Source organism: Patiria miniata, unplaced genomic scaffold (genome assembly GCF_015706575.1).
Source record: "Patiria miniata isolate m_02_andy unplaced genomic scaffold, ASM1570657v1 HiC_scaffold_25, whole genome shotgun sequence".
NCBI classification, from domain to species: domain Eukaryota; kingdom Metazoa; phylum Echinodermata; class Asteroidea; order Valvatida; family Asterinidae; genus Patiria; species Patiria miniata.
Window position 1 is genome coordinate 14,731,186 of NW_024037064.1, and position 120,754 is coordinate 14,851,939.

Sequence of the window (120,754 nt, forward strand, 5' to 3'; positions counted from 1 at the left end):
AATAGAGTCCTATTGTACCTTTCCACCTGACCGTCCGAGCAGGGACGATATGGAGTTGTTCGTGTTTTAGCAATCTCCAATAACTCACAAACTTCTGTAAACAATGAGCTTGTGAAATTAGTGCCTTGGTCAGTATGGATTTGTAAGGGGCATCCGAACCTCGATATGAAATTATCTATTGTTGCCCTAGCAACGCGTTTCGCGGTTTGGTCAGCCAAGGGATAGGCTTCAATCCACTTAGTAAATTGGCAGATTAGCAATCATATTACTACATTTCACTTGAAAAGGGGGAGAAATTGTCTCTGGTAACTCCTCGCTTATTATGGAAACTTGTGCAGCTGTGTCTTATTGCCTGGGTATGAACCCCTTGGATTTGTATCGGAATGACAAGAATAATTCCCTTGGAGTTTGAAAACTGAATTTCCCGGAGAGCAACATCAGTTGAGCAATCCACCCCAGCTAACACCGGGTTGGGCTGCTGAACACTAGTGTTGTTTCCGGATGCAGTTTGGTGAGTTTGTAATTGTTTGAGACCTCGGCTTCTTGCCACGCATAGCAGTCAAGGGCTTTGCCGGTGAGGGCGCCAACTAAATGAAGTAGTTTATTTTGTTTATCCCATTGGCAGTACTTAGCAATTATTTCAAATTTTGCCGCAAAGGCATGGAAATCCGTGCTTCCATCATAGGGAGTGATTTTTGGGACCGCCTGGTTTCGGGGGCGGCTTGACCCGGCAGACACCGAGCCAGAGTCCGTTGCTAGATCTATTGATGGGAGCTGGTTTGCGCAAGCTGAGCTGCTAGTGGCATTGTTCACTGTTTCTATTATTGCCGGCTTTTGTTTGTTGTGCGCCATGGCCATGCCATCAACTATCAAAGGCTTTTGTTCATGTTGGGCTTTTTCCATTGATTTCAATATGTGTGCTGGGAGTGGTGGAGCTTTTTCACTAATCACTTTAAGCCCTGCATCTATTATAGCATCGCCCGTTTGTTGGGAGGCAGGCTGCGTAATAGGAATTTGGGTGTGTTGTGGGGTTATTGTCGGCTTTGTATCCGACGACGCAGCCTGCATAGCGGGAATTTCGAAATGTGGCGCAGGACCATGAGGTTTTGTATTACCCTGCATTAATTCAGTTAGGCGGTTTTCCGACATCTGTGACCGAGTCTTTAGGTCCTTTATGGCATTTGTAATGGCATTTGTATTTTCCTGCATTATTTTGCCCAAGTCGCCCATTTGCTTAGCAAGAAGTGTGATGGGGTCAACAGTTTCCTTTTTTTTTTTTTTCTGAGGTCCCCCTGCTCAGAACCGTTTGGTGGAATATCAGATGGGTCGGCCGTGTACTCAATTGAAATGAGCCCCTTTTCATGTAATTCATTGAGTTTGATTTGGAGGGTTGGGAATTCATGAAAATCATCTATAATAACTGGCCCCTTCTTAGTTCTTAGTGAAACTACAAGTTCCGCAAACTTCACCCCAATACCCGGAAAGGTAGTTAGCTGTTTTACAGTAGCTTTGTTTATGTTAAAGGCCATGGTGGGTGAGGTCTCAGGGTAATAAGAATAATACTACTTCACAAATTGTGTCGAAATCTGCTATAATATAGAATGGTTAATACCGTATCACTCGCTTGCTACTGCCAGCGCCACTGTCGGGAGTGATGCACGACAGTTTGACCTGACTAACAGTAGTGTATTTTAATAGAAAATATAACACGCCTTTTGAGTGAAATAAAATGCTCTTTTAGTTTAAGAACGCATATCGTAGCTCGCTCGGATTATAGCAGACTTCTGTCAAATTTATACAATACAAAACAATTAAGTATCATTAACAAATCTAACAAATAGTATGAAGACTTGAGCGACATATATTCCCGTAAAGTAAAGATACAGCAAATTCAACAAACTGCCGGACTTGCTGAATATGTATGAATATGGCCGAAATTGAAACGAAACGTATAAAGTATTTTGCCGTATAAAAGGCGGGGAGCACACACGTTGGAAATTTCACCGTGTGGGTATGCCACGCCCTTCACTTAAGCAAAAGGTTCTCGTCTATTTCCGAGAAGGAAAATTTTAGTAACTTTTTGGGCAAATTTGTCTATGAAATTGCACGGAACAATTTATCCTCGTCGCCAATGTTTGTATCTGGGCATATTTACCAAGCCGTCCTCGGCTAGAGGGGTTGAGTCGCGCTGCTGATTGGGGTGGACACACACAGGTTGGATTCAGGAACACGACTGACTCGTGGCTTGGTCGCCTGAAGGCAACGGCCAATCCACGGTCATGCATGGCTGGTTTATTACATAACCCATGTGGGGATCGCTCACTACAGTTGATCAGACTGAAACGAGTACGATTGTCTATTTGAAGCATTATTTTAAAGTCCATTTTATTGGGTTTATGGGTATAGTGCACGTTGCGTTATAAACAAACACTCACCGCAGCATACTTGCAGGGTACAGCCTGTGTCGGCCATGGGGTATATAATAAATCCACGATCCATAATCCATGCGTCTGTACGGAGACCGGTGGTCGATCACCCCTCGATAATCGCACCGATCATGGAGCAAATAACTCCGTCCGTGCGCCTATATTCCTCTTGTAAATCGATACAATCGTCTTTTTGCGGACGTGTGAGAAACCACTTTTGGGGAGGGGGGTGGGATTGGCGTCCGACGGGAAAAACGGTGCCCCTTTAACGCTGTCTGTACAGGAATGCACCGAACCCTAGTTGTACCTCCGTGCCGGATTTGTTTACAAAATCGAGGATTACTGGGTTTCATTTACGACCATTTTACGGGGGTTATTGTACTCGTTTCAGTCTGATCAACGCAAAATTTATTTTTGCCATCTATCACTGCTTTCTGCTTTCGAGCATTCGGAAATCCAATTACTTTTTGTATCGATCGGATTAACTTCGTAACAATACTAGTGCGCTGACTTGGCACGCGCCCTTTCCCGTCTATTGTTGGGGGATTACTAAAGATCCGACCAGCTGTTCGTTCACAGGGACTAACATATGAAGCTCATATTCGGGCTAAGATCCAAATGTACCATAAAAATGTAGTTTTGTTTGGCACAGAAAGACGATGAACCAAATTCCTCTATTACTTAATCACGGTAAACGCGGTATTTAACCGTGTTCCCAGCCAACGCCCTTCACTTCAGGCTCATGCACAGATGCTGAACGCTGCTTAGACACCGTGCTGCTCTTACTAAGACCTAAATTTTCGAAGACACTATGTCGACCGAAGAGGGGCGACCCTCTGATACAAGTTTAATTTTTCAGAAGTTTAAAGACTACTTTGACGGTAGATTTAACGCCATTTCGACACCGAAGCAGGAGTCCAGTTCAATCCGAGAGCTGTGAAATAAGCTGGAGGCGAAAGAGCTTAAAAGGCCCGGCAATACTGAACAGTTCGAGTTCTGCAGTAAGCTTGAGATTGCTCTGGACAGAGCAAAATTGGGCTTAGTGAACAACCCTGACCCGGACTCGGCTTTGGAAATTCTTCAAGAAGCAGAGGAGCTGGTAGCCGACCAGAAGAAAAAGATTGGTAATCCTTACTTTTAGGACCCCTTTCCTATATAAGGTTGAAATACTCACCAAAACAGCTGACTAAATGACACTCAAAAATGACATTCTGATATTTCTTGACACATTTGAACATTTGGCAATGACACCTGCTTGAATATCAGCAGGTTTGATATTGTAGAAAGAGGGCAGGGTTTTGATTTATGAGGGGTTAAAGACGACGATGACAAACAGAAAATATGTTTAAAAAAAGCAAGATGGCGAACTGGAAAAAAAGGTTGGAAAGTCACATTTTCTTTGAATGAAAGGGCTTTCAAAATTATAGCTAACATGAGCTTGTCTGAAGAAAAAAGACTTCTTCAGCCTGCAAAAGTCACTTTGGTACGGGACAGTCGTCTGCAAAAGACGTTTTGAACAGAACTCGTACAAAATAGAGGTGTCCTAAAAGTAAGGATGACCATAAGATCCGTATAGCCGACGGAAGTAAGGCCGGGTGGGTGACTGTTGCCAAGCTCGATAAGAAAGGCTCTGGCAACCTGTCTGCAGAGCAGCAAAAGAGCGTCAAGATCGCCGAGGAAGAGGCTTTGAAGGACCTCGAGAGCCGCAAGCGCAAGAGACGAGATGCCAAGTATCATGGGTCTGATACGCTACACACTGCTGACCGTCGCCTTTTCCAAGGCACATACATTTTACTTTGTTTTTTTCAACATGCATCATTGTGCATGTAAACCTGACATCCCATGCTATCTGAATAAAAAATAGTATTATCAAGAATTATCAAACAATTGCGTATATTGCCTTGAATTGCTGTGTTGGCGCATTAAACTAAACTGTTTTTCATGCGTATGAGCGTAGCGAAGTAGCATGAAAATGTAGTTTTGTTTGGCACAGAAAGACGGTGAACCAAATTCCTCTATTACGTAATCACGGTGAACAGGGTATTTAACCGTGCTCCCAGCCAACGCCCTTCACTTCAGGCTCATGCACAGATAATGAACGCTGCCTAGAGACCGTGCTGCTCTTACTTAGTCCTAAATTTTCCCGCCCTCCCCTCCTCCTTCGTCTAGTTTGTTTTCTGTCTGCGTATTTCTTTCTCCCCCCCCCCCATCTTCCTTTCAGGCTTGTCAAGCTATAACTGCTTTACCTGCGGTATGCGCAGACACTGGTCGAGGCAGTGTCCCTTCTAGTCTGGCCCCACCAATGCAGCTAATGACGGCTTCCACCAGCAAAGATCAAGGTTGAAATTCAACCCCTACTTCACCGGGAACGTCAACAGGAATATATTCCAGTCCAAGCCCCACAGTAATATCAGCCATTCCTGCCTTCAATCGCAGCAACAACAGCAGAGGTGTCTAAAGAATCACGAGGCACACCCTCCTCTTAATCTGAAACCTAGTGTCGATAAATTCACCGATATTTTAAAGGTACCTTGTGAAGTTCAAAATTCTAACTTGGAGTCTTATAGCATTCAAGTAAAGGGTAGATTAAGAACACATAGTGAATTCTGGTCCCGTATAAGTGCTCCAAATATGATTATGTCTGTTATACAGGAAGGTTTCAGAATAGCGTTTTTAGTACATCCCCATGCAATGTTTTTCCCTAACAATGTATCAGCCTTTCGATACTCTTTGTTTGTTACCGATTCTATTCTAGAACTGTTGGATTCCAATAGAATCAAGGAGGTCAATTCTCCCTCCTACGTCACTAGCCCCCTTTCTGTGGTCTGTCGGGCCACTGGCAAACAACGACTTATCTTGGACTTGATTCAATTGAATTTATATGTTAAAAAAGACCATTTCAAAATAGATGACTGGAAGATTGCAATTCAGTATTTTCAATCAAATGCTTTGTTGTTCTCATTTGACGTAAAATCTGGCTATCACCACATAGAAATTGATCCACAGTACCACAAGTTTTTGGGCTTTTCTTGGCCTATTGAGGGTGAACAAAGGTATTTTCAGTTCACTGTCTTACCATTTGGCCTGTCTTCGGCCCCTTGGATATTCACTAAAGTCCTAAAACCACTGGTCACTCATTGGCGCTCTTGTGGCATCCTAATCGCCCTGTACTTGGACGATGGGTTTGTGGTGGTACCCCAATCTAACCTTAGTCACGACGCACCCGTTCAATTAGCCACTGAGGTTTTGGCTCATGTTAAATCAGATTTACTGAACGCAGGTTTCATTTACAACATCAGCAAAAGCATTTGGTGTCCTGTCACCTCCATCGTTTGGTTGGGCATGACATGGGATTCGCGGTCGGGTACCCTCAAAGTTCTAGATCGTAGAATAAACAAGATTCTTGCTTCCATTCTTTCACTGCGTCAATCTCCCAGTTGTAGAGTTAGGGATCTCCATTCCTTCGTTGGACAAATAATATCCCTTTCGCCTGATGTTGTAGGCAATGTGACCAGGCTGATGACGCAAAACTGTCAGTCTCTGATTGCGCTACATAAAGACGAAAATACAATAGTCTCTCCCAATGCGCAATGTCTGAAGGAAATACAATTTTGGCAAGAAAACGCTAGTCGCTTGAATAACAGAAATGTTTTTGTATCCCCTAAGGTCAACAAGATAATATGTTCAGATGCTAGTTCCGTGGGTTCGGGTGCTATCTTATGCAATGATAACTACGTGGCACACAAAAACTTGATCTTTGAAGATATGACACAGAGTTCGACTTGGCGGGAACTTGAAACCATTCTGTTTGCCCTTCACTCCTTTGTGCCGTTCATTTCAAATTCAAGAGCAAAACTGTTTACAGACAATCAGGCAGCTGCCAAGATTATTGAAACAGGGAGTATGAAATGTCACCTCCAAGATTTGGCTTACAACATTTTTGATTTTTGTCTGAAAAATAGAATCCGGCTAGAAGTTGACTGGATCCCTCGTTCCTCAACGTTCAAGCCGACTACATCAGCAAATTGATAGATGTAGATGACTGGGGCCTATCGGCAGAGTTCTTCGAAGCAATCAATGCCAAGTGGGGTCCGTTCACAATAGACTGCTTTGCCACTTATTACAATGCAAAATTGCCTCGTTTCTTTTCCAGATTTTGGAACCCTGGTACACAAGCCGTTGATGCTTTTGCCCAAGATTGGTCGGCAGAGAATGTTCTCTTAGTTCCACTAGTCTCTAGTTCTCTTAGTCTCTTTGATTCCGTCTGTACTATCTCATTTGCAATCTTGTCATGGAACAGGGGTGCTTGTATTCCCATGGTGGCCCTCTAGCCCTCTGTCCTTTGCATTGGACAATATATAGACCCAATAATTTCGACATTTTCACTATGCCCGGGCAAATGGCCCAAGTTCACGAAAGAAATACCAATTCCCTGCTAGGTTCTCCCAGAGTTCAAAAGCATGATGGCTGCAGTAAAGATAGATTTTTCTTAAGGCTTTGAAGCTAATTTATTTTCTATTTATTTTCACTCACACTGTTTTGTATATATATATTTTTTTGTACAGATCATTCTGGAGCAACCATTTTGGGTAGACTCTCCGCCCGTAGTGTCAGGGTCCAAGGAGCAGTTGTTGCATGAAGCTATCGCAGCAAAATCGGGTCTTGCAATTCTTACTTTTACAAAGTGCCGTCAATTCATTAAATGGTTGGTTCAATGCAAAATCCCCATGTCTTTCCCTGTAACCGAGGGAATTGTGGCAGCTTATTTATCCCATACCAATTCAACATCACGATCTGATGGTTTAATGACGACAACTGCTTCTGCCATTGAATGGCTCCATTCCTTAATGAACATCAAGAACAATCCTATAGATTCACCTATTGTTCAGCAACTCCTGATCAGTTTTAGGAAACGTCTACATCACCCTCCGGTCCAGAAAGATCCGTTGTCCCTACACTGTAAACCATGTGTTTAGGTTTAGAACACCTAAATAAACACTAATCTGTGACAGTTTTTAAACATGCGACGCAGTTTATCCAATGAACATGTTTAATTTGAAAACATATTTGGTGTTTAAAATCAGCACACTGACGGTGTTTAATCTTTAAACGGAACAGTGTTTAAAATATATACATCAAAGGCGTTTAACATTTAAATACTACCGATGTTTAAAAAGTAAACACATAGTCAAAAAGAAAACACGTCAAACTGTTATTATTTTAAACATGTGACACGTTTATTGCCTGTGACAGATTTTAAACATGTGACGCCATTTATTATTATTTTCAAGTGTTTATATTCACAGTGCGTGTTTATTTTTCGAACGGTTTTCAAAATCGCAAGTAAAACTTCAGTCACAATATCAACAACATTGAAATAAACGCACTTAGGGCAGTTCACAAAGCTGTCTTCGTTTTCACCTATAGATTGTGGTTAAAGGCCTATTCAGTTCTATCGAATCATGATAATGATAACAACATATTCAGATAATAACCAAAATGGACACAATAAAATACAAATGTATTTTTATGGTCACCCCTAGAGAATATTTTACATCACGACCGCAAAACTAGGCATACTACCATGCCTATCAGTATGTTTTCAACAATCTTTTTTTAAGACCCCAACATTTTAAGGCCAATTACAACTTTTACAAGTACCAAAACAAAGAAACAAAACGTAAACAAACACAATAGGGTGAATTTGAAGTAAATGAATATATCTGTAAAAAGGGCTAAAAACAATTATTTTCCAATTCAATGCGATTTAGAAGTAAAACTGCAAATGAATTATACTTGTTTATCAAAACCTATGAAGGCCTTTTTGGGACTCACGTAAATATTAACCTTTGTTATCCAAGATAATGTGCACAAAGACTGTAAAGTTACAATTTCAGCTTGATCATGGATAAAAAAAAATTAAAAAATTTGAAGAAAACAGGCAAGCTTTTCACAGTTTCGTACATAACTTTGCAGTCATGTAGGTATTTACGGAGACTTTGTATTTAAAATTGTATTTTAAACCAAACTTGACTTTAGGTCACCTAGAATGTTATACTTTTTCATTTCAGGATGTTTTACCACCAGAGTAAATTTACAGTGGAAGTTGAAAGGTTCTTATACAAGATAGGATCTCAGTCAAACATCATCATTCAATGAAATTGAAGATTTGAATAATATATTTTACAATACAAAAATACCTCATGAATAGTTAGCACTCTCCTCGTCTTCGTACCCTCGCCACATTCAAACTTGGTGTTCTGCTGGACGTACATGCATGCAGTTACATCGAGCATCTGCAGAGGACCCTATATTCAAAACATAACACATGTTCTGTAAAACGAAAGTTTTTGAATCACGCACTGCGGGTTTTTCAAAAGTTTTATACACAGCTGATCTGTACAATCACACACTGCCAAAGCCAAATGACGATCAACGCCAAAAGACACTTAGCCTACCTTATTTTAAAAGTCAATAGCTTCCTTCAACTGCATGCAAGGGATTAGACACACCCTGAAAATTTACAGACAGAAATATTAAAACAATACACGCCCATATCATCATGTGAAATGAAAATAATGATTAAAAAATCCACTTCACTGAATTTTCTAAGATTACAAACATTTTGACACGGCGTGTTTGCAAATGCAATTCGCACCATAGGTTAGGCCTATAGCCTCATATAAATGTAGCGGTACTTCATTAAGGAGGTCCGCTCAAATGATTAGATTTAAGGACGCCAAGAACAACCCAAGACAAAAAGACAAAATCAAAACACCAGGAGGAGTCACATTATGTTTGGTCTCATGAACTTGTTACAGATTACTTGTTTACAAAATGAATTACGATAGTTCTGGATCTGAATCTCAATCTAACTCACAAAACAAGAGTTACAAAAAGCAGACTTGGATTCAACTTCCAGCTCTATAAATTGTAATAACGTTGCCAATGATAAATTATATTCACAAAGTTTGTATTTCTAAAGTTGCCCCGGTTCCTAAGTTTTCCAGGTTCCTAATATTCTTCTTGGTTATAATATTTTAATCAGGTTCCAAGTTCACCGGTTCCTAACATTTTAATAAGGTTCCTAGTTCACAGGTTCCTAATATTTTAATGTTTTAATCAAGTTCTCCGAAGTTCCCCGAACGCCTGGCAAGTGTACGGCTGTGTTGTGAACTAGGCCTCCATATTGCACCTGACATGAAACAGTCGTATTGCAATAAATCAACATGTGACACACGGTGAGTAAAACTCATTGATATAACGAAGACTAATTCACCCCAAAATCACTCCTTTCATCAACATGAAAGAAACTAAAACCTAGCCCAGCGGAAGCGGAAAACTTGTATTGTGAAATTAGAATGTAAAGAAAATACAAATTTCGCTCATTTGAAACTAATATGTTGGTTTTCAAGCACAAATCTATGCACACGATACTCACACTTTGGTGTACATGCAGAAAAGGGCTGATATTCGCGCATTCACGGCATGCACTGAGTGCGCGTTTGTATACATTTTTCTGGGCTGTGTGCCGATTGTATGGTGCCTCGTAAAAGACGTCTCACTACATTAAGTATGCACTCAACATAGACCATCCCCATAATGTAGTGGCTCAAATACAGAACTTCCTTCATAATATTGTGAGCTGCACAGCAGTTATACTTAATAACACCATCGTCATCCAAGAAAAGGAATAGGCTATGAGGAAATCGAAATCAGCATTACGAATTTCTCCCATTTAAAATTCTCTCAAAATTCCACATCCTTTTCAAAGAGAAGATTAATGGGAACATGTCTCCTATGGGGATAAGTATCAGTCTAATCACTCAACGCCTCTTAAAACTTGCCAATTGTGATATGTCCACAGTCAACCTAGGTCACCAACAGGTGGTCTGGGGGCATGGTAATGCCCAACTGACCATGCACTAACTCTGGGTCAGCTAAGTTCAAGCTACACAGATTAGCACTCCTCTGAGAGTTTCCACACCAACTGGAGGGCAAATTATTATAAGTGGCCCACACTGTACACAAGGTAGTATGCGCAGATACAGATACAATGTAGGATTTGTGCATACACAAATTGTTCGTAGTATTTGATGCAGGTTTCCCTTCATTGTATACATACATACAGTACTCAATCTAGATTCAGAATATGAACTCAAAAAATTTGCTGGAAACGTTTTAACTTCAGGGTTTTTTAACACATTGAAATGAATGCTAAAAGTAAAAAAAAAAAAAAAAAAGGCCTATTTTATACAAGTTCAATCATTTACAATTTAATACTGCAGAGTCATCATCAAAATTAAACACTTAGAAGTTGGCTCAATCGTAGGCAGGTCCGAAGGGGAGGGGGTATCCTCCAAGGGGTAAACGTATGCCCCTTTGTTTCCCAAAATTTAACAATCTTCATTGATCCATTTTGATGACAGGTACAGCATTCTTCGAAATAGACATCAAGGTATATTTGACTCCATAAAAAAACAACAAATAATGATGTACAACTGATTAAAGTGCTAAAACATTAACATTTATAAACAAATATTTTGTTCCCATTCAACTGATCGAATGTTTAATGAAGTTTTTGTATTTGCAAAGAATAAACTGTTGGCGCACTATGATATAAAATCATAGATGTGGCACATTTAATTATGCAAGTACTACATACACAAAGCAGTTTTGCTAACATGCACAACCGTACCGAAGAAGTGCTGTAAGGCAATACTACAAATCAAAACTTGCACAATAACTTAAACTTAGGTATTTACAATAGGGACCCAGGTCACTGATGATGGTTTAAAAAAATGTAGCTTCACGTGTTGTTCAGTTTATTTTCAAAAAAAGCAAACCCTTACAACAGTTTGTGGAGGTCTTAAACAGTAGAGTAAAATAAAATAAAGGAACCCAAAACATGGAGAACCACAACACGTATGCAAATAAAATGGACAATGATGAATTAGTGGAAACCAACTGTACAAAGATGCTTTTCTATTTTTTCTTTATGTGAAATTTCAAAGAGTATGTTGTTTTAAACTTAATCGAACAAATTAACTTGTTTACATTTGTAATTTCTTAAACCACATATTAAGTCTAGTTGTGCTTTAATTGGAGCTGGAGTTCATGTGCATTGAGCCATGTTAATATCCAAAATGAATTCTATGTTTTTACAAAAAAAACAACTCAGCAAATTGTTCAAAATTGAATGTTGCAGCATGGAAAAGGATTATTAGTTGCACATAAAGAAGGAAGAGACACAAGGAAGAGACACAAGAGCATAATTAAAAAGAATTATTGTAACATAAATAATACATGTACACGCATGACACGCTTGAAATCTTTTAACCCTAAAAGGGCCGGGGGCGGAATCCGCCCCCCCCCCCTCAACATTTTCCGCGATAGCCTCAACAAATTTGTTTTCGCAACCCGAGCTGTTATGACTTTTTAGCCTCGAGCTTTACGTATCTTTTGATACCAAAAACATAAAAAATCAGACCACGGATTGCCGCGTAGCGAAAAACTTTCCGGCGCTAGGCGCCGTGAAAACTTAATTTTCCCATATAGTTTATTACGTCATGTACACAGAGCACAATTTCCATTCGTACATAAGAATAATTAATTAGCCATAATTCCAAAACTTAGCAACCTATAGTCATGAAATTTCTTGGGTATGTTTAGGAAGAGTTTCTCTATGCATGTACTGAGTTTCAAAACATGTTGTCACTCGATGGCTGAGATCTTTGGGGGGGGGGGGGGATTCCGCCCCCGGCTGAGATATGGTCAAAATAACCCGGCCCTTTTATGGGTTAAATCTACAGCAACTTAGGCTATATGACGCTATGATGACTTAGTGTCTGAGCTACATGGGGAAAAGACAATCACCAGATTCTCTGTATATAATGAAAATTATATACAAAATATAATGTTCAGAAAATTAATTGTAAAGATACTCTAAAACAAAGTACATCAATTCAAGAAAAATAAATTGATTCATTAAAACTTCCAAGCCCAAGCAATATAAATCACTGACTTAAGAGTCTTGCATTTGTGAAATACTTCGCTAGAATGAGTACAATCAACGGTACGATTCATAAGGGCCTTTTCTGTAGAACAAGAAGTCTGTATAAACAATTTACATTTGCACTACCCAAAGCAACAAAATCATAATTATTGCATTTTAAATATCCTGCGAAATTTCAAACGGAAAATCTCTTTGGATAAGTACATGTATAAGGCACATGTTAATTCCATGACAGCTAGCCCTGAAACTCAGAAAGTAATACCATCTGTAGACTGTTGATTAATCGGTGTTATAAAAAAAAATACTTGGTTGGAACTGACCTATATGATTTTTGTTTAAAGATGCATTCCGATCTCTGTCCTTTTCAAAAGATCAGGCTTTATGACGTATAATTCCAAATGTTAATTACAATGAAACTATTCGTTGTTCAGAATTTTAAATTAAAGAGTTTTGTATAAATGAGCAACAGCAGAGTTGTAATCGTCCACTGTAGTTGTTTGCTTTTTCTGTTCGATGCTCAGCCACTTCTTCGCTTTCCACATTTCCAGATATTTGTGTTCTTCAATATTAGACAGCCCTAAATACTCTTTGCAGAAATAACTTTGCTTGTTCAGGGAATGAAACCTTGTGAGTACTTAAATGATGTTTTCTTTTTGAATTTGCGTAAAATAAAATACTTTTTTACATTAAAATTGTAAGCCTTACAATCTTAATGTTGAAAAAAAATATTTTATTTTACGCAAATTTAAAACAGTCTGAGACTGTTTTAATTTACATGTACTTTTCTTTGTTTTTTTTTAATGAGACTTATCATACGTGTTTTCTTACAGATATGTTTGTCACGGGGTGTTGGTTGCTGATTAATTTTTCCTTAGTACTTTGTTAGGTCCGGCATGCAATCGTTTGCTTTCAATAATGCATCAAGGATGAATTTGTTTTCTGCAACCGAATATCTTACAATATTTGGAAATTTCTTGGAATTGATTTTTGCTTGCTCATTGACAAGGACATGCATGGTACATTTTTGTTGACTGTCCCTTAGTGTTGCCTTAAAAATCTGTATACCATGTAACAATCACTCAATTAATCATTACTGTTACAGAGTCAACTTGCCATTAGTTTACTGTCTCTTGATTCATTACAAAAATTGGTCTGAGTAATCTTTACCTAGCAATGAAATGTTATCAAGGCTTACTGCAGCTCCGTCTTGCAGGAAAATAAGCTGTTTGAAGGGATCCACTGTTTGAATATTGCCATTCCTCAAAACATCCTGCCATCAACTGTTTCAACCAGATCGTTTTGCTGGCACTCTCTCAAAAACTGCAAGTGTTTCCTCTTAGTCTTACACTGTCTTCTTTTGGTGGAGGCTTGCCTGCAGCTTTCTGTAATGATGATAATTATTGACATCAGGATAACATTCACCCAAAAGCAAAATATTCAAACGTAAAGCTGTATGTTCACCGAATAGTAGGGGTGTATGGTTTTTTTGTATTTATTGGGGAATATTGGTGTACATGTATTCATGCACTGAGATGTTTGGTTAACCTTGTTCTGCCAGAAAGGTCTAGATACAAACATAAAATGTCATATTATTGTTAACCTTGCTTCAAAATGGCATTTTGTGATATTCATGTACATGATCATAATTGACCAATACGGGACAACTTCCAATATTTTTCTATTAGGTTTATTGGGGTTTCATAGCCTATATGTTGTTCTGATAAAGAAAATACATGTAAGAATTCTGTATCACAACAAATTTCACAGGGAAATATTTATCCATTATGCAAAATGTTGCTTAGGCCTACTAGTAAATAAATAAAATGATGCCATTGTACTGATCCTAACAAATTGGTTTTTTCTTTTGGTACGGTACATATAAGATCGTTCATCGTGAACTCTGCGACAGATGTTAATTGTTGGTATTCACGAATTTCAAGTATCCTTTTGTTGATTAGATATTTATTTTCCAATCAAGTTGATTGAGTATATGAGAAGGGGTGAAATATCCACTCATTTTCAGTTTGTTGATATGCCTACAACTAATTAATGTATGGGATGTTATTTTTTCAACATGTTACTTACGTCTCTGTTGCTCTTCATAGTGAAGTATTGGATGTCTAATCGAATCTTCATCCACCCAGATATCATCTCCAGGATATATCCCGTAAAACTCACAAGATGACCCCTATCATTATCATCTCTGACTATGTACCTTAGCAGCACACCATCTTTCTAACTCATCAATCGCCTGAACCCGACTTCCAACAGAGAATTTTCCTGCCCATTTTGTCTTCAAGGTTTTGTAGTCAATTTTTATAATCCTACACATAAAAGCTGGTGGTTTGCTGTAGTGACAACTACCATTAGTGGATGAAACAAATCAGTCAATTACTCGTTACCCACGTGGCATAATGATGTACCTATAGAGGTCAATAGGCCATATGTGACCCGCTCTGCAAAAATGAGTCTGATGTCGCATAGCTTGAATTCCAGCATTCACCACTTTTAAATGGAAACAGTGAAAATTTGCTCAAAATTTGGATTTTTTTGTTTTGTTTTATTTTGGTTGTTTGATAGTTTTAGTTCAGATATCTTACACAGAAATTTAAATATTGTAAGAAAACGACTAACAAATTTATGATATTTGGTGTTTTTCTTGGTTAGTTACATTGTATTTGTAATTTTTAAACCCTTTTTTCTTCATTGAGACATTTCTTGCTTTGCAAAAACTTGACAGAATTAAAAAAGGCACAACAGTGCAACCAAACGCCCTAGAGAGGCCCATGATATACCAAATGAAAGCTTATTTCATTCCCATTTTATCAATGTAGTTAACTCAAAATGTCAGTTTTGCCACAACAGACTCATTTTTGTGGAGTGGGTCACATATATTCTTGGGCTGACCGCCACCAGGGGGTATTAAATTTATGTCCATTGGGGGGAGCTGTCACTTAGAAATGGATGTTTTCTTTCCGAGTTAGAAAGTTCTAACTCGGATTCGTTTAAATGGGAGAAATTCGTAATGGGTTCTTTTTCCCCCTTCATATTCAAGTTTTATCACACGATCCTTTGGCCAATACCCTCTATTTTTAATCTATCATCCTGTATATCGGGATTAATTAAATCAAACAACACAACAGATAAAACTTACCACCTGTGTGAAAGCTTCCAGAACTGGTTCAAACTACAACTGTCGGACTGCATGCACAGAATACGTTGCATCTGAGTACTCTTGCTGACTTGGCAATATGCATACCAAACTTGACCTCTAGCCTAGGTCATGACCAACTGTTAGTACCTTCTGTGAGGCTACATCATACATGTATATTGTTTCATTACCCGGTGCAAATTTTGTTACCACGAATGACGATACTAATTCTCGCCATTACATTATTCTATTAGTGTGCCCAGATTATTGTCAGAAAAATGGCGGTTGTCTTTGTGCCGCGTAATTAACTGGCCCGATTATGCCGCGCTAGCACGCAATCAGATTTGATCCTATTGGTTAAGACCTAACATCACGTGGTCATATTTAAACATCGTGACGTGTACCGTGTTTATTAGGTGTTGAACACAAACAGCTAAATTAATAACCTAATATTATTAGTGACCTAATTAGTTAATGAAGTGAAGCGACGCGTGTGCGTCGGTTCGGCTTTTACGTGAGCAGTCAGCCCACGTGGTTTGAGGTTTGATGCCTCGGTAAGGAAGACTGTACAAAATGTTGATGTTCACTGAGCTTTTATTCCAGTTCCAGTAAATAATCCCAGCAAGATAATCCTGGCGAATTAGTTCCAGCAAATTAATCCCAGCAAATTAAAAACCTAAATGAAAATGATAGTGTTTACAATTGTAAATACATGTGATTACAATAAACACAATGTTTTGAATTCACTTGACAATAAACTTATTATATCAACATGAATGTGAATACAGTTGCATGTAGTGTCACTGTCCGATATGGCACGGAGCTATAAAACTTACCCAGCACCTCGTCTATGTGCAGTTATACAAATGTAAATCTCAGGTGCGGGAGGCTACAGAGCTTCTGTAATACAATGTTAACATTATACAATATAAATGACATATAAGGGGATGATATGATACCATGATACCATGGATAAACCTTCAGTCATAGAGACGGACAGCTAGACCTGCTCCCGCGCGGGAGCCACTGCTGAAAATTTGTGCTCTTTTGTTACACTCGTGGGAATCTTTAGATACATATTGTCTGCTGGAATCAGTCAATATGGACTGTATATAGTCTCTTTACACTTGTGCATAAAGCAGTAAATTAAAAAATGGTTTGGTATGGCATAAGGCAATGAACAGATATGGATATATAAGCATCGATGCGGCAAATTAAAAAAGTTTGAATTGGGTATACCGCACAGATTGGACTTTTATGCCAAAAATAAGCGGTTTCTTTTTTAGCGACCGTCACCCAACTGATCAAATCATACAAAATTAAATTTACAAAATATAAGAATTCAACGAGTTTATGCCAACACAAATAATTATACCGTAGTCTGCTGCCAAATATAAGCGACATGTGGGTCTAGTAACATTATCCTAATTTCATTTCTAAGATTGTAGATTGTTTTGAATGGAACTCCTAATTTGTCAAACAAAGGGTAATTTTTTAATAAATTTGCTACAAGACGTATTTTGTTGGCATAAGCTCTGTGAATGCCTACATTTTGTTTAAGCCACTCTTTCCAAGATGTTATTGGTTTTTCTCGACTATGAAGGCAATGAACAGCATCAAGCAACTTTCCATACTCGATGTAAATACCGATTATAGAAGCCTGACGCTGACCAATACCCTCATAGCCAGAAACTAGATGCGGAACAGATTCCCCTAAGGTTTTTATAGTGTCTAAGTTTCTATACAAAGGGAAACTGTTCGATTGAGAAGAGTGCTGTACCGTACTCAGCAGATGCCTGTGTAGGTCATCGCCGGTTAGCTTAGATTTTGCTTTACATGTAGTTTGACCCAAAAGAGACTTTATATTTCCTCTCGGTTTTATCGGTATGATTTGATCAGTTGGGCCATTTAGTTTCAAATCACCAAGAAATGTCAGCATTTCTTGGTGATATTTTACATGTGACTCTATAATTTGTAAGTCCTCTCGACTCCAGTTATAACAATCTTCCATTGGTACATCATTATTTTCCATGGTCGCTAAAAAAAGAAAACGCTTACCTTGTAGAATTGGTGTAAGAAGCTAAAACCCAAAAACACGTCTGTTCTGACAGCGGTCGGTTCATATAGTGAAGCGAAAAAATGGGCGGCGTCTGATATGAACTAGTTTTTGGAAACAACAACAAAAGCGTGACAGATTGAAATTTTGCAGTCCTGCATGGTAGGCAGTTTATTGACTTTGCTCTTGGAAACAACAATAGCGTGACTGATTGAAAGTCACTGCATGGTAGGTGGTTTATTGACTTTGCTCTTGGAACCAACAATAGCGGGACTGATTGAAACCTGACCCCAAACATGTTTTGAAAGCAACAAAGCGTGACAAATTGAATTTTTTTTTGCGGGCTGCACTTTGCTCTGTGTCATGTATGGAGCGCTGATGGTATGGAAAGTATAAAATGAGCAGAAAGGTATGGAGCGCCAATCATAAATTAAAAAAAAACCTTTATTTAAAACAATTAATCATTTATAATAAATGAATCTTTTTCAGAGTAAAAACGTCGAGCTATCTGATAAAACAGATCAGTGCGATCACCATATAATCATCGAGAATGGTTTTTTAGTTTGTGAAACGTGCGGTGAAATAGTCTCGCGTTACTTTGATTTTTCGGCAGAAAATGCGCAAGAAGATCGTATCAATTGGTCAATTTTAAAAAGGAACAAAAGAAAAACTGTGGAGAAACTTATTTTGTCGGTGTGTCCAGAGCAAGACTTAGAAGATGTCCAAGAAACAATCAATAAATATAACGAGCTCGTTAATTACAAAACATTGAGGGGAAACGGATGCGTCAAACGCTCGTTAATAGCCGCGAGTTTTCATAACGTCGTTGGATTAGACAAAGAACGAGTTAGAGATTTATTTAAAGTGACTCAAAATCAATTTAATAAAGCACTAAAAAAATACGATGACCACTACAATAAAGGCGGGGCCGAGGGTAACACCCTAAGAGGTGAAATAGAGGTATAACTCGGTGGATCGCTTTCATAATGTTTATTTACCGAGAATTTGAACTTGTAAGTTTTTCGATAAGAGATTTTTTTTCTTTTGCCAGCCGTTCGTCTACCCGTTTTTTAACTTCTTTTTCAAAGTCTGTATCGTTTTTAATTTTTTGAAGCTTTGTGCTGGTCTTTGTTCTGATTTTTTGTTTAAGCTCGTTAAATTTTGCGAGCTCTCTCGTAATCAATAAGAACTCTTCGTGCGATATATCTCCGTCGTTGATGGCTTGAGACACGTATTCTTCAATCGTGTTAAGTTTGGAGTCTGCTAATATCTTAATCTGGTCGTGCTTTTTTAGCTTGGCGGATAATCGCTTAGACGCGATTCTAAGCAGAATATCTACACCAAAAGCGCCTATAAACGTTCCTTCTAGCACCAATCCAACGGGGGCTGATATAACACACAATAGAGTGGGAATACTGACAGCCCCCGCTATAGCCCCCAATCCTTCTAATCCTATCTCTACGTAATAAATAGTGTCGATCATTCTCTTAATTTTTTTATAAGTGCGCTCTCGGTGGTCTCTCTCTTTCAAGATTAAAGATCGAATCTCTTCAATCTTTTTCAGTCTGTACACTTTTGTTTCTTCGTTACTATTTAATCGGAGTACATCTCCAGAAATTGTTTCTTCGTTACTATTTAATCGGAGTACATCTCCAGAAATATCAGGGTATAAAGCCTTACCATCTACACTCATGTTTTTAATATAAAAAGATTTTAAAATTAAAAGATCTCCAACTCGATAATGATACCCTCACCCTTATTGTTGAATACCTGTCCTTTTTCACCGCTGATAGAAAATGTCAGTTTGTCGATTATACCGTTTTTAAGATTTTTGAATTCCTCGGCTCTATCAATATCGGGTTTGCGCGTAGCCACGGGTACGATTTTTAAGATGTCAGAAGGACGACCATTAAAAAAGTTTTCACTTGTACTTAATTGCGGGCAGCGAATAAACAAAAATTTAAACGGATTAACGTCGTAAGACCCCGTATACACCACTTTGGGTACCAGTCTTCCTTTGGGTAAATTGAGTAATCGAGATACTTCTCTGTTCAAGCGCAATTTGAGATTTACGTCGGTTATCACCAACGTCACCTTTTTAGATTCTCTAAATATTCGAAAACTTACCCCGGGTATAGAATTTAAAATGAAATCGAACCAATCGACGTCGTACCACCCCGGTGCTATGATGACCGAACCGATACTTCCGAGTGGTAACGGCGCTAAATGACTCGGAGGAATAAAATCTAAATCATCACCCGTCACGATAAGACTTCCTCTAATAATCACCCCTGCTTCTCTACTATCTCTCAACTCGCTCAACTCGCTCGCATCCATTTCTCCTTCAATAAACTTTAAAGCCAATTCCTCACCTTCAAAGATTTTTCTTTCTCTAACGAATAATATTCTTACTAAAGATTGAAGCGTATTAAGTTCTAATTCAGTTTTTGGTATTTCTGAATTCATGGCGGCTAAAATCAACCCTCGCCGTTCAGCTATAATAGCTCTTTTTCTTTTGTTTGATTCTAAAACGGATTCTAGTCTATCGTCTTTGTACGCTTTTATAAGATCGTTTATAGTTTTTTGTAAAACATTTTCATCGTTAAATAAATAGTGGTATGGTATATCGGGTAACAATCGCTCTATAAAATCTCTATCCGGCGTTCTTATGTGTACATCTGAAAGAAACTCCGCGGGTATGAGGGGAGGTTTATCTGTGGTAAACGCGGGTCTCCCATCTATTTGCGTAAACCAATCAATCTCTGTGGCGCTGGAAATATTAAAATATCCGGGGTTAAACATTACCCTTTTTACGCGAACAGATTTTTGACCGTTTAAATTATCTACGACGTCTTCTAATTTAAACGTCTGCTCATTTTGAAACAAGTGAAACGAATGCATTTATTTTAAAGTCTTTTTATATTAAAACTGAAACTAAAATAATGAGTGATTTTAAGTCGTTAAAAAAGCAGATACAATCGATAGCCGATCAGGTAACGAAACAAGTAAATCAAAATGTAGCCAAGGCAACCGAGCTAAAGCATCAAGTTGCATCCCAAACAAAGTTTTTAAACAGCACTAAACCCAGTGAACTGGAAGTTATAGTTAATAATACCAACGGGTTTTTAACCTTGTTCCCCGACTTAACCTCAGACTATAAATTGCCTCGCATCACAACGGATGAGGATGTAGATCGTTGGAAATCACACCCCATGTCGTTTTATCAAAATCAGTTAAATTTTGCGATCTACTGCGCTACTACGGGCTGCGGTGTTGGATTCGATCTTTTAAACGCGAGCAACCGTTACGTTTGGGCCATCTTTAACTTTCATTTATATTTTACGGTTAGAAAGATCCTGTACGACTTTGCCGCTCCTTTACCGGGAGATGACGCATTTAAAGCTCTAGACAACAGTTATAATCTCAGAGCTTTTACCGATACCTGTTTGTTGTTTGGCATAGATCAAAACAAGTCTTTTAAACAGACGAGAGACACAAACTCTAACGGTTTAGGTATAGCTTATTACTGGGACACGTCTTACGTACCCGTACCCGTACCCGGAAACGATTATGATACAACCGACCTTAATCTCGAGTATAGTCAGTATCGTAAAAATATGATGGGTGGAACTAAAATGGGGTTTGGTTTGGAAGATCCACCCAAGGGTTCGGGGCGTTACAGCGATTACACCGTAGCCTTTATCGAACAAAATGAATCGGTACAAAATGCTTGGTTAGATTTTATACCCGACACGAGTTCGTTTACCCCCGCGGGAATCATAAAGATCAACGAATCGATCAGATCTTACGTGTACGCTTTACTCGGTGCGCAGGCTCAAACAAAAACGAGCGTATTATCACCAGGCACCGGATTAGACGCTCAGAGACAATTTAACGTCATCGTTGAAGATATCATCAATGCAGTAGACGACATGGAAACGAGTATCGATCAATTTCAAGACTCTTTGCAGTATGCCAGAACGCCTTTAAATTTTGTCGTGAAACCGGGGTTGTATATAATTCCATCGGATATGAACTTGAGGGTTGGAACGCACGACGGCTATAACAACAATCTTCAAATCGCTACCCAGAGTATGAAAACTGGTTTGGTGTTAGATTTAAACTCACAACCTCAGCCGGACGACTCTTTTGATGACACCGATGATGTCGCGCCACCAACACCCCTAGAGCCTATGACGAACGATGTTGTTGCACCAGCACCAACACCAGCACCAACACAAGCACCTACAGTTTTAACACAGGAGCCCACGAAACTACAAACTCACCAAGACGAAAAATTATCGTTGACGGTAGGAATATTGGCTATCGTTGGCATGGGTATTTTAGCTTACGAGGCAACGCGATAAGTCACACTCTAATCTCACAAAAAAAATAAGCCTTACCAACTTTGTGCTGGTAAGGCTTATTTTTTTGTTTAAACTTGATTACAACTATTACTACCATCGTTTTTGCAGGTACGCAAACACCAAGGCTCCCACACCCAAAAACAAAGCCCACACGTGTTCGGCCAACCACGATACAGACTTACTCAGTGCGTTAAATATCCAACTGAGTACGCTGCCTATGATACCCGGCAGAGCACCCAACGCGCTCACTCCGAGTTTTTGAAGAGCAGATGCAAAATTAGCAAGTTGTTTTGAAATCCACTCTTCAATACCACCTTTTGGTGTTGGTGTTGGTGTTGGCGATGGCGCGGTTGGGGCACCCACACCTCTCACGCTAGCGACGATGCTACTCACTATCGTGCTGATGGCTAAACTCAAAGCGGCTAAAATACTCACTACGGTCACACCTTGTTCTCTAAACAGAGTTTTAATCTTTTCCGCAAGAGTCGTGTCGTCGCCTAAAATTTTATTAATCGTTTCTTTGATTCTAGCGATCTGACTTTTGAGCCCTCGTTCGTTGGCTTTTGCGGTTTCTAATCTGGCGGATCTTTCAACGTTCAAGTCGCTCAATTTATCGTTTAACTCTCGTCGACCCTCTTCGCTGTGAGATTCGTCGAGTTCTTGCCTCGTGGCTGCAATCTCTCGGTCTAGTTCTGTGAGACGCGCTAAATTAAGTTCTAGGTTACCTCTCAACGTCTGAAGAGTTTTGTCTAAACCCTGGAGTTCTCTGTAATTCAGTCCTTCTGTTTGAGCGCCGGTGTCGCGTTCTAAATCGTCTATAATCTCGATTACCTCATCGGTGACTCTGGGTAGTTCTGTCATGGGGATACTCTCGGGTTGTATCGATCGCAGTTGTTGGCTTTGATCGTCACTGAGTGTCTTACGTTCGTAATGCGTAAAGCCTAATTCCTTTCTAATAAAATCTCTACCGTTTAAACCCATCTTTCTTACATTTAACTCTATAGTCCTCAGAGACAAGAATCTGTCTGGTTTTCTTTGATCCGTTAACCTTAGTAAGCCTTTACCAGTGTCATAAAATAAACCGTCTTTTTTGAGAATAAATTTTTCGTATCTCGGAGATATTGGTTTTTCGTATATGTTATAGGTATCGTAAAACTCATCAACGCGCCCATTAGTGACCATGCTTCTTCCTTGATCTAAAACGTCATCTATGTCGGTAGTGAGGATTGGTGGTGCAGGAGTATCAAAGTTGTCGTCCAGATTGGTCTCTGCTACATCATCATTGTCATCGTAATCGTAATCATCAACAGGATCAAAGTCAAATCCTCCTTCAGCCATTTATTTAATAAACCTATTTAAATTATACCGTTTTCATTATACTGCCTGGTAGTATACCCTGGGCCACCAACCAATTTTGCGTGGCCAGAGCTCCACTTATAATACCCGTCAATTTACCCGCATCTTCTACGCTTAGTTTGCTTAAATCCGGCGCTTTCATTTTGAGTAGTTTAGCTCCTACCATGGCGTTTCCCATCGAAAGACCCGATATGACGGCTCCGTGATAAATCGTATTAGCTATTCCGTTGGTGGCAAAGTTACTCATCGTTTTTAATATAACAATTTTTAAATTGCTGGTTTATTCCATGTCTAGCGTTTTGGGGGCGCTGGGTGTAGTGGGTTGCGTGACTACCAGCACTGGCTGTACTACCGGCGCAGTTGCCTTACTTTTTAGTACCAGCAACCCCACTCCTATTATGGACGCTATTGCACCCCACATCGCCCAAGAGTTGTAGTCTGGTGAGCTCGTAGCTTCGTCCGATGTTACATCCATTTTTGCTAATTTTAATTTCATCTGTCTATTGTGCTCGGCTAAAGCTTTACCCTGCTGAATTCGTTTAGGATTTTTAGTCTTGGTCACTCTCGTTACCGTCGGTGATGACGTTGTTTTTATCTGTTGAGGCGTCTCTGTCTCTGCTGGTTGAGCTGCAGGCGTTGCTGTCGCTGCTTTCTGATCTTCCATTTATTATATTAGGTTTATTAAATTTCAAATGTTTTGTTGTGATTATCGTAGCAACTAGGGGTGATATTAAAGTTCCGTACTTGTAACAAACGTCGCTCAACATACCAGCCATACTCGCGCTTATAATAGGATCGGAACTCAGGTCGTTGGTGAGTTCTTCTTCAGAATCTATAGTGACGTTATATCCTAAAACTTGTACGGGTGTAACCACAGCTAACACTCTCGAAAATAGACTTAAAGTGTATTTACCAACGGTTTTAACAATTTCATTTCCAAATTTAGTTTCGTACAGATGATACAGCTTTTCGAGTTCTTTACTGTCAAGAGCTTCGATATGTTTAACGGTGTATTCCTTTCCCAAGTACTTTCTAGAGTTTCCGGCTGCTACGACACCGCACAAACGATCTTTATGTTCTGCGTTGTGATCTTGTTCGTTCGTTAAAGTAAGTTTTAGGTCCTCCATTTAATTAGAAAGGAGTTTAATTTTGTTGTGGCTGTTGCAACTTTGTTACAAAAGCAAAGGTATTCGTAGGTGTAAAACGATAGATTAAGCGATATGATGATAACAGCCAAAAACTGCAAATACTCGAATATTGCTATCATTTACTAACAGCAAAATGTATTTTGTTGACGTTTGTTGATTAACAAATTGTAATACATGTGTAGTTTGTTGAATAGGTTGCTACTCAGCTAGGTTATTTTAGTTAAGCAGCTAGGTTATTTTAGTTAAGCAGCTAGGTTATTTTAGTTAAGCAGCTAGGTTATTTTAGTTAAGCAGCTAGGTTATTTTAGTTAAGCAGCTAGGTTATTTTAGTTAAGCAGCTAGGTTATTGACCTACTCAAGTAGCTCGTAACTAACTGGAGGTTCGGTGTATACGACTAATTTACTATATTTCACATCTCTCAAACGACGTTTTATATAATTTCGTTGTTCAATTGGTACGACGTCATTTTCGTCTAACGCTTGATCAAACGATGTTTTATCCTTGCAGTAAAATAACGCCAACCAAGCCGTGTTTTCTCTATAATCTTTTAAAACGCTGTTGTACTGTTGGGTCAGTAACCAACAGCTGTGATTTACGTGTCTTCCGCTAAACGCCATCTTGCTTAGCGCGCACGTCTTTTTACGATATTTAATCTCTTGATCCGAAGAGCAATCGTCCACGATAAACAGCGTGGCAACACCTTCGAATATTTTACTGTAAAAATCGATCGCTTCGTTGAGCGTCATCTTGTACAATTCCGGATCGCAGAGGTATACTTCGGGATCTGCTTGAATCCACTTTCTTTCGATGTACGTTTTGTTTTTAAATATGGTAGGGCAAATGATGACTATCGCTTCAAATGTATTTTTATAGTCTGACTCCAACAGATCCAAAATCCATTTGGTTTTACCCGAATTTGTTTTGCCGACGATTAAAGCGCAATGCGGTTGTGTCATTTTAACTTAACAGAGATTTAAAATTTCCGTCTTCCAAGTTCAATTGAGCATCCATGACCAAAAATACGTACAAAAATACGTACATCGTGAGGTCACCTTGACTTTCGGCTTCTCTGTTAAATTGAATGTTGATGCCTCCTCCGTCTCCGAGTTTCCTACCGGATCCGTGAGCGGAGTTGTCGTCGTTACTTCTAAAATCGAGCCACAGACCGTACTTGTCTTTTAGGTAGTCTCCGAGGTCAAAACCCGTCAAATTTAAGTCTTTAGCTACTCCGCGCCCGCTTTCGGTATCGCTGTCTCCAAAGAACTTGCTAATTTCATTCCAGTGTTGATACTGAAACATGCCTTGACTGTAGAGTTGATTGGGTTTACTTCTACGGTCACTGATGTTTTGGTTATTTTTGGATTGTAAAATCGCTGCGGATTTTTGACCGCGGGATCTTTAAACAAAAACAAAATACCCTTGAGACTCCTGATGGGTTGATTGACGCTGACGTTCCAAAGCGTGTCCGATTTGTTGACGGATCTAACTTCTAGCGAGTGGATTTTATCAAACAGATATTGCGTTAACCCCTTGTGTTTATTTCTGATGGTGATAGCTAGGTCTCTGTTGGTCACCACTTCGTATTCGAGAGACAAGTCTGAGATAGAATACATCGCCGCCGTATCTGAACTGTTGACTACTTTATCGTGATCGTTAAACTTTATCTCGTACGTCAGAGGTTGGTTTAAACCACTGGGGTAAAAAGGGTGATGCGAAGTCAGTATGTCAATGTCTAGGGGAATACAATATCTGTTACCATAGGCATCCGCGATAGCCTGATCTTTACCGTTGTTGGCGCCCGCGTTAGCATCTCCAGCCCCCGTTCTTATTTTAGACACGTTTTCTTTTTCTATGCCCGAGTACGCCATGTTTCGAGTTGCCGAGCTGTTGAGCCAATTGTCTTTAAAGTTGTGATACACGTCGGCGTGACGATAACTTACGATTTCGTGACCTTGAAGCCTGACGCTGATTTCACTGACTAAATTTCTGGCCAAATTACCAAAAATGGTTCTATTGTCGTCGCTTCCACCTTTGAGTTCTAAACTAAAAGCTAGTTTACAAGTGCCGGGTACGATCACGTCGTCTACGCCCAATTGAGGAAACTTGACCCTCAGCGTTTGCCCCGCCGATATACTACTAGGATTGTGGGTAATGACCACCTCTTTTCTCTCACCCTTGATAGATCTGGGTATTTTTAATAGCCTACTGGGATTGAGCTTTTTTCCATACGCATTCATTTTATTTATACGAGTTTTAAATTTAAAGGTATCTGTAAGCCAAGAAGCCCACCAAAAGCGTTCCTCCCGCGATAAACACCAGTTCTCTTTCTATTTGTTGGTCGCTAGGCTCGTAAAAATCCTCGAGTTTGGGTTCGCGTTGCAGTCCTACGGGTAGTTCGGTAGATTGTCCACTCACCTCGTTGTAGTAACGCAACGCTCGGTCTACGTTGGAAAATGTTTCTTTAGAGGCATTTTGTTTTCTGATACGTTCGTTGAGAAAATCTAGATATTTCGTTCGTTCTCGTTGCCACTTATCTTTGGCGGCTGAGAGTTGTTCTATCGCTAAATCGTGTCTCTTACGCTCCTCGTCGACATCCCTCTGTTTCAGATTTGAAAAGAAAAAGTTTGAACCCGTAAAAGCTAAAGCGTTGACGATCGCGCCTCCTAACATCATAGCAACGCTAGCCATATTATTATAAACGTCTTTTATATTAAATAATATGCAAACATTATCTAAACTGTATTATAGCCCGAGTGGTCATTGGAGAGGTGAAAGCGCCGTCGACCATTTACACGATAAAACCAAATTCGATAAAAAGGTAATCAGAGATTGGCTTAAAAAACAAGCGATCTGGCAAATTTATCTACCGGGTCCCGCGTATGTACCCAGACCTACGAGTACATCGCAAGAGTTTGAAACACCAAACGATTTTCACCAAATGGATGTGCTATACCTACCCTGGGATAAAGTAAAACGCAAGACTTATAAATACGCTTTGACGGTTGTCGACGTAGCGAGTCGATACCACGAAGCAGAACCTTTGGTTTCTAAAACGGCGGATTCCACCCAAGATGCTATCGTCAAGATTTACGCGAGATCTCCTTTGAGTTACCCTAAAACGTTGAGAGTAGACGCCGGTACCGAATTTAAAGGCGCATTTAAAAAATGGATGACCTCAAAAAACGTCGAGATTATCGTAGGTGAACCAGGAAACCACCGATCGCAGGGTATCGTAGAAAGATTTAACCGAACGCTAGCCAAGAGACTGTTTGGTCATCAGTACGCTCAAGAAATGTTAAATCCCGAGAGTAGAAACACGCAATGGGTCGAGCGATTACCCAGCGTGGTCAAGGCAATAAATGATGAAACGACGAGATTAATAGCTAAAGCACCGTCAGAGGCGGTTAAACTTGAACAGGTCCGGCAATCGCCGGCTAACCCCGTTAAAACAAAAGAGCAGAATTTACCGCAAGACGCCATGGTTAGATATTTATATTACCCAGGCGAGCAAGAGGGTGGAACCTCGAGAAGAGCCACGGATCCCATTTGGAGCGTAGACATCTTTAACGTGGAAAAAAGAACGAGTCAGTTTAAAATGATTAAAGGTAAAAAAGTCACGACGGGTCCTACTCTTTATTACTTTCAAAACGCCCAAAATGGAGTTTTGTGAGACAAGAGCTTCAAGTCGTACCCGAGGACACGCAATTACCGCCGTAGTGACCAAAAGCCAGCGTGTTTATACCGTCCGGTAAAATGTACCTCTTTGTGTCCAACGGACTCGACGATAGTTTATTTTGAGATACGGTGTAAGAGATGTGATTTTCCGATCTAATGTGAGTCATTGTTTCGTAGTGAGATTTCTTATTTAAGATGCAGTAGTAATAGTGTCGGTGTTTTAATTTCTTAGAGGTGACCGATTTTGTGACACCCTTGGCTTTTTTTAAGTTGATGTCAGCGGTTAAAATTGAGTACATTTTAGGTCTTATGCAAACGACTTCTTTGATTATTTTACCTCCAAACTCGTCTTTAAATTTACCGATCACTTTCTTATTGGTTGGATCGTACAAAGGATGATCCGTCGGATAATTCGAAAGGTCGTATTGTTGCCCGTTTTGCTGCATATCTTTGTATACGTCGTCAGTGTAGACACTTAAGAGTAAACTGTCCGTGTCAGTATACAGTAATCTGACTCGGTCTCCATACGTCGCTTTCATTCGATTATAATAAAAATCATACATCAGCGTCTTTGAGAGATCCAAGATACTCACTCCGCAGTAGATCGGTTTGTTTAACACGGTTTTAGTCTTGTACATTTCGACAAATGACAATTTGCATTCTGAAAATGACGTCGTCGTTTTGTAGCTCGGTTTCTGTATAATTTTTTGGTATTTATCTCGATCGTCATCGTTATTGTCTCTGAGCAGGTAACCGTCAATCCTGTTTCTGACGTTTTCCGTCGTCTTACCAAACACGCTGTTATTCATGAGTTTAAAAAAGTCTTTCTCAAAATCAGAGGTCGCTTTTGTTCGGAGTTGCGTGTTTTTGTCTATGTAAGATGCCATCCAAGGCGCTTGTTTAAATTGCAGCACTCGATGTACCTTTTTAAGTTTCAAGCCGAGTTTGAGATACAACTGCAGTTTAGGATTAAGGGTACACGTGAATTTTTGCACGTTGCTACTAGGTTCGGTATCCAATAACTCGTTTTGATAATCAGACATCCATTCTTTTGGTATGACGATATTTTCTGGCGCTAGGGGATAATCATTGTGCAGGTCGTGGAGATTGTCCGGGTAATCGAGGTCTACTTCGAAGCAGTAACCGGTGTTTGACGTTTTCCTGAGAGATAATATCTTGGACTCGGTAAACGTTTTTGTAGACGCCCATTTAAAGTCTTTGTACGGCAGGTATTGACTCATGGCCCAGCCGTACAGATTGTTTGCATCGAGGTAGGTGATGTAACTCGACGGCTCGTTTGGATTATGGTCTGGTAGGTATTTGTTGTTGGCTTTGTGGTATCTCATACCACCCACGCTCGAGATACCACCTCTTTTTGCCTTTTCAAAAAATAAATGTTTGTCTACGTCTTGCAATAGTTCGAGTTTAACTTCCGAGTGTTTTAACAAGGCATCCCACGACAATCCTGGTGCTGTATAGTAATTAGCCGGATCTAACGCGTAGTTTGTAATACACGTTTTCCTAAAGTTTTCAAATACGCATGCCAGTAATAACGTATCGGTAGTGACGTACAAATCGTGATATTCCCCCATGTTTTTAACTTTAAACTCGTTCCACGTCAGTTTAGCTCTGTCGTAGTCCTCTCGCGATATATTTTCGTCTTTTAGGCTGCTATGAAATTGTTCGATGGGGGGTAGGCTGGTCTCTTGAAATCTGTCAATCGAGTCCATGTATTCATACGGATAAACTCCTTTTTGTAACAACGAGTCGATATTTTGACGATTAAAATGTTCTCTAAGTAGTTTAAACGACTCTCTCGGACAAGCTTTAGATAATCTATCCAACGAAGACGCCATAAAATTAAACGAGTCTATAAATCGCATATTTCCGATCGAAAACGAAATATACTTTTCCGAATTTCTAGCGATAACTTATATTTTCTTTTCGTCATCGTACTCTGAAATACTCTGCATGATCAAGTGAGCGTCGTAATTTTGCAGATTGTGAAAGACGACTGGTATGGGGGTAAAACCTGGTTTAACTTGCAGTATTTTAGATTGCAGTAGGCGTGCGCGGCACCTCTATATCTACCCGTGACGTGGCAGTGATCTCTCACCTTTCTAAATTTGTTGATTTTCTTTTTGCATTTGAGGCATTTAGACTCTGTAAATCCATTTTTGTTTTCGTACTGATGTTCTTTTATTTGTTTTTCTGTTTTTGGTTTTTTGGGTTTCTGGCACTGACAGTTGCTCGAGTAATTGGGATAAATTGGTTTCTCGCAAATCCAACACGTGCTTGTTTTATCATGATGTTCTTTAGCTCGCTCGTTAAATTTCATGGGTTGGGGTTTTTTAAATATGCAATTTATGTCGCTTTGTATTTTTAACATTTTATGTACAAACTTTGATGCGGCATCTTTACCTCTATAAGTCTCTTGATACGCATTGGTGCCGTCGCATCTAACTACTACCAACGAGTAACCGCTAGCTTTGTGAATGTTTGTCTTTTGCGTGTTATTCTTTTTATCGTTCGAGTTTCTTTCTAATATCGATTCAAAGTCGGCATAAACTACAAATGGTGCTTTCTGTTTAAACCTGTAGTTTTTAAATTCTAATATTGGCACATCGTTTTCGTCGACTATCCACTCGTTATTTACATATTTTCGCTTAGCGGTAGGAAATACAATCTTTGACGGATGTGTATCTATACCGTTACAATCGGTCATGTGTCTATCTAATTTTACTTGCGTTCTATAATGACACAGGCACCTTCGACAAAAATATTTCTTACTTTTATGTTTTGTAACGTTGTAAATCAATCTCGAAAAATTATTTATCCAGCAGTAGTGATGCTTGTCGCCCTCAGAAAACAAAAACAGATCGATAGGTCGTGACTCTGCTTTGTAGTTTTTAGACACATATAACGGATATATTTCCTCCTCATAACCGTATACGTTTATCGTTAAATTATTTTGTCTTTCTATCTTTGGTATCTGATCATCGGTGTTGGAAAATCTACGCCTTTAAATTTAAGTCCGTCGTCTTTGGTGTATACAACAGGTTCTTCTTTATGAATTTTATATTTAGGATCGTTTTTTATATTATTTTTTACTTTATCCGTATACAAGCCAAGAGCAGCTCTCAAACACCATCTCAAACAATCGTCGTCTTTGTTTTTAATGTTTATCATCGCCGTTTTCTGTTTGATACATTTTGGTAGGTCAATATAAGAACTACCTCTCACGGGGTTAAACCTGTTGATGTTGATATACAACGCCATTATCTTTTTTAAAACCCAACCCGATCCTTGATTCGTATACCTTTCATCCTTTTTAAATATCTGGTCGATGTCTTCTTTTAAAACCTGTTTTATTTGACTTTGATTTAAAACGACTCTCTGATCGGTAAAATGTGTAGCTTCGATCGTTTCGATCGTACCATCCGGTTTGGTTTTTTCGTATTTTATTTTGATTGTGAGCTCCATTTTTAAACCTCTCAGCTCTCTCAATTCTGACTTGATTTTATTTACAATTTGATCTTTGTGCGTATCAAAAAACTTGACTAAATCGTCGTTAAAAAGTCTAGGAATCAGTTCCCAGTTTCTAAAGTTGTTTCTAAATCTCCTCGTCGCTCTAAACTCAGCCTCTTGAAAATACTCGGGTTGCCTAGAGTTTTGAATCGCCGAGAGTAAATCTTTTTTCAAAAATCGACCTTTATAACCCGACGGGTTATATTCTAGATCATAATCGTCTGCAATCTGTTTGAGCTCATGTAGCTTCTTTTTCCTCAAGTTTCTAAATTGAGCTTCGTATTTTTTTATCCCGTTGATGTAGACTTTACGCGTAAGAGCAACATTTTGATCGTACGGTACATTATATCGCTGGACGATTGGCCTAATCATATCCATCATTTATATATATCAATATAATTTTTTAAATTTTTTTTAAGAGGTCAGACTTTTAGATTTATAAGCAATCAGACTCACCAGCTGGACAGAGAGAGATCTTCAAGACGAGAGATATTATTCCCTGGTTTTGGCGTGGGGCTGAGACTGAGATATTGGGAGGGAGATCATTGGGAGGGATCAGGGGGTGGGGGAGGGGAGGGAGCAGAGATCATTGAGAGGGGGCGGGTGGGGGTAAAGTCTGGTACCCTCCCTTCTCCCCATTGGCCCTGTACTACCCCCAGACCTATGGCAAAGTCTGGTATCCCCCACTTATACCTACTAATAGTACCTAAATGATTATTGTTATTGTTTTGTGAGCCCCTAAGATATACATGTAACGTGAGAATCGTATGTACGCGCGCCACAGTGATAAGCTGGGGTCAAGGGTCATGCGAACCGAAACAGTGCAATGCAGTATGTATGCAACTTACATGCCCTGTGGCGCTACGTGTACAGTGCACAGAGAAACGTATCACGTGGAGAAAGTTTTCAGACTTTGTCCACGGACAAGACCATCAGAAAATTCCCATTTTCGTCAATAATAAGAATGACACAACATAAAAATGAATATGAACATACCCAGTAGTTGATTATTGTTAGCCTGGTATGTGTGGGTTGTCTGGCTCGATTCCTGGAGCTTGTAAAATGAGGTGTTTTCGGCATGAATTCAAAAGGGCAGCTCACAGAAAACGCATTAAGACAACAGAGAGAGAGAAAAGTGGGCGGGGCGTCAGAAGACGCTTATCAATATTCATGATCCCTACATTAATAAGCCTTTTTTAAACAAAGTGTTATTCTTTGGAAATAAACAAAATGCTAACTAGTGAAATTGAACAGTTAAAACATTTTCTAAAACCGATCTCATAATAAACACCCTATAGCACTGTTGACATTAAACGCTAACTGTTTTGTTTAAAAACACATGATGTGTTTAATTTTGTCACATAGTGTTTAAATCTAAAACACTGCGTTTATTTTATAAACGTGTCACATGTTCTCGCGTTTTACAGTGTAGTTCAACTCAACCAAATTGTGAATAAAGTTGCCGGAGATGATTGCTCACTCATGCAACTCAGAACAGCCTGCTATGTGTCATTGAAGTTTGCCCTTTTGTTAAGCACAATGAGATTGCTGAAATCAAAGCCAATCACATCATACCTCTACCAGACGCACAAGGTCTTAAAATTTTTATTCCAAAGTCTAAAACCGACATTTTCAGAGAGGGCAATGTAGCATTTCTTCCCACCTCACAGAGTTTCTATTCCCCATATGTTATTCTGACAAGATTTATGAAACAGCTAGGGATCAGTATAGGTGACGATCAGTTCATTTTTACTCCTCTTACTTTCTGTTCTGCCTCCAATTCTTACAAGCGTACCCAGAACAAACCTCTTAGTTACACAAGATCAAGAGAGTTGTTTTTTGATGCACTTAAATCAATCGGAGTTGAAGATGTGAAACGTTTTGGCCTTCATAGTTTGCGGTCAGGAGGGGCCACACGCTTAGCTAACAACAAAATTCCAGAGGAACTTATAATGCAACATGGCCGGTGGAAGACCACTACGGCAAAGAATCGATATATTAAGAGAAACTTAACCACACGTCTTCAAGTGTCAAAAGCTGTCTATAACTGAGTAAAAAAAAAAAAGTTATGCCAAGTGGTACGTAAGATGTATAAGAAGTCGTAATATGTATAATGGACTTGGGCAAGAGTAAAATAATTACATAATTATGTATCAAAAGTGAGAATAATTTTTTTTGGGCCATATGTAATATGTATGACCAAAAAAAGGGTCCGTTTCTTTTAATATCAGTATGATGTTCCCAGGCAGAAAACCTGAAGGGCCGAGATGGCCAAGGTCGGGCAGTTGCCCAGTGCAGCCCCTGTGGCTATGGTTTAATATGTTAAAAGAAAAAAAAAGTGGTATGAAGCAACTTCTTGGTTACTGTTTTACTTAAATCTAATGTTTGTTAAAAAAAAAAACTCTCGCCATAGGCACTCAGCAAACGACGGACAATTTTGTCGTCGATGCTGAGGCAAACGTAATGTATGGTCACGATGACAATGCCATCAAAAGCATTCACCTGACATCCGGAGATGGATGTCAGGGACGGTTCTGGCGTCTTAAACACGACATCGAATCAATTCCCTGGCAGGGGCTGGACAGCCGACAGGTGGTCCTTGGTCGCAATTCCTAGCTTACTTACTTCCGAGGAAAAAAAACGTGTTTCGGCGTAACTTCGCCACCGAACCGCAGCTCGACGGCGCACTCTTTATATCGGAGAGATGGCATCTTGCCTATCTCTGACAAGGAAACAAAAATCGAAGAAAAAGAAATTCACCGGTTGCAATTAGCAACAAACAAATACACAGGCCGGTGAATACTCCTGGTAAAACACCGACCAGTTACTAATATGATTACTGCAGGATGCAACTGCCACCCTGCTGCAATAAGAAAAAAAAGGACAGTCATCAAATTGCTGATCAACAAGGAATTTATATTATGCAAGTGCAAAATGCACAGAGCCTATATGTACAAGATGGCGTGGAAGGCAAGGCTTTTGACCTTCACACTATACAAAAAACAACCAGAACAGAAAACCCCGTAGAGTTACGCACACGACTGTTGTTGCGTAAACCACGGGTAACTGAATCAGAAGAAAGGAAAGGCCGTGCACTGCCCGGCGTGAACAAAAGAAGAGCTGAACAAAGGAATACACTGGCTAATACTGTACCGTGTGTTCAGCCAGCTACGAAAACACAACCCACAAACCCCTCCAAATCCACCAAAAATCCAATAAAAAAAATCAAACGAAAAGTAGACAGACTTTGTCTATAAACTGACCAAAACCCCTGGTAGAAATATAAACTCGGGAAATGCTCTGTAGAATGACTACGCTTCAAAAAAACACGGAGCTCCTGGAAGTCATTCAGTTTTAGCCAAAAGGCCGAGAAGCGATAACGATTAATATTAAAACAATAGCCCGGAAAGGGATTATTCGCCTAGAAATATTGTATGCTATTGTTCTTCTTCTTATTATTTTTTTTGCTTTTTTTGTTTCCTGGTGTGAAAAAAAAAGGACTCGTGCGCGTCCACCGCAAACTCAACGAAACCCGTGGAGAGAGAGAGATGAGCAAGAAATCTCCGGCTTTCTCAGATTAACAGAGACATATACATTCTTAAAAATATTTCTACCATGCATTTTCATACACCTCGATCATATTTCACCAAGAATCTTGATGAAAAAATTCCACACACCAAAAAATGGGATCAATCCATTATTGAGCGAGAGCGTCGGCACTAAATACCTTACGTACGATGTACCGGGACAAGCATATCAATAGATGGCGCCCTTCAACACTCCCGGTCATCGCGCCTCGGCGTTTCCCATCTGGGTATTTCTCATGCCCTGCCAATGGGTCCCACTTTTGGGGAGGGGAAATACTTCAGTTTGTCAGTAAGCTCCCTGGTCGAGTGGTTAGAAAGCACCCCAAAAAAAACACGGGAAAAAAAAACGAGTGACAAACATACGGATTTCCCTGGTTGCTATTTATGTTTGTTTTGTAATAAAGACAATAATCACACACACACCCATTCGCGGACAAAATGTCACGGGTCCCTTTTTACGTTCCCCGCTATATCCTGAGACGAGCAGCCAATAATTATTACATAATCGACTTGGAAACTTTGCAGACCAGACATGTTACTTGACTCACACTTTACATACTAAGATAGAGCCCAATTTAAAAAAACCAAATAATACAATCCTGAAAAGGGTGACCCGAATTTTATGTGAAAAGAGAAGGGGGAATAAAGTGAAAGAGAAATGAGTGGAAATAAGGGAGGGGAAAAACAACACTAAGAACACCAGTGCTGTAGGTCTCGAGACCGGTCTCGGTCTCGGTCTCGAGACCACTTTTTGCCGGTCTCGGTCTCGGTCTCGGGAGCTGTGGTCTCGGTCTTGGTCTCGGTCCCCTTTGGTCTCGATATTTTGGCTGGTCTCGAGTCGAGACCAGCCAAAAAGTGAGGGGGGCGGATTCCGCCCCCGGCCCTTTTCGGGTTAAGTAAAGAATCAGTTTAGGGCAAATGTGATTGCAGTGTGATGCTAATGGACATGTCTCTCTTCACTTTCTAGTGAGTGAGGCATAGTCCAATAACCATTGCTCCTCTTCTTATATTTCTCGTTTTTATTGTGGGATGATCTGTTGAAACAAGCACTTTATAGCCATCCTCATTGATTCCAATTACAACTGAGATTTAAATCTTATGAATCCAGACTGAAACATTATTTTTACCGTCAGATTTCGTATTTTGAATATGGGGAACAATTCAACTTTTTTTTCCCTAGAAATATTGGTGATTTTTTTGTATTTTTCTTTTCAATTTAAATCGCGCAGGAAGTGATAATGACTGTTTATTATGAATGAGTACTGCAAAGCAGTGCAATGTATATCTGTGCGTGGGAGCGCCACAGTGACCTGGTTTAGAAACAAGTTGTAGATGTTATTTACAGTGACGGTGTTCCAGTTGATTGTCCAAACATTAGGAAGAGCAAGAATCAGTTTACAGAAAGTGACATAGATACGAGGAACCGTCGAAGAGTGAGGAAGGCTATTAGAAAAAAAGACCAGACGGAAGGAAGTTACGAAGGGAAAAGGAACACCAAAAAAAGAGCTAAAAAACTCCAAGGCGGAGCTACAGGACTGCAAAGACAGCTGAAACCCTTAATGAAAAGGGCATCAGCTTTAAATCTGATGTTGGTAACGCCAAGTCCACCGCTGTCAACAGACTGACAAACAGTGGACCGGCGTACCAGTTCCGTCTTACCAGACCAGAGAAAGGAGAAGATGATCTTGTTGATCTTCTTTTCAACGGTGACTGGCAGCGGATAAACAGGAGCTATATACAAAATGTAAGAAAAAAGAACTGTATTAATTACTAACACTTTGCCAATTTACGATAAAAAGCGTTTACTCCAACTTTCCACAGAAGAGATTACTAAGCTGCTCTCTCCATTCGCCTAAAGTATAACCTTTAGACTTAGTTACATTAAGACGAGAACCGCTAGCTCCTTGAAACATGCTAGTAATATTAAATAATCTGTGAAGAGAAGGAACATTTCGAACGATACAAGTTGTATCGTCCGCATATTGAAGTATTTTAAACTGCATGTCGTTACTTACTGGAATAAAAATGCCTTGAATTCCCTTTTCGTTGCGGACAGCCGCTGCGAAGGGCTCAATTAAAGCTACATAGAGAAGAGGTGACGGGGGACATTCCTGTCTAACACCTTTCTGTAAAGAGAACAGATTAGAAAGAAAACCATTAGCAAGAACTTTGCTAAAAATATCCGTATATAAGATTTTCAGCCACTTAATAAAGTTAAGCCCAAAACCAAATTTGTACAGCACTTTGTAAAGAAATGACCAATTCACTCGATCAAACGCTTTCTGCTGATCCAGCGAGATGCATGAGCAGAGTGTTTAAATTTCTCTCCTTTGCATAAAAAAACGAGGTCCCGCAGAAGTCGGGCGTTATCCTGTATGGATCTCCCTTTGACTCCGCAGGTCTGAAAAGGACTAATAATCGTGGATAAAACAGAAGAAAGACGGTTACAGAGCGTTTTGGCAAGAATTTTATAATCTACATTCAATAATGAAATCGGCATTTTGTTTTGAGGCAAAGAAAGGTCCCCTGGCTTATCCAACAAGGTGATAATGCCGGTCCTTTGTGAATTGGCTAAAATATGAAGATCAAAAGAAATGTTAAAAACAATAAGGAGATCAGGACAAATAAGATCCCAAAAAGTGGAATAAAATTCCTTCGGTAATCCATCGCTACCAGGGCTTTTGCCGTTTAGCATGCCGCGTAAAGCTGCATCAAGTTCATTAGTATCGAAAGGAACCTCCAGATTATTAATGTTCTCTTCTGTAAGAGTGCTCGAAATCTGGTCTAAAAATAAAGATTGAAAGCTATCAACAGTATCGTCTGCTGAAAAAAGAGATGCATAAAAATCTTTATGAATATTAATAATTTCTAAAGGTGAAGATGAAACAGACCCGTCAGGGCGTTTAACTGTTGGGATGGATAAAGCTTTCTTGTGATTAAATTCGGTACGAAACAGAATTGCTAGATGGGTGCTCTCCTTCATTTAGATGAAAAATGCGAGATCGTACCGTCGCTCCTTCAGCTAGAAAATTGTCTAACTCAGCAAGTTGAAGCTTAATCTGGTTATACTCGGCAAGAATGTTTTTATCTTTGCTCCCTTGGTTGAGAAGGGCGGTAACCCGTTCCAAGGAAGCAAGAAGACGAACTTTGTCTTTCTTTCTATTGTTTGAAAGACGGCAAGAATGGGCTATAATCATTTTTTTTTTGCTGCGAAGCTTCACTTCCTCCCACCAATCTAACTCGTTGTCAAAACCTTCTTTTTAGTTCTCCACCCTGTATATGCTCTCTTAAAATCTGTTTGAAAAAGGGGATCAGTTAAAGAAGAAGTATTACATTTCCAGTACCTCTTTCCTCTTTCTGGAAGAGGAGAAGGATTAATATTTAAAACGACTCCATCATGATCTGAGAAATAAACAGGCAGATGTGTAATAGAGGAAGAATTTAAGGTATTAGAAATGTAGAATCGGTCAAGCCGACTGCAAATATTATTTGAAGCATTTCTCCAGGTAAAATATCTATCTTGAGGATAGGTGGTCCTCCAGGGATCTATGAGAGAAAATTCGTCACACACCAAACTAAGTTCCTGGTGACCTATGTCGCATATAACAGAGGAATTACCTATTCTGTCAAGAGTAGAATTAAAACACAATTGAAATCTCCAGCTAAAATGAATGGGCAGTTACCTAAAGGTACTGCGAAAGGTTATTAAAAAAAGTTATTTTTATGCGGGGGGTCGTTTGGCGCATAAACTGAAATGAGTTTTATGCGTCCACCCGACTCTTTTAAAAAACAGCTCACAATTCTGCCCTGAGAATCAAAATTAACGTCGGACAATTTAAAAGAAGCACGAGGAATAGAAATAATAACAGTGCCGCAAGAAGAGGATGTGCCATAGCTGGCAAACATTTCCCCTCTCTACTCCTTTTTCCAAAGTTGGAGATCAGAGGGGCACGTAGTGTGGCACTCCTGTAAAAAAAAATACATCGTAATTTAGACAAAGATTAAAAATGTGTTGACTTTTATTAAAATCACGCATACCATTAACATTTAAAGTTAAATGGAGATCATTGTGCTAAAAAATATAAAAACCTGGAGAAAGTTCGTTAAAAATAAAAAAAAAGGTTATTTACAGGTAGTTCTTGTAGAATACTGCCTGTTTCCGCAGAGCTTTGTCTGAGTGCTGCCGAGAAATGTGCCGGGTCCACCTGGTGGGAACACACGCCGAGTGTGGACACCAGGGGCACTTCACCTGAGTTAGTGAAGCGTCTTTGTGCACACTCAACCTGTGTCCAGAAAACCCAGACCACGTCTGGGATTTAAAACGGCATCTTGGTGCCCTGCATCTTGCAGGCTCGCTGAGTCCTGGGAGCTTCAGCGAGCTAAGATAATTTAATACTTTTCCTATTTTCATAGGGTTTACCCCCGACGCCTCATCATTGTCCGTCGAGTCCTGCTCTTGCTTGGACTCAGATGAAGCGTCAGAGGACGAGGAAGAGGAAGAACTGCCTGAGTTAGAGGCGGAAGAGTTAACGGTTGTAACCTGCTCCGCTGGAGGGGAGGAGTCCATGGATGACACGCTCTCTAGATCCGAACCAAAAATGTCAGATGCTGTTGGAGTGGCCCTTTTGCTAGAAGGGGGCCTCTTGAGTTGATCTTGCCCGTTTGGTTGGCCGTTTCTTCTTACGGGCCAATCTTAAACCGTCGTCCTGCTCTGGGGCCTGCACGTTTTTACAGTCCTCCCTGTCACAGACTAGGGAAGGAGGGAGGGCCATTCATGCCCTTACAGATGGCACACTCCAACACTCTAAAGGATGAATCAAAGGGAATGGTTGATTTACAAGCATAGCAACAAATGCTAGGGTGAAATGGGCCAGAGGGTCGCTTACATTTTGAACAGGGGGTTATTGGTAGTTCTTTGTCTGGTTCTAAGGGTTCCGGTGTAGGGGGGCTCTGGGGCTGGGCGCTCCTCCGCTGCTGGTGGTGCTGCTGCATTGGGAGTGGACGATGATGTGCTTTGTTAGCAAAGGACTTGGGGCAGGCTTGAAAGCCATGCCCGTCCTCCCCGCAGAAAGTGCAGACAGTGCTGTTGGGACACTCGTTGGCGATGTGTCCAACCTGCAAACATTTAAAACACTTGATAGTATTGCATTCCTTTGCAAAAAGGCCCTGTTGGCCACACCGGGCACAAGTGCGGATCTGGCCTGGATACGAAATCCGGGCGTTCCTATCTCCAATGCGAATAACAGTAGGGATGGGCGTGTTGATCCACATCCTATACTGTCTAGTACCGTTAATTAAAAACGGTTGGGTTGTCTCCATACGTGGTGAAACGGCCAGCGATCACCTGGCTGTACCTACCTAGAATATTACGTACTATACTATCATGAATAGACTTGCTAACGTAATGTACAGTTATGATCATGACATCATTAAATTTTGTGACGGTGCATTTGTCTAGTGTAGTTACTTTAGGATAGAACTCCTTACACAAAAGTGATGACTTGTATACTATCTCAAATTTGTTACCTCAAATTTGTTACCTGGCAATGGCTGGATAGCTGCCAGGTGCTCCTTCGCTTTAACGCCAATGTCGTGAAGCTTAGAAAACAGCAACTTGGGGGTCGTCTGCTCCTCAAACTGAACTTCCATGGCTCTATCTCTATATAAGGCACTAACGGCCATGGTACTTTCTGTTAAGAGTAAACACCTGAAAAAGGGAAAATCAAAAAGCAAGTCAAAATATCGTCAGTCACAACTGCTGACTGACAGTAAATAAAATTCAAGCCACTTGCACGGCCAACTAGAAATATATATACAAAGGGAGAAGAGCGAAGCTATCTGCTCTTTCTATTTCCCCCGGAAAAAGCTACCTGCTAATTAGATCAAAGGAAAAACCAAGGAAGAGCAAACTGCTAAACCTGGGGCTAAACAAGAAAAATATACACTGTACCCCTAAGCTACCTGCTTAGAAGGGCTATATGAAAAAAAAATGGCGTTCTCCTTGAACAATAAAACCCAACAGCACACGGACTTTTACGTGTTCTGGGTAGGGGAAAAAAACAAAACTGCACACACCCCGTGCAAAAAGGATAGGGCCGTACAACTGCTACGGCCCCAACAAAAAGGCGAGAATAAAGGACCACTGGGCTGTGGCAACCAGTGCACACAGCCCACTACAAAAATGGAATAAAAAAACACTGAAAAATATTGCTTAAAAATACTCCAATAAAATAGAAAAAGGGACCAGCTAGGTCTATAACACTAATCTAAACTTACGATAAAGGTAGAAAAAGCAAAAAAGGGCGAAAATCTCGCAGCTCCGAGAGACAAACGTCCGGCAATACCTGAAAAGAACAGATACGGTTTTTAAATGGTTTATTTCTTGCGAAAAAAACCTTCATCAATATATACAATTTTACAAAAACAAATTTACAGATTGAAAAAAAAAGGTACACATCAAAATTACAACACCTTATTTGCATAAGTTTGAAGAAAAACAAAAACACTTCTCACTTTGGATATGAATCGGTATTTCAAAATATTTAGAAAAATCTGTTTGCTATTTAACCCACCACCAAATAAAATTGAATTCTGACCAAAAATTTTACATTGAAAATTCAAAGAAAATTCTCTCTTCAAAAGGGGACAGTTTCTTCAAAATTCTCGAATTGCCAAGACAAAGGAAAACAAACCCACCACCAATGCTATTAACCTCTCTTCAATTTTCTAGGTATCTAAGTTTGTTGGTAAACTGTCGAAACGAAACTCTGAATCAGTCAAAACGAAGAATGGACTGGTAAGGCGGCTGAGGAATCAGGTACTTTTTGAGACGGCTTTATGTCATGTTTCGCACCATTTCTTGCAAACAAAATTGTCCTTCGAAAGATACTTAACTGTCGTGCCGTCTCAACCTCCAGTGCTTTTGATTTTGGCTTTGGAAACAACGAGTAGATTAGCGTGTCCGTGTCGGGCGCGTACGCGCGTGTTTTATTTAACCCGCCCAAGTAATGACCGAGCCACTGGCCCACCGGCTTGACCACACCGCACTCGACGAAAACATGCTCTAACGTCTCAAGCCGAGCGCAGTGTGGACACAGACCCCGGTCTTTGGACTGTTTACGGAGTCTGTGGCCGGTGGGCAGCACGCTGTGTACAACTCGAAAGTTTAGTGCAGCATGAGCATTGGACAATACTACACAGCGTTCAAGACCATGCCGTGGCCCAGTCTTTACCGGGGTGGGAGCGCTGTACCTGGGGCTCTGATCCTTTGGACTCGATTATGGTTGCAAGGTGTTCTTTGAGTTTAACCCGTCGGCAGTCTTCAACGAAATCTCCGTGTTTCCGGAAATTGAACAAAATAGAACGATAAAAGACAGGTTGGGTATCACAGTGTGGCAGGTTCTCGCGCGCCAACGACGGGTCTACACTCTCCGTAGAGACAGACCGCACCAGTAGCGCGCAAGAACCCGCCACTTACCAGGTTTGTTTGAAAGAATACTGGCGACGTGAACACCCTGCAAGGCGGCAATCTTACTGTCGATGTCGACCATCCCCATGGAGGGAGGTACATGGTCTCCCGGCTGACATATTCTGTTTTGTGCCCCCAAACGAAACTGAAAATCAAGCTGTTGATTTTTCCAAGTTTCTCTTTTGGGGGCGGGGCAACTTCAGCTAAATACCAAATTTTCAAAATAACGAACGTATTAATCACTTGAACCCTCCTCTTCATCGAAAAATCACAATCTTCCCAGTCCTTCATGCACTTTCCCAATTTGCCCAATTTCTCCTCCCACATGTTATTATTAATGTTCCCATAACCAAAAGAAATACCAACAATTTTGGCTGAAGTTACCCAAGAAATGTCAACCGGGCCACTTGGTCGGTTTTTCCATCGACCAAGGAACACGCCACTCGTTTTCGGCTGGTTCAGCTTTGCGCCTGATGCGCGCTCGTATCTCTCGACCAGCGGAAAACTACGGACGATAGATCTATCGTCCGTCAATATGAGGGTGGTATCATCAGCATACATCGAAACACTGGCTTCAGTGCCCCCCGGTAATTTAACACCCTTGATTTTGGGGTCGGCCCTAATCGTGCACCCTAGGGGCTCAAGGGCAAAGATGTACAGAAGCGGCGAAAGCGGACAGCCCTGTCGAACCCCCCGGAATAGCGAAAAGGGACGGGAGATGTGCCCTTTGCAAATCACACTACTCTCAATATCAGTGTACAAAATTGTCACCCATTTTCTGAATTTTCACCGAAGCCAAGGGTCCCGAGGATCTGCTGAAGATACCCCCAATCGACTCTGTCAAAGGCTTTTTGCTGGTCGAGCGATACGAACGCAGCGCACATGTTTTTCTGATCTACATAACTCTGAACGTTGCGAAGGAGATGTGCACTGTCCAGTATGATTCTCCCCGCCACCGAGCATGTCTGATCGTCATGGACGATGCTGGGCAAAATTTTGCGCATTCTGGTGGCGAGGATTTTAGCATTGATTTTGTAATCGACGTTCAACAGTGATATGGGCCGCCAATTAGTTAACTCTTCCCGACTACCTTTATTTCTTGTACAACAACGTGACGAGACCCAACCTTTGACTTTGACTAAGACTGCCATTTTGAAACACACTATTGACCATGTCACAGTAACTTGGCCCATATCATTGAAGAACGTCTTGTAGAATCTATAACTTAAACGAGAGTAACGAAGTTTAATTGTGATTCTACCGACCATTACCATAATGAGGAGTCAGGTGAGATTGTCTTGTCTGGTATTTGAGGAACGCACTCATTCAAAGAAAGAATGCACTTGGTGCGCATATAAATGGGGCCGTGCCCGTTCAACCGTCAGTGTTTAAAGCAATCGCATTACACTGGCTCACCAACAAGGGTGGGCAAAGTTCTAGGCTTGATTCATGAATGTTGAAAACGAGGGAGGGTAGCTACCTGACTCCTCATTACGGGAATTCTAGTGCTGAGTTGACAGAGGCATGAAATGGATGAACATGTTGTTTACTACAGAATTGTAACCATTTTGATAATGCACAACAGTATTGTTTTTGCGTACCTGGTCTCCAAGACTGGAATATGATGTCAATAGTTCCTTGTGAAAGTCCTCTTGAAGCGAGGGAACTCCTGATAGAAGCCCAGCACACATGACAAGGCGGTCTTGGAGATGACGAGACTGTTCCGTTACATGTGGTAGGTACAGTAGGTTGTCGCTCTTTGGAATGACCAATGGAGTTGCGATCAGTAATCGAAGGAGCCTCGGGAACCAGTGCTGTGTTTTCCACTGAGGGAAAATTAGGACCCCGGTTGTCAGGTCCAGCTCTACTTTTTGGAGAACCCTATCGATAAGAGAGAAGGTTGGAAAACAATATATCAATTCATTTGACCATGATATTGAGATGGCGTCACATGACTCAGCCTCAGGGTCAGGTAACCATGATATAAAGGGTTTAAGTTGGTAGTTATTTCTTGAGGCAAACAGATGTACAAAGGGTGTGAATCTCCAGAAAGACATTATGTCTTTCAAGACATTAGGGTTTAGTTTCCATTCAAGATTATCATTGAAAGATCTTGACAAAATAAATCTGCTTGTGTATTACTTGAGTCAGGAATGTGTCGTGCAATTTACCATACGCCTTGTTCTAAACACCAAAGCCACAGTTTTTTTGGCTAAGTCATTGAGGTCTTTAGAGTGGCATCCACCCATGTGGTTTATATACGCCACAGCCGTAGTGTTGTCTATTAAGACTGACACAGTTTTGCCTTGAAGATGATCGGCAAATGAGGATATTGCGTACATGACTGCTAAGAGTTCAAGATAATTGATGTGAAATGATGTTTCGTTAGAAGTCCATCGTCCATTCGTTTTTAAATTCAGACTAGGACATAATGCTCCCCATCCATTTGATGATTCATCAGTTTGGATTTCAATGTCGGCAACTCTAGGTAATATGGGACGGTATGAAGTAGCCAAATTCAGCGTCCACCAATGTAACTCGTGTTTAGCACTTTCAGTAATGTGCATTTTGGCATGAAAATTACCTCCATTTTTCTTCAAGGCTTCATCCTTTGCCATTTCAAGATTTCTGTAAAAGAGTGGTCCAAGGGGTACTGCTGGGAAGCATGAAACAAGTTTCCCTATAATTTGTGAAACGATTTGTATCGTTGGATGTGTTTGACTTTTCAAAGATCGACAGAGGTCAATGATGGCGGAAACCTTTCTGGTTGGTAAACGTACGGTCATATCCATCGAGTTAATCATGAATCCCAAAAATCCATTTTTTTTAGTAGGGTTCTTCATAGATTTCTTTTCATTTAATACGAACCCCAAGACATTCATAACTTTGCATCTTTCATCAACATTCCTTAAACATTCATCTTCTGTATCCCCGATGAGTAATGAATCGTCAATATAATTGACAGATATGTGGCCTTTGTTACGCAGAGTAGCAGTAACTGGTTTCAAGACTTTTGTGAAGGTACGGGGAGCACTAGCTAACCCGAAACACAAGCAAGTAAATTGCCACAGTTTGTTATGCCATTGAAAACGTAAATACTTTTGATGTTCTTGAGCCATTGCGTTGGTATTGTAAAATAGGCATCTTTCAGATCAAAAGATGCTAGAAAACTGCCAGTTCGAACCAACGTTAAAGCATACTCCAATGTTTCCATCTTGAAGTGATTGTACTCAACAAACTTATTGAGTCCTTTTTAAGTTTATAATTGTACGCATGGAACCATCCTTTTTAGGACGAAGGAATATATTCGATAAAAATTGCCCTCTGCATGGGCTGACCTGTACAATGGCCCCTTCTTGTACAACGTTTGAACCTCTTCGTCAATCATTTGTGACTCTTTATCAGAGTAACATATTGTCTTAGGGGAAAAAGACTGACGCGGCGTTCCCTTAAACTCAATATGTCAGTGAGAAATGGTATTTAATATCCAAGCATCAGAAGTAATACTTTTCCAAGCTGATACAAAATGTTGCAATCTTCCCGCAATTGGAATTTCAGCAGTTAGATTAATGTCCTTACTCACTTGCTTGGCAGACCCTTGTCCTTGGTCTTCAGTCTTATCCGCATAGGCATACGACGACGAGCCCGCGCCATCTTGGCTGTAATAGGGTCGACGATTTTTCTGCCAATTTCCCCTGTAATAGGGTGCTCGTTGTTGCTGGTTGCGAAACGATAGCCGGACGAGCTTGGGCGAGAATATTGATAGTTCGGGGCCCCTCGGCGTCGGAAGTTCGAAGGTTCCTTGCCATATACTTTTGAACTCAATTTATTTGTTTCCTGTATGGACTTACAAGATTGCACAAGATCATCCCCAAACAGTCGAGGTGCAATGTATCTGAGATGAACACAATGGCGCATATTTCGGACTTAAGTCCGGCGTTATGCTATCGCGTCTTCTAATGTTCAGTTGCGCGTTGCCATTGCCCATTATTGCCGCAGCAATAAGGGTTCTAATGAGTCCCGCTGTATCAAGGCTATTGTTGCCAGCCTTTGTATTGCGTGCCTGCAATAGTTGGTCCGCGACCTTTGTGACTGCAATAGATGCATGTAAAAAAAAGAGCTTTGTATTTTTTGAAACCTCACGTCTCTTTGTCTAGTAGTGGGTTTCAAAAACGGCCAAATCTCTGGATTTACCTTTGTCAGGCAAAGATTCGGACAATTTTGTGTTTATCATAGCCTTTTAGCTTTTCTTCTAGCTTATCTTGGTGGATTTTCCCCGTGCTAGTGAATTGATTGTTTTTTTGCCAGATTCTCGTTAATGGAAGGTCCTTCCTTCTCATCGTCATTGACGAGTGCCGCCATCTCTAAAAGCAACTCGTCGTCGGCTATTTCGCCTGATTTAGACTCATTTGGAGGATCCACAAATATGTTATTGACCTCGTCCTCCCAGTAGAAATTTGTGTCCATTTCGGGTACATGTACATCTACTGGCATGGCGTTAGCACGCTCACTTTGCATTTCATCCCTTTCAGGTATGAATTCGTTTTCGCCCCTTTCGAGTGCAAATTCTATGGTCACGCCACTACCCACGCTAGCGTTAGTAAATGCATGGCTTGGTTGCTTTTGGCGAGCAAGCGCATCTGAAAGGTTTGCGACTGTATGTTGTAGCGCAAAGACTACCTCGCGCAAGTCAGAATTCTCATTTTTGTTAATACTCGCGCTAGTCGTATGACTCTCACTAGGCGCACTACCAGCAGCAACAGGTATGGCAGCTTTAACGGTTGGTTTGCGTTTTGTACGCTTCTTAGCTGGCGCTGGCGTGGGTGGCTTTGCCTGATTTGGCTGAATAAGATCGGAAAGCTCGTCTTCAAGACGAGAAACTATCAATGATTCATCCCCCGAAGGGTTCGCATGCATTTCTAAAGTACAAATGTCATCCATCATGGTGACTAGAATTGGCCACGCAGTGGTCCGTGCGATCGAGTGTGTTCCTGATTAACACCAAAAATACACTGACGGTTGAACGGGCACGGAAGCATTTATATGCGCACCAACTGCATTATTTCTTTGAATGAGTGCGTTCCTCAAATACCAGACAATGCAATCTCACCTGACTCCGAATGGAGGTAACGGTGAGGTAGAATTCAGCGGTCAAGCCATCCGAACCAGGTGACTTGCCCGCCGACATATCAAACAACGCCGGCCTCACCTCGCTGACAGTCACCGGCCCCTCGAGCAACAATTGCTCGTCGGGGCTCAGTGAACTGTCAATGGAACCCCTGTGGAAATCAATCTCTTTCTGGTCAATTTTAGTTCTCGTATATAAATCATCAAAGAAATCTCTACAAATGCTGGTCATGTGTGTTTGGTCTATTTGCAGTTGACCAGAACGATCACGGAGACCCTGCATGCGCTTTGAGTCTGGGTCGCGCGTTTTGGGCTGAAAATTTTTCTCCTCTGCAACAAAAACTGGATCGGGAACAGAAAAACGGAAATTATTCAGAGTTGAAATTGGGCTTTTAAGTTATGCAATTGTTCTACGCATGCAGAGTCTCCGTGGTCAATTTGATTTTGCAAGAGATCGATTTGTCTCAAGAGTTCCTTACGTTCAGAGCTACGTTTTCGTGCTTCACCAGCAGAAAACGCAACCACTGCACTCTTTAGATGGATTTTTCCCCTGTCCCACCACTCAACTAAATTTTCAAATTCCCCTTTTCTTGTAACCCAATCGTTCCATTCTGAACTGACAAAGTGTTGAAAATCTTCCCTCCCAAAAAAGAAGTATTCAATTTTTCAGTAACCCCGGCCAGCGTTGTGAATTTGGTTCGAAAAAACCACAGAAATTAAATCGTGGTCAGACAGGGGACATGCAGTGATTGCGCCAAGTGAACCCGCGGACAATTCGCGTGACATGTATAGGCGGTCGATTCTTGTTGCCTTTTGGCTATTTTTGGAGTGCCAAGTAAATCGTTTTTCATTTGGGTTTTGAACCCGCCATACATCAAGCAGGCCGCTTTCCCGCACGGTTTTCTGAATTTCTTATTTCCCCGGCTGCTTTGATAGTTTGAAATCCCCCCTTTAGAATCAAAAACCAAATTGTCAATACATGTACAATTAAAGTCACCCCCAAAAATAACATGTCTCATTCACCGTGTGTGGTTACATAACTCAGACTGAAAGAAGTTTTGTCTATCGTGCGGATCATTGGGGCCATAGACATTAACAATACGAATTTTTGTATTTGTGTTGGGGAACGAAACTGTGAGGGAAAGCAGCCTACCCCTATTGTCACGCAAATAGTCCGTAGGACACCACAAGTGGCGTGAAGACAGCAAGATGGCCGCTCCACAACTCGAAGTAGACCCAAAAGACCAGAACCCAACGCCGCCAAATTCCCGGGCCCACGCTCTGGGTTCAGAGAAGCCCGAGACGTGAGTTTCCTGCAACAGCAGAATATCAATATTCCGACTGTTGCAGAAACCGAAAATTTGACCGCGTTTCACCTGATTCCTCAAACCATTAACATTGAAGGATGCTAATTTGAAATGAACCATACTAAAAGCTAGCAAAATTATAGTAACACATAACCAGTCCATAACCAAAAGAGTTCAAAGAAAAAACAAAGTCCTAAAGTTCGTCTTGTTTCAAAAAACAAACAAACAGTTCAGTTCTTTTTATATTTCTTCCCTCCGTCTTCAACTCTTCGTCGTTCATCTTCTTCATCTGGGGAACAGCCCCGCTTGCTGCTTACAGCACTGGCCATGCTGGCGACCGAGAATGTGGAGGCGCCGGAGTCCGAGTCCGGGTCCGAGCCCCCGGCCTCGCCGTGGAAAACCTCCTCCGCCTCCCGGGCTAACTCGTCCTCTAGTCCGTCGAATGGGTTGGGCGTTGTTACAGCTGCTGCCCATTCCCTCACCCGTCGTTTCGATGCCTCCTCGGTGGTGAAAACTAGCTGTTCGCCATAGTCCACGGTTATCCCGGCTGCCGCGTTTCCCTCCGTGGCCTTAACCGGGGAAGAACGTTTTCCCTTCGGCGCTCTTTGAGCGGGTGGCTGGGCTTGTTTCGTGGCGACTGGTTTGGCGACTCGGCGGGGGGCTACTGTCGCGTCCGTGCGGGGGACCGGGGCTGGCTTGGTGGTACGACAGGGGGCCGTCTCGGTGTCCGCGCGTGGGACCGGCTTGGTAGCTCGACGGGGGGCCTCTTCGGTGTCCGTGCATGGGACTGGTTTTGCGGCTCGACGGGGGGCTGATTCATTGTCCGCACGGAGCGCTGGCTAGGCAGCGTGAGCGGGGCTGTTTCAGTTGCCGGGCGGGGACCTGTTTTTTTGGTTCTCCGGTGTTCGGGCTCAGTGCTGCGGCTCTTTGCGGGTTGCGCTTGTCGGCTGGGTGAACGACTCATGCTGTGGGAGGTCGCCCTGACCATCGGGCGGGCCGCTAGGGGAACTTGCTTGCTCCTCACCGCCTCGTCCCAGAAGCCAGGCGGTTTTTCTGCTGGGGTGACGTTGGGCTTGTTCTTGGTTTTCTTACGTGGCGGCGTCTCGGGTATGGCTGGGATGTCATCACAGGGGCTGTGCACTCCTTCTGCAGGCGGTGGGAACATCATGGTGGTTGGGCGGGCCGGCTGAGATTCAGCCGCGGCTGTCTCTTCGTTACACTGCGTTGCGTTGACCACAGCCTTGACACGGTGAAGCACGTGGTCGGCATCCGACCGTGAGCCATCATACAATGTCTCACAGTGCGAACACCAAACCAACCACTTCACCGTGCTAATCAAACACCAGACCAGAAGAGAGTCTGGCTGGTCTCTAGCCCTGACCCATACAAAACGCAGGAACGGGTTAGGGAAAAATAACGGACCAGGGCTTTGCAACCAATGTGCTCGACCCAGGCCCACAAAATGTTAACAAAAGGCAGTCCCAAAAAACGTGGCTAAGTGACTCAGGAGCGGCACAGCCGACCCGAGGACACCTGCCATCACCAATGCCCCAATGGCCTAACGTTGGGAGGTTTTTAACGCCCCCCGTGCCACCCTCCAATTCAAATCCCGCAAGCGGTTACTCAAATTGGAGGAGTGACACAGTTTTAAAACATGCTTAAAATCAACCACATTAATTGCCAGATGCTAGGTAGGCTCCCGGCTCGACAACAGGTCGTAAAGTTGCCGGACCCTTACGGGCCCCCAGTCGATGTCCGGCGTAATGGTAGAAATAAGCAAGACCAGTTGCAAAAATGACGATAAAACCCAGTGGGTTGCAGGGCGTGTGGGTTATCATTCCTCCAGATGTTGCGGGGGAGAACCCCAAGGAGTGACGAGGCCGCCCAGTACAGAGAAAAAAAATCTCCAAGGAGGACCATGTCACTCAACAAAACCCCAAACCCACTGGCAAAGAAAGCGTCACATTTGTGACGAATATTGGTGACCCCAAGGCCACCATTAGCTAAAGTCTGGACAAGGACTGACCTTTTGACAAGTTCAGTCTTGCCAGACCAAATAAACGAAAAAATGGCCCGGTTAATAACCCTCTCTACCGAAACCGGTAGAGGGTACACCGGGGCCAAAAAAAACACAACGGAGTTAAAATCAAGGTGTTGACCAGCAACACCTTGCCTAAAAGAGAGAGCATCCCCCTTTTCGACATGTCCAAAGTGGACTGCAGATTGGGGATCCGCTCTCTCCAATTCATAGGGCCCATGTCCCCACCGCCAACCCAGACACCGTTGATTTTAATCGGGTCTCTAGTCCACTGGATAGGGACCACATCGGGAAGGCAGTCTGGCCATGAGCCAAAAATCAAGCCTTTGGACTTGGCGAAGTTAAGGCGAGACCCGCTCGCACGAGAAAATGCATCGATGATGCCAAACAACCGCCTCACCGATCTGAAATCCCGAACTATGCAGGTAGTGTCGTCTGCGTACTGTAGAACCTAGGGATTGTCATACCGGTGAGACGGCAATCTTTAACAATAGTTTGAGCAAAAGGCTCAATAAAAAGCACATACAAAAGAGGGGAGAGGGGCAACCCTGCCACACTCCCCTCGTGACTAAAAAGGGATCCGACAAAGATCAATTGATAAAAATGGCACTGGATATGTCTGTATATAGCAGCTCTATCCAGTGCCGGAAATTAGGTCCAAAACCAAAACGGTCAAGGACCTTAAAAAGAAAATCCCAATTGACCCTGTCAAAGGCCTTCTGCTGATCAAGGGAAATAACAAGGCAGTCAAGGTTCTTCCCATCCACGAATGCTACCAGATCCCGAAGGAGTCTGATATTATCATGGTTGGACCTCCCCTTGACGCCACAAGTTTGAAACTGACCGACAATGCCGGGCAACACCCGACCAAGGCGGAGGCACAAGGCCTTCGACATGATCTTATAATCTACATTGAGAAGGGATATGGGGCGCTTGTTCCTAGGATCAAGCGGATCCCCTCCCTTCTCTAAAATGGTGATGATTCCTAATCGCCGAGAATCACCTAGACTATTTAAAGAAAAGGCGCAACGGAAGACCCCCAGAAGGTCGGGACCGACCAAATCCCAGAACTTCACGTAGAATTTCTTGGGCAGGCCGTCCCCACCAGGAGTCTTACCGTTGGCCATACTACTTAAAGCCGCATCAAGTTCCGACAGCTCAAGTTGGCTGTCCAAATCGATGCGGCTCTCTTCGTCTAGAATAGCCGACAAAAAGTCTAAAAAAGGAGATTGCAAATCGACCTCCACAGGCTCGTCGAGATAAAAATCTCGATAAACAGCGGAGATCTCCTCTGGAGAGGAAACAATGTCCCCTCCAGGACTGTAAACGGAAGAAATGATTTTCTTCCGAGCCTGGGAGGTCTCTTTTTGGTAGAAGTATTTGGACGGCTTCTCCCCTTCATCGAGGTCACGAACCCGCGAGCGGACTCGAGCCCCCTCCACTTCGAAGTCGTCCAGTTCGGAAATTTCACTCCTATTATTTTCATGCCGAGCAAGAACTTCAGGAGTGGAGTGCCCAGCATTAAGTTCTGAAACGACGGAGCGCAGGGCAGCCAAAAGTGACTCCCTGCGCTTCCGTCTACTTCTTACCTGTCTATAAGAAAACATGGAAATAAATCGCCTAATGCGAGACTTGACGTCCTCCCACCAGAGGAGTTCGTTGCCGTACCCCTCCTTGAGCGATCGCCAGCCTGCATAAGCTTCTCTAAATTCCCTTTGAAAGCCAGCGTCGGCCAGGATAGAAACATTACATTTCCAATAACCCCGACCGGCGCCAGCAATTTCCGGGAGATTAAAATGCAAAACAACACCGCTTGACACCGTGTTCGCCGCATTGCGCCATGTAAAAGAAATTTCTGACGGATTGAGAGACCGCCAGCAGTCGCTCAAAGAAAGATCGTCTATAAGATGGCCTAGCTCGCCGGACCCAATCCCACAAGATGTGGAATCAGAACCACGGCGATCTAGGTCCAAATTTAAAACACAATTAAAATCTCCCGTAAGAATTACGGGAAATTGTCCCGTCAGACGGGATGCAACTTCCGTGAAGAAGAGACGACGCGTCCTGCGGTCGACCAGAAACGACCCTTCCTTCGGAATCAAAGGAAGGATCAGAAAAAAACGCACTTCTGGCAAGCAGGAGGATGATGGTGCCTCGGGAAAAGGAAGTGCCAAAACTGGCAAATATCTTCCCCTTCCACTCTGCCCGCCAAGAAGCTAAGTCATCATTGCCGGCAATATGACACTCCTGAGGACAAGAAATGTCATACCCCCGGCAAAGACTAAAAATCCGTCTCCTCTTCACTGGATCACGCATCCCATTCACATTTAGTGTGAGAACGGCGGCCATGCCGAGTGTTTAAAAATTACTCGGGCGGATCACCCTTAGGGGATCCGTCCTTTGTTTTGCTAGGTACGGGAGGGTTTTTTGCAACCCTCTTCCCTCTGTCTGAGTCTGAAGACGACTCAGACGATCTGTCTGAGTCTGAAGACAACTCAGACAGGTTAACTGATTTTGGCTCACCAGGGATGGATGGCGCGGCACTAGAGGAGAGTGCGGCCTTAGCCTTACCATCCTCCATCTCCGAACCGGAGGAAAACCCTGGCCCCGTGCTCTTTTTCGGGGCCACACACGAAGAGGCCGAGTCTGAACCAGAAGAAGTACTTCTGGCCCTCTTCTTTTTCAATTTTCGCTTCTTCTCCTCTACTTGGGAGAAGGGCATTGCTTTTTCGATGGCCACTGCCTGGCATGCGATGTTATCACAAACCACCACTGGTGGTGCGTTGACGCCAGTACAGTCGGCACAACCGACCCGATTCGTGAGTGTGCCTCTGGTGATCTCACGACCGCAGTGGAAACATGCCCACGCGGTCGGAGCCTCCAGAGACCCACAAACCCTCGCGCAGCGCAAACACGCTGCTCGAAGTAGTTCGAAAGTGGATAGAGTCGGAGCCTCCGAGTCCGAAGTGTCGGACTTCGAAGACTGGAACTCGTCCGAATCGGAGCTCTCCACCCCCGTCACATCCACAGCTGTGGATGCGGTAGGAGGCGAAGGAGGCTCCGACTGGCTAGGTTATGCAGGGGCAGATTTCCCCTGCACAACTACATCAGCCCACCGTTTGGTGGGCTTCACTTTGTTAGCGAAAGACTTAGGGCACTTCTGAAAGTTGTTCCCCTCGTCCCCGCCAAACGTGCACTTAACACGGTTTGGGCACTTAGACGAGAGGTGCCACAACTTTAAACATTTGTAGCATTTAACTGCCTTACAGGCCGATGCTACATGTCCCTGGTCCCCGCACCGGGCGCAAGTCCGGTTCTGGCCAGTGTAGCCAACCCAGGCATTGCGGTTCCCGATGCAGAGAACCGAGGGAATGTTTTGGACACCTGACATAAGGTATTGTCGGGTGCCCGTAAATACGGAGGGCTCTTCGGAGTAGGTCTGAAACCTACCCTTATGAACCCTCCCGTATCTAGAGAGGATGGATCGGACGATGTTATCGTCCAGATCCACCACAACAAGCTAAACAGACACCAGCTTGAGGGTGCCGTGTGAAAGCACGTGGCACCCTTCAAGCCGGTCTAAATGCGACAAAAACCGCTTGGCTTGGGCAGACTTGAACGTTACGTCAAATCTGCCACCCGGCAATGGCTGTTAGGCCTCAAGATGGGCCGCGGGGGAAATCCCCACGCCTTTGAGCGCCTTAAACGCGTCACTAGGCGCCCTCTTGCCGTCAAATTTGACTTCAACGGCGCGGAGGCGCCGAGCTTCGTATGTCTTAGAAGACATGTTGAAGCTGTCCCAAAATTAAAATGTCCAACTACGACCAAGAAAGAAAAAACAAAAGAATGGACACCAAAACTATCTTGTGTCGATGTCCAAACTAAGGGATGGTAGCAAACTGCCTACCAGTCCTACAGAAATATATAATACAGATACCGATACAAACTTGTATCGGTAATAACTAATTTATTATATACAAAAAGAGTAGTTGTAGTAGTAGAAACATTTATTCCAATGTTGCCATTTCCACACAATAAAATGTTACAAAGCCATGTCAACATATTATACAGAGCAAAATGCAAGGAGTTATGTAATTGTGTATAATAATGTACATGGATCAATAGTAGAACACATTTACGACAACATTTAGGTATAAGGTGAAGCGTCACGCTTTTGTACCCTAACCTATCGACAGACAAGTGGACATGACCAAGAAAAACAGAGACAGTGACAAAGGACAAAATGGACAACAGTGAGACACACAATGACACAACCTAGAAAAACACAAACTGGTATGAGACGAGGGCATACATCTAGATTCATAAATTATAACTAGTTATTCTAATAAACGTAGAAAAACACAAACTGGTATGAGACGAGAGCATACATCTAGATTCATAAATTATAACTAGTTGTTCGAATAAGAATTGAGTAGATGTGATCTAAGATTTTTAACAAGACAGAGAAGGAAGGTGCTGATTTTAAGAAGTCATCTAGACTATTCCAGTATGATGTACCACGTTGAATAACGCTATTTTTAGACAATGTTGTTCTGTTGAATTGGACATATAAATTTCTCCTACTAGTGCTTCGGGTATTATACAAATGAATATCAGATGCGAGCATAAAGAAGGGGTTGAAACAAGTAGGTAATGCATTGTGTGTGAACCTATACATAAATTCGCCAAGGTTAAAGTAGTATTAGTCATTGAATTGTAAGAGTCTCAAATTCGCAAATAAAGGAAGGGTATGATCACGATAACCAGTATGAGATAGTAATCGGACTGCTCGCTTCTGTAACATGAGCAGTTTGTTGCATTTGGATGGTGAACCACCCCAAGTCAAAATTGAATAATTTAGATATGGCAAAATAAAGGAATTGTACAAGGTTAGTAAGATTCTACTGGGGGGGGGGGGTAATATTTTAAATGATTAATTATGGCTATATCATCGATGTGTTTTTTCCAAGTGAGATTCTCGTCAATAGTTAATGCCCAAGAATTTAGTGCGTTTTACTTGACTTACATTGGAATCGTTTAAAATTAAGGGAACCGATTGAGTATATTTATACTGCTGATTCACTCAACAAGAAGATAAATCACAGGTAGCAACTGCCTACCTGTGATTAAGAAAGAAAAATGAACGCGGAGGCCAGGCCCCGCAGACCCGAAATTCCCCACCGGTGTAGTGCAGAGAACCCCGAGCCTACAGGCCCGCAATACCCGCGCTACGGCTCGCTTCCCGCTGCCGACCCACCGCCTAGCGTAACGGCGGTAGTCGGCTGCGTAACGGGTCACGAGCCGCAGCACAAGCACACGGGTCCCAACCCCGCAAACACTAGAGAAAGGAAAAAATTCCCCCAACAAAGGACTTCACGGGGCTATGCACACGCACAGCCCCACCCAAATGAATAGGGCCGTGCACACTGCCACGGCCTAAATAAAGAAACGTGTAGAAACGAATGGGCCATGCACGCTGCCACGGCCCAAGCAAAGGACGTGTTAAAATGAATAGGCTGGCGTGTACAGCACTGCGTACACAGCCAGCAACAAAAACCAACACCAAAAAACACCCAAAATATCCCCAAAAATCTCTAAAAACTAGACCTACTTGGTCTATAAACTAAGACTAAAACGCAGATACCAAAATTATCGCCTCACGCGATCTAAAACTCGTTTATCTTCGCAGACAACCCGGAGCTCCGGGAGGCGTGGCTGTCTGAAAAGAACAGATACTGTTTTTTGATTTGAGACAAAGAAGGTCCCCGCAGGTCGACTTACCAATGCGCCGAAGTACAATGTGCTGGGGTCTCGAGCCCCCCTGCCCTAAACCAGAATAAACACAAACACCAAAAAGGACAAACACCTGAGAACAGAAAAGTCACCGATCGACGAAAATGTCACAAACGACGAAAAGTGTCCCAATCTGATTTCAAGAATCTCTAAAAAGGATACACAGATAACAGTGACAGTAAGACTAGCGGTTAAAAAGCTAACAATACATTACAAACAGGTAATTAAAAACTTTAAAAACACGAAGAAAACATTAAATCGATAATGTTTATCGAAGAAAAAATCACCGCTAAAATACCTTATTATGCAAGAAGAAATACCAGTTCCAAGAAACATCCCCCCTCCCACCCCTGAGAAAAGTTTCCCGGGAGCGGGAAAAAAAGATTTTTTCCCGAAAAAAGCACCAATTCCCCACACTGAGACAGCAACAAAAGTAACTCAGCGGTGAGTTTACTGAAGACAAGGATGTCAACAGCACAAAAACTGTTCTTCGGGGAAGTCCCGCTGCAAAAGAAGAAAAACAGTTAGACAAAACATGCAAAACAGAAGCAGACATAGAGGCAGATGAAAAAAAACCTGAACAACGGCAATAAACAATAAAGGATACTAAGTCCGTCTCCCAAACCTCGGTATGGGGCCGATACGCCTGTCCCGCTGCAGGAGACCCGCAGCATCGGTGATGTTTCGATCTTTCCAGGGGACAGGCGCCTCTATTCCTTAAAAATTGAAAAAAGGGAAAAAAAACCTAAAATTAACCCTGACAGACTTAGCATCAAACTACACTAACTTACTTAATATCTAGGGGGGGGGGATAAAGCCGTTGTGGGCAAGACTAGACATTGATGAGAACGCGGTCGTCTCTGATAGAAAAAACAGAGCCGCCGACGTTCCACAACAGAAAAAACTTGTTTCGGTCTAAACGTAAAAAAAAATCTGCCTCTATGCGCTTATGAAGAAAAGACTTAGAAGAACGGAGAACGGTCAGGAGGTCAACGTAGTTGCCGTCGAACAAGGCTTGGCAGCGGGACTTCCAAATCTGCCACTTCAAAACCGAAATCAAAAACCAGACGAAGATGTGGTTCTTATTTGTGGGGTTAAAACCCTCTGCGAAAAATACCACTGCTGGGGAGATGGAAAAAGTGGGCCCGCAAACACGTACACCCATGTACGTGGCCCAATCCCACAGCACGGTAACAAAGGAACAGTCCCATAGCAATGCAGAAGCGACTCATTATTGTTACAATTAGGCAGAGGGCCAATGCCCCACGATAAAAGGCGCTGGGCCGTCTTCACGGCGCTCCAAACAATGCGCCAGTTTAATTTCCGCAGGAAGTGATCTAAAGAGTTATTTACAATGAATGAACAATGCAGAACGGTATAATTGATATCTGTGTGCGGGAGCGCCACAGTCACCTGATTTAAAACTACATTGTAAAGGTTATTTACAGTGACGGTGTTCCAGTTGATAGACAGTACATTAGGGAGAGAAAGGATGAGATTACAGAACGTGACATAGATGCGAGGGACCGTCGAGGAGTGTGGACGGCTATTAGAGAAGAGACCAGTCGGAAGGAATAACGAAGGGAAAAGGAACACAAGAAAAGAGCTAAAAGACTCCAAGGCGGAGCTGCAGGACTACAAAGCGAGCTGAAACCCTTAATGAAAAGAGCATCAGCTTTAAATCTTATGTTAAAAACACCGAGTCCACCGCTGTCAAGAGACTGACAAACAGTGGACCGGCGTACCAGTTCCGTCTTACCGGACCATAATTACCTTACAAACAGGTAATTAAAAACTTTAAAAACACGAAGAAAACATTAAATCGATAATGTTTATCGAAGAAAAAATCACCGCTAAAATACCTTATTATGCAAGAAGAAATACCAGTTCCAAAAAACATCCCCCCTCCCACCCCTGAGAAAAGTTTCCCGGGAGCGGGAAAAAAAGTTTTTTTCCCGAAAAAAGCACCAATTCCCCACACTGAGACAGCAACAAAAGTAACTCAGCGGTGAGTTTACTGAAGACAAGGATGTCAACAGCACAAAAATTGTTCTTCGGGGAAGTCCCGCTGCAAAAGAAGAAAAACAGTTAGACAAAACATGCAAAACAGAAGCAGACATAGAGGCAGATGAAAAAAAAACTGAACAACGGCAATAAACAATAAAGGATACTAAGTCCGTCTCCCAAACCTCGGTATGGGGCCGATACGCCTGTCCCGCTGCAGGAGACCCGCAGCATCGGTGATGTTTCGATCTTTCCAGGGGACAGGCGCCTCTATTCCTTAAAAAAAGTAAAAAAGAAAAGATGATCTTGTTGATCTTCTTCTCCACGGTGACCGGCATCGGGTAGACAGGAGCTACATACAAGAGGTAAGAAAAAAGGACTGTGTTAATTACAGTCACTTTGCCGATTAATGACAAATGGCGTTTATTCCAGTTTTCTACTGAAGACTGGAGTTTTACCAGGCGGTCTTCCCAAATCCTGGCGGCCATGTCTCCTTTGCCGACCTAGAAGCCATTAATTTAATGGGATCTGTTGTCCAAGAAATGGGGTAAAGATCCCCGAGTTGCTCTCACCAATCACCTAAAACAAAACCTTGAGATTTGGTGACGTTAAGTCTAGAAGCCGCTTGCACCTTGAAACAAGCCTATAATGTTAAAAAGTCTATGAAGCGAGGAAATATTGCGAACAATACAAGTTGTATCGTCCGCATATTGTAAAATTTTACACTGCAAGTTGTTACTTCCAGGGATAAAAATACCTTGGATGCCCCTATCGTTACGGACAGCCGCAGCGAAGGGTTCGATGAAAATGACATAAAGAAGAGGAGACAGGGGACAGCCCGGTCTAACACCTTTCTGTAAAGAAAAAGACTCAGAAAGAAAGCCGTTAGCAAGAACTTGGCTGAAAATTTCAGTGTATAGTATTTTGAGCCATCTGATGAAATTAGGCCCAAAACCAAGCTTGTGAAGAACTTGGTGAAGAAAAAAAACAGTTTACACGGTCGAAAGCTTTTTGCTGGTCAAGAGAAATAAAAAGTGAATTTAATTTCCTCTCGTCTGCATAAAAAACAAGGTCCCGTAAAAGCCCGGCATTATCGTAAATGGAGCGCCCTTGGACCCCGCAGGTCTGAAAAGGGCTAATGATAGAAGATAGAACTGAAGAAAGACGGTTACAAAGAGATTTAGCTAGAATTTTATAATCCACTTTGAGCAAAGAAATAGGCCTTTTGTTTTGAGGCAAGGTAGGATCACCTGACTTGTCCAAGAGGGTGATAATGCCGGTTCTCTGTGAATTAACCAAAATCTGTAAATCAAAAAAAGTGTTAAAAACACTAAGCAAATCTGGACCAATGAGGTCCCAAAAGGTGAAATAAGATTTTTTAGGCAAACCGTCGCTGCCAGGGGATTTGCCGTTCTGCATACCCCGCACAGCAGCGTCGAGTTCAAAAGACAAAAGAGGAACTTCAAGATTATTAATATTCTCTTCAGAAAGAGTATCAGAGATCTGATCTAAAAAGAAGGATTGGAAACTGTCAACAGTTTCATCCCTCGCGAACAAAGAAGCATAAAAGTCTTTATAAATATCTACAATTTCTAAGGGTGAAGAAGAGACAGTCCCGTCAGGGCGCTTAACTGAAGAAATAGATGAAGCTTTTTTATGATTAAAATCTGTCTTAAAGAACTGGCTGGAGGGGTGCTCATTCAGACGATGGATGCGGGATCGCACCCTCGCTCCTTCGGCTAAAAAAATCATCTAATTCAGAAAGAGAAAGTTTAACTTGGTTATATTCAGCGAGAAGGTTCTTATCCTTGCTTCCTTGGTTAAGAAGGGAAGTGATCCGCTCAAGAGAAGAAAGAAGACGACCTTTCTCCTTTTTTCGGGTCTGAGAAAGACGGCACGAAGCTTCACGTCCTCCAACCAATCCAACTCGTTATCAAAACCTTCTTTGAGCGTTCGCCACCCTAAATAGGCTGTCTTAAAGGCTTCTTGAAAGGTCACATCTGTTAAAATGGAAGTATTACATTTCCAATATCCTCTTCCCCTCCTAGGAATAGAGGAAGGGTTAACGTTAAAAACAACACCATCATGGTCTGAGAAGTGAACAGGCACATGCGAAATGGTAATAAACTTCAAAGAATTAGTAATATAAAATCGGTCCAGCCGACTACGAATGGTATTTGAGGCATTTTTCCAAGTAAAATATCTATCATCAGGATGGGTGGTCCTCCAAGGGTCTATCAGATTAAAATCGCCACACACGGAGCGAAGTTCCTGGTGACCGATGTCGCAGGTGACAGAAGATGTACCTATTCTGTCCAAGGCGGAATTAAGAACACAGTTAAAATCACCCGCTTAGATGAATGGACTATTCCCAGTAAAGTACTGGGAAAGGTTATTGTGAACATTCTTTTTATGAAGGGGGTCATTAGGAGCATAGACTGAAATCAGTCTAAAGCGACCACCTGACCCATCTAAAAAAAACAGCTAGCAATTCTTCCTTGCAAATCACATTTTAAATCTGACAGTTTAAAAAAAAGAACGTGGATTTAAAAGAATGGCAGTGCCACAAGAAGAAGAAGTACCGTGGCTAAAATGTCCCCTTTCCACTCCGATTTCCAGAGTTGCAGGTCTTCGGGGCCAGTTATATGACACTCCTGCTAAAAACAACGTCATAATCAAGACAAAGGTTAAAAACTTGCTGGCGTTTGTGAAAATCACGCGTGCCATTTACATTAAGGGTAAAAATAGTAATCATTAGGTTAAAAAGGAAGAATGCTTGGAGAAATGCCATTTAATTAAGAGTAAAATTTAAAGGAATTCCTTGCAGAAATCCGCCTGTTTCAAGATGGCGTCAGCAGCGTGTCTCCGGCAAATGTGCCGGCTCCACCTATAAGTGTGGTGTCCCTGTGCACCGATGAGACATGTCGGACTAGGGCCCGACCATGCAGGACATGTAAAAGAACAGGACAAAACTTTGCATCTTGCTGGCTCGCTGATTCCAGGGAGATTCAGCGAGCTTATATGTTTTGAACATTTTTCCGTCTTCACAGGGTCCACTCCATCGACTTCGTTGGCCGTGGAATCACCCTCGGACTCGACATCCGACGAGTCAGATGACGAGCTATAGGAGGAGGAGGAGGAGGAAGAACCAGAAGAAGATACTGCTTTTTAGCTGTTTCGGTGTACACACCGAAACAGCTCTTGTTTCTGTTATTTTTTTTTTCTCTTTTATTGCTGACGTCATCACGTGATTTATTATAGAATTGTGAATATTTAATTTTTCCCATAGACTTTGTACACAGAAATTTAAAAAAAAATGTCAATTTTCAGAGGGCATTTTCGACACTTTGCCATTAATTCATTTACACCAATCTTTGTCCAAGCAAAGACTCTAATTCAAACAACATTGTGTAATGATGACGTCATGATGACGTCATCCGGTGTTTATTTATAGGCAATTAAATTGTGACAATTTTAATATTTAAAAATGCATAAGAAATCAACCGTACGCGTCCGCAGCATTCTGTTGCCGGCAAGTGGTATAGTAGGTTGAGGTCTTTATTTCATTCAGTGTGCGTAAAATCACGTGACCCTTGTTTCCGGTCGAAAAAGGCCAAAACCGGAAGTGGCTTATTATTTAAAAGTGGTAATAGATATGAACTTGCTTTTAACTGTGTTAGTCTCTTGGCTGATAGTATTCTTCAAATCATCTACCGATGACGTCATGCAATCTTCGAGCGTCCTCTAGCGACAGGTTGAAAATTTTCAAAAATGTATTTTGAATAGATGTCTGTGGCGAAGTTTGTCGGAATCGCCTAAATATTGGTGTATATGGATGACCTTGACCCACTTAAGACGTGCGCAAAGTTTAAGGTGTATGACGTCATCAGACCGGAAGTTATAATGAAAAGACCCTTTTTCCTTAAAAATTCCTGAAAAATCAACCATGGCAGTTTTTATATTAGTTTTTACTTTAATTGTCTATTTAAGGGTAGGTCTAAAATATTTCAAAGTTTCGAGGCAATAAGCAAACTCGGACATGCCCTGCGCACGCTTAAAACTTCAGGTTGACAATAACTCTGCTTTAAAACATGCACAGTCCACAATGTACATGTACATGCACGTACGTTGTACATATCGTATGTCAGTCAGCCCGCGCGCAGCGCACGTGTTGCTGAAGTCAAATCCTGTCCACAGTGACCGTTTTAGCCGATTTCCGGCTAACTTTGACAGATTTTATGTTCATGCATAGTCAGGGACGTAGGATAGACACTTTTTGTATAGAATACGCATGTACATGTTCATTCGACCTGGATGAAACTCCTTTTACGGCAGTCATTAACAAAACGGTCGAAACAGCTCAGTGTTTGTCCACAAACACATTTCTAGTTTTCCTTTTGGTTTTACCTGGTCGTGCTCCATTGACGAGTCGCTGGAGCCAAAGAGATCCGAAGCAGAAGGAGCGGTTTTTTTGCTGGCGACTCGAAACCCGTCGTCCTGGGTAGGGGCTAACACTTGTCTGCAGATGTTCCTGTCACATACAAGGGAGGGTGGACCATTTGTGCCCTTACAGAGGGCGCACTCGAGAACTCTGAAAGATTCAGAAAGAAGAGAACCCTTGCATGAAAAGCAAACAGTGCTAGGGTGAAAAGGCCCTGACATTTTTTTTTACACTTGGGACATTCTTTGGCCGGAAGTTCTTGTTCATCAGCCGAACTCTCGCTAAGCCGCTCCCCTGCTGGCTGTGGTGGAGGAGGAGGAGGTGGAGCCGTAGTCGATTTACTCCATGCTCTCTCTGGTTGAACTTTTCTGGCGAAGGATTTGGGGCAGGCCCGAAAGCCATGCCCCTCCTCCCCGCAGATGGTGCATTTTGTGCTATTTGTGCATTCATTTGCCACATGGCCGACCTGCAAGCATTTAAAACATTTTACATTATTGCATTCCCGGGCATAATGCCCTTGTTGGCCACAACGGGCACAAGTTCGGACTTGCCCGGGATATGAAATCCAGGCATTACGATCCCCAATCCTGATTACTGTTGGGATGGCAGGGGTCACCTTCATCCGGTACTGCCTGGTACCATTAAATACAGTGGGGTTGTCCCCATACGTATCTGCCTAAGATATTTCTGACAATGCTATCATGGATGGCCATTCTTACGTAGTGAACGGTTACAGTGACAATGTCGTTAAACTTGGTGACAATGCACCCATCTATGTCGGCTACTTTAGGGTAAAAATCCCTACATACCTGAGCACTCTTAAAGACTACTTCAAATTTATTTCCCTGCAAGGGCTGCACCGCCACCAAGTGTCGAGCCGTCTGAATGCCAATTCCCCTGAACTTGTAGAACACTGACTTCGGTGTCGAAGCCTCTTCAAACTTAACCTCCAAGGCCTTGTCTTTATGCAAGGCATCGGCCATGGCGATCAAAATACTCTCTTCTAATATAGAAATATCAAAAACTGAGAATTATATGAGGCGTCAGTCACCGCTGCTGACTGACAAAAGAAGTAACAAAAGTAATAAGGTCCCGGGCTATCTGCACGGGGAAAGGGCGTTAAGAATATACAACGGGAATAAGGGGCGTAGCTACTCGCTACTACTATGGAAGATTTACACAAATATAATGCGTCTTGAGCTTCCTGTTCAGGAAAGAAGTGAAGGAATTAATATACAGAAGGGGGCTACAGGATATATATATAACTGAGCAACTTGCTCAAAAGGGATAGAAATATACAAAAAGGGAAAGCCTATACTACGGTCAAAAACAAAATGGCCTACAAACTGCTGTATAGGAATTACACGGGGCTACGCACTGCCACAGCCCTACGTAAAGCTAAGGTATGGGAGCCGCACGCTGCTACGGCTCCGAACAAAAGACTAGAACAAAAGAGAACTGCAATAAAAGAAGGTGCTGTCGTGTGGCGTACTCCGCACACACGAGGCAGCAAAAAATGGAACTAAAAACCCTTCAAATGTCTCTCAAAATGCAAAATATGAAAAAAATAAAGATGACTACAATAATCTATGTTCACTTAGCTAACTGCTGGTGTAGGATTGGTCTCAGGTGGGACCTCCACTCTCCAGTTTTTGGTAGAAGATCATGGAGCCGAAAAAACGCGTTCTGAAAGAAAAGATACGGTTTCAAAAATGGTTTATTTTTCCAAATAATCCATCCAACACAATTACACATATATTTACATCATAAAAGTAAAACTTTACATTACATGAATTTCAAAAATTAACCACTCTTACTTGCAAAACAAAACAAGTAACAGGTGCGCATTGTCCGAGATGCTTCTCCCCGCTACCGAGCAAGTTTGATCTAATTTGACGATGAAATGCAGGACTTTGCGTAATCTGGTAGCGAGGATTTTGGACAAGATCTTGTAATCCACATTCAACAATGATATGGGCCGCCAGTTAGTCAAATCTTCTCCACTCCCCCTGTTTTTGTAAAGCAAAGAAATGATTCTCTCCCGCTGCGAAAACCCCAATTTTCCTTCCCCGAAAGAAAAATTCAAAACGTCGCACAAGGTTTGACCCATATCATTGTTGAATTTACGGTAGAATTGGGCGGGCAGTCCGTCCGAACCGGGGGACTTGCCCGCCGACATCTCAGGCAATCCACACCTAGCAGGTGACATCTGGGCACTCCATGGCCGACCGCACCACAACTCCGACAAGTTGCCTCCTGCTCGGCGTAGCTAACCCGTAGCTGATAGCCACCGACACGGATGTACGAAGGAATGGGTTTAGTCAATTTCATACGCACGTGCCGGTGGCCATTCTCCCGCGCGTGATGCACCTGCCGGTGGTGGTTGGAAAATCATCATTATAAGTCGTCGCTGAGGAATCGTTGTCGGAATGTTGTCCGTCTCGTTGTCATCGTCCATTTCACTGTCGGATAGTCTGCCCCCTCTCACAAGTCCAGTCGCGGCTTCGATGTCCGGGCCTGTTGCAGTTGTAGCAGGTGATATCTGGGCACTCCATGGCCCGATGCCCGACCGGCACCTGCCAGTGGCCCCGTCGCACTCCAAGAATTTTCCCATAGGGAGACAGCGCCGAGGTAATGTTGACGTCTGTGAGTTCGTACGGGCAGTCTTTCACCGTCACAAAGGTTGCCGTCTTCGATGCCGGATCAGCAGTTCGGTGCAGTTCAGCCGCCTGGTAGTCAATGGCGTCGCAAGACACCACGGGCTTGGCGTTAAAACCCGTGCAGTCCGTGCAGCCGGCCACATGAAATGGCGTAGCCCTCGAAATCCCAAGGTCGCAATGGAAACATTCCCATGCGACCGGAGACTTCAGAGGGCCTACCTGCCTCGAGCATTGAATGCACGATGCTCGAGGCAATTCAAAATTCGACGACTCGGAACTCTCCGAGTCTGACAAATCAGACCCGGGAGTTACAGCTGGGTTGGACTTCTCCGCCACCGCCACGTCCAAAACGGGCGTGGACTCGGGGGAAGACGGAGAAGACTCCAACCCACTAGATTTGGCAGGAGAAAACAGACAGATGTTACCGGAGTAGATGTTACCGGAGTAGACCTCCCCTGCACTACTACATCAGCCCACCGTTTGGTGGGCTGAACTTTCCTGGCGAAGGATTTGGGACACAGCTTAAAGCCATGCCCCTCCTCCTCGCACAAAGTACAAACCACCCTGTTGGGGCATTCCCCAGAAGGGTGGCCTACAAGCAAACATTTGTAGCACCTTACGGTACTACATTTGTTTGCCGAGTGCGTCGGGTCCCCGCACCGGGCGCACGTCCGGGTTTGGCCGGAGTGGCCGCCCCAGGCGTTGCGGTTCCCAACGCGGAGAACCGACGGTATAGATTTGACACCCGACATTAAGTACTGTCGGATGCCAGTGAATAGGTTTGAAATCTACCCCATCTAGACAAGATGGACCGGACGACATTGTCGTCCACGTCCATCTCAACATACTTCACAGTGACCAGCTTCAGGCCGAATGATGATACACGACAACCTGGAAGCCGGTCTAAAACTGGCTCAAACTTTCGAGCTAGTGCGACCGATTTGAACGTCATGTCAAATCGGCCGCCAGGTAGAGGTTGCAAGGCCTCAAGGTGATTGGCCGGGATAATCCCGACCCCCTTGAGAGCCTTGAAAACATCACTTGACGTCTCCTTGCCCCCGAAACTAAGTTCGAGGGCTCGGAGACGCCTGGCTTCGCTTGCGTTGGACGGCATGCTAAGCCGAGAGAGAAAAAAAAGAAAGGAAAAATCCAACTTGGATTTCTTTCACAAAATTAAAAATACCTTTACAAGCTTGTAACGGTATTTACTATATTTAATATATACAACGAAGAGTGAGCCACAACAGGCCCGCAATACCTGCGCTACGGCTCGCTCCCCGCTGCCGACCCACCACCTAGTGTAACGGCGGTAGTCGGCTGCGTAACGGGTCACAAGCCGCAGCACAGGCACACGGGTCCCAACCCCGCAAACGCTACAGAAAGGAAAAAATTCCCCCCACAAAGGACTTCACGGGGCTATGCACACGCACAGCCCCACAAGCCCCACCCAAATGAATAGGGCCAAATGCCACGGCCTAAACAAAGAAACGTGTAGAAACGAATGGGCCGTGCACGTTGCTACGGCCCAAACAAAGGACGTGCACACGCACAGCCCACCCAAATGAATAGGGCCGTGCACGCTGCCACGGCCTATTAAACAAAGAAATGTGTAGAAACGAATGGGCCGTGCACGCTGCCACGGCTGGCGTGAATAAGCTGGCGTGTACAGCACTGCGTACACAGCCAGCAACGAAAAACCAACACCAAAAAACACCCAAAATATCAACAAAAATGCAACAAAAATCTCTAAAAACTAGACCTACTTTGTCTATAAACTAAGACAAAAAGGAAGATACCAAAATTATGGCCTCACGCGATCGAAAACTCGAATATCTTCGCAGACAACCCAGAGCTCCGGAGAGGCGTGGCCGTCCGATTTGGAACAGATACTTATTTTGTATGGTCCCCCCCCCCCCCCACAAGACCTCAAGTGGCCGACCACGCCGGACCAAGCTAGTAGGGTTGCGAACCCTCTTGCCCGGGACAAAACAAACATACAGAGGCGACTTCACGCCTACACATATAAAAAAAAAAGTCGACTTCACGCCTAAACAAAGGCAACTTCATGCCTAAACCAAATAAAGTAATAAAGTAATAAAAAACCCCTCAATGGCAAAGGGGATTAATTAAAGAAGAAAAAGCTATTAAAACAAGCTAAAATGGTCTCCAATCAGAAAATGTAAACATAAAGTTAAGTATAAATAAAAATTAACCGACCGGAATGGCCAAGAACTGAGAAAAATTTAAGTTGGATGAACGGAAGGTTGCTCTAGGATAAAAGCTGAGACGGCCGGTCAAGGCAATACGCCCCGCGTTACAAACAAATGGGGGTAAAACCAAGACCAGACAACTGCAGCTTAACTCCCAGGCTACCGCTAGGAAAGCCAAAATAAAAGAAAGATAATGGTGAACTAAGCAAAATGAGTAAACAAACGCCCAGCATTCACCAAGAGTGCTGACCGCAGACAAACCCAAAGCGTGAAAACCCGCAGAGGGTCCGTCCACGGCCATCAGAAAAGAGTGAAAGCTGGCCAGGAAAACTGTAGCTGAAAAAGTAAACAAATGAAAAATGGTGGCACAGCATTCACCGAGAGCGCTGACCGCAGACAAACCCAGAGCGAGAAAACCGCAGAGGGTCAGTCCACGGCCAGCACAAAAGAATGAGTGCTGGCCAAGATAACGGCAGACTGAGAATGAATACAAACAAAAAAGGGTGATGGCGCAGCAAGCAACCAGTGTGTTGCCCGGAGAGACACCCAGAGCGTGAAAACCGCACAGGATATCTTCCCGGGAAACACAGCAGTGTGATCACTAGCCAGTGTGGAAGAAACGCAATAATGAATAGAGTCCAGAGTAAACAAAGGGGCTGCCAGTCGCATGGAACACCAAGCTGCAGCGGGATCCCGATGTAAACAAAACCCGGGCATCACCCACAGCAATAAATCCAAGGTTAGGAACAACTAAGGCGGAAATAAATCCATGGGCAATGCACGGGGATTATCACAACAGGATCCCACCGCAGCAAGTGAACCGGCGACTGACAGCCATGGCGAAGATTAAAGTTCAGTGTCCGAAGAAAGGGCAGCTAGAGTTCGAAGTGAACAAACGAAAAAAGATCCAAATTGTGAGAAAAAAAAATAATCCAAGCGACAAATAAATTCCAGGGCGAAAGTTCCAATGTAAAGGCAGGAAAATACAAACAGAGCAAAAACCTAGTGTCCAGATGTAACATGGGTGAAGATTAAAGTTCAGTGTTCAGGCTGTAGATCTGGTTGGTTTGCGGATTAGCAATCACGTCTAGGGCAGGATATGTTCGCTAATCGGTATATTTGCGATGGCCACACAAGTGCTCGATGTACACGTCCCGGGATCCCTTGATGGCGTCGATGCACAGAAGTTTGCGTATCAGAGTCCGGAAGCGCTTGGCGATGCAGAGACGTCGAATTGCCCGCTTGTTGCTAGGTAACCAGGAGCCTAGCGATCCAACGGCGAATCCAAACACCTCGACGTCTTTCCCCGCAGCCACCAGCGCCTGCTTCAGGTCGGCATACTTGGTCTCCTTGGCGGCTGCGGCGGTCATCAGGGCATCACAGCCGTTGTCGAGGGGGCAACATACATCGATGATGGTGACTTTGTCGCCCTCAACGACCGTGATGTCCGGGCGCTCCCGGGGGTTGGGATCCTCAGGGACGTGCTGGTCGACGAACACCCGCCCATGGCGTACCGCAGACACGATGCGTTGCTGGACGAGCTTGTGTTTGCGGCGGATAGGTACCATGTTGGGCGGGCAGTGGTTGAGGATGTGGGGCAGGGTCTCTTGCAGGTGCTGGCAACGGCGACAGGCGGGACTGGTGTTGGGTTTCCATCGCTGCGCCGTTCCGATGGATGAACCTCCAGTCACAGAACCGGATGTAGCTACCGGAGGACATCCACGAGGACCAGTTCAAGTATTGGTCTTGGTTGAGGGACTGGCCAACTTTCCCCTGGTCGGGCAGGAACAGCAGCCGGTGGGTGTAGTGGGCGCGGGACTGAGCACGCAGGGCAGTAGTGATGGACTTGGCAGCCATTTCCTGGTTCTCTGTTGACTTGGTGATCACTGAACCGGAAAGGCTGCCGCTGATGGTAACTTTCAGTCGCCGGACCACCGCACGAGCTCTGGACCACAATGAAGAGGCCTGGCCGCTGTTCCCGCTGTTGGCCAAGTCCCCCTCCATCGATGCTGACAAGAACTCGTCCGTCTCCGCCTGTGTCGGTGCTCCGTGGATGGTGCGGTGGACCACGGAAGACAGCTGGCCGGTGGCGATGGCTCTGGTGATGTCGTCGGGTGAAGACAGCATGTGTACGGCATGCGTGATGATTTGAATATCGGCATCGACGTTTGGGTCGATGAAACCCAAGCCACCCGCCCTACGATCAGCAAAGATGTAGTTTGTGGTGGCCCGAGTCGGCAGGTTGCACACTTTGCGGGCACACTTGAGGTGTTTCTTCGCACAGTCCCCTGCCCGCAGAGTGTAGGCTAGGCAGGGCTGTACGAAGGTCCGGATGGCATCCAGTTTCTGCCAGGGGGCGAGGAGTGAAGAGTCAATCCGCTGGATGTCATCAGTCATCTCCGCCACCAAGGTCTCCAGGCTGTCGTCGGTGCGGTAGAGGCCGATGGGGACACCAAGGTACTGGTAGTGCTGCTCCTCTGTTAGGGCGGGGATGATCTTGTCCTACACGTTGAACTCAAGAGGGCGTACCTTGGTCCCCCGTCGGCACTCGAGGGAGAGGGAAGCACACTTGGCAGGCTTGAACTTCAGCTGGAGCTTTGTGGCCATGATGGATGCTGTTGTCAGGAGGCTCTGCAGGCCGTCACTGGATCGGCTGAGTATGACCAGGTCGTCAGCATACGCAAGTATGGGGACGGCCTGGCCATGGACCACCGGCGCATTGCGGTCCCGAGTCACTGAAGCATTCACTGCTCGGATGATAAGTTCCAGCGTTAGGTTGAAAAGCACTGGAGAGATCGGGCAGCCCTGCTTCACGCCTGAGTGAATCGGGACTGCAGCAGTGCGGCCGGTGGGTGTGACGAAGTCGGTGGAGGCGTCGGTGTATACATCACGCACCAGGGAATCCAGGCCCTCCGGGGCACCGATGGAGGTTAACACGGTGAATATCGCGTCGTGGGGGATGCTGCCGAATGCATTTCGTAAATCCAGCCAGGCGGCGTACATGTTTTTCTGGTTACGCCGGGCATCCTTCACGATGGTGGAGAGAAGAAATGTGTGTTCGTAGCAACCTTCACCGGGGCGGGCGCTCTTCTGCGAGCTGCTGATGAGATCATTGTCCAGGGCCCATGACAAGATCGCCATCAACAGCTTGTAGAGGCATCCCGCTTCTTATGGATCAGCACGGTGGTCGCTGTCTTCCAGGAGGATGGGACCCGGCTTTCACGCAGGTACCGGTTGAAGATTTCCAGGGTGACGCGGAATGCGCAATCAACCTCGCGGATGTGACGGTACTCCAACCGGTCCTTCCCTGGTACGGAGTTGGACATCCGGCCAAGACAGAGGGAGATTCACGCTGGGTGACTGGGCGGACTCACGGGCTTGGGCAGAGTCCGGAAACAGGAGGCTGGTATCCGTGGCAATGGTGTCGGTGTGGACCTCACGAGCGGAAAATACTTCAGTGAAGAAATCCACCAGTGAGGCCTCGGTGCCGCTGTATAGGACATCAGAGCCAGTCAAGATAGTCCTGATGGCGCGCTTGTTGCTGGTCCGATACAGCTTTTGCAGACGACTGGCCTCCTGTGCATCAAACTCCGGGCCAAGCCCGGGGCGGTGGGGACGAGGGGGACGTTTGGGGCGAGGTTCCTAGTTCCTGCAGTCACGGGGCGGTTGGTGCGCTGGGCGGGCTGGGCGTCCGTTGTTTCGACCCTCATCGGCGGCAAACTCCACAAACAGATCACACACATCCTCAAAAGACTCGAAGTCAGCCGAGCGTGACAGTTCGGCCAGCCACACGTCAATTGCAGACTTCTGCGATGGTGGAACTGCATTGTCTACGCCTGGGTTAGCAGGCGTAGACGGACGGAGATGTCGGGGCTGCACAGGAATAGGGGGCGTGAAGGAAATCGAGCATGAGGCGCGAGTGACCAGTGAGTGGAGTCTGGTGACCGGAGGTGGCAGGATCGGTGGCCGGGGTAGCGGGCTCGGTGACCGGGGCGGTGGTGAGGGCGACCGTGGCTGTGGTGTGGGCGACCGGGGCGGCGGGCTCGGTGATCGTGGCGGTGGAGTGAGTGGCCGTGGCAATGGTGTGGGCGCCCGGGGCGGTGGGGAGGGATTCCGGGATGTTTCGGGCAAGTGGTGGCGGTGAACTGGCAGGGCTAGGAGGCAGGGGTTCACCGACAAGGCCTCGGATCAGATCCATCGGTGAAGAGGTCATGGCAGACGGAGTAGGGATGGCGCTGGCTGACATCTGCCGATGAACTTGGAAATGGTTGGATACTTTCCTGCCGGTGACAAACTCCTTCCCGCACACTGAGCACTGGTAGACGGTGGTGAGGTCAACATTGGGGTGAAACTTCTTCTGGTGACGCTTCAGGGTTTGATTGTGAAAGAAGTTCTCGCGGCACACCACGCACGGCCACTCCTTCGGAAGAGGCTACGGGAACACTTCCGTCATAGTCGAGGGCGTGGAGACGTCGGGAGAAGGCTGCCGGTGCAGCCGGGCCATGTGCCTCCGCAAGCCCGAAGTCGAGGAGAACGACTTCAAGCACATGGCACAGACCGGCTGTCCGGCATGGAGGGCGCCCTCACGCTTGTAACGTCGCTCCAGCGACAAGCATGGTATCCATGAGGTGTTGGGCGCAAAAGACAAAAGACTCCGACACGGTTGAGTAATTCCAAGGTATCCACATCAGATTAAGCTGGAAAGAACAGATACTGTTTTTTTTTATTTGGGACAAAGAAGGTCCCGGGCAGGTCGACTTACCAATGCGCCGAAATACAGTGTTCTGGGGTCTCGAGCCCCCCTGCCCTAAACCAGAATAAACACTAACACCAAAAAGGACAAACACCTGAGAACAGAAAAGTCACCGAATGACGAAAATGTCACAAACGACGAAAAATGTCCCAATCTGATTTCAAGAATCTCTAGAAAAGGATACACAGATAACAGTGATAAAAAGACTAGCGGTTAAAAAGCTAAAAATACATTACAAACAGGTATTTAAAAACTTTAAAAACACGAAGAAAACATTAAATCGATAATGTTTATCGAAGAAAAAAATCACCGCTAAAATACCTCATTATGCAAGAAGAAATACCAGTTCCAAGAAACATCCCCCCCCCCCACATCCGAGAAAAGTTTCCCGGGAGCGGGAAAAGAAGATTCTTCCCGAAAAAAACACCAATTCCCTACACTGAGAAAACAAGAAAAATGCCTCAGCAGCGAGTTAACTGAAGACAAGGATGTCAATAGCAAACAAAAGAGGCAGATAAAAAAAACTGAACAACGGCAATAAACAATAAAGGATACTAAGTCCGTCTCCCAAACCTCGGTATGGGGATACGCCTGTCCCGCTGCAGGAGACCCGCAGCATCGGTGATGTCTCGATCTTTCCAGGGGACAGGCGCCTCTATACTCCTTAACCTGAAAAAAAGGGGGAAAAAAACTAAAATTTACCCTGACAGACTTAACATCAAACTGCACTAACTTACTTAAATATCTGGGGGGGGGGGGGGGGGTAAAGCCGTTGTGGGCAAGACTAGCAATTGATGAGAACGCGGTCGTCTCTGATAGAAACAACAGAGCCGCCGACGTTCCACAAATGAAAAAACTTGTTTCGGTCTAAACGTAAGAAATCTGCCTCTATGCGCTTATGAAGAAAAGACTAAGTAGAACGGAGGACGGTCAACGTAGTTGCCGTCGAACAAGGCTTGGCAGCGGGACTTCCAAATCTGCCACTTCAAAGCAGAACTCAAAAACCAGACGAAGCGGTGGTTCATATTTGTGGGGTTAAAACCCTCTGCGAAAAATACCACTGCTGGGGAGATGGAAAAATGGGCCCGCAAACATGTATACCCATGTACTGTACGTGGCCCAATCCCACAGCAAGGTAACAAAGGAACAGTCCCAAAGCACATGCAGAAGCGACTCATTATTGTTACAATTAGGCCGAGGGCACTTACTGCGGCCAATACCCCACAATAAAATGTGCTGGGCCGTCTTCACGGCGCTCCAAACAATGCGCCAGTTTAATTTCCGCAGGAAGTGATCTAAAGAGTTATTTACAATGAATGAACAATGCAGGACGGCATAATTGATATCTGTGGGAGGGAGCGCCACAGCCACTTGATTTAAAAACACATCGTAAAGGTTATTTACAGTGACGGTGTTCCAGTTGATAGACAGTACATTAGGGAGAGAAAGGATGAGATTACAGAACGTGACATAAATGCGAGGGACCGTCGAGGAATGAGGACGGCTATTAGAGAAGAGACCAGTCGGAAGAAAGTTACGAAGGGAAATGGAACACCAGAAAAGAGCTAAAAAAACTCCAAGGCGGAGCTACAGGACTACAAAGCGAGCTGAAACCCTTAATGAAAAGAGCATCAGCTTTAAATCTTATGTTTGAAACACCGAGGCCACCGCTGTCAAGAGACTGACAAACAGTGGAACGGCGTACCAGTTCCGTCTTACCGGACCATAAAAAAGAAAAGATGATCTTGTTGATATTCTTCTCCACGGTGACCGGCAGCGGGTAGACAGGGGCTACATACACGAGGGTAAGAGAAAAGGACTGTGTTAATTACAGTCACTTTGCCAATTAATGACAAATGGCGTTTATTCCAGTTTTCTACTGAAGACTGAAGTTTTACCAGGCGGTCTTCCCAAATCCTGGCGGCCATGTCTCCTTTGCCGACCCAGAAGCCATTAATTTTAATAGGATCTGTTGTCCAAGAAATGGGGTAAATATCCCCAAGTTGCTCTCACCAATCACCTAAAACAAAACCTTGAGATTTGGTGACGTTAAGTCAAGAGCCGCTTGCACCTTAAAACAAGCCTATAATGTTAAAAAGTCTATGAAGCGAGGAAATATTGCGAACAATACAAGTTGTATCATCCGCATATTGTAAAATTTTACACTGCAAGTTGTTACTTCCAGGGATAAAAATACCTTGGATGCCCCTATCGTTACGGACAGCCGCAGCGAAGGGTTCGATGAAAATGACATAAAGAAAAGGAGACAGGGGACAGCCCTGTCTAACACCTTTCTGTAAAGAAAAAGACTCAGAAAGAAAACCGTTAGCAAGAACTTGGCTGAAAATGTCAGTGTATAGTATTTTGAGCCATCTGATGAAATTAGGCCCAAAACCAAACTTGTGAAGAACTTGGTGAAGAAAAGACCAGTTTACACGGTCGAAAGCTTTTTGCTGGTCAAGAGAAATAAAAAGTGAATTTAATTTCCTCTCGTCTGCATAAAAACAAGGTCCCGTAAAAGCCGGGCATTATCGTGAATGGAGCGCCCTTTGACCCCGCAGGTCTGAAAAGGGCTAATGATAGAAGATAGAACTGAAGAAAGACGGTTACAAAGAGATTTAGCTAGAATTTTATAATCCACATTGAGCAAAGAAATAGGCCTTTTGTTTTGAGGCAAGGCAGGATCACCTGACTTGTCCAGGAGGGTGATAATGCCGGTTCTCTGTGAATTAGCCAAAATCTGTAAATCAAAAGAAGTGTTAAAAACACTCAGCAAATCTGGACCAATGAGGTCCCAAAAAGTGGAATAAAATTCTTTAGGCAAACCGTCGCTGCCGGGGGATTTGCCGTTCTGCATACCCCGCACAGCAGCGTCGAGTTCACTAGACAAAAGAGGAACTTCAAGATATTAAGATTCTCTTCGGAAAGAGTATCAGAGATCTGATCTGAAAAGAAGGATTGGAAACTGTCAACAGTTTCATCCCTCGAGAACAAAGAAGCATAAAAGTCTTTATAAATGTAGCGGTACGCCAGTGAGGAGGTCCGCTCAAATGATGAGATTTAAGGACGCCAAGGACAAATCAAGACAAACAGAAACAAATCAAAGCAAGAGTCAAATTATGCTTGGTCTCATGAACTTGTTCACAAAAATCGATTACAATAGTTTAAATTAACACATGATCTCAATTTTAACCTACAAAAACTGTTACAAAAAGTATCGATAAGATAATAGATCAGTTTCTAGCTCTATAAATTCTGACACAGTTGCCAATGATAAACATATTAAATCACAAAGTTTGTATTTCTAAAGTTCCCAGATTCAAAGTGAGGTTCCTAAGATTCACCGGTTCTAATATTTTAATCAGGTTCCCCGAAGTTCCCCGAACGCCTGGCGAGTGTACGGCTGTGTTGTGAACTAGGCCTCCATATTGCACCTGACATGAAACAGTCGTATTGCTATAAATCAACATGTGACACACGGTGATTAAAACTTTGAGATTGTGAAGACTAATTCACCTCCAAATCACTCCTTTTGTCAACATGAAATAAACTAAAACCTAGCCCAGCGGTAGCAGAGAACTTGCATTATGACATTAGAATGTGAAGATAATACAAATTTTGCTCATTTAAGACTAAAATGTAGGTTTTCAAGCACAAGTTTTGTACACGATACTCACTCTTTGGTGTGCAGGCAGAAAAGGGCTGATATTCACGGCACTGAGTGCGCGTTTGTATACATTTTTCTGGGCTGTGTGCCAATTGTACGGTGACTCGTAAAAGACGTCTCACTACATGTTCCCTACTTTAAAACCATGCGCCCTCGAATGGTTTATTTATGAACTAATAGGGCGACCGACGCACAATTATGTCAATTCTATAGCAAACATGTAGAATCAACACAGCTAGTATCACGATCCCTTGAACATTATTTACGGCTTGATTCGGCCAAGTATGCACAAAATGGCAATGTCAAGGGTTTACATTACAGCCAGTGAAATTTACATACATATCGCATACTGATAACAAACAAAACTTGTTTTGGTCCAATTTAGATGGACAACTGAACAATGTCACATAAGGCATAAATCTCAAATGAGAGCTCACAATTATACACAAGCCTCAAATATAAAATGGGCTACAGAGTATAAGCACCCAAGTGGCTTCACCTGGAACATCCCCCTGATGGCCAAATACAGGTACTGCATCAACATTCTAGGTAATTAAGACCCCTTTTACAAGTTATCCAATTATTTGTTGCCTATAAACACATTTGTTGATAAATCCAAACTACCTTACAGTCTCAAGTATTGGACAAACCCTGTCCCCATAACTTAGAACAATCGCTGTAATTCACATGTCACAACAAACATAAAATCCAGCGTTGTCAAACTTTGTACACATTACACACATAGTGCTAGTGATGCATGAACTGAGAAAGCAGGCAAAATATTATGTTCAATACATGCGAACACCAGTAGTCTGTCACTGACTGCAAATGACATTCCGGTCACATTTTTTTGTGAATACAATCAAGATAGTTTCCAATCGGACAAAACCTCGGTCTCTGAATAAAATTATTGTACATTGTACATGAATGTCTAGATCATGCATGTACACACACCCTTATCAGTGGAGTGAACCAGATAAACTTTCAATGACCTACTTCCTTAGGAAACTTAATACACAGTATCACAAATGTAACAACTTGCACAATACCCAAACACTTTCCAAAAATAGAACACTCAGCATACACAGCTGTCAGAGTGTAAACAAATGGCAAGTGGATATATATTTTTCAAATATTGGACCAAAACCTGGATCCTACTTAAATAATAACTTTCTTGTCATCGGGCATTTATGGTCAAGTTTTACACTCATACAGAAAATATGAAAAAGTATCTGGATTAGATAAAAATCCATAATATATTTCAAACATGCATAATACTCCAACTTTGGGAATCAAAACACCACAAATATAAGAGCATCTCGAGGTGGCGAACCATGACCGTCTACACTAATGTGAAGCGGTACCCTCAAGCATAATTAACTCATTCTAATACAATTGTGCTGAAACACATGGTTCAAATGGAACACTTCAGTGCAGTAAATTTCAAACTGCTTATCTGTTATGTCATTGGACACAATTTAAGTAATGGCATTTGGCCAGAGACCCACATGTTTCCTTTTCATCATGTGGCGTTTTGCCCGTCTCTGATCTGGCAACACTGTTGGCCATATCTCAAATGCACAAAGATGAAATGTAAGGGGTGCCCAGTGGTTCCCTACTTTTTCTCCTGCCTTGGCGTTTGGCACTTGCAGTTATGGGTGACATTCCAAAACAAAATTGAGCCTTTTCTCAAAAGGAGGCAGTAAAACGTGATGAAGAATAACCAGGAGATACAACACACTCCTGCGGCTTGCAACTTAATATCGACTTATTTTCCAAGTCATCACAAACGGGTTCAAATCAGTGTTGTAGGTCTCGAGACCGGTCTCGGTCTCGAGACCGGTCTCGAGACCATTTTTTGCTGGTCTCAGTCTCAGTCTCGGAAGCTGTGGTCTCGGTCTTGGTCTCGATATTTTGGCTTGTCTCAGGTCGAGACCGGCAATATGTAGCTTTTACAGCTCGATCGATTACTTGTGTTCACTTCGTTCAGTACCGTTGATATTTAAAACATTTGCTAGCCCGTAGATCAAGCTTATTATATATCGTGGTCGGTTTGGACTCGACTGCATGTTGGAAAGTCCCAAAAGTACGTGTAAAGCTGCAGCAGTACCAGTCACTGAACGATTTGGAACAAGTTCGGCATTTATCTGTTTGTGTCGGGCACATAAAGCAAAGTATAAACTTGTAACAATTTATGCAATAAGGGCCTGCCATTTTCGGGGATTGTGTAGTTTAGCCCACCCCTGTGGGCGTAATCACTTGCATTTTGTATTCTGATAATAAATGAGATGCTTCAAGTTAGTTATATTTTCGACCCCACACAATGTTCTCTTTAATTTGGGACAGTATTTTGAAGAAAAAGTAAATTTTCCTACCTGATTTTCCAGCATTGAACTCACACACTCTTACCAGTTACCACTCACTGTTGCCATGAAAATGTATGATGAGACCCCATTTTCTGGCTGCTCATTTTGAAGTACCCCATTATTCCTCAGAAATTAAAATCCCGTTCAGAAAAAAATTAAAAATCCATATCTGGCACATTCTGGCTACCACCTCGCAACTTGTGGGTCTACATGTACAAGTCCACATTCTATGACAGAAATTTTAAAATTAATTCAACATTTTCTAGCTCCCACTTTTTAAAATCACGTACACAAGTCTTGTTAGAAGTTAAGTCCTATATTTATTTTAGGAACAAAAAGGCATAATGTAAAATTAAAATTGCATCTTTAAATATCCGTTAGAAGTCATAGCTGAAACCAAGGGGTGACTGTGGAGTTTAGGATTCGAGATCCTATAACAGATGAAACATCTGCCTTTAACTGTTTTTACTTTTGTCACGATTGGGTGCAGACAACATGTCAAAGCCCATATTTCTTAAGTGTAACTACTTTTTGCTCAAGTAAGGTGTCATGTATCAATTTGTCAACACTGCCACCGGTCAAAATTTTGGTCTGTAATCTTTGTGAATAGAAAGGTTACAACTTTCCACTATAATAACGTGTCTTGTTTTTTTTTATTTCGACTATTGTTATTTATTATCAGCGGTCTCGGTCTCGGACCATATTGGTCTCGGTCTCGGTCTGCCTTGAAGGGGCTGGTCTCGGTCTCGGTCTCAAATCTTCAGGTCTCGGTCTTGGTCTCAGACTATCCGGTCTCGACTACAACACTGGTGCAAACTCAATACTGGGCTCTAAAACAGGCCTTTCATCAACAACCTCATGGGGATCAGAAACTTCCACAATACTATCAACAGGTTTTATCAAAATCTGTTCTGACACCTCTACCTCTAGAACATCTGCTACATCAGTACATGCAGGTACAATAACTACTGGCTCAGAATCAACATTTGTCACATTAATTTCACTGGGAATATCACCAACTGGGACACCATTATCAGAAGACAAACTTTCCAGGTTTTTGACCTGTTGGTCTTCAACAAACTTGAGTAAAATAGCAGCATGCTCATTGAGTGTTGTCTCTATTGACTTAGATACACTTAGCTTAGAAATGGAATCAACAGATTCACGAGGCTGTTCATTAAGTGAGTGGACCTCATCATGAACCTCCAATAAATTTGAAAACACATTGACAATAGTTCGTGCTAAAAACTGATGTGACTTGACAATACTGTCTGGCAAAACCATGGTTGTGATATAAATGACCACCTACGGCCTACAGTGTACATGAAAATATAAGGCTTCACAAATTTGACCAAAAATCTGTACCTACACAGATATAACAGGGTCACGATACAGCCTACTGTCAATCCTACAAGGGATACAATGACATAACTTGTACACACAAAATCCCACCAAAAATTACAGCCTAAATACAGACTGAATCATGTCAAAAATAGACAAAATGCAGACAAAATATGAAATGCACATCATCAAATGCACGTCAATATGTCAAAATATACTAGGGTCTGCAAATTAAGTCAGCAAAAATACAATCAGGCCATACTCTACATACAAACCAACTGTGCACACAAATTTGACTTCAATAAAATGTATCCCAGCTACACGTAGGCCAAATGGCTTAATCTGTACAAATGCAGATCTACAAAAGAATGGATACCAAAGTCAAAATACACTTCACATGGAAGATAAAATTGCACAAAAGTATGTAGGTTAAAACTACAAGTGACCAATACTAAACCTGCTGACAATAATACAAAAAATGCATTACAGTCAATAATACAAAATGGAAGAGATGATCATGTCTCTCAACAAGTGAAACAGCGCATCACAGCCTGGTGAATGTGGAGAAACAGCAAATCCCATCTCGTACGACGCTCCATGATAAAAAGTCAGCCACAGCGAGGAACAGGCGTTCGGGGAACTTAATAATTTACAATTAAGGAAACTTTTTATCCTACATTGTCCACGGCATCCTGTCTACGACGCCACTTTGGTAGCGGTACGCCAGTAAGGAGGTCCGCTCAAATGATTAGATTTAAGGACGCTAAGGACAAATCAAGGCAAACAGAAACAAATCAAAGCAGGAGTCAAATTATGCTTGGTCTCACGAACTTGTTCACAAAAATCGATTACAATAGCTTAAATTAACACATGATCTCAATTTTAACCTACAAAAACTGTTACAAAAAGTATTGATAAGATAATAGATAAGTTTCTAGCTCTATAAATTGTGACACAGCTGGCAATGATAAACATATTAAATCACAAAGTTTGTATTTCTAAAGTTCCCAGATTCAAAATGAGGTTCCTAAGACTCACCGGTTCTAATATTTTAATCGAATTCCCCGAAAGCCTGGCAAGTGTACGGCTGTGTTGTGAACTAGGCATCCATATTGCACCTGACATGAAACAGTCGTATTGCAATAAATCAACATGTGCCACACGGTGATTAAAACTTTGAGATTGTGAAGACTAATTCACCTCCAAATCACTCCTTTTGTCAACATAAAATAAATAAAACCTAGCCCAGCGGTAGCAGAGAACTTGCATTACGACATTAGAATGTGAAGATAATACACACTTTGCTCATTTAAAACTAAAATGTTGGTTTTCAAGCACAAGTTTTGTACACGATACTCACACTTTGGTGTGCAGGCAGAAAAGGGCTGATATTCGCGCGTTCACGGCACTGAGTGCGCGTTTGTATACATTTTTCTGGGCTGTGTGCCAATTGTACGGTGCCTCGTAAAAGACGTCTCACTACATACATATCTACAATTTCTAAGGGTGAAGAAGAGACAGTCCCGTCGCGCTTAACTGAAGAAATAGAAGAAGTTTTTTATGATTAAAATCTGTCTTGAAGAACTGGCTGGAGGGGTGCTCTCCCTCATTCAGACGATGGATGCGGGATCGCACCCTCGCTCCTTTGGCTAAAAAATCATCTAATTCAGAAAGAGAACGTTTAACTAGGTTATATTTAGCAAGAAGGTTCTTATCCTTGCTCCCTTGGTTAAGAAGGGAAGTGATCCGCTCAAGAGAAGAAAGAAGACGATCTTTCTCCTTTTTTCTGGTCTGAGAAAGACGGCAAGAATGGGCTATAATTAAATATTTGCTACGAAGCTTCACGTCCTCCCACCAATCCAACTCGTTATCATAACCTTCTTTGAGCGTTCGCCACCCTGAATAGGCTGTCTTAAAAGCTTCTTGAAAGGTCACATCTGTTAAAATGGGGAAGTATTACATTTCCAATATCCTCTTCCTCTCCTAGGAAGAGAGGAAGGGTTACAGTTAAAAACAACACCATCATGGTCTGAGAAGTGGACAGGCACATGCGAAATGGTAATAAACTTCAAAGAATTAGTAATATAAATCGGTCCAGCCGACTACAAATGGTATTTGAGGCATTTCTCCAAGTAAAATATCTATCTTCAGGATAGGTGGTCCTCCAAGGGTCTATCAAATAAAAATCGCCACACACGGAGCGAAGTTCCTGGTGACCGATGTCGCAGGTGACAGAAGATGTACCTATTCTGTCCAAGGCGGAATTAAGAACACAGTTAAAATCACCCGCTAAGATGAATGGACAATTCCCAGTAAAGTACTGGGAAAGGTTATTGAAAAAAAAATCTTTTTATGAAGGGGGTCATTAGAAGCATAGACTGAAATCAGTCTAAAGCGACCACCTGACCCATCTAAAAAAACAGCTAGAAATTCTTCCTTGCAAATCACATTTAAAATCTGACAGTTTAAAAGAAGAACGTGGATTTAAAAGAATGGCAGTGCCACAAGAAGAAGAAGTACCGTAACTGGCTAAAATGTCCCCTTTCCACTCCGATTTCCAGAGTTGCAGGTCTACGGTGCCAGTTATATGACACTCCTGCAAAAAACAAACGTCATAATCATGACAAAGGTTAAAAATTTGTTGGCCTTTGTGAAAATCACGCATGCCATTTACATTAAGGGTAAAAATAGTATTCATTAGGTTTAAAAGGAAGAATGCCTGGAGAAATGCCATTTAATTAAGAGTAAAATTGAGGCCCTGACATTGTTTTACACTTGGGACATTCTTTGGCTGGAAGTTCTTGTTCATCAGCCGAACTCTCGCTAAGCCGCTCCCCTGCTGGCTGTGGTGGAGGAGGAGGAGGTGGAGCCGTAGTCGATTTACTCCATGCTCTCTCTGGTTGAACTTTTCTGGCGAAGGATTTTGGTTGCACCGCCACCAAGTGTCGAGCCGCCTCAATGCCAATTCCCCTGAACTTGTCCAACACTGCCTTCGGTGTCGTAGCCTCTTCAAAGTTAACCTCCATGGCCTTGTCTTTATGCAAGGCATCGGCCATGGCGATCAAAATACTCTCTTCTAATATAGAAATATCAAAAACTGAGAATTATATGAGGCGTCAGTCACAGCTGTTGACTGACGAAAGAAGTAACAAAAGTAATAAGGTCCCGGGCTATCTGCACGGGGAAAGGGCGTTAAGAATATACAACGGGAATAAGGGGCGTAGCTACTCGCTACTACTATGGAAGATTTACACAAATATAATGCACCCTGAGCTACCTGCTCAGGAAAGAAGTGAAGGAATTAATATACAGAAGGGGGCTACAGGATATATATATATATAACTGAGCAACTTGCTCAGAAGGGATGGAAATATACAAAAAGGGAAAGCCTATACTACGGTCAAAAAACAAAATGGCCTACAAACTGCTGTATAGGAATTACACGGGGCTACGCACTGCCACAGCCCCACGTAAAGCTAAGGTATGGGAACCGCACGCTGCTACGGCTCCGAACAAAAGACTAGAACAAAACAGAACTGCAATAAAAGAAGGTGCTGTCGTGTGGCGTACTCCGCACATACGAGGCAGCAAAAAATGGAACTAAAAACCCTTCAAATGTCTCTCAAAATGCAAAATATGAAAAAATAAAGATGACTACAATAATCTACGTTCACTTAGCTAACTGCTAGTGTAAGATTGGTCTCAGGTGGGACCTCCACTCTCCAGTTTTTGATAGAAGATCACGGAGCCGAAAAAACGCGTTCTGAAAGAACAGATACTGTTTTTTGATTGGGGACAAAGAAGGTCCCGCGCAGGTCGACTTACCAATGCGCCGAAGTACAATGTGCTGGGGTCTCGAGCCCCCCTGCCCTAAACCAGAATAAACACAAACACCAAAAAGGACAAACACCTAAGAACAGAAAGTCACCGAACGACGAAAATGTCACAAACGACGAAAAATGTCCCAATCTGATTTCAAGAATCTCTAAAAAGGATACACAGATAACAGTGATAAAAAGACAAGCGGTTAAAAAGCTAAAAAAATACATTACAAACAGGTATTTAAAAATTTAAAAACACGAAGAAAACATTAAATCGATAATGTTTATCGAAAAAAAAATCACCGCTAAAATACCTCATTATGCAAGAAAAAATACCAGTTCCAAGAAACATGCCCCTCCCACCCCAGAAAAAAGTTTCCCGGGAGCGGGAAAAGAAGATTCTTCCCGAAAAAAAGCACCAATTCCCCATACTGAGAAAACAAGAAAAATACCTCAGCAGTGAGTTTACTGAAAACAAGGATGTCAATAGCAAACAAACAAAAAATTTTTCGGGGAAGTCCCGCTGCAAAAGAAGAAAAACAGTTAGACAAAACATGCAAAACAGAAGCAGACAAAGAGGCAGTTAAAAAAAACTGAACAACGGCAATAAACAATAAAGGATACTAAGTCCGTCTTTCAAACCTCGGTATGGGGATACGCCTGTTCCGCTGCAGGAGACCCGCAGCATCGGTGATGTCTCGATCTTTCCAGGGGACAGGCGCCTCTACTCCTTAACCTGAAAAAAGGGGGGGGGGAGACTAAAAGTAACCCTGACAGACTTAGCATCGAGCTGCACTAACTTACTTAAATATCTAGGGGGGAATAAAGCCGATGTAGGCAAGACTAGAAATTGATGAGAACGCGGTCGTCTCTGATAGAAACAACAGAGCCGCCGACGTTCCACAAAAGAAAAAACTTGTTTCGGTCTAAACGTAAAAATCTGCCTCTATGCGCTTATGAAGAAAAGACTTAGTAGAACGGAGAACGGTCAGGAGGTCAACGTAGTTGCCGTCGAACAAGGCTTGGCAGCGGGACTTCAAAATCTGCCACTTCAAAACAGAAATCAAAAACCAGACGAAGTGGTGGTTCTTATTTGTGGGGTTAAAACCCTCTGCGAAAAATACCACTGCTGGGGAGATGGAAAAAGTGGGCCCGCAAACACGTACACCCATGTACGTGGCCCAATCCCACAGCACGGTAACAAAGGAACAGTCCCATAGCAAATGCAGAAGCGACTCATTATTGTTACACTTAGGCCGAGGGCACTTACTGCGGCCAATGCCCCACGATAAAATGTGCTGGGCTGTCTTCACGGCGCTCCAAACAATGCGCCAGTTTAAGTCCCGCAAAAAGTGATCTAAAGAGTTATTTACAATGAATGAACAATGCAGGACGGCTGTGCGCGGGAGCGCCACAGCCACTTGATTTAAAAACACATTGTAAAGGTTATTTACAGTGACGGTGTTCCAGTTGATAGACAGTACATAAGGGAGAGAAAGGATGAGATTACAGAACGTGACATAGATGCGAGGGACCGTTGAGGAGTGTGGACGGCTATTAGAGAAGAGACCAGTCGGAAGGAAGTTACGAAGGGAAATGGAACACCAGAAAAGAGCTAAAAGACTCCAAGGCGGAGCTGCAGGACTACAAAGCGAGCTGAAACCCTTAATGAAAAGAGCATCAGCGTTAAATCTTATGTTAAAAACACCGAGGCCACCGCTGTCAACAGACTCACAAACAGTGGACCGGCGTACCAGTTCCGTCTTACCGGACAATAGAAAAGAAAAGATGATCTTGTTGATCTTCTTCTCCACGGTGACCGGCAGCGGGTAGACAGGAGCTACATACAAGAGTTAAGAAAAAAGGACTGTGTTAATTACAGTCACTTTGCCAATTAATGACAAATGGCGTTTATTCCAGTTTTCTTCTGAAGACTGGAGTTTTACCAGGCGGTCTTCCCAATTCCTGACGGCCATGTCTCCTTTGCCGACCTACAAGCCAATAATTTTAATGGGATCTGTTGTCCAAGAAATGGGGTAAATATCCCCGAGTTGCTCTCGCCATTCACCTAAAACAAAACCTTGAGATTTGGTGACGTTAAGTCTTGAGCCACTTGCACCTTGAAACAAACCTATAATGTTAAAAAGTCTATGAAGCGAGGAAATATTGCGAACAATACAAGTTGTGTCATCCGTATATTGTAAAATTTTACACTGCAAGTTGTTACTTCCGGGGATAAAAATACATTGGATGCCCCTATCGTTACGGACAGCCGCAGCGAAGGGTTCGATGAAAATGACATAAAGAAAAGGAGACAGGGGACAGCCCTGTCTAACACCTTTCTGTAAAGAAAAAGACTCAGAAAGAAAACGTTAGCAAGAACTTGGCTGAAAATGCCAGTGTATAGTATTTTGGAGCCATCTGATGAAATTAGGCCCAAAACCAAACTTGTGAAGAACTAGGCGAAGAAAAGACCAGTTTACACGGTCGAAAGCTTTTTGCTGGTCAAGAGAAATAAAAAAAGAATTTAATTTCCTCTCGTCTGCATAAAAAACAAGGTCCCGTAAAAGCCGGGCATTATAGTGAATGGAGCGCCCTTTGACCCCGCAGGTCTGAAAAGGGCTAATGATAGAAGATAGAACTGAAGAAAGACGGTTACAAAGAGATTTAGCTAGAATTTTTTAATCCACATTGAGCAAAGAAATAGGCCTTTTGTTTTGAGGCAAGGCAGGATCACCTGACTTGTCCAAGAGGGTGATAATGCCGGTTCTCTGTGAATTAGCCAAAATCTGTAAATCAAAAGAAGTGTTAAAAACACTCAGCAAATCTGGACCAATGAGGTCCCAAAAGGTGAAATAAAATTCTTTAGGCAAACCGTCGCTGCCGGGGGATTTGCCGTTCTGCATACCCCGCACAGCAGCGTCGAGTTCACTAGACAAAAGAGGAACTTCAGGATTATTAATATTCTCTTCGGAAAGAGTATCAGAGATCTGATCTAAAAAGAAGGATTGGAAACTATCAACAGTTTCATCCCTCGAGAACACAGAAGCATAAAGGTCTTTATAAATATCTACAATTTCTAAGGGTGAAGAAGAGACAGTCCCGTCAGGGCGCTTAACTGAAGAAATAGACCGATGTCGGTTTCGCAGGTGACAGAAGATGTACCTATTCTGTCCAAGGCGGAATTAAGAACACAGTTAAAATCACCCGCTTAGGTGAATGGACAATTCCCAGTTAAGTACTGGGAAAGGTTATTGAAAAAAAAATCTTTTTATGAAGGGGGTCATTAGGAGCATAGACTGAAATCAGTCTAAAGCGACCACCTGACCAATCTAAAAAACAGCTAGCAATTCTTCCTTGCAAATCACATTTAAAATCTGACAGTTTAAAAGAAGAACGTGGATTTAAAAGAATGGCAGTGCCACAAGAAGAAGAAGTACCGTAACTGGCTAAAATGTCCCCTTTCCACTCCGATTTCCAGAGTTGCAGGTCTACGGGGCCAGTTATATGACACTCCTACATAAAAACAAACGTCATGATCAAGACAAATGTTAAAAACTTGCTGGCGTTTGTGAAAATCACGCATGCCATTTACATTAAGGGTAAAAGTAGTAATCATTAGGTTAAAAAGGAAGAATGCCTGGAGAAATGCCATTTAATTAAGAGTTAAATTTTATAGGAATTCCTTGAAGAAATCCGCCTGTTTCAAAATGGCGTCAGCAGCGTGTCTCCGGCAAATGTGCCGGCTCCACCTGCTTGGCGTATCCCAGCAAACAATTTAACGTTTTCTGAACGTTTTTAAACGTTTGCTGAACGTGCCTCTTTCGTTTTGAGAACGTTTTGAATAAACGTTTTAAACACGGCCATTTGTGGACACTTTTAGACGTTTTAAAAACTTTTTTTAGACGTTCTTAGAACGTTTTTTGAACGTACAAAACGTATTTACAACTTGCTAGTAGTTATCTAGGACCTAACAATGACCTACATAAAACGTTTTGGACGTTCAGACAACCAACTGACGTGCCATAAACGTTCTAAGAACGTTCGTTTAACGTATTAAAAACGTACCACCAGTGACTAAAGACGTAACAAGGACCTACATAAAACGTTTTGGACGTTCAAACAACCAATTGACACTAGATGATTCTGTGTTTTATCAACTTTATTCTTGGTCCGGAACTTCAAATTACAGAACTCGAGGTTTCAAGGATTTATATCCGTACCTGTAGATATTAGAAATTAAAATCAAATTATTTTTTTTTAAACGTTGTTAATGCGATTGATTACAATCAGTTATTGTGCCGGAATATGTGCTGAATGAAAACGTCTGCGAGAAATTTTTGCTCGATGGCGTACTGGACAAAAGAAAATGTACAGGATTGTTTTTCTTTTGTGCTAAATGAGCTGTAACATCGATGTTTTTGCTACCTGAAATGGCATCACACTTTAAATCATAAAACTTAGAAGAAAATTTAATTTGCATTAAAACAAATTACACCAAAATACATGTACCCTTGAAAATAGCAACAAGAAAAGTTGGAAATAAGGTTAAATTTGATACACCTGATTATGCATAAATACCAGAGAAAAATTTACTAATTCATATTGGTCGCTCGAGAGCTCGTCACGTTGCCGGTTTTAAAGAACTGATTAAGACCTGTGGCTGGTGTCCGACAAACAGAGTAAAATAGCTGGGAAAAAAACATTAAAATTGTTATAATATTTGACTTATTTTGTCTTTTGGACCGAATTAGTTTTAACTTTTTGGACCGAAAGGGTATTTATGAATGGCGATAAGTATGTGCTTTGCTAGTATTATCCAGACTCCAACTGGTCTTTATCTTAAACATAGTGTTTAAAACTGGCAAAGCAAACATATATTTTCTTAACTAAATTGTTAATATAAAAGTCTTCACTGGTTATCTGATCTTCATCGTTCTGAATATCCTCAGATTGAGCTGCTGCATCACTTCCAGGTTTCTACAGTGCAAACGAATCAAATACATAACAAAAAATATATCAATTAAATAAAAACAGTTTGAGGAGTATTTGAGGGATTCCTTCTGCAAATCACTCAAAGGAACAAGATCACAATACAAACCCCTACGGGCTAAGTTCATAGTACAATATTTACATAGGCAATTCCTACATGTTCACTTATACTTAAATCCTACTGCCAAGTTGCTGATCTAGTCATTAAAATGTTGATTGTCGATTGAATTTCACTTGGGTTTGGCAAACACAAACTGATGCGCGCAGTATGTAAAGGTTCTCAGCGCAAACAAGAATTGGCAGCTCATGTCATATAAAACGAGTCATGAATTCTATTAGCATCTAATTGGAAATTGTGTACCCGTCACAACTCACAAATGTGTGAAGAAGGCTAAACAATTCCCATTATCCCCACAAAGTTATAAACATTGAAATATAACAGTTTGTTATTTACATTAAATTTATATCACTATTCTATTCTGCAACATATCTGAAGTTGGTTTTAAATGAAAGATTCTCTACTCACCAACCTTTTTCATCGTCCAAGTCCTCCGTTATTCTTTCTAGCAGAATAGAACGACACCATCATGACTATGGAAATGTGATCATGGTGATGTAGGCAACATTTATAAATGCATTAACGTCCATAAAATTCCATCATAAGTGTTTGCAAGAAGAGCAATTAAGTCTTGAAAGTTTCCATAGGCATGCACTTTACAGCCAACATTCATGTTTTGAGAAATACTGTCTTAAACTTCTTGTACAAGTACAACATTACCAGCAACCCATGCCTAGATCTGTTCCTTGCTCTGTGGTCCAACTGACTGATTTCAAATCTGCCACACACACAGGGAGATTCAGGTATTGACTGGTATGCAAGGTTGTGTGTACTGTACGTTGGGTGAGACTGGGTTACCAGCGGGAGACAGTGGTTGTAATCTGACCTTGCACAGCAGGTGGTCACTACTCTGTGTGGGACTGGCCTGTTAATTGGATTCTGTGTAGCCGGCTGTTATTATTCTAACTCCTTGTGTTTTTTATAGCCTACTGCAGCACTGCATTGTACTGGTGAACAAAAGTTTGCTGAAAGTTGGAACAGAATAGTTCTAAATGACCACTGGCATGACTGGCAGGATGACAGATTGTGTTGTTATGTGTACGACTAAACTTTGAAACAGAACGACCGCAGCCTGAGCGCACCTAATTGGCCAACCAGAGTGCCAAGACGTTTATGGGTCATTGTCTTTGACGCTTCGATCCGCTAGAATCTTGCGGGATCTTGCTCAAAGCGTTCTGAATTATTTTAAATCATACCGGCATGAAATTTCATTTCTCGATTTGCACAAAAACATAGAAATACAGAAAATTGACGATAAAAAAACAGAAAATATTAAAACATTCAATAAAATAAAATTAATAAAATAATTGCTTAAAATACAGAAAATCTTCACAACACACACAGTGGATGCCGGGTAATTGTCCGTATATATCCGCTAGTAATTGAAAATGTGTAAACATATTCAACATTGCTCAAAAATGTAAGATTTCACATCAAATCAAATTGATGTGAGGTTTTTAAACGTTTGGGAAATTACGTTTTCCAAACGTCACAAAAGACATTTTAATGTAGGTCCATTTTCTAACGTCCAACAAACGTTTTTTTTAACGTCGCAAAAGATCGTCTCACTTGGGTAAATTTTCTAGCGTTCGCAAAACGTTTTTAGTTTTTTTTTTGAAAAAAAATCGGAATTGTACATTATCTTCGTCATAAGCACGTTTTAAAAACGTCCTTTTGAACGAAGACGTGGGTCTGTTTGTTTAGTTTATTTACGTTTGAATGTAAGGGTTTTTAAACGTTTGGGAAATTACGTTTTCCAAACGTTACAAAAGACATTTTAATGTAGGTTCATTTTCTAACGTCCAACAAACGTTTTTTAAACGTCGCAAAAGATCGTTTCACGTGGGTAAATGTTGTAGCGTTCGCAAAATGTATTTAGAACGTTCTTGAAAAAACTTCGGAATTGTACATCTACAACGCTTTATGCACGTTTTAAAAACGTCCTTTTTGGACGAAGACGTAAGTGACCTACGTAGAACCTACCAAAACGTTTTTTAAACCTTCTGTGTTTGCTGGGATACGCTATGAACTGGCACCAGGGACACTTAAGTTGGGTAAGTGTGGTGTCCCTGTGCACCGATGAGACATGTCGGACTAGGCCCGACCATGCAGGACAGGTAAAAGAACAGGACAAAACTTTGCATCTTGCTGGCTCTCTGATTCCAGGGAGATTCAGCGAGCTAATATGTTTTGCACATTTTCCGTCTTCACAGGGTCCACTCCATCGACTTCGTTGGCGGTGGAATCACCCTCGGACTCGACATCCGACGAGTCAGATGACCATTACGAATTTCTCCCATTTAAAATTCTCTCAAAATCCCACATCCTTTTCGAAGAGAAGATTAATGGGAACATGACTCCTTTGGGTATAAGTATCAATCTAATCACTCAACGCCTCTTAAAAGCTGCCAATTGTGATATGTCCACAGCCAACCTAAGTCACCAACAGGTGGTCTGGGCGTTAATGCCCAACTGACTGTGCCCTTATTAACTCTGGTTCAGCTAAGGTTCAACCATGCCCAACTGACCATGCCCTTACTTGGGGTCAGCTACGTTCAAGGTCCGAGCTATACTTTTAAGCACTCCGCAGAGAGTTTCCACACTACAACTGGAGGGCAAATTATAATAAGTGGCCCACACTGTACCGGTAGGTCACACTTTGCATGCACAGATACAGGTAGAATTTGTGCAATTGTTGGTACCATGTTTCATGCAGGTTTTTAACTTTACCTTCTTTGTTTAGAGTTTAGTACTGAATCTAGATTCAGATTATGCACTCAACAAAATGCTGAGAAAGTTTAAACTTCATGGTTTTTTTTATTTAACACAATGAAATGAATGCTAAGAAGTAGGCATATACATGTATTTTCATACAAGTTCAATCGTTTACCGTTACTACAGAATCATCATCAAAACTAAAATGCTTAGATTGGCCCCACAGTAGGCGGACTCCAAGAGGTACCGTACCAGTAGATGTATCTTTTCAAAATGTCTTTTGTCCCAATTTTTAATATCTTTTTGTACAATCCATTTTATTAAATACGTTGGGGGGGGGGTGTTGACTTGCCAATGTCAAAATTCAAGTTGCGTCTAGACTGCAGATTGAAGAAATCATATACATGTAGGGGATAAATCCTACAGCATTCTTCGAATTAGACGTCAATGTAGATTTTACTTCATAAAACACAACGAATAATACGATGTACAACTGATTAAATCGCTAAAACAACATGACAAAGAAGCTAGCGCATTGTTTTCATTCAACTGAATGTTTATTGAAGTCTTTTATTTGCAAAGAATAAACTCTTAACTGTTGGCGCACTTTTCATAAGATGTGGCGCATATTATGCAAGTATACTTTATGTGTAACGCAAAGCAGTTTTGTTAACATGCACAAACGTACTTCAGTTTTGTCATTACTACATATTAAGTGTGAGGTGCTAGCTGTGAGGCAATACTACAAATCAAAACTTGCACAGAAAAGTTTAAATAACTTAACCTTAGGTATTTAAATGAGGGACACATGTTACTGGTGACGGTTTAAAAGTTGTACCTTCACGTGTTGTTCAGTTTGTCACTAAAAAAGGAAACACTTGCATCAGTTTGTTAAGGTCTAAAAATAAAATAAATTAAAGCAACCAAAAACATGGAAAACCTCAAAACGTATGCAAATAAAATGGCCAATGCTGAAGTGGAAACCAACAGTACAAAAATGCTCTTTCAAAGAAAATGGATTTTTTTCTAAGAGATGTTGATTTATTCGAATAAATTAATTTAATTTCTAAACCACTTAAGTCTGGTTGTGCATTAATTAATCAATTGGAGCTGGGGTTTATGTGCATATCGAGCCATGTAATAAAAATTAGCTCTATGTTTAAAAAATAAGACAACTCGGCAAATTGGAGGCTGCAGCACGGAAAATGTTTGCACATTTGAACAAATCGTAAGAATTTGTAACATAATACACACAAGACACACTTGAAATCTCTTAATATAGAACAACTTAAGTTACATGACTACGACGATAACTAATACATGTCTGAGCTACATGGGGAAAAGACAATCACCAGATTCTCTGATATAATAGGATGAAAATTAAATATACTCCGATACAAAGTACGGTACATTCATTCAAAGAAAAAAATCGATACATAAAACTTTAAAGCCGAAGCAAACTTAAATCACTGACTTAAGAGTCTTGCATTTGTAAATGCTTCGCTAGATGTGAGTGGGAACAAGAAGTCCATAAAAACAATTTGCACTTGCACTGTACCCTAAGCAACAAAATCATAATTATTGCATTAGGCCCTATACTTTTCCCGCGATATTTCACATGGAAAATCAATTGAAAAGGATAATGCACATATCATGTTGATTCCATGACAGTTACCCCAGGAAACCCAGCAGGCCAGCAAAATAATACCATCATTTGATTAATCGGTGTGTTATAAAAAAAAAAACTAATATAAAAAACTACTTGGAACTGACCTTTCTGATTTATTTGTTTCTTTTTAATGTGCATTCTGATCTCTGTCCTTTTCAAAAGATCAGGATGTTTTTATCGAAACAAATTTTCATTGAAACAACTTTTTAAAGAACATTCACAAATAAATCTTTAGTTTTTCAAATTGAAGCAATTCAAGTCTGCATGTGCAATTGTAGCAGGGTGAATTTTAGTTGTTGATTTTGTATAGAATTAAGCGACACCCCTTTAATGCTGCATTATCATTTGTAAGAGTTCAAAAGTGCCCCTATGAGCTTGGCCTTGCAAACCCCTTCACCATTGTATGTGAATTTGACCTGGGCAACTTAATTATTTCCTCAAGACCCTGCCTTTTTCCAAATAGCCCTTCAATTTGCTGTTTCTTTCATTGTTTTCTGCCTTGAGAAACTTGGTCTGCTGTAGACTTGGTTGTTTAAGCTTGAGTGTTTTTGATTAATGACTTTCTTTGAACACTGTTTTTGGTTTTTGGTGGTTTTTTTTAGTTACTTTGTTCTGTTTTTTTTTATATTGCTAGTTTTATTTGATTGTTGTTTGATTCTGGATTTTCCGGTCTAGGTCACAGTGGTCTGGCTTTCAAAATTGGTGTTTTACAACATTTTTCATGACATGTGGAAAATCCCTTTCTCTCCCAAGCGGAGCAGGACTAATTATACCCAATGCATGATCTTTGTTAAGACTAATGGATTCTTGTTTTCCGCTTTTATCAAAATTAATATGAAAATTGCCTTGTCGTATGCCCCTTTTATTAACATTTGCAACTTAGTTGTCGAAAAGTTGCTTCGTTGAAGGTGCGCTTTGTTTCAGTTGTTGTGCCTTGTTTCCTTCGGACATTATTTTTTCAACTTCAAGGTTTAACAACTTTTCTACTACCCTAGTCAAACCATGCATCGTGTCAAATACGATGTGCCTAACAGGTATAAATGGCACTAGTGACTCCCTGTGTACTCTGTCGACATGTACATCTAAATCAGTCCTCAAACCATTTGAAGCAACTTCAGACTTTTGTGCTTTTCCTGCTGAGTGATAAAAATTCCACCCAAACTCAGAGACAGGACTTAGTTGTTTGGACCCATCAAGCATTTTGATGATGAACATTTCATCACCACTGAGATAGTACTTGTTTGTGCTTGTGACTGCTGCCATCCTATCGAGGAATTTATCTTTACCCAAATTCGAATCACTCTCATAGAATATCGAAAATGGGTACATATGGTCAGGGCTTTGGTAAGGTATGTTGTGAAGGAATAAGTCGTTATTTAAAAAGGACAAAGTAAGAAACGTGCTATATCTGCCTCCAATTTCACGTACATCTCCCCTTAGTTTGATCTTTAAATCCCCTGTGAGAAAAGGGTATCTAAATAACAAGACATCTAAAAGACGGGTTGGCTCAATATACCACCCAGTAGACGTCCGTCTAGGTAACAAAACTGCATTAAATTCAGACTTGTATCTGTTTTTGGTATTTTTCTCTTTAAGAAAGGACAGCAGAATTCCGGGTAGTTTTTTCCTCATTTCTGCCATGAGCCTAGTGCCACTAAAATTATCGTAAATGTTAATTGTGTCTTCAGGACGTATTGGGTGTATATATCTGTACATTTCGTGAATGCACTCCTGAGCCACAGATTGTGAGTGACTTTGTCTTTCATGTATTTGTTTCATTATGTAAAGCAAATCTTCCTTAGATTATCCTTAGATTTTGTGTAAAAGAGTTGACCAAGGTGTCCAAAAACTCTTTTTTATTGCCCAAAAATTGCTTGTTAACTATATCTTCCAAAGAAATGTTCATTGGGTTTCTGGGTGTTGTCTCTATTTGAGCTTTGGCAATTTTCCTTATTTCTGCTGTTAATTCCATATTCATTGTTGATTTTCTCAGACTATTTCCAATTTTTAATTTAGTTAATTAAATTTCAAGCCCTTCAATTTAAAAAAAAAGATCTTTTATGCCTTTTTTTGCAAGTATCGAATGATGCATTTGGATCCTGTCCGTTCTTTTTTAAACATAAATCTACATACTTCCATGAATTCTTCATAATGTGTTCGTCAAAGCCAACGTATTTAAATAGTTGTTCAAACGCCACGTAAATCTCCTCATGAAGCAAAACATACGGAACAGACAATCCACATAATGTGATGTGGCCATACATTCAAATTGCCAGTCTTGTCTGTTGGGTTAGTAGGTTTGTGTTAATTTGGAGAATCACATGTAAAGACGACTGATGATTTTCCTTCTCCAGTTTCGAGGATTGCGTATTCAATAATCTCTTTTTTGGCTCGGTTGTAGAAAGCTTTGTGCCTCAAAAGAGTTAACAGGACATCTTTAAGTGTCCATGATCGCTTATTTCCCTGCATCAGAAAAGCTGCTGGACCATTTGAAAACTTCTTTTCTAAAATCCCATCAAGTTTTGCATATCCCTTATTTATTTCTATCCCAGCGATTTGCAGAATTTTTGGACAGGGAAAGTAGATTTTGTCATTGTGCAATGCATAGCCAACCACTTGCCCTAATATAGTTATGTAGCCTTTTGAAACAATGGCTGCATCAATAGGCAATCTTGTTATTGTAACCGATGATCTTCCTTTCTTCGTGTATTGTTCGGGGGATTCTTTACAACGATCAGATTCATTTATTATGTGTTCTGTTCTGTTTCTCTTCAATGTATGTCTGGTGTTCTTATTTTCCTTACCACTGAACGATTTAGGAGTTTGACTTATTCTTCTAGGAGATGATACATTTACATTTATTGGGTTCAGAGGAACCCTCATCGTATCAGGTTTATCTGATTTGTCCAGAGTGTGATCTGAGGTATTGTTGGCGTCACAGAGAGGAGACTCAGATAAGCCAACTTGAACACCACATGGTTGTGAATTTGTATTTACTATTGTAGGCAATGCATTATGATCGTCATCAGATACCGTTTCCATAGCAGAAGGACTGACTGTTTTGATTTTCTTTGGATCACCAAATACCGGTATGTCATTGCCTGCCTCTGCTCTTTTGATGGGGCTACATGAAAACACACAAAAATCATCATTACTGAAGTCTGACAAACCAGCTTGTTTACTAATGTGACAATGTGATTTCCCCTTTACTGGGGTAGAAGTGGCCCTTTCCCCAATGCACGTTTCTTCATGGGCCACTGTATCGCCAAATGTTTCATCGCAGGTTTCTTCAACATCAATCCCTGTTATAACTGTATGAGAAGGTACATGTACATGTACTTTGGCATAAACGAGTATGTGCACGCCATCGTGAGTGTGATTCAGGGTAGTGCGAGTGCCGTTTTGGAAACAACTCTGCAAAGCCGTTAAATCTGCATGTTTTCCTTTTAGTGAAACGACAGATGCATATGTTTGTTTCATGGCAGTGAACTTTTCCTGTTGTGATATAGCTGCTCCTAATGAGGGATAAAAGTAAACGCTGTCTCTTCGGTCATCTATAACTACGTAACTGTCATCGATCTTAACAACTGAATAGAAATGACCAGGTTTCATCCCAGCTAACTCATCACGTTGCCACAACGTTGTGCAAAGTTGTGGAAATGTTGTCATTTGGTAACGTGTCACGATGACATTCAAGCAACGTGGACACAACGTTTGACTGTATAATTGTTGGTTGTAAAAATGTTGTATATCGGTAATTTGTACAACGTTGTACGAAAGTCATCATATGACATTGTATTGACGTTGTATGGTGGTCGTTTCACAATCGTTGTAATAAAGTAATAAATACGACGTTGTGGTTACGTTGAATGTAGGTGTTTTCATGACGTTGTTTTAAAGTTGTCAATGTTACGTTGTCAGAACGTTGTAATTTAGAATGTTTACAACATTGCTGTGAGGTTATAATCATGACGTTGAGTTAACGTTCCAGCTACGTTATTTTATAACGTTTTTTTTTTCAGTTGTGAAAATCACATTGACACGACGTTGTAGTTTGGTATTTCAAAACGTTGCTGTGATGTAATAATCATGACGTTGTTGTAACATTGTATGTGGGTACTTTCACAACGTTGTTGGTATGCTGTTAATCTCACGTTTTCATGACGTTGCAGATAAACATTTACACCACGTTTCTGTGTTCATGATGTTATGATGACGTTGCATAAAGGTCTCATCATAATGTCGTTGTTAAGTTGTTAATATCATGTTGTCGTGACATTGTAGTTTGGTATTTTCACAGCGTAATTGCTGCTATGTTGTGAACCTCGAGTTGCTGTAACGTTTTATAAAGGTGTTTTTACACTGAATTTAAGTTGTAATTATGCTGTGGGTTACGATCCATGCTGTTGTGGTATTGACAAAAACATTGTGATTACGATTTACTGAATGTGAATAGTGAACATAATGTTTTAATTAATGATGTTTTATTTGATAATAATTAACATTTGGGTGACGCCTTGCATTAATAATGTAACTCATGAAATTTCGAACATCATGTTTGTTTTGTCGTAGTAGGAATATAATATAATGTTTCCAGATATTTTCTAATGGTCTAAGATGGATGAGATCGTGGATGAGGAATGCCGGACAAAAAAGTGTAATGACGTCATCTTTCGAAACGGCGCCTTCTAGCGGCACATAACACAGTGTTTGCTCTTTCTAATTTGAAAACCATCCGTTCAAATTTTACCAAATCGCTCCTTGATACTCTTTCAGTAACCAAAAATAACTTGACAAGGTTTCAAATTTATGACGACATCAGACCGGAAGTTACTTCTGTGAGAATTTGAAAACGACCATATTCTAAAATTCGATTCATGTCGTATATCTTCGTAGCCAAAGTTACGATATCCATTACAATGTTCACTTTTTGCTGCCATATACTGTGACGTCATCAAACTGGAAGTTAGTTGTTATGAACAAATACACGTATATTTTCCATACTTTCATACGTCATTTAAACTTCACAATGAACATTTATCCACTGCGAACTAAATCAGTATTCACTTCCCGTTTTTGAATAATGACGTCATCAAGCCAGAAATAACTTGTGTACATAGAATGTTTACTGAATTTTACCAGAAAATAATTGATTGTTCCTGACAGGATTTAATATCGTGATCCTTTGTTCTTACATGAAAAAAAAATCATAACTTAACACGGCAGTGTTTATTGAAAAGAAATGTGTGCCCGACCGCTCTGCGTTTGTAACAACAAACGCGAACCTCTAGTTATTGTTACAATTAGGCCGGGGGCACTTACCGCGGCCAATGCCCCACGATAAAAGGCGCTGGGCCGTCTTCACGGCGCTCCAAACAATGCGCCAGTTTAATTTCCGCAGGAAGTGATCTAAAGAGTTATTTACAATGAATGAACAATGCAGGACGGCATAATTGATATCTGTGCGCGGGAGCGCCACAGCCACTTAATTTAAAAACACATTGTAAAGGTTATTTACAGTGACGGTGTTCCAGTTGTTAGACAGTACTGTAACTGTGATGTTCCTGGAGGGGGTGACTACGGTAGCTCATCACCAAGCTTGGGTGAAGAATTGCTTCTCCGAGGACCAACCAGTAATTGACACTCTCTTGGGTTTTCTTCAACAGTACGTGGTTTAATCGTGGTCTCCATACAATCAAGATACAAGGAATAAAAAACCCTAATAAAAGTACAAAAATAAAGGCAAGAGTTTGAGATATAATTACACCCGTGTACATGTACATGCTAAAGCTCTAATACAGTTACATTACTACAAATAAAATAGATTTTGCTCCTTCACTTACCCAACGCCAGGTAAGGAAATAACTTCTCGGCTTCTGCCTCGAGTAAGTTATAGCATGGTTATAGCAGCGGTCACTGCCTATGAAAAGCCTGTATTGAAATAATAACATTTACACATATGATAGCAGAGAATATTTAAACCCTGTATTTATGCTTTGCACATATAGCTTATGTCAATTATCTCCATTTTGACGTTGTCAATTTTAAGTGTAATACAAGTAATGCTCTTGCACCGTACGACAGACGGCAAAGGTCCGGTCGTTATGGAAACAAGGTCACAGGTCAACTTCGAGACACACACGATGCGCATCTCACGTACGTGCATAGCAGCACACATTCGTGACATTAGGCCCCAAAGCCAAACTACAAATAACATGAAGATATGTGTTTTATTTCCCTATGCTTTGCTCTAAGCATATACCCAGTGGCTTCTAGGTATCCTACATTCATTAATGATTGCTCTTACTAACTGTAAATCAACCCAAAAGATGGAAAAAACGAAATATTTACCTAGGAGATCTTGCTCCCAACTCATCATGATTCCATGCGTTGTGCTGTGCATGCATAGCGCGCGAAAAGTGGTCGTAAGGAAGGGCGCCCTCTGGGACGCAGCGGGTATAACATTAATCAACGATTCCCCACAACTTCCCTACTTAAAGACCATACGACCCCGAATGGTCCAAATGCTACAAAAAAGTAAACAAAGCACAAAAGGTACAATTTTGCCCTCGATCCACATGTAGGATAAATCATAATAATGTCTATGCTTATAAAAGTTCTAGAGAGACACCTTTAAGATAAATCAATTAATAACCACAGATACATTTGTTTCAACTATTAATAATGTTTTCTGATCACTACTGATGCAATCGAAATTTAAAGTATTTGACGGTCTTTGACACTGAACTCACACACAAGTGATTTGAAGCTCTTTTCTGAAGTTAACAATGACGAATTAGTATCAAATGGGCCATAAACAACTACATGTAGGTTACACTTCACTTGGAAGATCATTTTCCCCCCTTTTTTTTTATTGATATCACAGTACCCTTCTCTTTTATAATAGAATACTGAAGAATAATACAGCTGAAAACTCTAACAAGAGAAAATTTATGTTTTACAAAACAACTTGTTTCAACAAGATAATTCTTGACATGAAAAAGTTAACATCAAACATTGCATGAACAAGGTCATTCCTTGAGCAGCAAGTTTACATATTGATTCACCTTTTGACACACAAAATGTGGATAACACTTCCAATTAAAAGATTATTTTTCTCAATGTTTATGCATGTATAAAACTTCAAATGTCTACTGGTAAGAAAACTTTATGATGGCATGGGTGCTGGACGTTCATTGTCTCTCCAAGAGAGCAAATATCACAGCAAATCAAATCTTACATGGGTAAATCGCTGAATGCAACACTCTTACATCACTAATTGCCATAACGGGTGATTATGCTCCGAACTTGACGGATGTATTTATTCATCCCTTCCAGGGTGAGGTGACAACCATCCACAAAATACCTTGGGTGGTTAATCCTCCTTTGAGAACAAAGATACACACTTGATCTTCTCGCTAGGGCTCGACCTAGTAAGGAGTTATAACGCCGTACGCGGTGATTGAAGGTTTGGATTGAAACCTGATTTCGCCTGCTTATCCGCGACCTTTGTAGGACAGAAAGGAAAACCACACATTTGGGATGAATTCTGTGCACTGTCAACATATCTAAAAACCTCAGGGCTTGTTCAACTACCACCAGCGGTGTGGAGTCTTTGTTTGAGATATCATTGGTACCCATGTCAATACATAGCACGTCGATTTTGTCAAGTGCCTGCATTTTCGACAAATAGTGATCGAGATGATCAAAAATTCTAGTGTATGTCAAGCCAGGGTGTCCCTCCACTAGAACAGTATAATTATCAGGGACTCCTAACATATCTTCAGTGGACAAATGACGCGCAAGCGCTTCCCGAGACAATCTTGCAGGAAACGAATGTCCAAATATATAAACCACCTTCCTTTCCATCGCGTTCAAACAAGGTGGGAACAATATGGCAAGAAAGCAACTGAATAATACTCTATATATTACCTATATATATCAATAAACAAAATATAAACACTTATTAACAGTATCTCCAAACAGAATCCAAAAAGTAATAGGCTTGCCAGCCTGGTTAGAGGTAAAACCTCTGTCCTGTTCTACACAGGCAACCTCTCGAGGGTATAGCGGGTCCACGATACTATATCAATCCTTGGAAGGTAGGTATTGACTTTAAACTTAGGTGTCACACTAAGCTAGGCATTAAGGGTAAAACCTCTGTCCTGTTGTACACAGGCAACCCTCTCAGTTGAGAGTAACTCGTGAAATCTACGTTACTGCAGTAGGCCACCCAGTTCTCTTCTTGGCCAGTCGATGAGATCTCCTCAGGGGTCTATTGGGATGACTGTCTTCTAGTCTTACGGGCGCTGAATGAGGGGATAGGCTCACTGTGCCTCCTTGTGATGTGTTAGCTTGGTGCTGTGGTTTGTCTTGAGCAGGAACCTGTGGATTAGGAATGAAAGTATGTTTTGGGATTACCACAAGTTCATCTTCGGATGACTCGGAACCAGAATGAGCCTCATCAGACAAGCTGTCTTCCTGATCTGAGTTAGACTGAGAATCGTACAGAGGAAGCATTTCAGGGCAACTCTCAACCTCATTTGATGGGTTACGAGGATCTAAGATGAGAAGTTTCCTATTAAGCCACTTCTCTTGGCCACCCAAAACTGGCCTAACTGCACACACATCCTGACTCTTGTTGGATTTTACCACCACATGTGCTTCTTGATAGAACCGGTCACTAAGTTTGTGACGACCCGTGAATGCACATTTCTTGACAAGAACACGGCTGCCAACAGAGAGTGGTTCACTATTGCACCGCTTGTCGTATCGCTGTTTGTTATACTCTGCAGCTCTCTCATGGCGGTCTTTAACAACTTTAGACATCCGTTCAAGTAGTCGAGCTTGTTGCTGTACAAAATCCTCCGTGAAATCTTGCTCTGCGTTTCCAATAAGATGGTCTAGTGAAACAGTAGGCTCTCTCCCAAAAAGGAGGGTGTAGGGGGTTACCCCAGTTACACTGTGTGGAGTACAGTTGTAAATGTACACAAGGTGGGGCAGCGCTTCTGGCCAGGTTTTACGATTCCTTGTATCAAGCGACTTTATCAGGGAGCACAGGGTCTTATTGAAACGCTCAGTTTGGGCATTCCCCTGAGGGTGGTACGGGCTGGTTCTTGTTTTCTTGACACTGTAAAGCTGGCATAGCTCTTTCACAAGGGTACCATCAAAGTTTCGCCCCTGGTCAGAATGGATCTGCATAGGAACACCATAACATGAAAACCAGTGGTCTCTCAGGGCACGGGCTACAACAGGAGCAGTTTGGTTTCTACAAGGTATGGCGGCAGCGTACTTGGTGTACGCATCCGTAATGACAAGGACATCCTCGTAGCCATGACGACCACGATCTAATTTAAGAAAGTCGATCGCCACACATTCCATTGGTTTGAACGATAGAAGGTGCCATGGGTGGTTTGACAGTGGGGTTCGGAGGCTTTGAAACAGTACACTTGAAACAGGTTCGGACATGTTGTCGCACTTGCCTAGTTATCCCAGGCCAGAAACAGCGAGAACGTAGGAGCCCCAGTGTGCGGTTCACACCCTGGTGTCCCCAATTATCATGTGCGGCCTCCAACATCTGGCTCTGCAGCTTCTTTGGAGTTAACATCTGGTGCACTGGACCACGAGCCTTATCCTCCACTTGTCTGTAAAGCACACCCCTCCGCTCGACTACTTTAGTCCACTCTTTGATCCAGCCCACAATACCAGGGGTATTTACACCTGGTCTGGGCGCATCAGGTTGCCACTTGGAGTCCCAAAGTTTCCAAAGTTCTCCTAGTTGTTCATCTTCCCTTTGCATTGAAGCTAGTTCAGTGTGGGAGAAAGACGGCAGGACTGCTGACGACCGAGGTGCATCAATCCCAGCTGCACAATTTTCATCTGAATATTCTACAACTTCCTTTGGTCGCATCTCACAAGGGACTGAGGTACAGTCGTTTGCCATTTCAGCTATCTCTGCAACCTCCACTGGTCGTCGGCTGAGTGCATCTGCACATTTGTTTGTTTTCCCAGACCGGAACTTTATGGTCATGTTAAATGGCGCCAGCTGCGCAACCCAGCGCTGTTCCGTGGCCCCCAATTTCGCATTTTGGAGGTGCGAAACGGGGTTGTCGTCTGTAAATACCGTGAAATGAGCACCTAGTAAGTATTCTCGGAATTTCTCGGAGACAGCCCATTTAAGGGCGAGAAGCCCAAGCTTGAAGCTTGAAAAATCCGAGTAATTCTTCTCGGGCCCTCGCAGACCTCTACTGGCATATGCAATAGGGTGGAGGGCTCCATGGTCATCGGCTTGCAAAAGACAAGCCCCAAGCCTTGGAGTGAGGCGTCGACCTCGACTATGAACTCCTTATCAAAGTTTGGATAGGCGAGCACAGGGGCTGAGCACATCAGCTTCTTCAGCTCACAGAACGCTTTGTTAGCCTCATCAAACCACAAAAACCCAGACGGCAGGTTCCCTACTTTTGTGTCTACCTTGGCCGTTAACGTATGCAATGGTTTTGCTATTGAAGCAAATTCTGGGACAAAACGCCTATAGTAGGAGGCAAGCCCGAGGAAAGATCGAAGTTCCCCCACATTGCTCGGGGTCGGCCAGTGTGCTACTCGCTGTACCTTTTCCGGATCCACCGAGACCCCACTTTCACTGATTATGTGCCCGAGATGTTTCACTTCTCGCTGAAAGAAGAGGCATTTCTGGCCCTTCAACTTTAGCCCATGTTTGATAAGCCGATCGAATACAACACCCAACCTCTGTAGGTGTTCTTCAAATGTACTAGAGAAGACAAGAATGTCGTCAAGATAAAGTATCAATTTAGACATGTTCATGTCCCCAAATATCAATTCAACTGTTCGTTGAAACGTACTGGGACTGTTGCAGAGTCCCTGTGGCATCCGATCGAATGAAAACAGCCCCCATGGGACTCGAAAAGCAGTTCTGTCAACAGAGTCTGGATGCATCATCAATTGGAAGTATCCGTGTGCCATATCAAGTGAGGAGAAAAAGTGGGATCCTCCCAATGCCTCCAGCGTTTCCTCAATACGAGGAAGTGGGAAAGCATCCTTCACGGTAAGAGAATTTAGCTTTCTATAGTCAATGCATAGCCTAATAGAGCCATCTCGTTTCCGCAGTAGCACAGTGGGACTGGCATAGGGACTGGATGACTTTTGTATGATCCCTTTCTCTAACAAGTCCTGCAACGGTTTCTGGACTTCTGGCATGCAATGAGGAGGGATACGCCTATATACGGCAACCGAATTGGCTCGTCGCTTGTCAAGTGGATTTCGTGGGGAATCAACGTACACTTCCCTAGATCTAGAGGCGCCAAGGAAAATGCCTTCTCGTGCGTTCTGATCAATTCAGCAACCTTGAGAGCATCACCAGAGTCAAACTCCTTCAAACTTATCCCAGGAGGGAGATGGTACGATGAACCATCAGGAAACATAAACAACTCCCTGGACTCCATGGATGCATCAGTATCAGCTGGCACCGTGCCTGATTCGTCATCGACTGGGCCCAGACAGTCATCCGTGTCATTTACAACAACCTGTCCAACTGATACCTGCAGTCCATCCGAGGAAGGATGAACACAAATTTCATCCACTTCCCTGATGCCTACAGCAACTGCTACACTGCAAGTCGGTGGGAGGACAACAGGGTAAGTACCATGATTACACACCAAAACGGTAAATGGTGAGGTGTGTACCACCTGTACGCCTTCAAGTACCTCAACATACTCATGAGATGCAGATTTTCCATTAGGTCGTTGCCCATTTGGTGGGTGATGATGGACAAGAACAGACGTTTCATGGTCCAGGGAAACTAATGGTTCGAACAATTTGCAGGTTACGTATCTGGCCGACAAAGGAAGGATTGTCTCTTCATGGACCACACAAACATCCCCAACAACCCCAAGTGTTGGTTCAATTGGCCTATTTATACCACATCCCTGCTTATCTCTAATCCTGAACCATCTTAAAGCAACGTCCCACTCGTCCCTACATGACCCTAATGGTTTGATACCCGAGGAGGCGATCGTCCGTAAAATATTACATCCAAGGAGTATTGGATACCGTTTACGCCGTTCAAGTGTTGCATCAGGCGGGCTATCGGACCGTACCAAGAAGTTGGCGTTCAAAGTGGATCCACAAATTTCAATGGGAATCTCAAGGTACCCTGCAATCGGGATTTCTAGATCATTAGCACCTACAAGCCTAATGAATGTCCCCACTGTTCCTAAACCATCTACCTTGTCAGCCACGTGTTCTTTGTAGAATGTATAGCTAATTAAGGAAGTCTCAGCACCAGTATCTATGATGCAACTGGCTCTCACATTTCCTATTACTATATCAGCACTGGGACTCTCTGCAATTAATTTGGCTCTCAACTCCTTCTCTTGACATGAAGGATCAGCATTTTCAGACTCAGTCCCCTGCCTTACTGCTACACTATCTTCATTGAACCCAACTAACTCAGAAGAATTTTGTTTAGGCACAGTGCATCCCTCCGCCATAGTGCCCACAATGACGGAGGGGTCTAGTTTTCCTGAGGTTTAACCTCAGGTTTGGCAGGTTTTGAGCTTGGATTTTTCTGCCAACAGTTCTTTGCGTAGTGACCCGGCTTCTTACAATGATCACAGATGATCCTAGATCTACCACTCCCTGTCATTATTGCTTTATCCAATTTTTTTGTCAAAACCTCTGTCAACTCTGTAAGTTGGCTACTTGTTGCAGCCTGATGCTGTGACAATGACTCTAACTTATCGGCTACCAGCTTGTTAGAAGCCACTAATTGGGTTAAGACATCCTGAACCGCTAGCGAATCAGGTTGCTTTCTCGCCTCTGTGGCCCCGTCATCACAGGCCATGGACATTCTGCATTTATTTTTGGGAGGCACTTTCTCCTCTCCATCAGGAAACAACCCCAAAACGTGTTCCCTAAACTTGTAAAATGTTATGTCTGGCCGTTCAATTTGCAACCGACGAAGTTCTCTACGAACTGCTGCATCGCGAGCGCCTTGCACCATTCGTTCTTTCAATGCCTTGTCGCGCATCAACTTAAGCGCTGCTCGCTCTGGACCATCCGCAACTTGTTCCATGCTATCTTGGATCAACATAAGTGCTCGACTAAACTCGGTCAAAGTTTCACCATCGCGTTGGTTACGTGCATAGAATGTACTGGTTAAGGCCGCGATGTTTTCGGTTGGGCCAAACATCCTGTTGAGCAAAGCGATCAGTTTGGGCAATGTATCTCTTTCCTCAGGAGGACTACATGTGACTTCATCCTTGGCTACTCCCCCTAAATGGTCAACTGCAGTTGCTAATTGCTCAGCTGCAGTAAGCTCAAGCTGTCGGGAGTAGAAGTCTAGCTCCTCGAGCCACTCTCCGAGAGTGCAGTCACCTGATTTTATCGGTGGACCATTGAATTTGGACAGTTTTAGCTTCGGAGTCCGCGCAAATTTTAACCCTTGAAAAGCATTGGCCAATGTTTCCGCCATGGCTTCATGTGACTTGGTTAGTGCCTCAGCAAGGCCTTCTGGTAAGGCCATTGTACCACTGGTTTGACAGAGTATAGTGATGCAAGAGCAGGATTCGTCCTTACTGGTAATTCCTAACGACAACTCTAAAAGTTGTTGCACATGTACATTAAAGCTAACCTTCCTTTACAAAAATTAAGCGGCGCTTTAAATTTACTCGATAAATAACTCATCAATGAATAACCTTACATGTTACATGAGTGTGTAACACAATTCCTGCAAATGTAGCATGGAAACACAAGAATATAGTTACGTCCTTTTCCAAAACACAGATACAATTTCAAATACACATACCATCAATATGAATAAACGCACATGTACATGTATGTACCCTTCACACACAAAAGGGATAACAACCAGTTTCCCAAATACAAAAAATTATCAATCAGCATTGGGGGTTCAAAATATCTAAAAATATGAAGCAATGTCAAGCAGTCAGTCCTTCGTATCCTGTCTACGACGCCACTTTTGTCAGGAACTGTGATGTTCCTGGAGGGGGGTGACTACGGTAGCTCATCACCAAGCTTGGGTGAAGAATTGCTTCTCCGAGGACCAACCAGTAATTGACACTCTCTTGGGTTTTCTTCAACAGTACGTGGTTTAATCGTGGTCTCCATACAATCAAGATACAAGGAATAAAAAACCCTAATAAAAGTACAAAAATAAAGGCAAGAGTTTGAGATATAATTACACCCGTGTACATGTACATGTTAAAGCTCTAATACAGTTACATTACTACAAATAAAATAGATTTTGCTCCTTCACTTACCCAACGCCAGGTAAGGAAATAACTTCTCGGCTTCTGCCTCGAGTAAGTTATAGCATGGTTATAGCAGCGGTCACTGCCTATGAAAAGCCTGTATTGAAATAATAACATTTACACATATAATAGGAGAGAATATTTAAACCCTGTATTTATGCTTTGCACATATAGCTTATGTCAATTATCTCCCTTTTGACGGTGTCAATTGTAAGTGTAATACAAGTAATGCTCTTGCACCGTACGACAGACGGCAAAGGTCCGGTCGTTATGGAAACAAGGTCACAGGTCAACTTCGAGACACACACGATGCGCATCTCACGTACGTGCATAGCAGCACACATTCGTGACATTAGGCCCCAAAGCCAAACTACAAATAACATGAAGAAATGTGTTTTATTTCCCTATGCTTTGCTCTAAGCATATACCCAGTGGCTTCTAGGTATCCTACATTCATTAATGATTGCTCTTACTAACTGTAAATCAACCCAAAAGATGGAAAAAACGAAATATTTACCTAGGAGATCTTGCTCCCAACTCATCATGATTCCATGCGTTGTGCTGTGCATGCATAGCGTGCGAAAAGTGGTCGTAAGGAAGGGCGCCCTCTGGGACGCAGCGGGTATAACATTAATAAACGATTCCCCACAGTACATTAGGGAGAGAAAGGATGAGATTACAGAACGTGACATAGATGCGAGGGACCGTCGAGGAATGAGGACGGCTATTAGAGAAGAGACCAGTCGGAAGGAAGTTACGAAGGGAATAGGAAAACCAGAAAAGAGCTAAAAAAAACTCCAAGGCGGAGCTGCAGGACTACAAAGCGAGCTGAAACCCTTACTGAAAAGAGCATCAGCTTTAAATCTTATGTTAAAAACACCGAGGCCACCGCTGTCAACAGACTATCAAACAGTGGACTGGCGTACCAGTTCCGTCTTACCGGACCATAAAAAAGAAAAAAATGATCTCGTTTATCTTCTTCTCCACGGTGACCGGCAGCGGATAGACAGGAGCTACATACAAGAGGTAAGATAAACGGACTGTGTTAATTAGGCTACAGTCACTTTGCCAATTAATGACAAATGGCGTTTATTCCAATTTTCTACTGAAGACTGGAGTTTTACCAGGCGGTCTTCCCAATTCTTGACGGCCATGTCTCCTTTGCCGACCCAGAAGCCATTAATTTTAATGGGATCTGTTGTCCAAGAAATGGGGTAAATATCCCCGAGTTGCTCTCGCCATTCACCTAAAACAAAACCTTGAGATTTGGTGACGTTAAGTCTAGAGCCGCTTGCACCTTGAAACAAGCCTATAAAGCGAGGAAATATTGCGAACAATACAAGTTGTATCGTCCGCATATTGTAAAATTTTACACTGCAAGTTGTTACTTCCAGGGAAGGGCATTGTCGTGAATGGAGCGCCCTTTGACCCCGCAGGTCTGAAAAGGGCTAATGGTAGAAGATAGAACTGAAGAAAGACGGTTACAAAGAGATTTAGCTAGAATTTTATAATCCACATTGAGCAAAGAAATAGGCCTTTTGTTTTGAGGCAAGGTAGGATCACCTGACTTGTCCAAGAGGGTGATAATGCCGGTTCTCTGTGAATTAGCCAAAAAACTTGTGAAGAACTAGGTGAAGAAAAGACCAGTTTACACGTTCGAAAGCTTTTTGCTGGTCAAGAGAAATAAAAAGTGAATTTAATTTCCTCTCGTCTGCATAAAAAACAAGGTCCCGTAAAAGCCGGGCATTATCGTGAATGGAGCGCCCTTTGACCCCGCAGGTCTGAAAAGGGCTAATGATAGAAGATAAAACTGAAGAAAGACGGTTACAAAGAGATTTAGCTAGAGTTTTATAATCCACATTGAGCAAAGAAATAGGACTTGACTTGTCCAAGAGGGTGACAATGCCGGTTCTCTGTGAATTAGCCAAAATCTGTAAATCAAAATAAGTGTTAAAAACACTCAGCAAATCTGGACCAATGAGGTCCCAAAAGGTGAAATAAAATTCTTTAGGCAAACCGTCGCTACCGGGGGATTTGCCGTTCTGCATACCCCGCACAGCAGCGTCGAGTTCACTAGACAAAAGAGGAACTTCAAGATTATTAATATTTTCTTCGGAAAGAGTATCAGAGATCTGATCTAAAAAGACAGATTGGAAACTGTCAACAGTTTCATCCCTCGAGAACAAAGAAGCATAAAAGTCTTTATAAATATCTACAATTTCTAAGGGTGAAGAAGAGACAGTCCCGTCAGGGCGCTTAACTGAAGAAATAGATGAAGCTTTTTTATGATTAAAATCTGTCTTGAAGAACTGGCTGGAGGGGTGCTCTCCCTCATTCAGACGATGAATGCGGGATCGCACCCTCGCTCCTTCGGCTAAAAAATCATCTAATTCAGAAAGAGAAAGTTTAACTAGGTTATATTCAGCAAGAAGGTTCTTATCCTTGCTCCCGTGGTTAAGAAGGGAAGTGATCCGCTCAAGAGAAGAAAGAACACGATCTTTCTCCTTTTTTCTGGTCTGAGAAAGACGGCAAGAATGGGCTATAATTAAATATTTGCTACGAAGCTTCACGTCCTCCCACCAATCCAACTCGTTATCTATGAGGCGCCATGTGTAAATAAATTATTTAACCAAATTATTTATATATAATTCATTATTTATTATATAATTCTTTTTTCCGGACAATTATATGTAAATAATTGTTTGGCAGTTTGCATTATATGTAAATAAATTTATTTCTCACTGCATTATTTATATATAATTTTTTTGGAAACCTAATTATTTACATATAATTTCGGGCAAACTAGATTTATTTATTATAAAATTTTTTGCACACTTTAATTATTTATTATATAATTTATTCGGTACCTTATTATTTATATATAATTTTTTGCACGTTTTAATTATATATTATATAATTTATTTGGTATCTTATTATTTATATATAATTTTTTACACACTTTATTTATTTACATATAATTTATTTGGTACCTCATTATTTATATATAATTTTTGCACACTTTACATTATATAATAAATAATGCATTATTTATTATATAATGCATTATTTATTATATAATGCATTATTTATTATATAATGCATTATTTATTATATAATGCATTATTTATTATATAATGCATTATTTATTATATAATTGGTTCGCTGCAAAGCGAACGAGGCTATGATTTATAAATAATGGTTTTTCAGCGAACCAGGGAACCAGACTGCAGCAAACCATTATATATATATAATGGTTTTCTGCGCTAAATAATGAAACTTGCATGCAAATTACCTACACTAGGACACGCCTATGTTTTAAATATTCATATCATAAGTTGCACCTGCACCGGACACACGTGGGCGTGGCGTAGCCAAAACTGAGTTCCGCGCGCACGTCTGTCTGTTTTAGTCTGGTTCCCCGATGTATGTCTACGTGAATGGTCGATTCGTCAAGGCAGCTTAAACATGCGTGCAGGCATGAATTTTTGAAAAGAGCATTGTTGATCGCTGCAGGTAGGTACGGTATTCATGTGTCTGAAAATCAACTGTTTTGTAATTGTAGTCTTTTTCAGATTATAAAAGTAATAAAATTCCCCATCATTCCCATGATAAAGTATAAACCTGCTCGTTATTCTCAATGCATTATTGGTAGGCCAGTAGCTTGCAAGTTCTGTCATGTCTGTATCTCCAATCTACGCGTAGCCCATAATGTGGCCTATTTCATTTGCCTCCGTAAACATAGGGCTTAGGCCACACATCCACATGTACATGTACAAAAACGTGTCGCACTTTGCCAAATTTTGATTTTCGCATTTAGGCTTAGTTTGTATGTTTTTTTTTGCTTTAGAAGGAAATCAAAGTCTATGGTATCACAGATACCCCTATTTCTAGGGGAAGGTTCCAATTACCCTTGAACTTAGGCAATGTAAAGCCAAGTAAAAAAAAGACATGCTTAGCGTCCTGATTTTTGAAAAAAGTAAGCCGGAGGACCCCTTTTTTTTGTGCCTCCAAAATGGCTGTCTGACAGGGCTATTTTTCAAGATGGATGCCATTTTTGTTCCTAAATGGCCGCCGTTGGGGCTAGATGCAATGGATAAAGAGGCCAAAATGATGTCACTGTTCAAACTGTATCATTGTTTTTGGTTAAAAAAAAAGGAGGCGGCCTCTCAAAAGGAATCGGACGGGGACAGTAAACATGTATGTTTTTTTTTATTTGGCCTTAGTTGTGATATTTGTAACCCTAGGTCCAAAAAGGGTGACTGTCGGGTCGTGATGAACACTGCCCATACACAAATTTCCTTTGTTGCATGTAGGACCGTAGTCCGGCTCTGATGAATGGTTGAAGAGACAGTTGTAGCCTTTAACTATGGAAGCAAGTGAGACACATACACCAGCTGTTTTGGAACAACAAAGTAAGGTGAGTCTCCGTTGCAATATGCCATCATTTAAGCTTTCAGTGTTGTGTGCTGATTTTTTTTTTTTTAGTTGTGTGTATTGATGTGATGACTTTTTGCCCTTAATAGAAAACACCTGGGAGACCCAAGATACACTTTGATACAGACCATGCTAAGCAGATGCTTGAAGTCCACTTCTCCGTAGCTGATGTAGCCAGACATTTTGGTGTGAGCCGTCCTACTGTCTACAAACAACTTCGTTTGACTGGTGGTGAAGCTGTAAACTCATTTGCTTCCATTGCAGATGAAGAACTTGATGAAATAGTGAAAGAGATTAAGGAATCCCACCCAAATTCAGGAGAGGTAATTTAAAGCCTTTGTTTTTAAACTATCTTGCCGAAATTGGGGTCTGGTACTGTATCTCTTTTATTTCACGTATTGTGAATCTTGTATACTTAAAGGTACGATATATCGTCTTCGCAGTCTACTGTTAGGAACATGACGTTTTTTGTAATTAGTTAATTGGTCTGTCATGTTTTGGCCCAATATTCTTCATGTTCCTCAAGTTCCTCAGTCTTATTCTACCTCCGTGGTCTACACCACCGAAGCTCAAATCCAGGGCCAGACACATTTACTTGTGTAGAGGACTAATCCTATTGAGTTAGAACACATAAACTATCCTTTTACTGGAAACCAGGACCAGCCAAGGTGTAAACAATATACATGTATTGACGTGTATCCTAAAAGTGCACACTGGTAAATAGGCATAAACCCATCCGCCGAGCTCATGAATAAAAGTTATACCCTAAACATATTCTATATGAGAGAGTTCTAAGAGCCATAAAATTGGGGATTTGAAGAGATCTGGCAATGAACCTCTTGCCCAGACTTTGTGCTTCCAATTCTGAGAATTTTTTATGCAATTGGGCCTGAAAGTGGCACTATTTTGCCATGTTATGGAGGGATTGTTTTTGAAGAAGACTACTTTTCCAGTTTTGGAAAAACAGTGATCGTCGTCTTTGATTACATTAAAAAGAATTTTGAAGTATGGGCATTTAGCACTGGTGTCTGTAATGGGTGGTGGATTTACATAGAGTCGGGATGACCTCCAACTTTGGTGAAATCTGTGGCTACTCTTTTATTGCCTGACAACATGAACTCGAGAACTATCTGGAACATGACTAGCGCCCTCTATAGTCTGATACTATTACATCCCCCTTTTTTAAAAAAGAATTGCTTTTCTAGAAATAAATACTGCTTCTGAAAATGCAATAAAAGTGTCGGATTGGTAAAGATGGGGTAATGAGAGTTCTTTTGCTTTAACACGTTTTCCAGTGCTAATGTGATATCTCAAAATCTCTTTGCAGAGGAAAGATGAACAAAAAAAAAAACAATAAAGGTCATTTTCTTGTGTGCCATTACTTCCAACTGGTCAAAAAAAAAAAACACAAATCAGTTGTTAACCTGAAAAACAAAATGCTCTCTGGTGCTATATGAATCTGTCTCTGTAGTCTTACTGAATACAAGGTGCAAAAAAAAAGGTTTTCTTTTGAAAACAAACAAATGTAGGAAATTATGAATAAAATAATCTTTGCATGACTTCTGCATCTTAGAAAAAGAAAGAAAAATAATCTGGTTTTCATGTGTTTAGTGTAGTCATCTGCATATCCATGAAAACAAGAGTACAATAACAATAAGAGTAAAAAAAAAATGGTGGTGATAAACTGATAATGTTCACACAACTGTTCACAGATCAAGTCTCTTTGGTGGTTTGACTTGCCGACCTGATCGCGTGATAGTGGGAGTTTTCGGGGTGTCCCGTACTTCTCTGTTACGAGACGGTGAAGTGTCATCTTCGAATGTGACACGTTTTTTGGCAGGTTCAATGTCACGAAGATGGCGGCGATTGCGTCGAAGTTCGCGACCATTGGGTGTCACTATGACATAAGAACGTGGTTCTTCACAGCGCTGTTTTATCTGAGCTGGTGTCCACAACCCAGTTCGTGGATCCTGTACACGAACTAGTTGACCTGGGTGAAGTGGCTTGAGGTCATGAGCTGATCTGTCATGGTAGGCTTTTTGTTGTGCTTGTCTGTCCTGTAGGCGTTGGTATGTCTGGTCCTTGCGTTCCGAGGTATTCTGAATCACAACGGGAAGGTTGCTCTGAACCTTTCTACCGCAGAGCAGTTCTGCAGGGCTTGGAAGTTTGCTGTCCACTGGGGTTGTCCGAAGGCATAGAAGAGCCATGCTGATGTTTTGACCACTGGCTCTTGCTTTGGTCATTGTACGCTTGACGGTTTGTATCATTCTTTCGACGAACCCATTCGACTGTGGGAAATGAGGCGAAGACGTTACATGTGTAAAGCCCCATTCTTCAGCAAACACTTTGTAGGCGGCAGAGGCAAAATGTGGACCATTGTCGCTAATAATCTTCTCCGGCACACCATGCTCGGAAAAGATTTGCTGAGTGGCATCAATCACTGCACCACTTGTGCAGTTTGCAGGCATTCTGCGAACCAGAGGAAATTTAGAGTAATAGTCAGCTATCATGAGATACTCATTTCCCTCAAAGTGGAATAGGTCAGTTCCAAGTATTTGCCATGGTCGCATTGGCAGCTCGTGTGGAAGTAGAGTCTCCTTGGTTTGCGACCGTTGATGTTCCTGACATGTAGGGCATTGACTCACAACATGATCTATGTCTTGATTCATGTTGAGCCAATACACAGTGTCTTTCGCTCGGAGCTTCGTCTTGGTTGCACCCTGATGACCCTCATGCAGCTTGTTCAGCGTGTAGGTATGCATGGCTGTAGGTATGACAACACGACATCCTTTCATAAGGATGCCATCAGCGATTGCGAGCTCATCGCGAAATGACCAATATGGTCGGAGGGGAGCTGGGAGATCCTTCATCCGATCTGGCCAACCGGATATGATGATCTGTTTGAGTTCCTGAAGTATGGGATCTCGTTCCGTCTCGCGTTTGACAGCTGCAAGGCGATCGGCAGTGAAGTGCACGAGGTTTATCTGAATGTCTAACGGAATATGTGTACCGTCAGTCGTTGGAGAGCGTGATAAGCTGTCAGCAACGGGAACCTCTTTGCCGGGCCAGAGTGAAGTTGTATGGCTGAAGACGCATGAGCATACGCTGGAGGCGAGGTGGTGCAGATGTGAGAGGCTTCTGATGAATCATCTGAAGCGGTTTGTGGTCAGACTCGATCGTGAAATGCTTACCATAGACATACGTATGGTAACGCTCACAACCGAAATTAACCGCCAACAGTTCTCGCTCTATGTTCGCGTATCTTGTCTCAGCACTACTGAGTGCCTTTGATGCATATGCGATTGGTTCGCCTTCCTGCATCAAGGTGGCACCCAAACCACGTGACGATGCATCCACCTGGATTGTCGTGGGTTTGTTGGGGTCGAAATATCGCAAAGTAGCAGAGTCGCAGATCAAATCGCGTACTTTCTCGAAGCACTGCTGGTGACTTGCAGACCACACATACTCACAGTCATTGCAGAGTAGCTCGCGTAAATCTGCAGTGTGGCTCGACAAGTGCTGGATGAATGGACTTAAGTACGTTACCATTCCAAGAAACTCACGGAGTTGGGTCTTGTCGGGAGGGGGTGGCATGGCCTTGATTGCATGCACTTTAGCTGGGTCAGGGTGGACACCCTGCGCGTCGTACACCATGCCGAAGAATGTGATCTGTTTGTCCTTTATCGCGCACTTGCTACTGTTGAACTTCAGACCGTTTGCTGCAGAAACAGTCATGAGCTTACGAAGGTTCTTGTCATGAGACTGTTCTGAGTCTCCAAAGACAATGATGTCGTCTGCGATTCCGATCACGCCGTCACACTGTTCGAGTATCTGATCCATCCGATGTTGGAAAATATCCTGACTAACTGCCAGACCAAACGGCATGCGTTTGTAACAATAGCGACCGAAGGGGCTATTGAAAGTCGTCAACAGTGAGCTGTCCTCATCGATATGGATGGACCAGTAACCGTGTTTGGCGTCCATTTTGCTGAAGACCTTTGCGCCAGCAAGTTTGTGCGTGATCTCTTCGAGAGTTGGTGTCTTATGATGACATCGCATGAGTGCCTTGTTAAGGTCTTTGGGATCCAAACAAACGCGTAACTGTCCATTAGCTTTGCGTGAAATCGCGATGCTACTAACCCAATCGGTGGGCTCGGTCACACGTCGGATCACACCCTGTGCTTCCATTTTGTCCAACTCTGACTTAAGTTCATCGCGGAGATGAATGGAGCACTTACGTGGTGCATGTACGACAGGTTGTGCACCTTCGCGAAGCACAATGTGATAGGCACCCGGAAAATCTCCAAGTGCATCAAACTGTTCTGGGTACGCAGAGAGTAGATCCTCAACGGAACGAATCGGTTGGTGCTGTGACGTAACGTTTCCGTCACACTGAGCGTGCGATTCAACCGAACAGTTTAGAGCGACAATGTTCAACTGAAGAGCTGTACGAAGACCAATGATAGCCGGACCATCAGTCTCGCAGACATGAAACACAGCATTGTGCCATTCTGACTGGGTGTGTTTACATGGGAGTGTCAGTGTGCCGTACTGCTTAATTTCTGTGCCAATGTATGCCTTGAGAACAGCACCTGAGTCAGCAAGATGTCCTTTGCGCGGAAATCCATCAGAGTCCAGATGACTTGGGTACATTCGACGATAAATGCGAACGGGAATGGTGTTTGTCTGAGCACCTGTGTCCACCTTCGTGTGTAGATTGATAACACGGCGTTCTTTATCTTGTCGCAGTTGGACATAAGTGTAGGCTTCGTCGCGATCGCGTTTGTTTGGACGAATGGCAGATACGACAATATCAAGCGTAAGCTGTTCGAATGGAACGTCAATGTCTCCACTCGGTGGGGCACTGTCTGCAAGCATGTGCATGTCGCGTTGAGAACGGCGTTGTCGTGACTTGGACCGTGACTGCGATTGTGAGCGACGACGAGTATCCCGTGGAGTACGTTGGTTTTGTCGGCCACGTGTGGAATCATCAGAATGGTGTCGGGACTTGCACACATTTCTCCAATGATTACGTTTGCCACAGTTATCACAAGTTGTGTTGTAGGCGGGGCATAAGTCGCGAGGTCTGAAGGGGTGTTGTCTACCACAGTTTCTGCATGTGCGTCGGCGTTGTAGTGCATCAACGGAGGAAGGTCCATGGTGAACACTATTAAGCTGTTCCATGTGCGATAGAGATGCTTCATGGGTGCGAGCGATATCCAAACACTGATCAATGGTCAAAGTGTCATCGCGAGCCAAAAGTTGCTTTTGCAGGTCTGGGTGACGCGTTCCAGCGATGAACTGTTCGATGATTCTGTCCGCATATTCCTTGTCATCGCGGAATTTACATGTTTGAGCATGTAGTTTTAGTCGTGACATATAGTCGTCAACAGATTCGCGATCCTTCTGCTGGAATTTCTGCAAGTACAGTCGAGCAACACGGAAATTTGTTCTCGGAGTGATTTGTGCAGCGAAGCGATCCCAGACCACATCAGGCTTTTTCGCGTCAGCATCAGGTAAGCTCCATGAATTGTACATGCGAAGTCCAGTAGGTCCCATGAAGAGAAGAATATGGTCGACTTGTTTCTCTGTTTTGACATTCTTCACAGAGAAATACAGTTCACATTGTTGTCGAAAAATTTGTATGGAACTGGGCAAATCTGGGTCATCCCAGGCCATTCGAGGAGTGACTGAGTCCGTCATAGTTCCTATTGTATGTTCAGTTCAAACTATGCGAGTATCAGTATATGCTGCACCGTGACGATCCTAAGCTATACACACAGGCGACACGAGGCTACTGTACATACACACAGTCTCCGTATACACCGTTACACGTGCAATAATTACTCAGTCATTTACGTACAATGTGTGGCACGTTTTCGCGTCAAAATCTCACCTTTTTGAGGCGACGATATGAATGTCAGTAGCGCCAATGACGAGGTAAGAACCGCGCTGCCACCATGTAATGGGTGGTGGATTTACATAGAGTCGGGATGACCTCCAACTTTGGTGAAATCTGTGGCTACTCTTTTATTGCCTGACAACATGAACTCGAGAACTATCTGGAACATGACTAGCGCCCTCTATAGTCTGATACTATTACAGTGTCTATGGGCATTAAAGGGTTGCACCCCTCAGGCTGTCTGTGCCTGGGTAGGTGTTTTGTTGTGCTCAACCGGCAGGGAATAAGGGGTGGATGACAAAAGCAAGGTACTGGTCAGAGCAGTACTTGGTGAAATGGTGCATGTATTTTAGGGCAGTGCACTGCAGATATAATTCTTAAATGCATAGATGTTTTTGGGGTGTTTTTTTTGGCTTGGCACCCTATTAAAATTTAATTGATATTGTGTTAGCTTTACTATAACTATGAAATTCCAAATTCGACATTTTACCCCCCAAAAATTCCAACAATAAGTGTCAGAGTGACTATTATAAAGCAGTGATGATGTATTGGCAAATCATCTGCAAAGTTAATACCAAATATATTGCACAGATTAGTAAGTGTGTTTTCTTCTGAAAAGGCCATTTCCTCCATTACTCGTTCCGAGACTTTCAAAAAGAGAGCGGACATATCAGTTTGAACTTTTTGAAGCCATTTAAAAAAAATTTATCTGTGTCCTTCAACATGTACCGGTACAGCCTTTTTTTAATACTTTTTTTTTTTTTTTTTACATATTCAAGGTTTATCTCAACGGCCATCTACGGTCAAGAGGCTATCGCATACAGCGATCCCGTGTGAGGCAGGCGATTCAACGTGTTGATCCTTTAGGAGTACAAAGGAGGAAGACCAAGACAATTACAAGGCGGGTGTATTCTGTCCCTTGCCCAAACTATTTATGGCACATAGACGGGACTCATAAATTAATCCGTTGGAAGTTGGTGATTCATGCTGGCATAGATGGTTTTTCAAGACTTATTACTTACTTGCACTGCAGTGACAACAATTGCGCAGAAACAGTGTTGCGCCTATTTGATTCAGCAGTGCAGAAGTATGGTCTTCCTATACGAGTAAGGTCAGATTATGGGGAGAAAACCAAGATGTATGGCAAAGTATGATCGCTAGAAGAGGGGAGGCTAGTAACTGTATAATACTCGGATCTTCGGTCCACAACGAGCGAGTTGAGCGGTTAAATCTGGATATCAACAATCAAGTTGTGTCTGTTTTTAAGCAAATATTCTCAGAGCTCGAATGTGAAGGTGTTCTTGATTGTGATAATGACACTGATCTATTCTGTTTGCATTATGTTTTCCTACCATTAATTAATAAACACTTGTCTGAATTCTGTGCAGCCCATAATAACCACCGTATTTCTACTGAAGGGAATCGCTCACCAATTCAGTTATTCTTTCACAATCAGCACTTAATGCAAATACATGACCACCAGCAGGATACCCAGACTGGCATGTCTGCTCAACAACTTGTGCACAGCAATGTGCAGCTAGTTAATGTTCACAGTGTAGGTTGCCCGTTGACTCAGCTTCAATTACATAATCTAGAAGAAGTGTACAACCCCCTTGATTCTAATATAAGTGCAAAAGAATTGTACAAGTTGGTCTCTGCATTTGTAGGTAATTCTTTTAATGAATAAGTGTATATACATCTGAGTTTGAATACGACTCCAGTGTATGTACAGCCAGTAGGACAGTTCTAATAGGTTGATAAATCTATGTTGAATGATATCTAATGTACTTAACTTCAAATACTCACAACCCTGTTGTTGCATATTTCCCCCTTTTTATATTGTGCGACTTCTCAACGGACAATAATTATGTTTGTAAATGTGTACCATTACTAATCATGGAGACAAATGTAGGCATTAAGAAAATACAGGGTCCTGCCAAAAATGGAAAGACATTAGTGTTTCTCAATGATAGGATAAAATCAAGAAGGAGAATATCGGAGCTATTATACTTCAAAATTAGCTCATTACAGTTAACCATGAGGTTGAAGGGCCTCCTCATTCCCTGCATTGAATGCACCATGATTTCTCTGGAGCAAGCATGAAATTGCAAGTTTTTGTCACACTCTTTCCCAATCTGGATGGTGTATAAAACCATCTGAATAAGTACACACATGTACATGTAGTTTGAAGTCCCTTCCTTATAATTGCAACATGGTAATTGATTGACAATGAAGAGACCTATTAACTTGTACCGAACACTACATTGATGTATTAGAAAACAAGCGAAGTAGAATTATGCCAATTAGCACACTGTTATTACATAGATCAT

The 120,754-nt window shown here is 42.2% G+C and overlaps 1 protein-coding gene, 3 long non-coding RNA genes and 2 pseudogenes across 5 annotated transcripts; all 6 read right to left on the reverse strand.

The window, feature by feature from the left end:
- Positions 1-8,542: 8,542 nt before the first annotated feature.
- Positions 8,543-9,881, reverse strand: LOC119733350. The gene is made up of 3 exons (XR_005271790.1): positions 9,868-9,881; positions 8,885-8,939; positions 8,543-8,734 (listed from the first exon to the last, which is right to left on the reverse strand). It is a non-coding gene; the product is annotated as an uncharacterized LOC119733350 (long non-coding RNA).
- A 6,287-nt stretch (positions 9,882-16,168) lies between these two features.
- On the reverse strand, positions 16,169-32,917 carry LOC119733349. Its single transcript, XR_005271789.1, has 2 exons — positions 32,720-32,917; positions 16,169-16,492 (listed from the first exon to the last, which is right to left on the reverse strand). It is a non-coding gene; the product is annotated as an uncharacterized LOC119733349 (long non-coding RNA).
- Positions 32,918-38,526: 5,609 nt separating this feature from the next.
- On the reverse strand, positions 38,527-42,866 carry LOC119733120 (annotated as a pseudogene).
- Positions 42,867-44,086: 1,220 nt separating this feature from the next.
- LOC119733328 lies at positions 44,087-46,654 on the reverse strand. 2 transcript variants are annotated; one of them, XR_005271780.1, is made up of 2 exons: positions 46,358-46,654; positions 44,087-44,659 (listed from the first exon to the last, which is right to left on the reverse strand). XR_005271780.1 is itself a non-coding variant. In XM_038206918.1 (2 exons), exons 1-2 carry the CDS (start codon positions 46,430-46,432, stop codon positions 44,281-44,283), a joined length of 450 nt encoding a protein of 149 aa, XP_038062846.1. In that variant the 5' UTR covers positions 46,433-46,654; the 3' UTR covers positions 44,087-44,280. The 2 variants fall into 2 exon arrangements, 1 of the variants encoding a protein (XP_038062846.1); XM_038206918.1 differs by having other exon boundaries at positions 46,362-46,654.
- Positions 46,655-54,902: 8,248 nt separating this feature from the next.
- On the reverse strand, positions 54,903-64,471 carry LOC119733121 (annotated as a pseudogene).
- Positions 64,472-76,228: 11,757 nt separating this feature from the next.
- LOC119733446 lies at positions 76,229-82,000 on the reverse strand. The gene is made up of 2 exons (XR_005271831.1): positions 81,846-82,000; positions 76,229-76,545 (listed from the first exon to the last, which is right to left on the reverse strand). It is a non-coding gene; the product is annotated as an uncharacterized LOC119733446 (long non-coding RNA).
- Positions 82,001-120,754: the final 38,754 nt, after the last annotated feature.

Excerpts from the sequence above, each read along its gene's own strand:
- LOC119733328 (XM_038206918.1), bottom strand. The coding sequence starts at position 46,432 with ATGGCGCGGGCTCGTCGTCGTATGCCTATGCGGATAAGACTGAAGACC. Across the intron at positions 44,660-46,361 it reads GACAAGGGTCTGCCAAGCAA|GGTTCTCCAAAAAGTAGAGC; the intron begins GTGAGTAAGGAC and ends TCTTATCGATAG.